This window comes from Tasmannia lanceolata, unplaced genomic scaffold (genome assembly GCF_043159265.1).
Source record: "Tasmannia lanceolata isolate RefF3 unplaced genomic scaffold, GAP_Taslan_0.1 ptg000012l, whole genome shotgun sequence".
Classification (NCBI taxonomy): Eukaryota; Viridiplantae; Streptophyta; class Magnoliopsida; order Canellales; family Winteraceae; genus Tasmannia; species Tasmannia lanceolata.
The window spans coordinates 49,872,805-50,016,983 of NW_027518689.1; the positions used below are offsets into that span (position 1 = coordinate 49,872,805).

Genomic DNA, 144,179 nt, shown 5'->3' on the forward strand with positions numbered 1-144,179 from the left:
GAGTCATAAGGTCCTAAAGCATCATGTTTTCCCATTTTGATTAGTGCATGGGATGTCCTCAATTAGAATCTCAGTAAACAACAAGCAAGCTAATGTCAGAACAACACGATTAACCGAACCCTGTTAAGCTTGAACAAACGAACTTGGTCGAGCCTCATATTTGCAAACTAAAAGCTTCTTTCAAAGCCAGTGTATATTTAAATCGTCTTCATGAGTTACTTTTTGGTAGGCCTAACCGGTTCCAGTTCCAGCAACGGGAAGACTTTAAATTCACGCTTTCTGAAAGATAGGGGCTTTAAATTGGATGCAATCTCAGTAATGTTGAAAGGCTTGAATTGCAATATTCAGCAGATTCATATTACACCAACTAACAGGTTCCGAGGAGTTGAGTTTCTTAAAAAAAAGAGTTCTGAGTATGGTGATGGAACTCTGCAGAAGTTCCAATGAGAAAATCAGCTGCCACAGAGGAAACGTAAGGACTCACGTATAACTAGAATATTATGTTGAGAAAATACAAATTCTGAGCAGAATTCGGTTTTATTCCTTGTCCATTTTGCCATTCCTCATTAATGCAATTTCTCAAACACTTGCAGATTTAAAGTCGATTCTTGCTAGATCCAATAGAACATCAACCTGGAGTAAGCTGATGGACATTTCAGAGCGCTGGATCGACTTACCAATCGTTCAAAAAGAATCATTTACATGCAGCTAACATGAGAGAAGCTTTTACCAGCACAGATCAAATCTTCTTTGGTGAAGGGAAATCTAACTAGTGGCTTGCTAGGAAGCACGGGTACTCTCCCGGGGCTCCCGCACCCGCACCCGACACGTATGGGGTGCGGGTACGCCCCGGGTACGTCCGGGTATGCCCCGGGTACGTCCGGGGTACGTACCCCCTTTTTTTTTAAAAAAAAAAACTAGTGTTGCGTGTCGGGTGCGCACCACGCGTACCCGACACGTCCTGCTTCTTCCTGCTGCTTCTCTTTCCTCTCCCGTACTTCTCTCTACTTTCCTGTACTCGGTATTTCCATTTAAGTAAATGTCTTTACTATTTTATTGTCCATTTACTTAAGATTTACATGTTAATAACGGAATACCCCCCTTTTGGATTTATTAAAAATAGTTTCAACACCCAAATCTAAAAGGAAAAAAGTCAACTCTCCAGTTCTAGTACAAAATTCAAAGAAAAAGGGTCGGGTCAAAATTTTAACTTTCTTAACTTCCAAACGGTGAGGTATTTTTCAAATTTTAAAAATTCATAAAATCTATTTTGTCCAAACATTATTAAATCCCAAAAGTCCGGTAAAAAAAATCTCATAATTTGGTCTCTAAAAATTATTCATCTTGTCAGGCACTGGTCAACACATTGGTGACAGACTTTTTTTTCTAATGAATGATGTATTGATGCCTCATGTTATGAAATATGGAACTTAATCACTTAAGAAATGAAGAGTAATATTAGAATTTTTCATTTTGGTGATGTTATTGTTATTTGATTGCTCTACAATTTTTTTTTTTTAATTTTTATAAATATATAATAAAATATTAAAATATATTATTATATTCGGCGTACCCGAACGTACCCGCACCCGGTTTTTTTGGCAAATCACGTACCCACGTACCCGTGTCGTGTCGTACCCGTACCCGTGCTTCATAGGTGGCTTGAGATTTCAGCATGCTCCATTCGAGATTTCCAGCAAACTTCGCATGATCAGGTCTTCGATTGAACAATGCAGGAATGATGTTTCCTGTCAGGATGCTCCATGTAATTGCAAGTTGCAGAGAGAGAAATTCGATCAGTGATCGAATTGATCTGCTTGAGGACATATCTTTGCTTATTCTCCTGATCTTCTTCATTGGCTGAACTTGCTTGATGATCCTTGGTTGGATTTGATGAAATCCACCAACTGCTTGCAATCTTCCACAATTGGCTTGATGTAGGACTAGGAAGAGAAATAAAAGAAAGGGGAGAAAAGGAATAGACAAAGAGAAGAGAGGGAAGAATAGAAGAAAATGAGAAGTGAAAATTTAGAAGTAGAAGAGAAGATATAGGGGAGAAGTAGAAGAGGAAGAATAGAGGAGAAAGAGCAAAAAAAGAAAAGAGAAGACGAAGAGAAGAGAGGGGAGAAGCCAATCCATTCAATTAATCATCCAAAACTTAAAATCCCTAATACATGTGGCTTATATATAGGCAATGGAAATAAAATTTCATGGAAAATAAAATCCTAGAAACTAGATAACATGGAAAACTAAAAACATGTAAATAAATACTAATGGGCAAATATGCCTCTTATTGGGCCTATCAGTTGGAAAGGGTTTGGACTTATCAGTTGAATGCTTGGGGCTGAAAACAAAGAGAGAACAGATGGGGGTTTTTCTGCAGATTTTGGGTTGGTTTCGTTTATGACAAGAACTAGGTTTCAAGGTAGGTTTGTGGGTTGCAAAATACCCATGTTTGAGATGATTCTCGGGTGCAGATTTGGAGGTTATGGGATTCTTTGGGGTTAGGGTTTACGAAGGGGCAAGAGAGTGAAGATAAAAGAGGACTTATGAGCTGGATTGCTTGCACAGATATCTTTGGATGGATCTTCAGATTTTCTGTAGCTTATTCTTGCGAGAAACTCGTATGTCTTGGATCCTTCGGATTTTCTGCAACTTAATCTTGTGAGAGTTTTTGGGTTGCTACCTGCGATTTCAAGAGGCTGATCCGAGGCCTACTTTGCTTTGTCTTGCCGGAAATCGATAGCATGCTTGGATCCTTCGCTTTGACTTTTCGCAGTGAAAACGTAGACTTTTGTCGTAAAACGCTTGGATCTTTTGCTCTGATACCAAATTTGATGTAGAAGTAGGAACAGAAATAGAAGAAAGGGGAGAAAAGGAGTAGACGAAGAGAGGGAAGAATAGAAGAAGAGGAGAAGAAGTGAAGATTTAGAAGTAGAAGAGAAGAGTAGGTGTTATCGATCTTATTAACCTCAAGTGCACGGATCGTGTGCAGAAACGGGTCGAACTCAGGGAAGAGCTATTAAACCTTTTAACTTAGGCAAAGTGAACAAGTATCCAAATATTACTACTAATTATCTACTGATTATCTAATCTAGATGATTGATTTAAAGCCAATTTACTAGTCTAACAATTTCTCAATTAACAGAAACAACTTCACTAATCTAAGGGAAACCTATTCAAGCAATGTAACTACTAAATTTTTTTAAATAAAATAAATCAAAGGACTGATTTGATTGAGAATTTTAACCACTAATTTAGTCACTATTCTAATACAATAATTATTTAATTTAATGAAAAACTTAAAGAACTATCTAGGTGCAAAGTTGTCAAACTACTAGAATGTTGCCTAAAATTCAAATAAAAAGGCTACTCAAGAAAAAGACTTAGAATTCAAATCTTAGGGTTAGAATCCACCATAGGTTAGATAAAAATTATTAGTTTGTATATACGGATTCGGTTCGATCACAATCTTGAATTAGATTGAATTGTATAGATGATCAATCCAGTCAATGAGAGATGAGATCAACGGATGTCATGTTTCATGAGTGTTCAATCAAATACACAAACAATTTTTAATATCTATACAAAGCTTGCTAAATCCTCATCAATGATCACATGTACAAGAGATAATCAATGGCATATATGATCTATAATTCGAATTTACAACCCCTTGTATATTAAAATTATATTAACAAAATTGAATCTAGACCATTAGATCACACAAACTAATAAATTCAATCCACCCTTAAGGCTTCATCTAAACCCTAAGATGGAATTTAGTTACTCATGATTAATTGAAAACCAAACAAATATGACAATAACATAATCAATTAACTAAAGCAAGAGTAAACAAGTTAAAAGAATAAGAATATTTCCCCTTTTTTTCCAAAATTGAATTGTCCAAGTACAAGTTAGAATAAGTAGAGCTTTCATTCTTCTTCTTTCTTTGCTCGACGCTCCTCTCCGCCTCTTTCAATTGATTGACACAACTCTCTTCTTCTTCTTCTTCTTTTTTTTAACTTCTCAACTCCAAGAGTAAAAAGGGAGAGAGAGAAATCAAAGGAAATCCCAGCATCCCCAATTCGATCCTCTCTTCCCCTTTTTATATTTTTTTTCAAAATTCAATCACTTTTTTTTTCTTTCTTGTATTGTCAGCCATGGATCACTTTTCGCTATAAGATGAATGGCTAAGATCGAGTGATAGGGAAGAGAGAGAACACAAAAGAGAGAAACCGATTCTCTCTTTACTTATCGCACAACTCCTATATTTTCGCATCTTGCTATCTCTTCAAGAGTCCCAATCATAATTGAAAATTATCATCTCTCCTTCTTGAATGATCCTAACCACTAGATTAGTGATGTAAGGTTGAGATGGAGTGAGAGATTACACCAAATAGGGAGGGAAGATCTCACAAAATAATGCCACACATTTTTATTCCTAATAAATAGGAAAACAAAACGCTAATAATCAAGGGGAAGGACGTTTTTGGATATGTGGGATTTGGTTTGGGTGGAAAAATACCAAATGCCGTCTCCTTTGCTTCTCGGTTACAAAATATAGTAAAAGTTGGGTGTACAAATACCAATTTGTATCCTCTTTTTCTCTCAACTCCAATTGTTAAAAACGCCCATATATGGGGGAAAATTCGGCCAAGATTGAGAGGTGCAAATATCAAATTCGATCCCCTTTACTTCTCAGTTCCAAATGGCTGTTGTTTCCATAGATGATCTTGACCGTCCAATGTGTGGGCTGTAACATAAATTTGTTGTTCCCATTATTTTCGCTCAACATCACCCTCGTCTCAATCGGTTTTCACCTTCCTAAATCATAACAATTAGTGGGCCATCCCTATCACAGAAGATGTAGCTAAATTTTGGATTCCATTCTCAATTGTATCTAGCTGTGATATTCCAAAGTAAGTAGGCTGTGCTCAACTCGTTCCAAGAAATGATCCTGACCCTTCATTTGATAAGCCACAGTAAATAAGTTGTATTCCCAAATCAACTTCATAGGTAATCTGAACCGTTCAAACTATGGGTTGTAATGTAGCAATTTGGCTGCTCCAAATCATCTTAATTGAATGATCTGAACTGTCCAAATTTATTGGGCTGAAACGTATCAGGTTGAGATGGAGATAGAGGTACCACTAGCAATATTCGATCCGGCGCTTGAACTTCTAATCGTGATATGATCTTGGCCATCCAAAGGTGTGATCATCCAAATCAGCCCTTGATCTCCCTCTTAACCCGTAGATTTGCGAAAATTTCACTAGAGATAAGAGTGTGTTGATATCGATTTCGATCCAAAGCTTGCAATCTTCACATCCGGCCAATTGGATCGCCCGTTTGATTTTCGGATTAGATCGTATCCTCACTTGATCTCGGCCATTGATTGAACTTCTCACTTAACCAATTTATCCTAGAACTTTCTAAGCTTTGATTTTCCTCTTTAGCTCTCTTTTCTGTGTAAATCCCATAAACAACCTGAAACACCAAAAACAAGGAAAATACCCAAGTAGTACCGCTCTAAATATAAAAATATGCATGCCTAACTACCTAAGATTCACACATAAATGTGCTCATCAGATTCTCCCACACTTAAGCTTTGCTTGTCGTCAAGCAAACAAAAAGGAAATAAGCTAAAATTAAAAACAAGTAAAAGAAATCCTAACTCACTTTCGTAGGAATCACGATTGCACTTAGCACGTGCAACAAGCCTTTAAATCCCTAGGTTACCCTAATGGACGAGTTGTGTCTCGTGAGTGTTTATAGTGAATATACACACAAAATTCTTTTAACTTAAATGCAAAGTCTAACTACGGAATAAAATAGAATATAACAATTCCAATGCCTTGACATTTTACTAGAGAATGAAATCCCTAGGATACCCCCATACTTAGCTTTTATCATCCCATTCTAAGTGGTGAAACTATCATATATCTTAGTCAAGTAACCATTTCAATATTTTTCACACTATTGTCCCTATAAGATAGATCCAAGTATGCCGTCTAATCTACAAAAGACCTTATTGCGGAAATTTGCTAAAAATATGGATAGTCACATGATTCCATCCTTTCTTTCCACATTCCAAATTTTTTTTAAAATTTTTTTTTTTTACGGAAGGAAACTGGACTATATTTTAATTTGGGAATTTAAAATCAAAGAGAGCACTTTTTACCTATAAGTTGATCCAATGTGTAATCTTGTTTACTTAAGTCTTGGTTAGGAGACGAGATTAGACTTTAGACTTTTACATGGTTAAGAAAAACGTGGAATGAAATGGTGGAAAAAAAGAAAAGTTTTTTTTATCCAGTCTTGACTTTTAGCCTTTTTGGCTCGAGCCAAAAACTTATTATTGATCTTATTAACCGCAAGTGCACGGATTGTGTGCAGAAACGGGTCGAACTCGGGGAAGAGTTATTAAACCTCTTAACTTAGGCAAAGTGAACAAGTATCCAAATATTACTACTAATTATCTACTGATTATCTAATCTAGATGATTGATTTAAAGCCAATTTACTAGTCTAACAATTTCTCAATTAACAGAAACAACTTCACTAAATCTAAGGGAAACCTATTCATGCACTTTAACTACTAAATTTTTTTTAATAAAATAAATTAAATGACTGATTTGATTGAGAATTTTAACCACTAATTTAGTCACTAATCTAACACAATAATTATTTAATTTAATGAAAAACTTAAAGAACTATCTAGGTGCAAGTTGTCAAACTACTAGAATGTTGCCTAAAATTCAAATCAAAAGGCTACTCAAGAAAAAGACTTAGAATTCAAATTAATAAAAGTCTTAGGGTTAGAATCCATCATAGGTTAGATAAAAATTATTAGTTTGTATATACGGATTCGGTTCGATCACAGTCTTGAATCAGATTGAATTGTATGGATGATCAATCTGATCAATGAGAGATGAGATCAACGGATGTCATTTCTCATGAGTGTTCAATCAAATACACAAAAAAATTTTAATATCTATACAATACTTGCTAAATCCTCATCAATGATCATACAAGAGATAATCAATGGCATATATGATCTATAATTCGAATTTACAACCCCTTGTATATTAAAATTATATTAACAAAATTGAATCTAGACCGTTAGATCACACAAACTAATAAATTCCATCCACCCTTAAGGCTTCATCTAAACCCTAAGATGAAATTTAGTTACTCTTGATTAATTGAAAACCAAACAAATATGACAATAACATAATCAATTAACTAAAACAAGAGTAAACAAGTTAAAAGAATAAGAATATTTCCCCTTTTTTTTCCAAAATTGAATTGTCCAAGTACAAGCTAGAATAAGTAGAGCTTTCATTCTTCTTCTTTCTTTGTTCGACGCTCCTCTCCGCCTCTTTCAATTGATTGACACAACTCTCTTCTTCTTTTCTTTTCTTTTTTTAACTTCTCAACTCCAAGAGTAAAAAGGGAGAGAGAGAAATCAGAGGAAATCCCAGCATCCCCAATTCGATCCTCTCTTCCCCTTTTTATATTTTTTTTTCAAAATTCGATCACTTTTTTTTTCTTTTTTGAATTTTCAGCCATGGATCACTTTTCCCTATAAGATGAATGGCTAAGATCGAGTGATGGGAAGAGAGAGAACACAAAAGAGAGAAACCGATTCCCTCTTTACTTATCCCACAACTCCTATATTTTCTCATCTTGCTATCTCTTCAAGAGTCCCCATCATAATTGAAAATTATCGTCTCTCCTTCTTGAATGATCCTAACCACTACTAGATTAGTGATGTACGGTTGAGATGGAGTGAGAGATTACACCAAATAGGGAGGGAAGATCTCACAAAATAATGCCACACGTTTTTATTCCTAATAAATAGGGGGAAAAAACGCCAATAATCAAGGGGGAAGACGTTTTTGGATATGTGGGATTTGGTTTGGGTGGAAAAATACCAAATTCTGTCCCCTTTGCTTCTCGGTTACAAAATATAATAAAAGTTGGGTGTACAAATACCAATTTGCGTCCCCTTTTTCTCTCAACCCAATTTTTAAAAACGCCCATATATATGGGGGGGAAATTCGGCCAAGATAGTAAGGGATTCGGCCAAGATTGAGGGGTGCAAATATCAAATTCGATCCCCTTTACTTCTGAGTTCCAAACGGCTGTTGTTTCCATAGATGATCTTGACCGTCCAATGTGTGGGCTGTAACATAAATGGGCTGTTCCCATTATTTTCGCACAACATCACCCTCCTCTCAATCGGCTTTCACCTTCCTAAATCATAGCAATTATTGGGCCATTCCTATCACAAAAGATATAGCTAAATTTTGGATTCCATTCTCAGTTTCTATCTGGCTGTGATATTCCAAAGTAAGTAGGCTGTGCTCAACTCGTTCCAAGAAATGATCCTGGCCCTCCATTTGATAAGCCACAGTAAATAAGTTGTATTCCCAAATCAACTTCATAGGTAATCTGAAACGTTCAAACTATGGGTTGTAATGTAGCAATTTGGCTGCTCCAAATCATCTTAATTGAATGATCTAAACTGTCCAAATTTATTGGGCTGAAACGTATCAAGTTGAGATGGAGATAGAGGTACGGGTACCACTAGCAATATTCGATCCGGCGCTTGAACTTCCAATCGTGATATGATTTTGGCCATCCAAAGGTGTGATCATCCAAATCAGCCCTTGATCTCCCTCTTAATCCGTAGATTTGCAAAAATTTAACAGGTGATAAGAGTGTGTTGATATCGATTTCGATCCAAAGCTTGCATTCTTCACATCCTGCCAATTGGATCGCCCGTTTGATTTTCGGATGAGATCGTATCTTCACTTGATCTCGGCCATTGATTGAACTTCTCACTTAACCAATTTATCCAAGAACTTTCCAAGCTTTGATTTTCCTTGAAATTGCTTCCCTTTAGCTCTCTTTTCTGTGAAAATCCCAGAAACAACCTGAAACTCCAAAAACAAGGAAAATACCTAAGTTGTACCGCTCTAAATATAAAAATATTCATGCCTAACTACTTAAGATTCACACATAAATGTGCTCATCAGTAGGGAAGAAGTAGAAGAGGAAGAATAGAGGAGAAAGAGGAAGAAGAAGAAAACCTCTAGAGGGGAGAAGCCAATCAATTCAATTAATCATCCAAAACTTAAAATCCCTAATACATGTAGCCTATATATAGGCAATGGAAATAAAATTCCATGGAAAATAAAATCTTATAAACTAAATAACACGGAAAACTAAAAACATGTAAAAAAATACTAAAGGGCAAATATTCCTCTTATTGGACCTACTATTTGCATCACGGCTCCATTTCCCTTCAATTCTTGCATTCAGCTTTCTTCTTTGAAGATTTCCTCATTGAAATGGTTCAGGTAATGTGTCTTGTGTTGGGACACAAGATCATTAGCTTCATAGTCATCCTTGCATGAACACAGGGTGTAGTTGATGAAGAAGAAAGAGCTTGCAAATCAAGCTTCAAATTTCTCCTCCACTCATGTGAATTTCAGCAATAAATAAATTTCTCTCCAAATACAAATTTTCTTCATATGCGTTTTCTGATTTTTTTTTTTTTAAAGTATGTGGTGCTTTATCAAACAATTGTTTTACTGGGGCGGCAAAACTTATGAGCATATTATTGACTCTTGGTTTGTCTCACCATTAAAAAAAAGACTCTTGGTTTGTCTCTTACATGAGTAGTCACAAATTTGATCATATTCCTTATTTCGATTTTTTTTCTTTTTAATGGTTATGTCTGCAAAAATCAGATATGTTCAACAATATCAAATTGAATTCAGCTTTTTAAATATCTTAGTCTGGAAAATTTTCGTAAGCTCTCTTTTTTTCCAACTGATATTACAAAATCAATAAAAATAAGAACATTGTCACTAATGTTGGTTTAAATTTACAGGCAAAGTGGATGAAGTTTCTTGTTTACTCCTTGGGTTGCCATGGCATCATAATATTCATACCATTGCAGTCGAAGAAAGAACTAAATCTTATATGCCTCCCTTGTCTTATTGATGGAACAGGAGATCCACTGGTGTCCAAGATCCCACCATTAAGGTATGGAGTTGAACTCTTTGTATGATTCTAAATGAATTATATCATCATGAGAAATAGCAAAAATATGTGAACTTTTCTTTTTGAAAGAGAGCTGGCGGTGCCCAAGTGTTACAAATTTTTGGTTAGTGGAACAAGCCACTTTTCCTTTCTTGTAAGTTAAGTACTGTAATTCTAGTTAAACTACAAGAAAATCCATTTTTAGAAGGGAAGACGCTTTTTTGTTTTCAAATTTTCTACTTCCTGCTATCTATTATGAAAATTGATTAGTGATCTGCTGCTATTGGCATCCCATGTGACAAAGGGCGCTACATCTTTTTATCTTCTTTTCTATGCCATGTAGGGACCCCAGTTATACGGTATTAAGGAAAAACATTAATCTTTTTCTCCTATATTGTGGTCTTATTCATAGTAGTTTTGTTATCTTACAATGCATTTTGTGTAAAATCACAAATCCAAAAAGGATGTCCTGTTATGTCATTAAAATACCTTTATTTCACATGTTCATTAGCGGGATCTTGTGATGGGTGGAGTGACCATATAGGCCCTAAGTGAAAGCACCCTGATCAAATTCTGCATCGAAGATTCACTGATGGCTTCAACAATAAGGCCTTTTCATGATGCACCAAGGGGAATGTTTAGGCTTTTTTCTTTGTGGATGAGTAATCGTATGTTGAACAAGCTATGAGGTAATACATTCCTCATTTTATATATTCTAATTTATATAATTTAAATTGTGCATCTACCACCATAGATACATCATTTTATTTATCTTTTATGATTGATTGGACTAATATCATATGACCATAGGCTGCTTTGGACATGTTACCAGGTTAGGTTTTACATGGGAAGCGGATATAGATACACATGCATATAGTTATTCAAATTTTAAAGCTGTTTTGTGTTTTATATTGACCAAATAACCCTATTGAGAAACAAGAGAATGGGAAAGAAGTAGAAAACCAACTTCATTGTTATTGTGTATCATGTTCCCTAATTTATTGTCATGCAAGCTCCTATTCGTTCCCTCTCCAATCAATTTCTCAGCAGCAGCTTTTCCAACACAATTTCAATGGATCGTCATCTAGTTACTTTTCATTCAATAGCCCCTATTTGTGAATTTTTTCTTTTCTTTTTCTATTTCTTTAGGGGCCGTTTGGAAACACGGATTTTAGAATCTTGGACTTCCTCAAAGTCCTGTATGAGAGACGAGAAGGAGACCGTCCGTTTCGCTTCTCTTTAGAATCTTGGATTTTAAGTAAGAAATCCAGGTTTTAGAAATCTCTCCCCCATCCTGAGATTCTAAAGCCTGGAAAAATGGCATGATTTCCTACTCTCTTGCTGACGGAAAGAAGGGTGAGAAATCAGAAAAAGGCGGCCGGTCTCCTCCTCTCGCCTCCCATCAACAATTTTGAGGAAATCCAAGATTGTAAAATCCGCGTATCCTAATGGCCCCTTAGGGTAAGAAATCAATGGCCTCCTGCAGTGCAAATTCCCTTCAAAGTCCTCCAACTACATTTGTTGGAAGTCCAGTGGTATTGAAGCATTGAGTTGATTGAAAGGATTAAGGGAGATTTAGAAGGTTCAGGTCAGGAACTGAATTGGGCAACTGAAACGGCGGGGTTGTGATCATTCCATTTCATAGACTTTTAGACAGCCTATTTTTGGTCTTTGAACGATCTTATTTCGAGGTTATGAAAGGGAAATTAGGCTTTATAATTTTTGTGTATGTTGCGTATTTTAGTTATGGGAAATGATTTCAACACTCCATTGTTTTGACATGATGCGCGCAGCATCTTGTCGTTTAGTATTTAAAGGGCTTATAAGAGCTTTTTGAGAACCGTAAGAGCCTCGAAACAACCCTTTAAATGCTTGGCTCATCTTACCAAAACAATCAAACAATGGAGTGTTGAAATCATTTCCCTTTAGTTATTTTATAGTCAGACCAACTTTACAAGTCATAAGTCTAAGAAAGGGACTTTTAGGTAGATAATTCTATAGTGCATGACATTTGCAAGGTTCTCTCTTGCCATGTTCTCATGGTGACAGAAAATGATGATTTCATCCCTTTAACCAAGTTACCATTGTTCTTTAAACAAAGGCAACCTTAGGTAGTCTCAAATTTTTTAGAAAATCTTAGGTTATGTTGTTCTCCGTCCAAGAAAGGTTGGTTTTTTTATTTACAACAATTCAAACAAGTGTCAAGATATTGATTTTATAGAAAACAAGATTAAAATAGCTTTTCTTGATCTTAGTTGAAGAGGGATTGGTGCATGAAGCTGATGAACACAAGCATGTCCTCATCATGCACGGGCTTCATCCTTTGTCTCTTTTTCTGCAAGGAACTGCTCCTCAAATATGAGCTTGAAAACATTTAGGCCACGTTTGCCTGCCATGAATTTGTTTTCTTGATAAATCGGTTACTCCAAATGGATATGAGGGTAAAGTCGTTTAAAATAGGGAAAAGGTCAATCCGATTTTGAGTATAGTTTTTTGTTTCATGATTTTTAAGCCACATGGATACACTGGTTTCCTGATTTTTATCGACTTCACCCTCATCTTCACTTGGAGAAACCCAAATTCATGGTAGCCAAACGTGCCCGAAATGAATTTCTTCAATTCCATCCTATGGTGATCTTCAAAATAAAAGTAGTTTTGAAAATGATCTTGATTTCCTCAAATCCTAGCTTAACATTTGTGTTAGGTTTTTGTATGAATTAAGGAGCTAGGATTGAAAGGCAATGGGTCAGAGTTGTGAGGCCCAAAAAGTGGGTGTTAGGAAAAAGCCAAACAGCCATGGTAACAGTGGACGTGCGGCTCAAAAACTTGCTGCTAGGAAAGTGCCAAACAGAGACCGTCTTTGTAGCGTGTTTTCATTTTTCAAATGTTTATTAAGTACTAACTAGAGATTTATCTAAGGAGATGATATTTTCACCCCCTCTGCATTACGTGCACACCCCCCCCTTACAACCTGATTTGAGTGAAAAGTGGGCAACTTTATGTCAAATCACGTTATAAGCGGGGTGTGCAAGTACTGCAGTGGGGGGTGAAAATATCATCACCCTTTATCAATCCTTTTAAAATTTGGCAAGAAGCTCCTGGGTGGGTGAGTTGTGCTTTCCTCTTCTTTTATTTTCAGCTGCTGTTTGGTCGGTGTACAATTTTTTTTCCCTAGATCCGAACACATGGTCCTAGTAGTTAAACAAAAGATGTTATTTCCCTTAGATGGGTCCACTCATGTGATGCCAACTGCATTCATCTGATGATCTTAAGTCTTAACCGTACAATCAAAGAACAATCCAAAATTGCATGTTACCTTACAACGGTTAGAAGTAGCCAGTGAAATTCTCAGGCTGTCACATCAACATGGGCGGACCATTAGAAGGGTGTCATTACATAAATGGGGCCCACTCTTGGGACCCATGTGTAGGTGCGTCTGAAGTATGATTAGGAGTAAAAAAATTCCAGTAAATAATTTCCCTAGGGCCAGTTTCTTCGACATAAAATAAATTTTACGGGCATTTTTACGTGGGAAGAAACGGAAACCAGGTAAAAATTTGAACCTATATATATATGGTTCTGTTGTGGGCGGTACATGTTTTTAACATGGCCAATAAGCTCCCTGAACATTCTTTAATTCTCTTATGGGATCACTTTTCTTCGTGGGTAAGCTCAGGCTGCAGAAGACCCTGACAGACTTCATTAATCAAATACTAAATGAAAAAGATAAGATGGAAGTACATGTTCCTCATACCCTCCTGATCACTACAATTTTCATGAATCTCATAAACAACATAACAAGCTTAACTTTCAAGATCCTATCAAACTAAACCCACCTTTATTTAGTTTTGCTACACCCCATGTGTTGCTGACTCAGTTATTCCTTTATATAAATGTCTTGTAAGTTTCAGATCTCTAAAGGCGTATAAGGTAAGGCCAAAATTCAATGTCTTTAGTGGCAGACTCAAAGTATTCAACTTTTGCGAACTTATTTGGAAGTGGGTCACCGCCCCTTTTTCCTTTTCCTCTCATTCTTTCAAATCTTGGCTGCTTTAAAGGTATATTCTACAGTGCATCCCAAGACTTAAAGTCTACTTAGAGGCCACTGTGTGGAATTCAAGTTGTTCTTTTTGTGAAAAGGAGAAATGGCAGTGATACCATGAGCTTCACTCGCATGTTTGGCTCCCATGAAAAATTATTTCATGGAATATTCGTTGGCCCAACCGTGAAAGAAGATCTGAGGAGGGATGGGGAGAAACATGAGTGGGAGATCTTGAAAAATTCATAAAAAATAGTAAAAACTGCACGCTACTTCAAATTGTTTTTTTTCCTTGTTTTTCAGTGCTTTTCATGCTCCCCTCACTCCCACTCCCACTCTCTCTACCTCTCCGCCCATTTCTCACACCTAGCCCCACTAATATTCCATGGAATATTTTTTTGGGAAAAAAATACAGATACACCCCCTCAACTTTCTGACATTTTCACCTATAACTCTGACTTATAAAAGTCACTAGCTACACCCCCTTAGGTTTTAATTTGTATAAGATAGACCCCCTCACTTGACGGTTCGCCTACATATCGAAGGGTTAGGATGATCCTATGGGGCTAATTTTTTTGGCACACCCTATCTATGTCAGGGCCCATCAAATGAACGCTTTGGGTCATCCAAACAATGTGGGCCCATTATGTTTTTGGTAGCATTTGGATTCGGGTATGGGGTTTGTTTGGAGGCGGATATGGGGTCTTCATTAACATTGATAGTGTTTCAAAAGAAGGGGTCTACCTTTTACAAATTGAAACCTCAGGGGTGTAGTTGGTGACTTTTAAAAGTCAAGGTTAGAGTTGAAAATGTCAAAAAGTTGAGGGGGTGTAACTGTATTTTTCCCATATTTGCTCTTAAGTTAAGAGTTCCCACCAGCCGTTCATATGTTGGGCCCTGCCATAAAAATGACATAGGCCATAAGATCTTGTGGAACGATCCTAACGCTTCGATCAGTGACCTATATAGAAAAGGAAAAAAAAATGAGGTGGGCCCAAATTCATATGCTATAAAGCCTAGGGGTGCAAGTTTGGCCCCCTGACCCACCCTGAGCCCGAACAGGGTCTGGGCCGGATTTTCCAACGCTGAGGGTGGGTCAAGGTTCATTTTCTAGGCCCTGAGTCGTCGGTCGGCCCGACCAAATCATAAATTTTCTATTATAGAATTGAACCATTTGTGCATGTTTCTTTTGCTAATGTTTTCTATTATCTTGAATTGATGTTTCTTTATATTATTATTATTAATTGATTGTCTCTGTTGCCCATCATGTTGTTGAATTCATATTGTCTTATTTTGTTCCCTTTCTCTCTGTTTATTGATCATTTTGTTCTATATGATATGTAGTTGCTTTATTTTTGGCATTCTTAACAGGTATTTGGACTAGGGTCAATCAGGGCCGGTCCGGCCTGGCCTGGCCCAATCAGGGCGGGCCAGGGCTACGCTGAGCCATGTAGGGCGGACAATGGGTTGAGGTTTTTCGGCCCTGACTCAAGGTCAGGGCCGAGAGATCCAGGGTTGAGCTAGGGTTTTGAAAAACCCGACCGTGTTGCAGCCCTAATAAAGCCCTTTGGTCAAGTGATGGGGCCTACTAGATGAACGGTGAGAGATTATGTTAATTTTATGGGTGTGGGGACACCTATATTTCTTTCTTCCTTTGGGGCTAAGGAAAGCAGTCTTTCCTTGTCAAAAGCTAATAGAAAAAAGGAAGGTTAGGGAGTGCCTTCTTCATCACTTTCAACTGAGCGTATCCTTTTAATAATAAAGTAATACTTTAGGCCCCATGCAAGGGATAACTAATGCCAACCTAAAAAGCTTCGTTGCAAAAAGGAAAAAAGTGTTCCTTCCACCCCCTTATGCTCTCCCTTTATATAAAAACAATTAAAGCAAGAGTTTATTTTAAGGAAAATGGAATTATAAAGCTTGGGCCCACTATCACATGATCCGGCCGTGAAATTTGTCGGGTATCAAATGGACTATTCGTTCATTGGGTCCCACCATCATTGGACCATCCTATCCCTTCGATCATTGGTAATGAAAACTAATCCTCAAAATGTCTCCAAGTCATTGTTTTTTTTTTTTGTAGGATCCATCGGGCTGCTGCCTATGTATGGTGGGCCATGAGATCGACGGTCTAGATCATCAAAGACCTGTATCGTGTATAAGGTGTGTTATGGTCACTTTCATTGGTCAAGATAATCTAAGCTTGTTGGTGCATCTCTAACACATATACATAAAGATAATGATGATTATTGAGAAGATAAGCTTTGATGTGAAGAACAAAGTTTCCTTATATTATTGGTTTTTTTATCAAAAGACCAAATTCTCCTTGTTAACTACATGTATTCCTTCTTTTTACTATGGATCTAAATTGGATTATTATTTGCTCTTAGCAAAAAATCACATTAATCAGATGGTACGGTACCCACATGAATCTCACATTGAACAAAAACCCTATACATGAAAAAAATCAACGGTTTAGATTTTTCTTGGCAAAATTCTAGACGAGGCATGATCGATCAAGTGGCTAGGATCGTCCAATCAAGATGTGGTCAGATGAAATGGGCCGGATTTATGGTCGGCGGGGGGATCGACCTGTCAAAAGGAGGCAATTAGGAAGGAACTTAACAGTAAACAGCTCTTAGTTAAGTCCTTTTAGGATTATTAATTGAGAAGTGATAAATTCGCCCATTTTTTACTTGGGACAGCCCCATTTTTTGTATTTATGACTACTCTTTTACACTAGAGGGGCTGTTCTAAGAATAAAAAGAAGAAGAAAGAGGCACGAATATATCATTTCCCTTATTAATTTGGTGAGGGGAGCTACGGTTTAAGTATTAAATCATAATTTTTGCAAATTTGGCGAGAGACAGGGGTATTTTTGCCCACAATGTACATGAACACCTCAGCATTTTGGCAATATGCACGAATCTTGACTGGACCACCGGAATTCTCACGTAAATTTTAGGCACCGCCTTAACGATTCAACATAGAGTCCCATTAATACCCCCACATTTTTATAATATATTAATCATATATATATATATATATATATTTAAATTATTTAATTTCAAACAAAACTAGGTTTAAGAAAACTAAAAAGTCCTATACAAGAGCTTGTGCCCATAGAAACATGGGTCTACTGAACTAATCCAGACAGTTCATTTAGTGAAATATAATAACGTGGGCCCACTGAAGTAATCCAGACCGTTCAATCCTTTTAGATTAGGGTAATAGGTGACCCCACAAGGGGCCCACCTACATGTTGATACTTGTTTTCAATCCTTTTAGATGAACCAATCTTTTCTTTACTTATTAATTAATAAATAAAAGAATATTCTTTTGGGAAATAAAAGGGCAATTTGGCGAATGTCCAAAGGGTATATTTTGCCTTTACATTACATCTTTCCACCACCGTCAACCCTCTCTATCTGTTTTTCACTAAATTCTAATTCTAATGGAGTGTGTGGGTCCCACACTCTTGTTTCCACTTTTCTTCAATTTGATGCTTTTTGCATGAAATCTCTGGAGATTTGGCAATGAAGACTGAAATCCAAATGATTCTCTCATATGGGTTTTCTCTGAAATCCACAAAACTGATATATGGGGTCATGATTTTGTTGCATGATAACGTATCCTGATTGATTTAGTTTCAGGTATACAAAATCTTAGACCTTTCCTTTTCCCTTTTACATTGCTTTGTTATTAGAATTTTGTTTTCTTTTGTAGGGAAAGGATTCGGATTAGTAATTTGAGTTTATTTCATTCCAATTCATCACAAAGTTGGGATTTTTCTTTTTATGATTGACTTGATTTGTGAGGTCTTAATTTGTAGTTTCTCTTAAACTGAAATCTTTATTGTTTTTATGAGTTGGAATTTGGGTTAGACTATTGATGAAATTTTCTGTTGTTCATCACCAAGTTGGGATTTTTTTATTTTTTATTTTGTTTAAGATTGACTTGATTTTTGAGGAATTAATTTTCAGTTTCTATTAATCTGAAATCTTTAGTGTTTTATATGTTTGGGATTTGGGTTAGTGTTTTGATGAAATTTTAATTTGAATTCTTGTGAATTAAAATTATAAACAAATTCTGTCTTTTCTTTTTCTTTTCTGGTGTTGTGAATTTTGAAGTTCCTATTTATTTTTTTGGTGATTGGTTGAGTTGTGGAAGTAAAGCTATGGAGAATCTGTTTTTTTAGGCATGATCTGACATGGGTTTGTGTTTATGTCTGTTTAATATGTTTTTTTTTTTGTTGATTAGAGTTTTCTGCTAGTTGAATCTTTTTGGGGCTTGAATTTTTGAGGTACTGATACTTTTTTTGTTTAAAAAAACTTCCACTGTATGTGTGTAGAATTTGGCATGTTGTCTTTTTAGTTTTTGTGTAAGTATATTCATAGAAAAATTTGGGTTCTCTCTCTCTCTCTCTCTCTCTCTCTCTCTCTCTCTCTCTCTCTCTCTCTCTCTTATGCGGAATCAATTCTGAAGTATTCCTTTCTTTAGATGGTTTGGTTGATCTGTGGAAGTAAAAGATTGTGTTTTAATTTTGCATTTAGTTGAACTTGATTTAGATACAAGTTGGGTTTTTTTTTGCCATCTATCCGTGTAGATTATTTTATTCATTATTTAGGTTGACTGATTTGAGTAATACTGTAGAGATAGGGGGATCGAGGTTTTTGAGCATATTTTGATAGGGTTTGTGCTTCTGGAGGTTCTGGGATGAAATGGGCTATTTGCGTTTGGTAATTTGTTGATTGTTTTTTAGTTTCTAGATGTTTGGGTTATAAACATTCTTTTGCTCCTCTTTTATTCTGAAGTAGATTTTTCACATATTTCTATATTTTATTTAATCTTAAAATATTGTGTTATATTTCTTGTTTCATAATCTGTTTTCTTATTGGCATTCCCGGTGGGAATTTAATACGCTCTGCAATTAAATTTCCGTGAATTCAGATTCTTAGACAACTTGTGCCTTTTATCAATGGCATGAGCTTTGAAGGATTGCTTTTTCTTTATTTTGTTGGTTGGTATGATTTGCGCGCACGCGCGCGTGTGTCTGTGTTGTGGGGGGGGGGGGGGGGGGGGGGGGTGCTGCCAGTGTATGAGTGTGTCTGTGTATGTGTTGAGAAACCCTGCGAGAAACCATTCCTTTGGCTCTTGGGAAGAAAGAGTTTTGGTGAATTATGGTGGGAGACCTCTAGGTTAAGTAGACAAAAAATTTCACAGATCCATCCTTGTAGGGAAAATATTATAGTCAGGTGGATTCCATCCTCTCCATTTTGTATCGAGCTTAATTGTTGATAATTTTATACGAAACCCAGATCCTATTGGGATTGGAGAAGAGTCTAGAAATGTGTTGGGAGAGGTTGTCAGAGGTTTTTTTAATAGTTCAAGTTGATTTGTGGAGTAGAGTTATGGAATTTAGGTTTCTGAGCATGCTTTTGATATGGCTGTGTTTTTAACTGGGTTTTGAGATGAAGTTGTTTGAGTAGAGGTCTCTATTTCTTGCTTTTGAGTTCTTGTTTATTGTGTTTCTGTAAATTTAACTTATAAATAAGCTTTTGTTTGCTTGAATACATACATATATAAGTTTTCTCTCATATTTACTCTGATAGTTTTCACTTTATACAATTATACTCTCTTGTTTTAGAAATTCATTTAGGCCACGTTTGGATACCCACAAGATTTAGATTTGGATTTCACACATTTGCAGTTGAGATTTGGAACTTGATCGGATCCTTCGATTTCCAAATCAGCTACAACAGTGAAAAAACTGATTTTCGAATCTTTTCTGCGAGACATTATTTGGAAATCCATATTTGTGGCAATTACCTTCACCCTCACTGCAGCAGGCAAGACGTTCCTCCCTACCTGTTTCGTACCACATGAGCATGAGGATGATTGATGTATTTTGTATCCAAAACTCAAATCCAAATCCAAATACAGAAACATAAGGTAGCCAAACGTGGCCTTACTTGATTGGGATTTGGGGTGAGAGTTTCTTTGAATTAGAATCACACTCAAGTTGAGCATGATTTTCTTTTGTATCTTGAACTTAGAAGTATTTGGCTTCATTTTTTTCCCTTTTTTTTATTGGCTTGATATTTTTGGTAACGAGTGAGAACTTTAATCATGTTTCTAAGATGTCATTGGGATTATTTATATTGCTTTTGGATGAAAGAGAGAAGTTTTTTCATATGTTGAATTTGTTTTCCTTTTAAGCTTTTAAGTAGGTTGACAAATAAGTTTTGGTTGCCTTAAGTTTGTCTCTTATTTATTTCCGGCTGATGTAATTTATGTCCAACTTACGGTAGAGGGCTTGAGGTTTCCACACTGGTATTGGATGGGCTTTGTGTTAATATCAGTTATTATTCTAATGAAAAGTTCCATGGACTTAATGGCTTTTTGGTGTAGGAAGGAAGGCTGAAGTGGGATTTATAGCATTGATTGTTATTTGGTCTTTTTCTTGATTATATGTGAGAGCATTGTGTTTTTTAATGGCATGAAAATTCTCATGCTATTGTGCATGAGATGGAACATATAAGTGGGAAGTTAATGTAATTATGGGTCTTAAAAGTTCTACATCTGATATAGGCTTTATGAATTCTTGTAGGTTTTGAAAATTCTCGTAAATGATCTTGCAAGGGTATTTTTATGATCTGTATGCACTAGAGGAATTGGATTCTGAGTTCACTCTAGTGAGCCTTTAGGATTTTTTTTCAATATAGATAGAATTCATCCATACCAGTAGAGGATTCTTAGTTTTCATAAATAAATCTAACCTCTTAATTTTCAATAAGAAACTCACTGAGAACTTGGATTTTTTTTTTCCAGAAAATGGGTGTTTCAAGCTCAAGAATAGAAGATGACAAGGCTCAGCTACTTTGTCGGGAAAGGAAACGCTTAATTAGGCAAGCGCTGGATGGGAGATGTTCACTAGCAGCCGCTCATGTTTCTTATATACAGTCCCTCAGAGATACCGGAACTGCACTAAGAAAGTTTGTTGAACCCGAAATTCCATTAGAATCGTCCTTGTATACTTCAACATCCGCGACCCCGGAGCCTCTAGCTTTGACGGACAAGTCCCTTTCCCCATTCTCATACTCATCTCTATCTCCATCACAGCATGTGGAAACCGCTGAAGCCCTCTCACCAACACCTTCTCCTCCGTACTCTGGCCGGTTTCACGTAAATTATGCAAAAACAGGTAGGACTACTTCGACAACGGTTGAAGAGAGACCACCTATTTCAGTAACTGCAACAATAAGGTCCGCTTCGGGTACCCCTAAAAATTCCGTGCCTCGGTCTGTCGATACTCCAGCATTTGAAGCTCCCTCCACAGCACCTATAACTCCAGCTTGGGATTATTTCGATTTTGGTCTATTCCATCCAATTGAAAGCCAGTTTTCTTTCCAAGATGGGAGAACATTGAACCCGGGTTTAGATGATGCTGATGATCTCAGAAGACTTAGAGAAGAGGAGGGTATTCCTGATTTGGAAGAGGAGGAGGAAAGAAAGGAGGAATATTTGGACTCTGAAGAAGATTTTAATGAGCCTTCTGCTGAAAGTTTAGTTCGAAGTTTTGAAAGACGGAATGACGTGTTTGATTCTCATTCAATTAATACAACTCCTAGTTTGCAATCATTCAGAAGTATAGATAAAAATATGAGGCTTTTAAATGGAGAGAAAGGCATAGCCAAGGATGATATGGATGAAGCTGATGAAAGAGACACTCCTGATCTGACACCATTAAAAACTACTCCAGTAGTTACAGCTCCTACTAATGAGAAGACTGGACCGGGGAAAGTGCCCAGTTCTGAAAATAGACTTGCACCGAAGGATTTTTTATCAAGCATAAAAGAAATTGAATATCTTTTTCTCAAAGCTTCTGAAGCCGGAAAAGAAGTTCCGAGGATGCTTGAGGCAAATAAAGTGAATCACCGTCCAATATTCTCTGAAACACAAGGTTGGCTGTTTATCCTATTGGTATTATATCTTTGGTTTTCTTGGAAAATGTACCGTTCGTCATGATTTTTTATTTCTTTAATTACAATCAGACATTCTTGTAAGTTATCTATATTATCTATGGCTAGATTGTTTCTCCTTTAATTTTTGACCTTATAAATTTCTTTGCTCATGAGACTTTTCTAATGAGAAATGTTTGATGCAGTTCGAAGATCAAATACATCGATATTCTTGAGAGCCTGTCTTGTTTGTTTCGAGGATCCAGAGCATGTTCCCCAAGGTAGGCTATTATTATGATGTGTGAATTATTTTTCATCTATGTAAGACAGTGATGTGATGGGATTGAGGTGTCAAATATAGAAAGCTTGCAAAATCCAACAGACACATCTGTTCATACAACTCTATAATAATATGGAGCTATTACTGTATAAATTCATGCAAGGTTTAGCTAAAAAAAGCTGAATCTAGATAAATAGAAATATGTTGAAACTACAAGCAGCCGATAATTGCATCAAGAGACATTATTATTATTATTATTTTATAAAATATGGTTTTCTCCTAATAGCTTGTCCACATCCATCACATCCAATATCCAGGTTTCTAAATATGGAGTCTCTGGTACAGAGCTATTTGTGAATTTTCTTATTATGGAATAATAATGTTCATTAGTAAACTGATGCTTGTGTTAGAGATATGTGTTGCTTGCTTGAGTGAAGATACATGATGTTTACTCTATCATACAATCTGTGGGTCAATCTATTTCTGCTCTGGATTTTTTTTATGATGGTATATTTAAAAGAAGACAAAACACCCAAAGCACAAAGTGAGATGGTTCCCAACAGTTAGAAACAACAAGTCCGAAGCCAAAAGACCTACAAAACTACATCAATGGATAAGAATCGGAGCTTAATAAAGGAAACACATTATGTTGAATTCCCTCTTTGCCAAGCCAATCCCCGTCTCATAGGCGGAACTCCACACATGCTGAAATGACGAATTACAATCCATCACCACTTCAATGGCATCAACAAATCATCACGGAACAATGCTCACATTCTTCAGCCAATAGATTACGTTATGAGAATCCCCTTCAATGATCAAAAGCACGAGATAGAGATTGACACCATATGATTTAGCAGACACTTTGAATTTATTGCTGACACGTGTGTCGTTCCATTTCCGACATGACACGCATGTCCACACGGGTCGACACTCCTTTCGACACTTTTAAATGTACTGCTAGAAGTGACAGACTTAATGTGGGCATGTTGACATGTTTTTTTTTACCGTGCTAAGTTTGACATCCTGTTTTATTGTTGAATATCGTATTTACTTCTTTTATTATTTACACTTCTTTTAGGTCTTCTTTAACTAAATATTTGTTGTTGTATACCCTATTCTAGACCTAAAACCCTAAGTAAAATCTTATTCCAATATTATATGCATTGTATCCTATTGGCCTCCCTTTCTCATTGCATATAGGAGACAGAAGAGAATAGATTGAATTGATGAATGTGTTGTTATTTGATTATATCGTGTTTGGTTTGGATTATGGCTGACTAATGCTAAATATTATTAGTTTATAAAATGCATACTTTTTTTAAATTGTTGCAAATTATTATAGTAATCAGTAAATTTATATGTACGTATGTGTATGGGTGCACCATTTCTAGATTTTTTTGGAGCTGCCATGTCAGACACATCATATCCGTGTCGAAACTTGACACACGAACCTGTGGCCACTAATCATGATTATGTATGTAATACTTTCTGTATTAGCCATATCCCTGTTTCTAAATTTTGGTGGTTTGTCGTGTTTGACACTTCGTGTCCGTGTCGACACGCGACACGTGTCCGTGTCCACAAATCTTAGGTGAAACCCCAGTTTTGGCTCCAAATATGAGAGCCATTGTTTTCAACGCATTAGAATCTGAAATCTTAGCTGACCTTGAGTAAGCCACTCTAGCCAACCCTTGATGATCAAGAATAATTCACCCTACACCGAAGGAGGGAACCGTCAAAGTTCAGTTTGAAAGATCGCGAAGGAGGGCCCCAATGGTGCCAGAGTATTATTGGATAAGGAAATGCAACAACAAAAGTCCTAGGACTAATGTCTAAGGTCAGCTCAAGATCCCAATAATAAGCTTGGATGAGGAAGCCCAAAACAAAACTTAAAATTGAAGCACGCATTGCTTTGATCGATCTGGATACTCCATACAGCACTGTTCCATTTCTCTTTGCCTGATGGCCTAAAGAGTGGCATAAGGCAGAGCTTTCATAAGACTCAGCCCTATCCAAACCATGATAGAAGACCAAGAATAAATAACCTCAACATCGATGTTGTGAAGGCCCGATAGATTCCAAACAGGCAAAGTACTAAACTCCAAGCACGGGTAAGTGACCTCATAATTAATCAGAAGGTGAGATCGACTATGAGTCCACCTGATGCATAGAACATCTGTTAATGATGAACCATCTACTATGGATAAGGTGATCCACATTTAGAATCTTAGCGAAAGACACCGTCTCTAACCACAAAACACTCCAACATGCTTGATTCTGTGTCAACCGCAACCATAAAAGGCAAACACCTAAGAGGATCAATGTACTAAACGTCATGCCAAAGCTCCACTCTATTATTTATCCTTATGCAGAATTTGATACAATTTGGTGGGAAAATCAATGACGATTTGAAGGACTGGGTCGTGCCACGTGTAGGGACGATCCGAAGATTAAGGGAAGTACGCCATGGCAAGATGTGGGCAAGTAAACCAAAAGGACAAAGTAGGAGAAGCTTCTGAATGGGGGCCCACCATGTAAGCCATCGGGAGCGGGTAGCGTCGCATGTTGCACGGAACCATCCTCAAGAGTCTATGCACGAAGTACAAAAGGACAGGAATGAAAGACATTAAGACTCCCCAAGAAATGCCTATAAATAACAGAACCTTCTATTGGTTCCAAGCTCCTCGTCATACAAACTATTGTTTTACTTTTATCTTTTTTAACTGTACCCTTCGGCAGCCCGGGGATTTTATTTTCCGGTCATTTACTTTCCGTGCTTGTCATTTACTTTTCGACTTCCAAGGTGGCCGTATCTTGTTCATCACTTTATCATTTAATGCAATGCTATAGTTTTTAGCTCCACCTAATAGGCTCGTAGCAGGTGACCGTACACTCGTTGCGCTCCTCCTATCCACTCCTTTTGTTAAAACGGTTGTTTCGGCAGCCGTACTCTAGAGGAGGCCCATAGGGGGGATAATTGGACCTACGTAATCACTTGATTTGGACAAGTGATCAAACCAGTGGCCGAAGAACCTTGGATGTGAGTGATCACACTGTTGGCTTGGTACTTTGGGTCGAAATTGGCTGAACTCATTGAATCGCTTATGGTTCTTGCACGCCTGCGCATGCATACAGTCGACCAAAGTGGTTGTAAGACCGCCGCTCGCCAACAATAGATACCTTTCGAAAACTCATCAACCATGCGGAAGATGTCTTTCCAGAACTCAAGCCACAAGCAAGGTTTTAAATTTCGGTTTCGGTCACCACCGAAACCGAAACGTTTCGGTTTCGGGCTGAAATTTCAGCCGAAATCATGTAAAAATATGATTATGATTTCGTTTTTTTTTTTTAATTTCTACCGAAATGTCTAAAATTTCGTTATAAATTTCGGCGATTTCAGTGGAAATTTTGGCTATTTCGGTGAATATTTCATAAATTTCGGTGGGAATTATAACATTTTGGTGGACATTTTTAAAATTTCGTTGGATCTATTTAAAATTAAGGTGGAAATTTTGTAAACAAGGCTAAAAAAAAAATTTCGGCCTAAATCTTGTAAAGAAACGACTTCATGTAACTTTTGTTTCCCCGAAACCGAAATATTTCGGCCGAAATTTAAAACCATGGCCACAAGTACTAAAGCTAGCCGAGTAAATCAGTATCCCTCTCCCCCATTTCACTCCATATTTTCTATAACATCTTTGCACAAAATGTCAACATCTGCATCACATCGCCGTGGCCATTTAATAAGCAGGGCTTTGTCCATATCTCCTAAGCACCCATTACCAAGGCCCCCCTCCTTTGTTGGATTTGTTAATGGTGGACCATTCAACCAAATGTTATCTTCTCCATCTTCCCTATTGTTCTTCCACATTACGTCCCTTCAGAGTCTTTACAATCTATCAATACTTATCAGGCAATGAAACAAATGCATAAAGTAAATCAACATATTTGCCAATGTCGATTTAATCAAGGCAATCCTACCAGGGCATAATATACCTTTTTCCAAGCCAAATAGTGTACACTTGAACCTCTCAATAACTGATCCCCACAGAGCTTTACTAATCCCTTTATAGCTTTAAAAGTCTCCCCACACAAAGTGGAAGGCCAAGAGAGGTGGAAGATATGAAACCCTATAATAAAAAACCCAGACAACCTTAACAATCGATGACTCAACCTGAACACAAATCACCGCTCATTAGAAAGATTCATCCATTGCCCATAGACCACTTCATAGCATTTAAGATCAAGCTTGATGTTACGCATCTAAATCTTTGAGGGAACGCAGCATGAGGTTCTTGATGTGGTTTGTCCTTCTAGCATTTAGTCAATGGTTTGTACTTCCACCAGATTGATCCATTGCCTAGAGACCACTTCATAGCATTTACTCAGTGGATGGTGATTTTACGCCAAAGCTGGATTGTCTTCCTTGAATTCTATTGGCGAGGAGAGTGCCAACAGTTTGGTGCTGCATTTTTCTGTGGAGGGGGTGGGAAGGGCTGTTTTCTGTACCAGAAGAGATAGGGCCCGGTCCTGATGGTTTTTTTTTCATGGCATTCTACCAAGAGTGTTGGAATTTCATCTGTGAGGATGTGGTCGCTGTCTTCTCCAAGTTCAATAGCGGCATGGCATTTGATAGAAGCAACAAAGCATCCTTTATGATGATCATCCCAAAAAATGATAGGATGACTCCGTGAGAGATTTCATACCAATGAACAGAGTCGATAGCTTTACAAGATTACAACTAAGGCTCTTGCCATGACACCATGCAAATCTTGGATGGAGTGATTTAACTCTCATCGTAAGAGTGATATAGGTAGTCTCCTCTACACGCTTGCATCATATTTGTCAATTCTGTTCCAATGGGCATAACATCTATAAAAAAAAAAAAAAAAATCTGTTCCAATGGGCATTCTATTTTACTTCGAGTAGAACATTTTGGTGTTACACCCATTTTGTTGTTCCGTTGGAAAAGATTACAAAAATTTTAACAAGTTAAAATCTTAAATTCAGAACAAAAGAAAAAAGAAAAAGATGAGAACATAAGGAAAAAATAAGAATAGCCCTTCCACCATGAGGTTCTTGATGCGGTTTTGCCCTTCTAGCATTAGTGATCCCATGGAAGAAGGCGGTTGCCTTGTCATTTTCCTTGAGTCTCTTGGTTCTAGCTCACTAATGACATGAATTTTTCTCTTTGTAGTAGAACTTTTAAACTCCTCTTTAGACTGGACCCCCTCTCCTCTTATAGAGATTGAGACTCTTCTTGTCTAGGCTAGCAATCACCACAAGTATCTCTGCCATCCTCTCCTGTATCCTCTTCAACTTTTCCTACTACTATGGCTTCTTTGTCTTCAAGAAAAAAAAGCAGCTTGTGAGAAATGTGCTTGTCTCCTCTCCAAGAGGAAGGAGCAGTGGATCACAATTCTTTGATCTTCTCAACTATGTTTGGCTCATTCAGCCATTATGGCTCAAATTTGAAAGGAATAGAGCCCCATGACCCCATCACAGGCTCGAGCATAATAGTGCCGTGATCAAAGATAAGCATAGCTAAGGCCAAGGCTTTAAATTTCGGTTTGGATTTCGGTTTTGATCACCAGTGAAATGGAAATATTTCGATTTCGGTACGAAATTTCGACCGAAATATTATAAAATTATGGAAACATTTCGGAATGAAATCATGGCCAAAATCCAGGTAAGATTCTTTACCCGGGTTTTTCTTTTTATTTTTGTCATTTTTAGAAATATTTTAAAGGAATCTCGTTGTTCTCCTCCTTTCTGTGCATGGAGTTGATTTTTGTCAGGGTTTCTATCGAAATGTCGACATTTTGATTGTTCGCTTTTTTTGTATGAAAAGTTGCATGTTTGGCATATTTTGACCTAAAGATTAACAAAATATTGAATCTTCAGTCGAAATCCTGAAATTTAGGACTAAAACTCGAAATTTCATGCGGGCGAAATCTTGTAATTTTCCGAATCAAGTAGATTTCTTTTCGGTGGTAGCCGAAATCGAAATATTTCAGCCATTTGGTTTCGTTTTGGCCGAAATTTAAAACCATGGGTAAGGCGCACCGCATCATACCTTGGCAACATTGCTAACCAGTTGTTGCACACCGATACCCTTTATAGCCTAGTCGAGGTAGAGGGGACATGGTGATTGGACCAAGTGAACTGAGCAGCTGATCCACCAAGAGATTCCAATCAACAAATCAGAGAAATACACCATAATTGGGGTGATCTTCACTAAAACATTCTTCTCATGCACGAGCCACATGACATTGAAATCACCTCCCGCATGGTGTTTACCATTTCAAAGCTGGTCCAATTCCCTCCACATACTCAGAAATATTTGCATGAGTTCATTGATTGTTTTAAAATGTCATATCTCAGCAATTAAATAAGCTGTACACATATACATCACGTAAGGTTACCTATGTGTGTCAGAAATATGTGTCAAACACACGGCAACACACTTGGGACAAAATTTTAATGTGTGCTTCGTGTTCATTTTGTTATGTACAGTTTGTTTAATGTTTATCTATTTATCTGGATATAAATTTTATTCTTAATGAAAATGAATTTAACATGTTTGTAATGCATCGTTCAAGATTATGAATTAACTATACATGCATTTTTGCATATTGGATTTTCTGGGGTTGCTTCATGCATGGATTGCAATTTCAGTTTCGTTGAAAATTTATAATTTCGGTTTCGGTTTTAAATTTCGGTATTTTTGCCAAAATTTAAAATCATGGCTGCATGTCTATCTGATATTGGCACATGTTTTTGTCCAATCTGCCTAGATTTTTCTGTATTTCAAGGATTTGGTCTTCCCGTTAAACATCTAATTATTTTAATGTCTGCACAGAGCCTACTACAAATGCGATAAGGTACTTAACCTGGCATAGGTCAGCGTCATCACGTTCTTCATCATCCCGAAATCCTCTTGGTTCGACTACGAAAGATGGAGTTGCCGACAGCAGCGATATCCTTTTCGACAGTTTCTGCATGAATTCAGGCAGTCATGCCTCAACTTTAGATCGACTCTATGCATGGGAAAGAAAGCTTTACGATGAAGTTAAGGTAATTATCATTATTTTTTGTTGGCTTTCTTCAGAAAAAAAAGGTTACATCCAGTTTCTGTTGACTTATTTAGCAGATATTCATTTCATTATTATGTTTGGAGAGTTACTCAGTCTAGTATCTGCTCATATTGTACCAGATAATTGTTTCTGATACAAGTTTTACATATTAATGTCACGTGACAAAGAAAAATAAATAAAAAGAAAACCATTGTGCATCTGATAAAGTGTCTTCTTGATCAAGGGATTATAATATCCAATATGCTAATACACTCAATTAAGCTCAATAAAGTATCTTCTTTTAGCCAAGTTGGTGAAAGTATCACTGTTTTCTAAGAGTATAAAATTGCAATTTGGACTGAGTACCATAAAATTTCTGTTTCTCGTGAAGTTCTTATTGGTTGAGAATCATTATGTAGCCGTTTGCTTCGAAATTTTAACACTGTTTGCGACTCTCCATCTTTGAATTTCAGGCAAGTGGGATAATCAGAAGGGAATATGACATGAAGTGTAAACTACTAAGGCACCAAGATTCGAAGGGAGAACATAGTTACAAGATTGACAAAACTCGTGCTGTTGTCAAGGATCTTCACTCAAGAATTAGAGTTTCAATTCACAGAATTGACTCAATATCAAAAAGAATCGAGGTATTAAGGGACACAGAGCTCCAGCCACAACTAATGGAGTTGATCGAAGGGTATGATTTCCTTAGTAACTTCTCATTTTTGCTTGAAATATAGATCAGAAAAATTCTGCACATTTTCAAATAAGAAAACTCAGTCTGGACGAGTTTGTTTCAATCTTGAACGACCGAGATCTAACTTTTTAAGTAGTTTTTATAAAGAATGATTTGGACAACAAGAAATTTCTTCTCCAGGTTGATAACTTGAAATGATCGACCCCATGATTGATCCATAACACAAGAAAAAATTTCCATGAAAACATTGAACTAGTATATTTGGTAGATTTGGTATGTATCTTAGATGCACTTAGATATCAACCTTATTAGTTTGTCAAACTTTCATAACTGATTTGAATAGAACAAGAGCTCTTATTCGCTCTGAATATTCCCCGAAAATGACCCATATTGAAAATTATCTCGAGAGAATGGTTCCTGATTTTTTTTTGCACCCTACTCAACTTGGCTATGAATACCTGTAATCTGATAGACCCAGACCCAGGTGTCAAATACAATGATTCTAGAACCCGATATGCAGACCTTACTGATGTATGATATACAATGATTCTATATATATATATATATGTACGCATATATATATTATTACTTCTTTTTATTTTGCATTTCTTATTGTGTTATACCATAAAGGTGCTCCTGTCTTCTCTCTACTCATGCACTTGCAAATCAGAAAATGACTACGAGTTATATCTGCTATCAATGTATTTGTAAAGATGATTTTCTCAGTAGTTTCCATTTTGAGCAACACGGTCCACTTATTGGTGGAAGAGATGGAACATGTACAAAAGATAATTGTGCTAATTATATTTGGGTTTATTTTGACAAAATGTAAGTCTCAGGTTGCCTTCATTATTCCTTGATTTTCTGAAATGACCTTGCATCATTTGAGAAAAAATTAAAATATTTTTTCTAATTTTGGGAAGAAGACTTAATGTTGTATCATCTTTTGAACAAGGCGTCATTCACCAATTTTATTTTCTTTAAACATCTCAATAAGATGGGATTTCCAAAATAAAAGACTGATTTCTCTTTGAAGCTGTTTCCTTTCTTATGATTTAGATGGATGCTAAATTGCTTATGCAAATCAGTCCTTAGTAATGCACTCAAGAAACCCACTTGTTTGAATTTTATGTTGCTGGTAGGAATCTACCTCTGAACTATAAAAAATGAGGTAGAATGGAATTGATTGGCAGCTTTACACCCACATAAATTTCATAAACAAACTATAGATAATTAAAAATTGAAGATCAGATCCCAACGATCACATTTTGTGATGTGGTAACAGCACAATAAAGAAGAAATGGAACATGAACTATTATCAAACTCTCCACGTACAACGTAGAACAGTAAAAAATACCTTAGGATTATTTGTATGCAATCTTAACCCTTCACCTTGGCCTAATCTTAGTCTTGACATAATCTCAAAAACAATCCTAATTGTTAAATGAAACAACCCAATTTGTAATAGGAACAGGAGTACAGTATCTGTCTAAAACTTGGTAGAATAGTCTTAGTAACTTCTAAAAATGCCTCTAAAACCTAAAGAAACCAACTCCCTAAGTATCTGTTTGGTTGCACAATTTCTGGGCTTTAGTATGTGTTTTGACCTGTTTTGAAGTGCCACATCATCTACTTGTGGTGTATGGTTGCATGTTTTGATTCAAAGCCAAAACTTCTGGGAGACTAAGTGCATTGTCTCTCCATTGCGTCTCCTTTGTCTTCCCATGTGTCATAACTTTTGCCCTCCACCAAAATACTTGTAAAAAAGGTAGTTTTTTGCTTGTAAAGCCTTGGGATTTATATATATATATATATATATATATATATATATATATATATAGAGAGAGAGAGAGAGAGAGAGAGAGAAGTGTAGCTACACATACGTGTAGCTAACTTAGCTACACCGACGGCTTAAAATACAGTGGGCCCCACATTGTTTGGGTGATGCAAACCATTCATTCGATGGGCCCTCACATAGATAGGGTGTGCCCAAAAAATCAGCTCCATAGGATCATCCCAACCCTATGATTTGTGGAGGCAAAAATGGACGTGTAAAAACCTTCACAAATCTGTCCATTTTTGCCTCCACAGTTTGAAGGGTTGAGATCATCCAATGGAGCTGATTTTTTGGGCAAACCCTATCAATGTGAGGTCCTATCAAATGAATGGTTTGGATCACCCAAATAATGTGGGCCCACTGTATTTTAAGCCGTCGGTGTAGCTAAGTTAGCCACACGTATGTGTAGCTTCACTTAACTCATATATATATATATATATATATATATATATATATATATATATATATATATATATATATATTGGTAATTACACTCCTTTTGCCCCCTTCACACCAGAAAACTACTTAAGTTAACAAGCAAACAGTACTTATCACCACTCTACGAGGAGACTACTTCACTACTATTCTCTGATTTGTCGACACGGACACGAGCGTCAATCATAATTTGCAACAATATAAATACGATATTCAATTAACAAACTAAAAAGTCTTAGGATTAATCAACTATATTCTAAAACAAACATGAGATAATCAAATAACCCGTATTCATCAATATAATCTAGTTCTTTTCCATCTCCAATATGCATATGATACAATGAATATAATATTGGAACAAGTATTTGTTTAGGGTTTTAGATTTAGGGAGGGATTATAGCAACAAATATAAGTTAAAGAAGAGCTAAAAGAAGACTTTATAATAAAAGAAGAGTTAATAATTATTTTTTTAGAAAGATGAAAAGAGGTAAACACAATATTCAATAATAAATTAGAATGTCACACTTGGCATGGTGCAATAACATGTCGAAATGCCCACATTAAGTTTGACACTTCTAGCATTACATTTAAGAGTGTTGAAAGGAGTGTCGAAACATGTGGACACGGGTGTCATGTCGGACACAACACGGCATGTGTCCGCAATAAAGTCAAAGTGTCAGCTAAATCATAGCCGCAATTACACTTATTGACTACTTAAGTTCTAATTCACCACTACTCTACGACGTAACTATGTGCAACCAAAATGACACTACGGCTTTGGAAGGACCCTTCTGGGCTAGAATCCCAACTTGGACCCACTTTCAAGCAACTCAGTTACATCCAAATTCCCCTATTTTATTTCTAGAGAATAGCCTACATGGAAAATTTTCAGATTTTTTTCAAACTGTTCATATATATATATATATATATATATATATATATATAGAGAGAGAGAGAGAGAGAGAGAGAGAGAGAGAGAGAGATTAAATGGTACCAAAATCACCTCTAAAGAGTTCCAAAAGTTCACCACAAATCATTATAAATAAAATAGGTCAGGGTGTGATGTTGGAAACCCAAGTGGAACTAAATTATGTAAGGTTTGGGTGAAGTATTAGATTGGAATAGTTAAGGAAATTAGGTTGATATGGACTGTAAATGGGTTTAAAGGATTGGGTATGGGTACAGGAGGGACTGTTGATAACTGATGGGGCACACACACACTGGTATTTTGTGTCTGAGGAGGGTCTTGTCATTTCCAACAATTTTCCATCATGTTCCACACTGGTATTTTGTGTCTGAGGAGGGTCTTGTTTCCAACAATTTTCCATCATGTTCCCCAATTTTTTACAATGACGATAGAAAACTCTAGATTGACTACTAGAAGATCACTAGCCTGAAGGTCTGGGATCCTGACCAGGAGAACTACAAATTTCAAGGACAGTCTCTGTAGTTCCAACTCCAAAGCCCTGATGAGATGATAGCAGTAACAATCTGTTCTGTTCTGCGTATCCTTTTCTGCGGGTGGCTTATAACTTTCATGTAGAAACATATGCACACACATTTACAATGAATTTTTGTGCATAAAATAGAACGGACCACCTATCTATATAACCAATCTACTCGAGAACTTAATTTCTCTAGTAGATTGATTATATGTGCTGGTCTGCATATGCATGTAGCCACTTTTTGGTGTATGCATATATACATGAACATGCATCTAGATATTGTAGAATAAACTGCATTGGCAAGATATTTGAGGCACTAATGTTTTACCTCACCTTTTCTTCTACATCTTGTTTTCAGTAGGCTCAACTCATATCCTGTACCAATTTCAGGTTAAGTCGAATGTGGGAAATAATGCTTGAAATCCACAGGCTTCAATTTAATATCATTTCAATAGCATATTACAGCGAGAGCTCCAAAGTTTCAATACAGTCAGAATCTCATCACCAGGCAACCATTCTTCTCGAGTACAATTTGAATTCTCTATGTTCAAGCTTCACAAAGTGGATTGGTGCACAAAAGTCCTACCTTCAAGCTATAAATGGTTGGCTTCATAAGTGTGTCTTTCCTCTACAACAAAAAACTTCAAGGAGAAAGAGTATGGAATTCTCAGCCCGAGGAGTTCTCGCACCACCCATATTCGTCACTTGTACAGATTGGCTCAGTAGACTTGAGGCCTTGCCCTACAAGGAAGTGGCAGATTCTATAAAAGGATTAGCAGCTGTCACAACCCGTTTTTTACCACAACAAGAGAAAACCCACAGGAAGAATTTAAGCTCAACATTCTCAATGTCAAGGAAGGCTACAGATGTGCAGAGAAATGAAGCACCAATAGACTGGAATTCTGGTTTCGAAGGTTTGCAATCGAGTTTGGTGGTGCTTTTTGATCAGTTGAATAAATTTGCAGATTCGTCGGTGAATATGTATGTAAATCTTGATAAGTCCATCAAGGAGTTTCAGACTTCTTATGATGGAACTGCAGTGAGAAAGAAAATGTAAAATTCGAGATTTCGTACCAAAAAATACAGGGCATTGCTTATTCAGCTGAATCAGTCAAGTGAAACCAGTTGTAATGGGTGTTGAAGATTAGGAACCCATGAAGCCTATGGGGCTGGGGGAGGATTAAATTCACTCTTTCCATTGTAAATTTGGGAGGAATAAAGGGTTTTGATGTGAAGCCTCTTCAGAATGCAAAGTCCAAATAAATACTACAGGGGGATCTGTAGGTGCAAATGTTGAGGAGAAGGTAGTGTTATTTAATGAAATGTAGGAAGGGAAATGGGGTCTGTAGGTTAGGTTCTGATGAGAAGAAGCAATGCCGACAGTTATCGACAGTTTGGGAAGGAGTAGAGGAGATATGTATTTGCCCCTTGTACAATTCAGTAAGCATAAACATAAAATGCATAATTTGGTTGTATCAGTGTATACTTTATTTTTTGTTTGGAATTTGGTATATTTTCAGTAGTAGCCAATTCTATTCACATATGCATGCCATTAAGGTATTTTTGCATATATGTAATGTACATATATTGACACATAAATACAGTCATAAATAATGCGGCTACTGATATTGGCACTACCATGATAATTGCACCAAGTCATATTGTCTTTTATTATTTAAACAGCTGTCAAAGCTACCAGAAGCCAATGAAAACAGAAAAAAGAAGCCGAGTGTGTGCAATTAAAGCTACTCAACTCAACTAAGTCTTTGTCCCGAACTGGTTGGAGTCGGCTAATGAATCCTTTAGAAAATTTTCATGAAAAAGGTGAAAGAAGCTCAAATTGACTAAGTTTAATCCTGACACTAGTTGGTTTCATCTACATGGATCATTTTCTTCTATTCTCTCCTATCCAAGGTTATGTTTTCTGTTATATTTCTATCCAAGGTCATGGCTAACTTAAAATAAAAATAAAAAATGCTTATTTATAAGGGATTTGCTAGGAACTTTCACAGAAAGGTATTTCGCGGCTGGCTGTTGCATGAGAGAGCAGCCACTCAGGCTCACGTTTCATCAGATTTTGTCTCGTTCATTTAATTCATCTGAGGTGGCTGCTCTCTCATGCAGACCCAGTTAGTGTTTTCAGGACACTACAGTTGCTCAATATGTTGAAATATGACCTGATCCGAGGCGATTATCTCAGGACATGGTATAGAGTGACCCATTAGGCTTTCTATATTCATGGGCACTTATATGCTTAAATCGTCACTTCAAGTCCTAAAGCATTGGATAATGAGATTCGAGGCTCTTTCTGTGGCGGATGCAAAGAGGAAGCAAGATAGAGAAAGAAGAGAATGTAGAGATAAAAGAGAGTTTCTTCCGCGGGTTTTCTTCTTGGATTTCTCTTGTGTACAGTCTCTCGGTTTTAGAGGACCATGAAATGGTTGCGGGTTTATGGGTTTTGTGTTGATCCCTTGTAATCCTTATATTTTGTTTTTCTCACAGCGGACGATATAACATCTTGGCCGAATCACGTAAGATTTATTCTCACCTGTGGATATAACATCTTGGCCGAATCACGTAAGATTTACTTTATACTCTTCTGTGTATTTGTTCACGATGAGATAAGATTTGCCCGGCGGATTTTCTCAACAAAATGAACGAACCGTTTAGATCATCCTACGAAGTGGGCCTCATATTGCATTTTGAAAAATAACTCTTCACGCCCAACACACCATATAAAAGGAAAATGATATATTCACTGTATTTTTTTTCAAACTTGGGACAGCCCTCTCTAGCGTAAAAGAGTAGTCATTAATACACTAGAGGGGTAGGGCCTTTCTGAAGTGTGGCCTACATGGCTAGGGGGAAAGAAAAGGGTGGGAGGATCCAAGAGGGAATTGAATTCTACACCTAATGGCATGGCGCTGCTGTGATAGAGTGGATTCGCAGTGTGTAGCGTAGGTTTTCGCAAGTGAAAAAAGGGGGCTAAAGTATCACTTTCCAGTATAAAATCTTGTACTAATGGCTATTGATATTTGCACTACCATGTTTTGTGTTAGCCCAAAGGTTCAACAAGTTCTACTAAACTCATGTTTTGATGATTAACAAATTCAATTTGTTAAATAAATTATGTTTTAGACTAATGATTTTGAATGTATAAGTGTTTCATATTCAAATTCAAGTAAAGCATATTACAAAGGAGATCCATAAGCAAGGACAAGGTAGAATTCCAGGAAGATGATTGATTCAAGGACCAAAGCTATGCCTATGCAATTCAAAGGAGACGGTTGGTGCCAAGGCAAGTGAGATTTCATTTTGAAAAGAAAAGACAAGGGTGAGTGTGTGCTATTATTAAAACATGATAGTGCCAATATCAGTAGCCTATATTCCCCACGTTTTTTTTTAATCTATGCACACTTTCTTACCTTTTCCTCATTGGCTGGGACAGCTCATTGGATGTTGGCGACGATTCAGTGCATGTAGAAGAAATTTAATGGGTTGTGATAAATTAGCACCCACTATAGGATAATTCGCATCCTTGTAACGATAATTGTGGACGTCAAATCACGTTAACAGGGGGTGCATTATCCTAAAGAGGAGCGAAAAACCCATCCCCCCTTTTCTGTCAAATGATCAAAAGACCCCTCCTATCATGTATAATAATAATTCAGTGCCCAGAATTGTCATCATAATTACTAAGCTACCCCCCTAACCGCTCCTTTTTGACATTAAAATACTGAGGAGCGTCCAAAGAGATTCCAAGTTTCAGCAGAAAGCGAAGATAAAAAAAAAACGCTGTAGTTTGAAAATGGGGGACCGAGAGAAACCCTAGATTTCTCCAATTCAAATTCTAGGGTTTCTTGAAAAGATCCATTTCAAGATATGGAGATTGTCAATAAGCTCAGAAATCTCGATGCATATCCAAAGGTTAATGAAGATTTCTACAGTAGAACCCTCTCTGGAGGAGTCATCACGATTGTCTCCTCAATCGTCATGATTTTTTTATTCCTTTCTGAGCTCAGTGAGTTTTTGTATCTTTCTTTGATCTTCTTCTTTGGTTTTGTAGTAGTCTGATTTGTCTCGTTTCGCTTTCTTTTTTTATTGTATGATGAGGATTAAAGGTTCTGTTTGTGATTGATGAAGTGAAATCAGATTAGGGATTCTGAAATTGAGGATGAGTTTAGGTTGTTCTTTTGATTGGATTGCATTATTTTCTGTTGTTTTGTGGTAAATTGTACGGTTTCATTTTTTTTATGTTTGATTCAAGTTTGTTTATCTTTCCTGAATATGGATTATTTTAAGAAATTTTTGGGTTTTTTTTTTTTTTTACTGTTGTCTAGGGATATGAGGGATTTCGGATTATAACTTTTTCAAGATGAATCTGAAGATAAACAGTGCTATGTAGAATGTGCGAGATCTGATATTTAGAAATAAAACAGTAATCAAATAAAAGTTAGAGAGACTTATTTTCACCGAACTTCAATGGTTCTTGACTCCTTTGTTTCTCGTTGAAATCCAGCAAGATCAGATCTGTTGGAAAGCTTATGAGGGAGAGTTTCTAAAGAACCCATGAAACTTGCTAGATACTCACCGGATACCTGCCGTTTGTCGAGAAACGAAAAATAACTCTTCCAACAAACCCTAACTAGGGTAAAAACAATGTACTCTATTCCTAAATCACAGAAATCACAAACTTAGACCATATCTTACCTCAGATCAGTTCTTTTGTCTCCCAAAACGTTCTCACCGGGCTCTCGGATCTCCACATCACTTTCTCCTCTTTGATTTAGGGTTTCTGATGGAGAAATAAACCCATCATTAGTACCAGTAAAAAAAAAAAAGACCCATCATTAGTATTTATAATGCCACTTAGAAGCCCTAATACAGATTTTTAGGGTAAATGACTAAAATGCCCCCACGAAACTTGAGAATTACGATTGGCTTATTTCAGTTTCAATAGAAAAGACTTATGGAAGCCAGGGGAGAAGAGAGAAATGACCTAGAATTACCTTGGAAGAAGCATAGATGCTGTCCCTTTGATCTTAAACGAGTGGCTATTATTCCATGTAAAATATAGAGTTTGTGCTAATGAGAAGAAGTTAAGACATTTCAAGTTCATGAGAATTAACTCAGTTTCTTCATTTACAACCTTATACCAGCAATACATTGATATATGTGCATACAATGGCAAATAAACAAGATAGCCCTAGGATGGATTTCAAACACCTCTAATACGTAAAGTCCATTATGGTTGTCTTTGTCATTTTATATCCCTAAATTCATGTTTTCTCTGTTAAGGTCCTTAAGGATATAGTCTTTCTATCATCTTTCTCCATTTTCTCTATTACTCTTACCATTCAACCCTCATATGTCTTCTATTTGTTCCCTGTGTACAAACCAAGAGCTTCACCATTGAGGTCATTTTGCAAGTTGAGCATGCAAAAGGTGAAGGCGCAATGCCCTTATTCCTTTCGGTATGGGTGTGATGGCCATGCCGGTGTGGTCTACTCGAAAGTCAGAAAATTTTCTTTAGTGATCTGTCTTTGAAGGTGGAAGCTAATTTTTCTTTGCCTAATGTAAAGATGAGCTCTCTTTTGATTTTATACAGACTTTTTGCTGCTGCAATGTTTAGTGTAAAAGTGGTGCACACGATGTATCCATGGTATGCCTATTTTCCAAATTGGGCATTATAGGTGCCACTACTGGGAAGGTATGAAGCAAGCGATCCTGCAACTCAGACCTATTACTTTATGTTTTATGTGATACTATATATATATTTTTTTCAGTCATTTGGCAAACCATCGTGACTCTAATGTCAGATAAGAGATTGGGGTCTCAATATGATGAAGGTCCATGCTCTTTGTTTGGGACAAACCAGTGTTGATACATGAATAAGTGATTCAGGATTTCTTAGCCCTAGAGAGCCCACTTAGATTCTTGCACCTCAGCATGCTGTCTTGTTTATTTTTGTTTTGTGATGGGCATATTTATAACTCTTCCCATATGCAATATGTTCTGTATCAATGAGTTCACTGCTCCCTTTCGTTATACCTATAAATATTGATTTATGTATCCTTGGCAAGATTTTCCTCGTGGCGGGTTCATTGTCAGCTAGAGAGGAAATCAGCAAATGTTTTACAGGCACGCTGTCCTTTTCCTTGACACTATCATCTTGATAGGCTCCTCTCGAATGCAGAATTCATAGTTACTCATTTTAATTATCTAAAACCATTTGCTTAGGAGAAAAAATTTACGGGGCTCAATTATTGGGGCATTAGGTGGATTTTATCGGGGCATTAAGTGGATTTGCTACCACCTTGGTGACTTCAGATCCCATGTTCTAATCGAGAATACTGTATGCGTTTCTGTACTCGTCTCATAGAAGATGAAGAGTTTAGGTTTTTAATGTGTCACTTACTTTGTTAGCCATGGAGTTCCTGCTCCTTTGACATGCACATATGCCTTGGCTGGTAAGTATCCTTGCGTGTTTCAGTTGGGTACAAAATAAAAGATCAGGACTTTGGTTATACTCAACCTTGTTTCTTATGAATGGATGATGTATACCTGTAATGTTTATGTAAGTTGGAGTTGTTTTGCAACCTGGGTGGCTTCAGCCTTTCAGATTCCCTTATTCTGATTGACTATATCTCTATGCCTTCTATACCCTGCTCATGGAAGATGAAGAGTTTGGGTTCTTAATGTGTCAGACATTCTTGTGTTAGCAGGGGAGTTCGTGTTCCTTTCACATGCACATATGCCTCGGCTCATTTTTCTTTTTCTTTTTTAAAGTCAACCCCTTTTCAAATTTTTACTGTCCTTGTACTGATTTTATTTATTTAAATATTTTTAAAAATGAGATTTATACTATGCCTTCTATACCCTGCTCATGGAAGATGAGGAGTTTGGGTTCTTAATGTGTCAGACATTCTTGTGTTAGCAGGGGAGTTCCTCTTCCTTTCACATGCACATATGCCTCGGCTCATTTTTCTTTTTCTGTTTTGAAGTCAACCCCTTTTCAAATTTTTATTGTCCTTGTGCTGATTTTATTTATTTAAATACTTTTAAAAATGAGATTTATACCAACCTAGTTACCATGTACCATCCTGGATCGATCTAATTGTAAGAACATTTCTGTTGGTATGTGTGCTTGTGTACATGAATGGGGTACAAACCAAATTTTAGGACTTTGGGTTTCTTATTGATTATGGAGAGTTGGAGTTGTTTTGTTTCTCACCGCTAGTTGTAACGTGTTGTTTGTCACTTTTCAAACATTCGATCTTGATAGTTATAATGTGTTGTTTGTCACTTTTCTTGTTTTCAAATATCCAATCTTGATAGTTATCTGCTATTTTGTTTCTAAACTTTTTGAATTATAGTTTTTAATTGCTCATAAATGGATTTAAATTTCGGCTGAAATACCGAAATTTCGTCTGAAATCTCGGATTTCGGTCGGGACCAAAATTTAAAACCGAAACCGAATTAGATTTTCACCGAAACCTAAATTGCCACCGAAATTTCATTTTCGGCTAAACCGAAACCGAAATTTCAATCCATGAGTCATAAATTTAAATTACAGCAGGATTTAAAAAATGAATTCTGTTTAACTGGATATTTCTTTTATCATTGCAGGCCTATATCTTAATGCAGTTACTGAGACTAAGTTGACAGTTGATAGTTCAAGAGGAGAAACCCTCCGTATCAATGTTAGCATCCATGCTTTTACTCCGCTTCTAGTCAGATATGTTTCTAAGAGTGTACTGTTGCTTGTTTATTCAGTCGAGGCTAGCAGATGCATGTTGTGTACTTGTGTTCTAGTCTGTTCAGCAGTCTAATGAGGACTAGACATCTTGCAAATTGCAGAAAGGCTTGTTCAATGATTATGAGCTATTTTTTAGGAGAATTTCGAAATGCGTCTTTGAAATGAATGATTGTTCTCTTGCATATTTTGTCAAATCAGAAGGAATGGTTTCGAGTTGCCAACAATACGCATCTGATTTATAAAACAGTTCAACATGAATAATTATAAACCAATCAATATGCTTGCCCTTTTTAATCACAGGCTTACTTGAAATGAAGGCCGGCCATTGAAAATTTTGGGTTCTACTTCCTAGCAGTTTGTTTGGCATGCCCTAGTTGAGTCTTGGCTTAGGTTGTATTGCACTTTTTTTCTTCCAATATACTATCTTCTGTGTATAAGGCAAAAACTCCAGTACAAAAGTAAGCGGAAGCTCTACACAATCGACCTGACCCACCACTTGTTGTGAATCAATTCTGCAAATTTTGGCACGATCATAGTTGTCAGTGCGGGAAGCGAAAGCGGTAAGTAAATGCTTTTGGGAAGGCGGGAAGCATGAAGAGTTGGGGAAGCGGCGGGCAAGTGCAAAGGGAAGTGATGGAGAGGGCTAAACAAATCTTACCAGTAAAGTGTTGCCCCCAGCTAAAATTCTAATAAATGAAAGGGCTAGCTTAACAAAATTGCCCTTTCCAAACTTTCCAGAAAATTCATGCAGTTCAAACAGGTTCTTAAGTGAAGAATAACCCACCAAGATGGCAATTCCAAATTACAATAAAACCAATAAAACCAATACTTAATGGTCACTTGAACTTGCTAAAGGGGAACTATTCACATCCTCAAGAGAAGTTAAAAATTCTTTCAGATATTAAATCAAAATTATTCTTAAGGAGTTACTGAGTTGTTTCTGGTATGCATCATTGTGTTGTTATTTGTTCAACTGGTCAAGAAAAAAATGGAAAGACTATGACAGAGAAAAAGAAACAACTGTAAATGAAGGAGTAGATGATGTAAGTTTTTGTGAGGTAGGTAATACACAGAACAATTAGCAACTTAATATACATAGTTTTCCTTGGTAGCGCACTTCCCACCTTCAGGGGGGCATTTCCGATAACTTTGGGGATGATCCTAGAGAAGAACATCTACCCTCTACCAAATGCATCTTGCCAACCTTGTGGATTATGTTATCAGATTCAAAGAGATGATCATTTAAAGGTTTTTGCTTGCTTAGATGTTGATTAGGTAGGTCCACCTGATAGTAGATCTGTCCGAGGCTATTGTGTCCTGATGAATCATTCCTTCTTTCTTGGAGCTGCAAGAAACAAAAAAATTGACTTTGTCAAGCCCTAAGGATGAATATAGGTCAATGAGTTTTGCAACCATTGAACTGTCATGGCTTGGACATCTAATGCCAGAATTGTATCTTACCACTCCAATCACGTTTTGTGTTCTACATTGTGATAATCAAAGTGCAATCAAATTATGTGCGGGGTCCAATTTGTCAGATTTCATACAGAAAACATTGAGATTGATCATCACTATGTGTGATAAAATGTAGAGGATGGTGAATTAGTTGATCAATATTTTCACTCAAGATCATGTACCCTATAATTTTATGAATTTTGTTACTAGAGATGCAGATCTTGGGTGATGGAGGTGTGTGTCTTCAGCATGGTTTTCTATATTGGGGAACAATTCTCCCAACTGTTTATTCTAATCTACCCGAGTTCTGAGGTAGGAAGACCCTCTCTAGCCATTTTTTTTCTTGATTTTAGCGGAAGCCATTAGCAGAATGATCAATAAAGGTAGAAGATCCAGTCTCATTGAGGGTTTTAAGATTTGGCATCAAGGGATGGTTGTTTCTCATTTTTGTTTGCAGGTGACACACTTATTCTCAGTGAGGCTGATGATGGTAAAGCGACGATGCTAAATGATATTCTCCGTTGCTACGAAGTGTTGACAGGGCGAGGATCCAACTTTCATAAATCAAGGATGCTTTGTATTCACATGTCGGATGATGAGAGAGATTGGTCTTGTTACTGGGTTGCTCAGTAGATCAATTTCCTACAATCCATCTTGGTCTTGTGCTATTTGAGAGAAGACTGAGGAAGTGTGCGAGACCCGATAGTGTAAAGGGCGGAGAAAGACTTGCATCTTGGAAGCGGAATCTCATGTCATTGGGGGGCGTAATCACTCTCATCAATGCTGTTCTTGCAAATATTCTAATCATCTATCCTATGATTTAGCCGACACTTTGAATTTATTTCTGACACACTTGTCCTGTCGTGTCCAACAGGACACGCGTGTCCAGCTGTGTCGACACTCCTTTGGACACTTTTAAATATATTGCTAGGAATGTTAGAGTTAATGTGGACGTGTGGACTCATATTTGTGTAATAATCAATAATTTTGTGTATTTATGTGTCACCATTTCAAGATTTTTAGATGTTGCCATGTCAGACAATTCATATTCGTGTCGAAACTCAACACACGTATCCATATCGACAAATTATGATTATATATACTTTCTATTTTAGCTGTGTCCCCGTTTCTAAATTCCGGAGGTTTGCTGTGTCCGTGTCCGTGTCCACAATGATCTATCTTTTTTTAGATGTAAGATGAGTGTGATCAATCGTATGGAGTAGGTTCAGAGGAATTTCCTTTGGGGCAACTTTGACGGGTTGGGAAGAACCACCTTGTCAGTTGGGAGGTGTGCAAATTGATCAAGACCGGCGGTTTAGGTTTTTGGAGGTTGAAATGGGTTAACAAAGTCCTCTTTCGGAAATGACTTGAGGTTTGGTAAAGAGTGACACCAATTGTGGACCAAGGTCATCGAAAGTATGGAGCATGCCCTGACAATTGATTTTCTGATAACCGCTTCAGAAGTAGTGGTTTGACACTGTGGAGGGATATTTGGAGGCAAAAATATAGGTCTCGACGAAGGGATCATGTACAAACTGTGGGAAGGGGACAAAATCAAACTCTAGCATGATAAGTGGTGTCATGGCTCGTTGTTGGTGTTGTTGTTTCCGGATCTGTTTGTTGTGGCCTCTGATAAAGATATTGCTTTGAGCGGAGGGAGGGTCGTATCTCGTGGAAGCTCAATTTCAGGTGAATTTCTTTGGCAGAGAGATTGATTTGGTGGCTAGCTTTTTTGACCTCTTGAATTCCTGCTATAGAAAGAAGATCCACAAGGATAAAAGGGTTTGGATCTTGTGTTTGTTGGAGGTTTCCGGTGTTTAGTCTTTCTACAATCAGATTGTTTCTAGCCCTTTGCACCCTGCTAGAGTTTGGCGCATTATTGCCCCTCCTAGATTCTGCGTGTTTGGGTGGTCTGCCGTCCAAGAAAAGGATCTTGACAGTCGATCACCTGTGAAATCGTAAGCTCATTATCAGCCATTATGCCCTTTGTATGGAGGATGGGGAGTCAGTGGATCACATTTTCCTACTCGCTAGCCAGAGAGGTTTTGAGTCACATTTTTCAGAGATTCGGTGTCGCATGAGTCTCTCTTTTGAGGATTACTGATCTCTTGTATTGCTGGTTGAAAACCCAAAAGCGTTCGGCTAGGGTTGAAAAACCCAAACGGGTCCGGAAAGCAATTTATGGGCTGAAGCAATCTCCGAGGGCATGGTTTGGAAGGTTCAGTGATGTAGTCTCGCGGTTCGGCATGAACAATGTATTGATCATTCTGTTTTTAGCTACCACTCCACTATTGGATATATCTTTCTGATAGTATACATGGATGACATTGTGATAACGAAAAATGACAAAGGCAGCATACAGAGATTAAAGACTTTCCTCCAGGGAGAGTTTTCCATTAAAGACTTGGGTCTTCTCAGGTACTTCCTTGGATCGAGGTAGAGCACTCTCGTTATGGACTTTCTTTGTCACAAAGAGTATGCATTGGATATATTAGAGGAGACAAGTTCTATGGGGATAAAACCATCTTCTACGCTTATGGATCCGAATGTAAAACTCCTTCCAGATCGAGGAGGCCTATTGGATGATCCTAGTCGATACAGGAGGTTGGTTGGAAAGTTGATTTATTTGAGAGTCACTTGTCCTGGTATCTCATTTGCCTTATGAATGGTTAGTCAATTTATGAGTTCTCCTCACATCTCTCATTGGGCAGCAATGATTCAGATCGTCAAGTACTTGAAGGGTACACCATGGAAAGGCTTGTGTTTCAAGAAAATGGTCATGAGTGGGTAGAGGGGTTTATTGATGCAGATTGGGCAGGGTCTCTAGTAGGTAGGAGGTCAACGCCTGGATACTGTACATTTGTCAGAGGAAATTTGGTGCCTTGGAGAAGTAAGAAGCAATATATTGTATCTAAATCCAGTGCAGATGCAGAATACCGAGCTATGTCTTATACGAGTGGAGAACTAATTTGGTTACGTTCCTTCCTATCATTGATTGGTCTTTCATCTTCAGGTCCAACACAATTGTATTGTGATTGCAATTCATATCGCTACAAATTCAGTCTTCCATGAATGAATCAAACATACTGAAGTGTGGACTGTTACTTCATTCGTCAAAGAGTTCAAAGAGGCGGAATATGCACCATGTTTACTCGATCAGCATACCAGATGTGTTCACCAAACCATTAGGGCCTGCTAATTTAAAGGATGTTTGTAACAAGCTAGGAATGTATAATATATGCATATATTCCAACGTGAGGGGGAGTGTTGGACATGTTTACCCTCATTAAGGGTATTCTTGCCATTGTAACATATCTCTTATATATAAATGATTTTGGTGTGAGAGGGGGACTATCTCTCTTATACAATCTTTCCCCTTTCTTCCATCTCTTCTCTTCTTCTCTCCTTTGTCTCCAATGTAGAAGATAACAGGGTGAAAAGAAAGGGAGTAAAGAAGAGGTGAATCGAAGGGCTAGATGAAGTCGAAGACTGCGATCTGTCCACGTGACTGCAAAGAGGGCAGAAATGTCAGAATGAAAGAAAGAATGACGGGAAAGAGAGAAAATGAGAGGAGGAAAAGGAAAGGAGGACATGGGGAGAATAGAGATAACAAAGAAGGGAAGAAGAAAGAGTAGGGGGAAACTAAAAGGTAGAAGAGGTGGATTGGGGAAGGATTTTTTTTCCATTCGCGTCAAACACACAAGGGAAGGAAGGGCTCACGATTGTTCTTCAAAAATTGAATGTTCGTCCACTTTGGCCTCTTTAAATAGGTTATAATTGAGAAAAAGTATGCCCTCTTCTAAAGGCTAATGGATTATGTTATCTTAAGTGAGTGGTCCCACCTTATAGACCAATTGGATATAACTTAAGTTATGGCACAATGTCCAAATTGCCCCTACTTAATAATAAAACTACGCTAAAATAGAAGTCCCGTCATAAACATGTACTACGCTTGTATATCGTCCATAAAATTCTCAAATCACGTCCAAATTGTGTGATCTTGGGCTCGTTAGATAGTCAATAGAAAAACTTTTCTAATGACACTAAAATCAAGACAAATGGACTAGATTTGATACCTCAAAAGTAGGCTAAAGGTCAAGATGGAAATCATGGTCAAGGCAAAGTAAGCGGCAGTGGTGAGGTGGTGTGTGAGTGGCGTAAGCCGTAAATGATGTAGACATCCCCTACATCTAGGCTTTAGATTAATAATATGCTGAAATATAAAGTCCTAAATAAAATAAAAAGTTAAATAAATGAAAAACCTCTTTATGTGGCGGGCAGAGGAGCCGAATCGCATCACTTCTCTGGCCCCTTGGAATCATGGATTCTAATGAGGCAGAGTTGAGAGCAGTTTTACAGGGCTTCAAGATCTCCGACACTAGTGTCCTAGTTATGCTGATGGGATAGGGAGATTCGCACAATGTTATAAGGTGGATGGACTTCAGCCATCCTTTCCCATGGATATTTGCGCGTATGATCGACGAGATTCAGGATAGAGTGGCAGGTTTCACATTTCATGTCTACAAGATCAAGGGATCAGCCAATAGTGATGCAAACAGACTAGTCCTGGCGGGTGTTGGGAGGGCATCTTTGGAGAGTTTTTATTTTCTTCATCTGTGAGGATTGTTTTTTATTTGATGTTAATTGTAGTTTTTGTTGTTGTTTTCACTTTGTATAGACCATCTCGGGTGTGGAGTACTCCCCCTTTTTCTTCCTTTAATATAATCTCTACTAATTTTTTTTTTTTACTAGAGATTGATGTCAGATTTAGTTAGCAAGATTTTTATGTTTTATGAGAACATATTAGCTTGAGCTGGATGTTATAATGTGTTTATTACACAAACTAGAGCTTCTTCTGTTCTTTTATGTAAATTCCTTATGTGGTCACTTGACCCTCTGTAGAAAATTAAAGACATAATTTGACTCCTTCCTATTGCTGTTCCTCGGAATATTCGTTCTCTACTTGTCGTCTTCAATCTTTTCTACACCATCTCTGTAAGGGATTAATACCTATTGTTCCTCTTGGGTTTGATAATTTAAAATAAATTCTCTCTATCAAGAACTATTCATTAAAATCTTATAAGGGCAATTCATTTTCTTTTGTTTCGTTGGATATTCTGAAACTCATCTTCTATACATTTACTTTTTGATGGCTTTGCAGTTTGATGTGACTTTTCCAGTGCTTCCATGTTCAGTTCTTAGTGTTGATGCAATGGATATCAGCGGGGAGCAGCACTATAATATAGTACGACTTAATACTTCTTTGATCGACTACTGATGTTGGTTTCATTTTTGTGTGTCACTGTTTACATTCAACTCAAAATTTTTCTGGCAGAAGAATCGATTGTAATCTTTTTAAAATTTTCCTGGTATTCAGAACTCACAGCTTCTAAGGATTTTGAACATATCCATCTATGTTGTCTGTTTTCTTGCAGAGACATGATATTATAAAGAAAAGAATAGATCACCTTGGTATTGTAATCGAGTCAAGAGTGGATGGAATTGGTTCTCCCAAGGTTCACAACTTTCCCTAGTTTTGATATTCTGATATGCATATGCTAAGATTTTATTGATGAGTTAGTTTATGAGTACGGCCTTTTCTTTTTTAACTTTCATTAATTTCCATTCAATTTATGACTAGGCTCTGTTCTTTTATAATTAATGTTATTTTTGTTCAATTCTTCAAGGTGTATTTGTATTTAATTGCATTGTTGTCTACTCAGATCTCAGGAGCATCAGCGACTAATATTTTTCCTGTTGGGCTTATATTGTGCATTATATCTTGTTAGATGTCCTGTGGTTAGTCATTTTAAAGAGGAAAATGTGTAATCATTGTGACGTATCTGATGTGTAACTGTCATGAGGATTATTAATGTTTCTACATTCTTTCAAAAATTAATGTTCCCACGTCATGATGGCAAGTTTTATTAACTTACCCATTCAAGCAATGTATCTGTTAACATGGTATGTCATGTCATCAGGGTACTTTAAGGTGACTATGATGCCCCTATCCACATACCTGTGGGGGTTGAAGGATGGTCTGAATACCGTAATGGTTCCTATTTGACTAATGCTATTTTCGTTGCTGTCATTCCTTAAAAGGATTTGAATAAGAAAAAGAAATAGAAACTTGCTTTTTATATGGTATGGTTAAAACGGAAAGAAAGGTTGAAACAAAAGAAAGAAAGAATTATTTTTAGAAAGTTTGCTTCTTGATTATAGTTTTGATTTGTAGCCTTTTTGACTTGAGCTATTAAGTCTGAAGGGTTTTTATGCCTAGTTCCTTTAAGCCAATTGGCTTGAGAGCAGCTGACTGAAAACTCCATACATGAGTCAATTAGAAAGCTTAATAAATCAAAGCATTGCACATAATCAAAGGTAAAGCTTGAACTCATATGCATCAATGTCTATGACATATGCAAATCAAAGATTAGTCGGACACTGCTTACTAGCCTGGGTGTCTGGTGCATGCCCTGCATGTCATTCACGCCAAAAGCAGTAGAGGATTACAAAAGTGAGTTCTATTCTTAGAAAGTATGGAAAAAGTGGAAAGTATGGTGGGCCATATAAATTTGCAAATTTTCTACGAAGTTTCGAATTCAAATTTCTTTTATGGTATGATTACATTAGAATCAAATCTAAGGGAGAAGAGTAGGACAAATTCAAAAGAGGATTCCTTGATTAAAATATTTTTCTAATTTTTCCAACTTGGGATAGGATGCAAAGTTTAAGTATGGGGGTATTCTTGTTCTTCTACTTTGAGCAATTTATCAAAGCAAAATGATTAGAAATTTTTGGCTTTATTCTATAGTGTGATTTGGAAAGAAAAGTTTGTTTTTAGAATTTTGTGTGTTCATTCACTGCAAACGCTCACGAGACACAACTCGTCCACTAGGGTAACCTAGGGGTTCAAAGGCTTGTTGCACGTGCTAAGTGCAATCGTGATTCCGACGAAAGTGAGTTCGGATTTTATTTTGTTTTTATTTCTCTTTATTTTTCTTTTTATTTGCTTGTCCTATTTTTCTTTTTATTTGCTCGAGGACAAGCAAAGCCTAAGTATGGGGGAATCTGATGAACACATTTATATGTGAATTATAGTGGTAGGAATCATGCATTTTTCATAATTAAAGCGGTGCTACTAAGGTATTTTGGGTGTCTTTTGGTGTTTCAGGGTTATTCATGAATTCCACGTAAAATGGAGCTAAGAAGACCAAAAAGGGAAGAACTTTTCATCGTTTTTCAAGGAATTTTCCTTATGGAAAATTTAGTTCTAAGAGATGAAACTCTAAGATGGCAATTCGATCAATTAACAGTGTGGCGCACCAAGTGGACATTTTGGATCACCCTATGGAGGAGTACAATTGATTTATATTATGGCATTCAAATGAGCGGTTAAGATCAGCCCATGAGAATGATGTTTTGTAGGGCAACCCATTTATGTTGTGGCCATCACTTGGACGGTTTAGATCATCATGTGGCGTGACTAGTATAGCACTCTCTAGAAATACATAAAGGCTTATACCATATAAATTTGGACCAAGTTTGGGGCCCATCATGGGTCCGAGTCACTTTTACGAGCACTCAATCCATGCACTAACATAGAAATCACAAGGTCTGCATGGATTTGATGACGTCAACATGCATGGAAATAGTAGCAAAAGACAATGACCGAACATACAAGGCAAGAAAAAGGACCTGCTATGTTTGGATGGGTTGGATGACATGCACATGCCTATGCTACAAGTGGCAATAAAAAAACCAGCCACCACGATCTGAACCGTTGAAAAACTTGGGCAAAAAAGGTGTACACGAATGAGAATACCATGGGATGCTTTGCATCATCCATCTAATAGAAAAAGGTAAGGAGTGCTGTTATTAAGATGAGAAGGTCAACATGGAAATAGGGGCTACCAAAAGGAGGGATGTATTTTGAGCTAATACCGTGGGACCCACTTGGGATTTAAGCATTGACTTTTTTTCGGTGGGGACAAGTCAATTTCATTCGGTGGAGGGGGTGTTTTAAGAAAGCAAAAACCAGACGTTTCTTTTGGCAACGTATCTTTCAGAGACAATTCAACCAAATTGGCAATAAAGGATATCCAGCTAATTTAAAATAATTTCAAAGATGAAATAGTTGCTGAAAACTATGAAATATACATTGGGAGTTTTTAGATGAGTGGCGAACTATTTTTGGCAGTTGCATATATTCGGTAACACTTGTGGCTGTTTGGGTGTGTGGTGTTGTGTCCATTAAAAACACCTAGCAAATAAAGTTTCTAGGAAACTTACTAATTTGAAGGACTAACCTCCATATATTTTTAGCTGCTTCGGTCATTTAAGTGGGCCATACCATGGTGTCAACACAATTCGTTCAAGTAACTAAGGGTGGCCAATATATAAGGATATTACTCTCAAAATTTAGGGCGGGCCATTACTTTAACAACTCTCTACACTCTTGCTCTCTCTCTACAATTCTCTCTTTGTCTCAAGCTCTCTCCACCATTCTCTCTCTCTCTCTCTTAGGTTTTCTTGTTCATTTTCTTTTCTACTCTCAACCAAGGATCAATCATCCACCGTTCATTCCAAGGTGACACTAAAGCTTGAAGAGGAGGATTTGGCTAAAGTTGGAGGAGAAAAAAAAAGACTAAGTTCTATTTAATTTTTGTTATTTATTTTAAGTTCAATTTGATGTAATTTTGTTTCAATTCAAGTTAGTGAAGAAGTAATTTGCTTTTGTTTCATTTCCTTTCAAGTTCTATATGGCAATTCTTCTCCCATCTATCTCTTTTATTTTTGTTTTTCTTCACTTCTTCATGAATAACTAAATCCTAATTACTTAGGGTTTAGTTGAAGCCATGGGGAAGGAGAAATATTTATAATTAAATCAATCTACTCAATTGAAAAATTGTGTAGGATTTTGTGTTTGGAAAATCCCAATCATTCATGCCATTGGCTTTCCCCTTTCGTATGAATGATTGTCGATTAACAAATATAAAGTTCTATATAATCAATGTAAATTGGAGAGTGGATTTGATTAATTACTTGTAAGGAATGACATCCCTTTGATCTTATTCCTTATTGACTAGTTAATCGAATTTTCAACCCAATTCAAGAGTTGTTTTAATTAATCAATCTAATCCAAACCTATGGTGGATTCTAACCCTAAGTAATCTTTTATATTGAATTAAGGATTTTACACTATTCCAACTTACTTTTGCAATTTTCCAATTTACTTAAGCCCTTAGAATTTAGTACAAAGTGAGTGTTTTTATAGACAACTATTTTTGAGTCGCTGTGAATGCCACCTCACCCATATCTTTCCACAATTTCAACTTCCCTTTTTTATGGGAAGTTACGTAACCTCTTTTGAAAGTGGGTGATTCTCACGAAAGTTTACACTTCAGTGGATTTAGGAATTTTCTCCTTTTCACTAAAGTGTCTTTTTTTTTTTGTGTCGATCCCTTTATTTTAGGAGTGACGTAACGTGTAACCACTCTTGTTTTTTTATCTTCCCTTTTTTTACTACGTGATTTTACTTTTATCCCCCTTTTGTAAAATTTCGAGTTCAACAGTAGTCGTCTCTCAAAATCTCAAACATCAAATGATAAAAATCAATTATATCGATGTTGTGCTCATTATAGTTGTCTCCCTCAAACACATCCAACATGCTTGACTAGTTCAACGTCAACCGATTCATTCCATCTCCTCCTTCGTCTTCTTCCTTTTCGCAAGAGGGTTTTGAATGTTTTTTTCTAATGCGGAAGGGAAATTGGGTATTTCGAAAGAAAATCCTATTACCTTTTATACAAATCTTAATTAGGATAAATCTCATGAATCATATGATTTATGTTTGAATCGTACTCGAGATTCACTCGAAAATCACAAGATTATAACAAAGGGAAAATTACATTTACACCACCTCTAGTTTCTGACACATCCACTTCAACCCCTACATTTTAAAACGTGACAACTACACCCCCTATAGTTTCAATTTGTGTAAGGTAGAACCCCTCAGTTGACGGTTCGTCCACAGATTGAAGGGTTAGGATGATCCGATGGAGCTGATTTTTTGGGCACACCCTATCTATGTCAGGGCCCATCAAATGAACGCTTTGGATCATCCAAACAATGTGGGCCCACTGTGTTTTTGGTAGTGTTTGGATTCGGGTATGGGCCCACATTGTTTGGATGATCCAAAGCGTTCATTTGATGGGCCCTGACATAGATAGGGTGTGCCCAAAAAATCAGCTCCATCGGATCATCCTAACCCTTCAATCTGTGGACGAACCGTCAATTGAGGGGGTCTACCTTACACAAATTGAAACTACAGGGGGTGTAGTTGTCACATTTTAAACTATAGGGGTAGAAGTGGATGGGTCAGAAGCTAGAGGGGGTGTAAATGTAATTTTCCCTATTACAAATTAAGATTCAATCATGAGATTCAAATCGTAATCCATAAGATTTGATTTGAATAATAAATTGTAAGATTTTCAAAACAATGTTGGCAGTTGTGTAATATTTATTGTTCATTATCGAATAAAATACAAGAAAAAGGTTGCGAGATGCGATTGACTCCTACTTTTATGCTTACGAATTTTGCCTATTCTAGTTTTTCTGCTCCTCTTCTCCTCTTCTTCTCTTCACTTTCTTAATCTTTCTTTCTTAGCAAGATAAACTATGTCTAGTTACTTAGCACCCAACTTTAAACATAACTTAAGTAGGATTACCTAGTGTGTAAGAGTGTTTACTCATCATCAAAATGCTCCCATGGAGGTGCGGATAGAGTCTAATACACTGCCCTGGGCCTCCGACATACTCAAGCAAGACCCCTTCAAAATCAACAAGTGAATGAAAACTTTTTGAATAAAAACCTGCACCTTCATTAGGTCATAGACCTTTACGTTCTCAAAAACTTCATTTTCTATTAATTTGGAAGCCGATTGATGTCTCTTAACTGGATTTAAGTGAGCGAACCCCCTTCTTGAATATAAACCTACACCTTGACCAATCATTAGTATTTTATGGTGTAGACATTGTTCATTGCAATGCTTTAAAACTTGGACTTGGAAACTATGTATAACAAGTGCAAGACATATTGCTACATCAGCCCTGGGATACTAGTTGCTTTCATCTAACAGGTTCTTAATGAGAGTTGGAACTTAATCTGCATTTCATTGATATCACAAAGAAGAATTAATCATCTGGCAGATTCTTAAGCTAGGTAACCTGTTGATAGGGCTGCTTTGACTATTTACACAATATTTCCTCTTTTGTAACTGATGGAATCTAGAGGCTTTTTCTTCCTTTTCCTTTTTGTTCTTTGCTTGTTTTTATCCCATCTGGTTCTCTCTCTTGTGTTTTCTTTGACTTTTGCTCTGTTTCTTTGGACGTAAAATAGGCACAAATTTTTTTTTTCTACTTTTAAAGTTTTAAGTAGAATCTCAGCATTGATATCTGTAAAAAAAAAGGCAGTATGTAGAAGATGAAAAGAGTGGAAGGCAAAGATTACCTACCAGAGGCACAAGCATTTTCTTTTTATAGCACTTTAGAAAAGGTAGATAAGGAAGAAGAAAAGGCAAAACAAAAAAGAAACGTACCTTCATTGTAGCTTGAGTGTCTCCAAAGAGAAGGCCTCTCAAAATATGGCATTCCCTTGATACATTAAAAAACAGAGAAAGAGAGCGTCGATACATTAACGTTCTGTTTCTGTGTAAAACGGGTGTAAAACAGATTTTATAAGTTCTTTAATGTCTTTCAGAGTAAAGGGGGATAGTTTGGGCAGGCTGATAATAGCTTTTTTGTTTCATTTGGCATGCAAAATTTGAATAACCAAAGAGTGTGCCTTCTTGCAAAGGCTTATTCGCTTCATAGATTCTTTCTCAGTTTCGATCGTTCTGGAAGAAGGAAGGCCCCGTGCATGCCATTAAATTGGCTAGTATTGACAATCCTTCCCTGGGATATATACAGATAAGTTAGACGAGATCTTGGACTTACGCAAGATTTTGAGGTCTTTCCACTAAATTTATTGAGAGGAAAATGAGGAGCTGCTTTGTCTTTCCTAGGAAACTGTCGCAAGAACAGCTTCGTTGTCTAGACTCAGAGCTATATTGTCTTTCCAAGGAAACTGTCTCAAGAACAGCTTCGTTGTCTAGACTCAAGTCCTGTTGTAGTATTTTTCTATTTCTGCACATCCTCTTGAATTTTCTACTGAGACGGTAATCAATCATCAAATGAGTAGAAGTTAAATGCTATTGGCTGATGAATATTCTACTTCAGATTGTATTTAACTTCCCACATCTGACAGTAGAACTGGTTATGTTTTTAGATTTGCTTAATTGTGCTTGTCTATGTTGTTTTTTCAGATTGAAAGACCTTTACAGAGGCATGGTGGAAGGCTTGATCACAATGAGACTTACTGTGGTTCTTGCTATGGTGCAGAAGTGGTATGCACATTACCTTCAATGAAGGATATCCCTTTCTTGACATCACAATATGTGTACTCTACAAGATTATTCATTTTCCTTCTGACGTTTCCTTTATGTACGACTTTAGCAAAATATAAAAAAGAAATAGATAAATGGTGGACAATGCTTTGGTTATCATTGGACTTGAAGATTTGCATTACTTTGTACTCTGCATTACCTTAATGAAAAGATTTGCATCATAGTCCTTAGATATCGTGTGTCAGGTCATCCGCACTCAGAGGATATTCATGGTCACACTCGGAGGATAGTTGTATCAGTTAATCCACCCTCGGAGGATATTCATGGTCACAAATCTTGTTAGGATGCTTGTTTGTTCTCCTCAAACCTCTTTTTTAGTTATCTAATTTTGACATTATGCTGCAAAATTAGGAGCCTAGATTTATATATTATATTTATTTTAGCTCAAGTTCAATTTTGATCGAGCAATCACAGGCTCCTATGGAGCTCTGTTTTTGGGGTAGTCTTCCATGAGAATTTGGCAAACATCCTACAGCTGAATTTTGTTCCGTTAACTTACCAACTTCTCCAAAAGCTTAAGCTGTTGGAGAAAGGCAGTATTTATCTTTTATACTTTAACACTCCCCCGCACGTGTGGCCCACTTGGCAAACACGTGGCACATGTGGTCCCACTTTGGGCCTACCATCGGAGAAGTTGGTTAGTTAACATGGTATCAGAGCCAAATGTCTAAAGTTCAAACCTCCCGGATAGCAAAAATACACATGCGATGGTCAGCCCAAAGTGGGACCACATGTGCCACGTGTTTGCCAAGTGAGCCACACGTGCGGGGGAGTGTTAAATTATAAAAGATAAATAACGCCTTTCTCCATCAGCTTAAGCTTTTGGAGAAGTTGGTAAGTTAACATGTTCATTTAAAGTGTAAGTCAGCTGAATTTTGGTCATTTAGGCTACTTAACTATCTAACAGTAGAAACTATGACTCCTCGGCAACCAAAGCTATAAGTCTCATTCCTGCTCTCTGTTAAAGGTCTAAGGACACCCTATGATCTAAGGACACCGAAGCTAGTCCTTTATTATGGCCTAAAGAAACCAAAGCTAGTCCTTTATTATGGTCTAAGGACACCCTATGATGTTTTCTCAATTCTCAAGACACACTGAAAAGAACTAACTGGACTTGACACTAAGACTGACTTCCGAAGCTTGTTAGCTGAAGGGTAGCTCAAACGGTAGTGCCACTGAAAAGAATCAACCGAGCTCTGAAAAGCTGCACTCTCCCTCGTCTGATCGAGTTAATGGAGGCCATCCACCTCGGGACCCGAACCCGTCTTCCTGCAGTTCTTCAGATCTTAGAAAACACAATAAGGGAAGAAAGAAACAGAACAATTCAAATGTTTAGTTAACTGACTAACGGGAAGTAAATTAAAGGGAAATTTAGAAACGCAAAGAACAGAGGATAATGAAAGGCCTGAGTGAGGAGAAGTTACACCTACTCCCGAGACAGAAGTGGTCCTATCAGCCAAGGTAACGCTATGACTCGGTAAAGAAGATGACTGAAAAGAAGAAAATATATCAGATTTATCGGTCATATGGTGATGCTCCCGAATCAATGAGCCATGATCCTGTAGCAGAAAGAAAACAAGAGGAATTGCTATCATGTTGTGCTAAGGTGGCAATTGGTTGCTTGTTGTTATCCTTAGATCTCAAACACTCACCATACTCAGCCCAAAAAACTACTAAGCAATCACCTTGCTCAGTCCGGATGATGTAAGTATGAAGCTCTCAGTGCAGCAATTGAACCATGACTAGCATATCTAGGAGGCCGTAACTTCGGATGCAAATCATAGCAATAATCAACTGAGTGACCCTCCATACCACAAAAAGGGTGGCCCAGCGCACGAGGCTCCCGCCATTGCGGGGTCTGCGGAGGGCTAGATGTGCGTAGCCTTACCCTTGCTTTGCAGAGAGGCTGTTTCCGTGACTCGAACCCTTGACAACCAGGTCACAATGGAGCAACCTTATCATTGCGCCAAGGCTCGCCCTCTAGCACTCCATACAACAGTGAGTGCAAAAGTGGGTTCCAAGACCACCAGTACTATGACCTCTCCTTGAATCACGGCCACCTCCACGACCGCGAAGACCTCTACCATGGGTAGATCGACCGTCACAACCACTACGATCACTACCTGACTGAGCATCTAGGGCTGAGCGCTTAACCGAAGGCTCACTCGAACCCTCAACTCTCATAGACCTCTGAATCACTCGAACCAACTGAGCAGCCATAAACTCACTTTTCTCAAATAATCGCGAGTTACCAATCACAACTACGGGTAACCAACACAAGAAAATAATCACTAGAGTCACTTCATAGAACTAATCCAAAGAAAAAGAGATGATGTTTTGTTAGAGACTCTAGCCTATCATCATTTAAAAGTGATCAACGCACCATACCATCCCTATATGCAAATTTCTAGGACCAAACGAAGAGCATCCAGACAAATCGAAGAATTACAGCATCAAAACAGTGGCAGTGGAGGCTTACGACATCAAGACGACGACTACTAGCGACAATAGACACACTATTTAGTGCCCTCCAACAACCCCAGGAAAAAAAGGTTATTGTTCACGTGAGCAGTGCAGTAGTACAGTTCATGCGGTGCTCCCTATTCACGCGGTACTGTTCCTTCAGTGCTGTTCACGTGAACAATAACCTTTATTTATTTTTGAAGTCTCTGAGGAAAGAAAGAGAAAGTCGGAGGAAAGAAAAAGTGGATGAGAATGTAAGGACCTTTTCTTTAGTCTCCTAACTAGTTGACGATGAAGAAGGAGAAAAGTTGAGATAGGGAGAGAGAGAGATGGAGCGCACATATATATATATATATATATATATATATATATATATATATATATATATATATATATATATATATATATGAGAGAACATTTCCTACACACTTGTGTAGGTAAGTTACCTACACACTAGCTTAAAATACAGTGGGGGCCCACATTGTTTGGGTGATCCAAACAATTCATTTGAATGGTCCTCACATAGATAGGGTGTCCACAAAAAATCAGATCCATAGGATCATCCTAACCATTCAAACTATGGAGGCAAAAAATGGACTAATTTGTGAAGGTTTATACACGTCCATTTTACCTCCACAAATCGTAGGGTTGGGATGATCCTATGGATCTGATTTTTTGTGGACACCCTATCTATGTGAGGACCATTCAAATGAATTGTTTGGATCACCCAAACAATGTAGGCCCCCACTGTATTTTAAGCTAGTGTGTAGGTAACTTACCTACACAAGTGTGTAGGAAATGTTCTCTCTCTCTCTCTCTCTATATATATATATATATATTATATGTATGTATATAGAATTATGGTTACATAAGACAATTTCGGTTTCGGTTTCGGTTTTAAATTTCGGTCCCGGCGGAAATCTAAAATTTCAGCTGAAATTTAAAACCATGGATATACATACATTGTTTCCTCGTCTCATCTTTTCTGGAAATTTGATATTGACTTCATGGTATATTTCTTTTGCATATTGTGAGACATTCATCTGCAGTTTGTGATCTCAAAAATCTAACTAACAAAACTTAAAAGAGAAAAAAAAAACTAGATATGGCAGTGAACTAATTTGATTATTATCTGACTTCAAACTGATTTCATGAAAAGACATTCCTTTCAAGGTTTTCAAGAGTTTTGGTTATTGGCCTTGTATTGTGCATCGTATTACTCTCTTTCAATTATTGCTCCCTCTTTCAAGATATCAGCAACCAATGCCTCTGCCACTTATCCAAGCCATATTAATGATGGATTGTTTTTCCATTACAGTCAGATGATGAGTGTTGTAATTCATGTGAAGAAGTGAGCGAAGCTTATCGAAAAAAGGGATGGGGGATGACAAATCCTGATTTGATTGACCAGGTCTACAAAAACCATTCTTTTAGAATTTTTTTATGTGAAGAGGTTGTAGGTAACTGATACATTTATAGTGTTGGTATATTGTAGTTCCGGCATCTGTTTTCTTTTTTGCCTTATTATTACTGAACTTGATCATGGACACCCGCATCATACTTACAATAGCTAAAATTACAGGGTGCAGCCTCATGTATTGAATGACGAAGCATGTGTTTCTATTTCTAAGAGAATACATTCTGTGACTGTATTTAACCATGATAGGATTTTCTTATCATACTTGGGATTGAATTGCGGCTTTTCAAAATGGGGAATGAAAAACCAATAACCTAATACTGAATACACATTCTAGGTTTCAAGATTTAACCCAGTGTTTTATTAGTGATTAGAGATCTAAAGCACAAAAAACTCAACATAATTATGATTGTGCCAAAAGTATAGCACAAGGTATCACTACTGTGAAGAAAATAATTATTAGAAATTCTGATGAAGGAACGGTCAAGAGGTGAGGAAAAATATGCTGACACTTTAAACAATTGGTTCATTGTATAATTTGTATTTAATCAGTAATCTTCCAATCTCAAATGAAGGAACATACAGCTAAACACCAACTTGCATCCACATGCGATTAGTCCAAGGGCTACTTTTTTTCGTATTGGTGCACTCTTCCACATACACAATGTATGTGCACTTTAAGCTGTGTCAATCAATGTGCAGGACAAAATATATGGGACACAAGCTGCACCACTACGTTCTATAGTCAATCAAGCCCCTTTTAATACTACTATAAGAGTCTCATGAAATAACTAGAAACTAGGAATGAATTTGGTTATTGAAATATTTTCATGAGAGCCATGTTTTATTTACAAATATTCTCCAATCAAGCCCCTCCCTAGTCAGGTTAATTGATGGGAATGGGTGTATTTTTCCATTGACACCTATTCCAAGAACATCTGGTTGCTTCCCCAATGCCGTGTTGGTATCCTTGTATCTCCCTTGTCGTCCAACGAGTTGATTTGTGATAGAAGGATTTGATGCAAGAAAATGGAAAAGAGAGAATAACAAAGGTGGAGAAGAGAAAATAGGGAAAGAATGATAAGAGTTAGAGAGCCTAACTTCCAAATCCCACTTAAATTAATATGAAGAGAGAAAAATTATTTTAATACCCCTATTAGGGTCAGGTAAACACAACATCAGCTAGATATAAAATAATGCGCAACACTCCCCCTCAAGCTAGTGTGAAGATATCACGCATGTCCTTCTTGCATGGAATAGAGGAAAAAACCTAACTAGTGACACCCTTTGTCAAGATGTCTGCAAGTCGATCTCATGTCCTCAAAAGAGGTGCAAATAAGGCTCGAGCTTGGTTTCTCAATATGCTTCGGCCTGTCATGTTGGTTAGAGAATGTGCAATGTTGATGGATGCCTTGTTGTCACGATAAAATTTCATCAGACCTTGATGGTCGAGCCCTAGCTCCTGGATGATAATCTTTATCCATAATAGCTCATATACACCATTTGTCCTAGCCTTAAATATCGCCTCTGCATTTAACTGAGCAACTACTGACTGTTTTTTGCTTCTTTATGTTACAAGGTTACCTCATACAAGAGTGTTGTAACTTGATGTTGACCTTCTATCATTAATGGAGCCAGCCCAATCAAAATCTATATATATGATTCTATTTTCATATGGCCAGAGGATCCTATAAACAGCTTCCATGTGGGAGGTGAGGGGCATGCATGTACATATGCAATGTCTGGCTGCGTGTGAGACAAGTAGATTAACCTCCCAACAAGCCACTAATATTGTCCCACATAAAGTGTAGTGCCATCTTTATCTTTCCCCAGCTTGTGATTTACTTCAATAGGGGTGTCAATGGGTTCACACCCTAGCATTCTTGTCTCCTTGATTATGTCCAAAACATACTTTGTGAGATGAAGATGCCTTGTTTAGACCTAGCAATCTCGATGCCCAGAAAATACTTGAGGGCACATAGTATTTTTTTTTAACTCACTTGGCATGTAAGCTTTAATTTTCCCATTTCGTACGTATCATCACCCATCACAGCAATTTCGTCCACATTTAAGCATGACCATAGTGAATCTCTGAAATAATGCCTTGAGAGACTGTTTCAACCAATATGATGCCTTTTTTAGCCTACACACCCTTTCACAAGCAAACTGAAGAGGGAACTGCGAAGGAACATTCATTTACACTTCTTATAAATCTACATGTAGAAAGGCATTCTTCATGTAGAACTGCTGAAGCACCGGCCTAAAATTTGAAGGAAGCTTTCACTATGCTAACCATTAAATTCACTGTTTCTTTCTCTTTTTATGATGGGTATACTGTTTCTTTCTCATCCCAGAAAAAAATGAATAAAAGTGTGTTTCCTCACTCTAATTCATTTTTTGAAGCTTTATACACTGGGAGTTTGGGCATCGACGATTTTGGGATTTGGTATTGATGACCATTTCTGTTTCAGTGCAAGAGAGAGGGCTTTATTCAAAAGATAAAAGATGAAGAAGGTGAGGGATGCAACATCCACGGATTCTTGGAAGTCAATAAAGTGGCTGGCAGTGTTCGTTTTGCTCCTGGGAACATTCATTTGAACGATTTACTAGCATTTCAAACAGAAAGTAATGTGAGTACTGTACAGGTTCTCTATCGCTGTTTTATTTGCATTTCAACCAGAAAGTTTTAACATGGTAGTAGTCCTCTATAACTGACCCATTTGGTAGCTCTAAATGGAGAAACATGTTCTTTAAATTTCTCTTTGTAAACTTGGTGAAATATTTGGCAAATGCTTCCAAATGTGTACGCAACTTTATATGGCACACTACAGGATCTATCTAATCTTCTATTTCTTCTCATAAAACCAGATAAGCCACAAAATAAACAAAGTATCCTTTGGAGAAGAGTTCCCAGGTGTTGTCAACCCACTTGACGGGTAAGATCGTCAGAGCATACTCAATTCAGCTGAACAGTTAAGTTGTGCTGATAGATTTTGACTTAATAAGTTTATTATACTCATATTTGCTTCGGCTTTGAAAAAAAAAATGGCAGTGTGCAATGGACACAGCAAACATTATCTGGAATGTACCAGTACTTTATCAAGGTGAGTATTTTGCAATTTAATCCGCTCCGCTAAAGAGAAATACTGTAAGGCATGGATCACTTTGATACATACTCAAATGAGCTTTGTCCACCAGTTACTGGTCCACAACCAAAACAAGTGTTTCATACATTTAAGTTCATACCGCAAACAACTTTTGTAACATGAATGTGGATGCATCTGCTAGTGTGATACAGACATGTGATATCAATTCCTGCCTCAAGTAATTCTCATTAAAAATAGGTTCCAGTGATAACATGTGTAATGTGGACATGGAAGCATATGTCAGTGTCAGGTACTGATATGTGGTGGTAGGCAGGGTCACTTCAAGGTGCCCAATATTTGAACATCCATATAAGCATCTTAAAATGCTAAACTATCATATTTGAGTTAAAAAATCCAAAACAAGGAAATGTAAAAATTAGCAAGGCTCTCTCTCTCTCTCTCTCTCTCTCTCTCTCTCTCTCTCTCTTCGTGTGAGTGTCTTTATATTCTTTGAGCCATTCCATCCATGTTGGCATTTGCACGTGTATCGAACACTTGGAATATATCAATGTGGCTAAAGACCTAAACTAAGTGCATTGCCATTTTTATTATACTTGATTTGAGAAATCTCACATATCTACCATCTTCTTTCCTCTCCTTGTACTCTCTCTCTCTCTCTCTCTCTCTCTCTCTTTCTCTCTCTCTCTCAGTTTACGCTCCGCCACGTATGGTATTGTAACTGGGACTGCTTTGCATTTGTTCAGGTTGTCCCTACGATCTACACTGACATCATAGGGCGCAAGATCCAGTCAAACCAGGTAAAGAACTATGCTTCTAAAGCCTCTGTCACCTTTTAGACGATATATCTGAACATAACTCCAAAGACATTCATCATGCAGTTTTCAGTGACTGAGCACTTCAGAGTTGCGGATGGGTATCCTCGCCCCCTTCCTGGAATTTTCTTATTTTATGATTTCTCTCCAATTAAGGTGAGTGAATTAAAAGACTTGTAAATTCAAATATCATATTAACTGTTAGAACAGCTTAGCTTTAGCTTACTTATATTTCTTCAAACCATTTCTTAGGGTCTGTGTGGATCAACGGTGAGAAATTTTTTTTGAAAATTGACAATTTCATTGATACTAAATATTACATTGGGGACCAAGGGTCCCTACTTGCATTACATAGAATCAATTAAGGGTGGCTAGGAGCATACTCCTAGGCCAGTAAAAACCAAAAGAAGTGATCTTCTGGGTCAACCGCTAGAGTGAGGTCTACACTTCCATGCGTTGCCACCATGCCGAATAGCTATTTCACTTCCCTTTCGAATTCTTCATCTACTACCGCAGCCGAGAGTGCTTTCAGCATTCCCCCTTCCTTTCCTTTACATTGCCCAATGGCCTCAATTGAATCGAATCCAACAAAAAGTGCCATATTTGTGGGCCCCATCAAGTCATAGTTGTGACCTACCACATCACACAGACTTCTTCACCACTTTCTAGCTCGCGAATTCGATTTCCAAAAATCCCGCTCAAAGGCCTGAAGCTATTGTGAGCCCCTAATCGTGCACAATAGCCAACCCATTGAATCCGATCTTCGGCGGCCTCCACCTTGCGCCACCACTCGTCCCGGGGGATCCCCATTAAACCACCAAGCCAAAAACCCTAGTCTAACCCTAAAGACCATCATTGTTCACTCTAACTTCTTCCTCTTGACCTCCACCAGAACCTAAATCCCTAACCCTACCCTTCCTTCCACCTAACCCTAAAGACCACCATTGTTCACCCTAACATTCTTCCTCTTCACTTCCACTAAACCCTAAATCCCTAACCCTACCCTACCTTCCACCTATCCCTAGTCTCACCTCCTTCCTCAACTACTACCTCTCCAGCCTCTCTAGCCACCGCCCACCACTCTAGCTGACTACATGCAACACTAAACACCTATCTTAACCTAACACCCTGGCCCTTCTAGCCCCAACCTTGCATCTCGATCAAACCCATCTTTACCCCCAATCTCCAGACGGCAACCCCAATGCTATCTCCGGCTACCCATCGCTTCCGCCACTCAACACGGCCCCCAGATACGTGGACCCACGGCTTCCAAAAGCCCTTTCCCTGTCATCCGCCGCACCATTTCCGACATCCCACGTGCCTTCCGCGTTCCACAAGGGAGAGGAGGGTTTGGAATAACCGGTCGTCACTCAATACTGCCGTTTGCATCCTTCATCATACTTTTTCTCCACCGCCACCACCATCAGCTCCACATCCAACCTCCTCCTTCCCCCCCCTAATCCGTCCACCCTTTTTCATACTCTTGCCATGTCCACCACTTCCGACGACTCATCAGCCCACCATCTCCATCCAACCTTCCCAGTTTCGATCCTTTCCCCATTAAATCCGGCCCACTTGGAACCAGATCCGGCCATTCCGCACCTCCAGCCACCATTGCTGCATCTACTGCGAGATCTGCCCAACTCCGGGCATCATCCCGTCACCAACACCTCCCTTGCCCATCAAGGGAGAGAGAGGGAGAGATAAGAAAGTAGGAGAGATAGATCTAAGAGAAAGAGAGACCGGAGAGATAGAAATGGGGGAGATCAGAAAAAGCAGAAAGAGGGAGATCAGGGAGAGATCAGAAAAATGAAAGAAAAGGAGATAGGGGGAGAGAGAGAGATCAGGAAAGGAGAGAGGGAGAGAGAGACCATCGCAAGAGAGGGGAGAAAAAAATGCTAAAAAGGAGAGAGAGAGAGAGAGAGAGAGAGAGAGAGAGAGAGAGAGAGATCGCCTCCCTCCCTAGGGTTTCCATCGACCTAGGGAGGGAGCAACAGAATCGCACCTTGCTGGAGCAAGGGACTTTGCAATCTAGAATTTTTTTATATGTAATCAAGGGTGAGAATTGTCTTTCAAAAGTCTACAGGCTGGCTCATTTGATCGCTCTGTTCAATATTACCATAATTTATTAAATCCATATTCTGAGAAAAGATTGCCAGGATTAGAAAATAAGATTTATATAGGAAGATCTCTGTTAAAAGATTCTTTGTTACTTTGGTTTCTAACTGTCAATGTGCATTACAATGCATTTTCTCTTGCCCTACTTACAATATGTGTTCAATGGAGATGCACACTTAAGGTATCCAAGATAATACCCTTGCAAAACATAAAATATATTGTTATATGATATGCAAGTTTAAAATGCTGATAAAATATTTAGAAGTTACGCAAAAACATAACCTTGGTGTACTTCTATAGATGTGTTTTCATGTCAATTTGTATGAACATGCCTTTTCATCACTTTTCTTACGAGGGCCCATTTAAAAATTCCTTTCATGCACCCTTTTTCTTTTTTATGAGACATATAATAACAAATTAGAGCTTTGATTATATTTTTATAAATGGCCATTTTTGTGACCTTTCTTCTTGTTCTTCCATTTTTGAGATATCCATTTTGAAGATCTGTTCTCCCGTTTTTAACAATATAAATCATTTTATTAACTATTGCCATGAAACTGGTTAGCGTGCTTGGATTTGGAGTGTGTTCTTAAGTACATTTCAAGTTCACATTTAATCTCATTCTTTCTTTTGTCTAAAATTGCACACCCAAAGTCAGTTAGAACAATATAATTTTTTTGGTTACTTTGATGGTCTTTAGGTGAATTGGCTGTTCTTAAAATTCAATTTTGCAGGTGATATTCACAGAGGAAAATGTATCATTCTTGCACTTCTTGACGAATATATGTGCTATAGTTGGAGGTAAGGATGCCTTCCTGCCTTCCTTACTGCTCTTCATTAACAGTTTTATTACTTATTTAGCCTGGCAAAATGCAAAAGGAAAAGAAAAAACTGTATTTGTGGGCTAGAAGTTCACCAATTGGTGGAAGCAGTAGGAACCCCATGCAGTCACAAGTATCTCCAGCATTTTCGAAAATATCGCAATATTTTGCAATTTTTTGATAAAAGAACAATCTCAAATTTTTCCTGAGATTTTGAAAATTCAGCAAGATATCTTCATATTATATTATTTTTATCGCAAAAATGTCATGATAAATTCACGATTTTATCCTAATTTTGTTCTTAAAATTTCTGGGAACATTGTTTGTGCGTGCGAGTGCCAAAACAGGGTGGGCCCACATTTTTGTGGTGATCCAAACCATTCATTTGAAAGGCCCTTACCTAGATAGGGTGTCCACAAAAAATCAGATCCTATGGATGATCCTAACCCCTCCAAAGTGGAGGGAAAAAATGGTCAGATTTATTGACAAACAATGTCCATTTTCCCTCAACTTTTGGATGGGTTAGGATGATCCTATGGACCTGATTTTTGGTACACACCCTAAAGGATGGGGGTTAGGATGATCATATGGACCTGATTTTTGGTACACACCCTATCTATTAGGCCTTCAAAATGAATGCTTTGGATCACCCCAAAATATGTGGTGATCCAAACCATTCATTTGAAAGGCCCTTACCTAGATAGGGTGTCCACAAAAAATCAGATCCTATGGATGATCCTAACCCCTCCAAAGTGGAGGGAAAAAATGGTCAGATTTATTGACAAACAATGTCCATTTTCCCTCAACTTTTGGATGGGTTAGGATGATCCTATGGACCTGATTTTTGGTACACACCCTAAAGGATGGGGGTTAGGATGATCATATGGACCTGATTTTTGGTACACACCCTATCTATTTAAAGGCCTTCAAAATGAATGCTTTGGATCACCCCAAAATATGTGGGACCCATGTGTTTGTGGCACTCGAGCTCATATAAGCTATATGAGCTCGAGCTCACAAACTGTTTTTCCTAATTTTTTTTATATATTTGAAATATTTATTCTTCGAATTTTCCCGATCTAAACCCAAACAGAAAATAAAATAAAATAAAATTAAAATATCCCGAGATGATACACCCTTGCTGAGAAATTCCTAAGACATTTGTGACTGGCCCTATGAAATGAAGGACCATAGTGGGAATCTATGTCACAAATATCATTCTCGGGATTTTCTCGGTATGCGAAATCTCAGGATATATTAATTTTTTTTATTTTTTAGGGTTTATATCCGGAAAATGATAAAAATAAAATTATTTAAAAAATATATAACTATATAAAATTTAAGAAAAAATAAAAAAAGTATTGTAAAAATATTAGGATTTATCCTGATATTATCATGATATTTTATGATGAAAATGAAAATATCGTTCTATTTTTAAATTCTCAGAATTATTTTGGGGTTATTTTTTTAAATTCTCGGGATTATTTCTGGATTTTATCGTTTTATCTAAATGTCGCGATAAAGACGGTATATTTTGAAACTATCGGAGATATTTGTGAGAGAGATGGAAATGAACGGCTAGTGGTCCGTTGGACTAGGAACTTGCCCTCAGTAAATTAAATTTAGTCTAATGTGCTAGAGAACACCTAAAAAAAGAAAAATAAATGGAAAAAATGGCAACCGTTAATGATAATTTTTTCCTGTGTAATATTTGGTGCGATGTTTTCAGGTGTCTTCACAGTTTCTGGTATTGTTGATGCATTTGTGTATCATGGTCATCGGGCGATTAAAAAGAAGATGGAAATAGGAAAATATGGCTGATACTGCCGGAGAAGAAGATGATGAAAAATTGGAATTGTGAGGTACCAAAGAGATGGCAATGATCAGGAGTGGACTAGAACTTGTCCTCGGATCCTCCTTGTATATCAATTTTTATGGTTGATATTTATTGTATTTAGGGAATTGAGGGTGCGAAATTGGGCAATGTAATTTTTTTGTTTGTTCTGAATATAGGGGCCTCTTTAAATATCTAAAATTAAGGTGCAACAGAGGTGAAATGGAGTCCGTTAGGATATATCTGATCCCATCTAACCGTTGAATTGTAGGGTGGTAAAAATAGTTAGTTTTAGTTATATTTTGAATTTTAAACATAAGTAGTTTAGGTAGTTAATCATATGTTTTTCATGTGTTTTATGTAAACTACTTGCAATGGCCTCTATGAATATAATCCAAAGAAACCCACAATTATATTGGGTTTTCTCCTTATTTTCATGCGAATGACTGATGTAGCCGTCCGTCTGGTCACCATTTTAAATTTCGACCGAAATCGAAATTTTCGGGTTTCGCTCGAGACCGAAACCGAAATTAGGTAAACTCGAAACATTAAAAAATTTCGACCCAAATTTATAAATTTCGGTTGAATTTTGATTTCCCTGAAATTTACCGTATATCACCAAAAAATCGTAATCGTAAATGAAAGAGATTACAACTTCATTATAATGACTCCTACTATTTAGGAGATGATCAGCTGGGTCTGTTTCGATGTTGGTATAGAGAAGGGATAAGTAGTCAAGTCCCATAATTTAGGGATTATAGGGCATTTGCCTTGTTTGGATAAAAATTTCAAAAATTGCCAAAATAAGACAATTGAACAACGTAGGGCTAGTAACGGGGCGGGGCCGTATGTTGCATTCCCAGTCCCGTCCCCGCTCCGGGGAATTTTCCTCTTCCCCGTCCCCTCCCTGCAGGGAATATCTAATACCCCTCCCGCCCTGCACCCTATGTGGGCATAATCCCCGCCCCATCCCCGCAAACAAATTATTGGAATCAAATTATTATACCTTTAATAAGGCTTGCTTGTTTTGGATTTTGACATTTTGAGAACCAATTGTGTGTCCAAAACAGATTATAGACTTTTAGTGTAGTCTTGTAGTCTAAATAAGTTGCTTTTTATAATGCGAGGACAGCAAGGTATTGGTATTGAACCGGGGCGGGGCAGAGCCAAAATCATCCCCGCCCTACCCCGCTATGGGAATTTTTTATATTCCCCATACCCGTCCCCGCCGAAATCGGGGAACCCGTAGGGCAGATCCCAATTTTTCCGGGTTAAATTGCCAGCCATAGAACCATGTCCCTTATGTAAATCCTGAATATATCCTATCTTATGGTTTTGCAAACATGAAAACCAAAATTTGTCTTCTTGTCTGGGTCTTCCCGACGGTTCATCCTTCTCCGGCGATTCTTCCCTTTTTGGGTGATTTTAGAAGTAGAGGTCCACATGGGCCGACAACCACCTGATAGAGCATGTAGTCTTCAGGGGTTCTTAACTTTGTTAGGCAACCAAACGATGTATTTGGCTGACGTGTCGCCCCTAAATACCAGGACTATCTCCATGGATGCCGAGTCCAAACAGGCCCTTAAGGAATAAGTGTGATTCCCAACTCTTATGGAATGCTTGCTAAATTTAAAGCAAACAAACCTACTTACCTAATAGTGGATGCTAGAATAAAGGAAACAATCTAATGTAGTAGTTGTAACAGGTAAGGAAACAATGTAAATAGCTTATAGCAAGTAAAGTAACCTACTTGGTTATGTGTATCAATATATCACTATCGAATGATCATTCGCATGCTAACGGGTGCAAATCGGGTCAATTTTTTAGAATTCTGGTTTGACTTTTTACCTTAAAATAGGGTCAGGTTCGAGTCGATTACAATTCATTTTTTTAGCAAAAGCGCAACCCAACCTGACCCAAGTTGCACCTATGGTTTTAAATTTCGACCGAAATCCGAAATTTCGGTGGAGTTTTTTTTTTTGTTAATATTTGACCGAAATTTTGGCCGAAATTTAATATTGAATAAATATAGGCGTCTTTTTTTTTGTACCAGATTTCGACCGAAATTTCAAAATTTCATGGGTCCGAAACCGGTACCGAAGCCGAAATTTTAAACCATGGTTGCACCTCATTGCTATTGAGATTTGAGAATGCTCATTGGCATGCTATTAATGTGATATTGTACATGGGCACAATATCCATGGTTTGTAGGGACCTCTCCAAAAAATATCTAGTCCTTCCATGTAGTTAAGCTTTTTATGAACTGTACATATAGAAACTCTTATATGAAATTTAATAGCTATGAATGTCTCTATTTGTAAGGTATTTAATAGCTAAAGGGAAAGGTCAAACCCCGATAGTTTATAACTTTCTATTATATTACGTGTATGGAAGGCAATGTTACATGTGAATTCATACACTCCAGAGCATTTGCCCCAAGAGTAAGGCCCTGCTTAGGGTTGTTGGGTAGGCTACCAAAACCATTAACATCAATATAAATTCAGATAACAAAGTCAGGTCAGAGTCAAACATCTCTCTCTCTCTCTCTCTCTCTCTCTCAGCAAGACTCGCAGATGGGCTCTTTCTCGTGCACTTTCTTCTCCTTCAATTGATGGATTGTCAACGAGTGGCCCACCTTCTTTCAATGTATGATTCCTTTCTTTAATTTACACACAAAAAACATATGAAAAAGAGCATCAACAGTTACCGGATGGGAACAGCATTTTTCCTCTCTTCATTGATTGAAAGTTTCATCCAAGAAGATGATTCTGACAACATGACATCAAAATCTGTCTCCATACAATGGCTTGTTACATCAGTTACTCTCTTGTTCAATCCATACTGACCACTGAGAATGGCAGATGCCAGATGGGGAAGAAGCCTATCTGCTGTGGAACTTTTTATCACAAGCAATGGAACTTGCTGAGATCAGAATCACCCACCAGCAATCCTATCCCAACATATCAAAAAAACCCTATCAAGTTGTACATTACCTTGCAAAACAAACAGAAAAAATTCCAGCACACACCGCTCTAAATTTTGGATATAAATTATGAACTTATCTGTCTCCATATAGGAAAAAAAGGAACAAAAATGGCAGAAGCAAACTCTCATGTGCCTAGCACTGTAAACTTATTCTCATGGAAAAATTTATAAATAAAAGTATGAACATAAGCAAACGATAATTACTGTACATACAAAGAAGAGAAGCATATAAAAGAGTTGTGATACACCTCATCCAACCACAAGCAGAGACTGCATCTCTTTCATAAAACAAAACATATTTCCCGAATACACCCGCCTCCAAACTTAGAACAGAAGTTGAGTAAGCCAATTAGGAAATAAATGGTATTTCTCACTCAATTTCATCTAGAAAAAGGCCAAGTAAGAGAGAACCAGACTCCATGCTGAATAACAATGGTTTAGAAACCATTCATCTCCACTATTCAAGGAAAAAAAAGAAACCATTCATCTCCACTATTCAAGGAAAAAAAAGAAACCATTCATCTCCACTATTCAAGGAAAAAAAAGAAACCATTCATCTCCAGTATGTAATTTGAGGGAACCAAACTGCATACTGAATGAAAATGGTTTAGAAACCATTCATCTCCAATAGGTAAGTCCTCCGTTTAGCCAAAGCCTTCACAGCTGTCTTAAATGGACCACTAAACGCCCCAGAAACAAAGGCCTCTGTCTCCTTCCTACTTACCCCAAATCCCTCCCCCGATGGCTTGATCGCCACTAATGTCGCACCCTGCATCCTCATCCCTCCAGGAAGCTCCAAATACGGCGCATATCTCAATTTCATGTTCGAAGCTGGCACCTGAGTCCTACTCGAAGATGCCGAAGCCGCCAATGGTTTCTCCCTAAACTCTCTCAACTGCTCATGTCCCATACTTAAAGTCCCTTGCCCATCAGCATCTGTGAAAACCAAACTCTTCAGCGTCGGATGGTCTTTAATTATTGGCTGCAACAGATAATGCCTTGTGGAAGCAGCAATTAAGGAGCCAATCGTCCAAACTACTCGCAATTTCAATCCCCCATTCGTGTAAAACGATTCGGGTATGCTTCCATTGTCCTCAGGGAGAGTTTCTTGATCGGAGATTGGCTTGCGGTCTATCTGGGTACCACCCAAAATGACACAATTTTGCAAGGAGCTACCAAATTCAGCTTTCCATTTTAGAACAGCACCATCCTCTGTGCCTACATCGCCAGCTGGTAATTCAATTCGGAGGTTTTGGATATGACTGAAGTTTTTTAGAACTTGTTCGGCGGAGTGGTGAGAGAGTTGAGGGAGAAGGGGTTTATTTACATTGTAATTGTTGCGGAGATGGTTGAAGGGTTTAAGGAAGGTGAAGAACATGAACTTGACGAGGTGTGAAAAGAGAGTGCAGGGTTTATGTGAAGCAGAGTTTAAGTTCTCATTGTTTTCTCCATTGACTGATACAACGCGGTCGATCTTTACAAAGACATCATGAACTTGTGGAACAAGCAAATTTAAGCGCTTCGAGACAACGGCACAGCGGCCGAGGGATCGGACATCGGCAAGCTTGTTGAGGATTATGAGAATTATGGAGTCGGGTATGCTGTCAAATAGATCAGGGTAGAGAGACGGGGCAGCATGGATTCGAGTTTTAGACTGCATTTCTGATTTTTTTTCCTGTGAAGAAGATCAGAATTGCAAGATTTTTTTTTTTTTTTCCAATTTTTTTAAAGGGTTGTACCTGAAAAGAAAATCATTTGAAGTTCTTAAGCTGAACCAATACCAACTAGAAAACAGCAACACATGGAGAAAGAAAATAGAAAGCAGTAAAAAGTAGAATGAATTTTCATGGTAAATGTTGGGGAAATTTAATTGAAAAAAGCAGTGGTTGTTTGAAGTTCCCAATCTAAACAAAAAACAAGATGCAGTTTTACAAATTACCCAGATTTGAACCAGAGAATAGCATGTAATCCAGATATATCGAGACCGAAAATTTACTACTGAACTCACAAACCCTAACGCCGTGTTTGATTGCAACAAAAATATTTCTCGAGGAAAAATTTTCATTTCCACAATTTAGAGGTAAATGATATATTTTAGGGCTTCCATTATGAATTAAAGGTCCATGTAAATAAAACATGAAATGCAGGGGTGAAAATCAATTTTTTCATGGGTAATCAAACAATGGAAAAGCATGAAATTTTAGACAAAAAAAAATTATATTCCAAAATTTTCCAAAAAATTCTGGCAATCCAAATAGGGCTTAAATGTCACAATGAAAAAACAGCAATTAACAGTAGAAATGCTACTTTTTTTTCCCTGTAAAATTTAGAAAAATGAAAAACGCCCAAGTTTAGGGATTTTTTGCCCTAACCAGGTAAAATAGGACGAATATGGTTTTTCATGCATAAAACACCCACGATCCCTCAAAACCCATTCGATCTAAAATTAGAGACCAAAACGAACAAAACCCTCTCGACCTATACACAAAAAACACAAATTCCTCCGAAATCTCACCTCCCAAACCCTAAAAAACATGAAAACCCTATGAATTTCCTCCACATCTGATCCCAAACCCTAAAAAACATGAAAACCCTTGAATTTCATCCACATCTGATCCAAAACCTAAAAAACATCAAAACCCTATGAATTTCATCCACATCTGATCCAAACCCTAAAAAACATGAAAACCCTATGAATTTCATCCAAATCTAATCCAAACCCTAAACAAAACCAGGAAAAAAAAATCAATTACTCAATAAATTACAAAACAAGGAGTGAAATAAAGCAATACCTAAAAATTTCGCATTTCTGTCGAATCAACGAAAATTCCACCGATCCTCACCGTCAAAACCTGATCTTACGCCTTAAAAATAAAACAACGAGGCCTCAGAGTAAGATTTCAAATAAACCCTATAATTCAATTGCAAAAATTAGGGTTTGAGGAGACCAAAAAAATCAGTGATAGGAAAAGATACAGCAGAAACAATGTGTTTTTTCTCTTTTCCCTCTTCAGGACAGTGACTCTGGGAAAAAGAAAGCCCTCTCTCTTATATAGAGTCGAATTGGGACGGAGTGATAACGTTACCGTTACGTCCACGTCAGCATCAGCGCGTGAAAATGAATGAAGACAGAGAGAAAAGCTGACGCCGTTACTCGCTAAAATTTAAAACTAAGAGATGGTTTTTTCGCCCCTGAGTAGGATAATACAATCCCCTGGTGGGCAGACTTTAATTCTTTTTGACGTCAAATCACGTTAACAGTGGGGTGTATTATCCTATTGGGGGCGAAAAAATCAATAGGGTAAATAAAACGGTTTTGAGTTCGACAGCGGTCAGGAAAAGCTAACCCAAAACCATTTTTGGTTAGGGGTATTTTTGGAATAAAGAAACAAGATATTTTGGTGTCTTAAAATACGCGGCTGTGCGCAGTACGCATGTCTTTGGCTTGACCGGAAGACGAGTAAGGACATCTAAGGGAGATTTGATTTAAGGGTGTCTTGTATTTCAATATGCAATATTGTTTTTATCTTGATAGGTTCTATCTATAATAGGGTGCAACTCGGGTCGGGTTGAGGCCAACCCTAACCCAACCCGAAATTGCATTCTCTAAACCCTAACCCAACCCGAGCCTCGGGTTGAGGATGGTCAACCCTAACCCAACCCGCCTCCAAATCGGGTCTGGTTGGGTTCGGGTTGAGTTGAGTGCATCTCGGGCCAAATAGAAAAATACAAGGGAAAAAAGCATAATCCAAAAAAAACATGAGAAAACTAGAGGACAAAGGTCGGGTGGCCAAGGTCAAAACCCTAACCCAACCCAACCCGAGAAAATGCCAACCCAACCCGAGCCAAAATCGGGTTGAACCCGACCCAAGTTGCACCCATAAATTCCATATTCTTTTTTTCGCCTTAGAAAAATTAGGATAGCTGGAATTCCACCATAAGGTAAGAATCATGGTTTTAAATTTTGGTTTCGGTATGCGTTTCGGCACCCACCGAAATTGAAATTTCGGCGGAAATCCTCTCACCATGAAAAAACAATATAAATTAATTCGCACCTCCTATGGGATAATTCGCACCCCTTAACGCCAGGGTATGTGGCAGAACGTTTTTTAACATCAATTCATGTTAAAGGGGTGCGAACTATCCTAAAGGGGGTGTGGTTTTATCATTGCCCCAAAAAAGTAGATTTTTTAGTTTAAAATTTTGAGATTTCGCCCATTTTGACGGAAATCCGAAATTTCAGGCAAAATTACCAAAATTTTGGGCAAAATTACAGAAATTTCGGCGAAATCCTGTAACGTTTCGGGTATAGTGGATTTCGGTTTGAGTCGAAATTTAAAACTGTGGTAAGAATCACACTTATCCCTACGTTTCGAAGGTATATTCTACTTTTTGAAGGCATATGTAGTTGGGCAGCAAACAGTAGATACCTAAGAATATATTTTCCGGGATAATCTTTCTTACTATCAGCGTCATACAGGGCCTTATTCGTGTGTTGGATTTTGAATGTTTGAATTCCCTAAGGCCCGATTGTGTGCCAAATCTATGATTGGACTCAAATTTAAACATAATTTTGGGTCCAGTAATTGGTTTGGCCGTTACAATAGATTGCCATGGTTTTAAATTTTGGTTTCGGTACCGGTTTCGGACCCTACTGAAATCGAAATTTAGTCGAAATTTCAAAATTTCAGCCGAAATCCGGCGAAACAATAAAAACACTATTTTATTTGATGCCAAATTTCGGTAAAATGTTAAATTAATTAAAAAAACAGTTTTTGTAGTGAAATTTCGGGGAAAAACGAAATTTCGACCAAAATTCCGAAATTTAATTCTGAAATTTCGGATGAAATAAAATACCATTTCGGGTATTAGTGATTTCGGTGTCGGTTCCGAAATTTCAGATTTCGGTCGAAATTTAAAACCATGAATGGTTGCCATAATCTGAAACGAACAGGGCCTAATGGGATTGCGGATTGTGTTCACTCTGACGAAAAACAGATTGTGGGTGATTCTGGAGAACGTCTGGACCACTTCAATAAGAACTTGACTAGCTGTGGGTTGGTCACGAAAAAATGGGGGATTTTAAAGTCCTAAAACTTTCAAAACTAACAAACCCTATATTATATAAGTAGGGATTCGCCCTAATTAGAATGTACTGGCACTTGGCTCATAACAACCGTTCATTATGCACTAGAAAGACATGGTGAGGATGTTTTGGATGCAGTGAAAAAATTGAAGAAAAAAAAAGATTTCCAATGTTTGGCAGACTCATTTTTCATAGAAAGTAGTTTCCAAAATTTCAAATCTCCCATCTTTACTAGGAAAATCTCAACCCTAGATCATAGGGTTTTTCTCATAAAGCCTTTTTTCCTCTAACCAAACGGGCTCGATGTGTTCAACACTTCACATTGATGGCAATGGAAAGGCAACATCTTCAATTTCTCATCAGGATAATGAAGTTTTCAATGTCCTTGACTAAAGCATTACTACAGCTGAAAAATATTCATGAAAAAGGGCAAGTTGATGTGGTGATATGATCATGTCAACGTAACATAGTAGTTAATATCCACCAAATCTTTGAAAAATATGAAAGTTCAAAATCCACCGGCCTTTTAAAACATCCTAATACCAACTACACTCATCATAGAGAAAAAATTCATTCAAATGTGATGGTATTTCATCTCATTCTAATACTCCTACCAATCGAAGGCTTGGCAGTTAGGTTTCTCATTCCAGGCAGAAGAAAGAGACAAAAATGGGAGAATCGAAACCCCCGGGTAGCTTCAAAAATCTGATTATTTACCGTCATTTATCCTTGATTTTGAGAAATGGCTTTCGGGTTTGAAGCTAGGGTTTGGCAAACCCACTCGTCAGGTTTCATTTGCCGACCTCAACTTAAGGGCCTTTTTGGATGCTGCCAAAATCAAAACTTATTTGCAAATAAAATTGTTTGAAGTTGAGTTTTTAAGGGAAAAATACAGATACACCCCCCTCAACAATGGCCAAATTCCACTTCTAATCCTGTGGTTTCGAAGTTACCAATGACACCCCCTAAACTATCCGTGGGTTTTTTTAACGTGACGGAGTGGACGGAGAGGAGGAAATGACTATAATGCCCTCGTCTTCCCAAACTAAAAATTAGGGCTTTCATACCTAAAAACTAAAAATTGGGGTTTGATTCAAACCCTTGTTTATTTGTCAGCACAAACCCTCGATGTAGGGGTTTTATTTTTCTTCATTCACATCATTATAATGCTTTGCACAGAAACCCTAATATTTTAGATTTTTGTTTTGTTTTTTTTTTATCAATGTCTTTTTTTTTTGAAATGTGGGATTTGATGTAGCCATGGAGTGAGGTTTCATTGAATGTGGTAGAGGCAACGGCGACGGTGGGAAATGGCGTAACCCTAATCCTTCTGCAAATGGCTTAAAACTAGGACGAGTGTATTTCTATCCTCAAAATATTAACCATAGTTAGTTTTAGTCATTCTATCAGGTTAAACTAACGGACCGTCAACGGGGGGGGGGGTCTACTTAAAAATGTAAGAAAGTTGAGGGGGTGTCTTTGGTACCTTCGATACCACTGTGTTAGAAGTGAAATTTGGCCATAGTTGAGAGGGTGTACCTGTATTTTTCCCTTTTATAATTATCAACAGGATATTATACCCACTTTGAAAGCCATTAACTATATCATTTATAAAAACCATTGTAAAAATTATCTACGAAAAAAAAAACATTTGGCTTCAAAACCATGCGTATGTAAGATTGTATGAAAATAATTTTTAGAAGTAATATCAATAGGATATTATGCCGACCCCAACTAGTTAGGGACAAAGGCTTAGTTGAGTTGAGTTGAGTTCAGGTAAATCACCTACTGCCAATGCTTGGAAAAAATCATCATCATCGTCATAATCATCATCATCATCGTCGTCATCATCATCATCATAATAATAATTATTATTATTTGCAAAATTGCCTGGCAAATCCCTAACAATGGGATTTGCTAGGAAATTTCGTGGAAGGCCATTTGGCGGCTAGCTTTTGCATGATAGAATAGTCGGATGAATTGAAAGAATAAGACAAAATCTGTCAAAAAGTCAACCTGTGTGGTTGTTCTCATGTGCAAAAGACAGCCGCCCACAAAATTGCCTAGCAAATCCCAATTATTATTAGAGGAATTCTAGACTGAAGGGAGCCCTTGCAAAAAAGAGGTGAAAGGGCTCTTCTATTGGCTACACATCACCATCATGCATTAATAATGGCTGAAAAGTCAAACATGATGGTGATGTGCAGCCAATGGGGGAGCCCTTTCACCTCTTTTTTTTGCAAGGGCTCCCTTCAGTTTAGACTTCCTCTTATTATTATTAGTATTATTAAAATTATTATTATTATTATGAGAATAGTGTCTTTGAGCTCGAGCTTATATAGCTTATCTGAGCTTGAGTGTCAAAAACTCATGTGGGCCCATGTTTTTTGGGGGATCCAAAGCATTCATTTAAGAGGCTCTATCATGGATAGGGTGTCCAAAAAAAATCAGCTCCATTGGATCATCCTAACCCTTCCATTTGTGGAGGGAAAAATGGGCAGATTTCAACAAGGGCTTCCAAATGAATGCTTTGGATCCCCCAACAATGTGGGCCACACCTGTTTCTGAGCTCTAGCTTAGAAACACTATTCTCATATTATTATTATTATTATTATTATTATTATTATTATTAGGGAGTTGCTAGCCACTTTCGCGGAAAGGCCATTTCGTGCCCGTCTTTTGCATGTGATGACATCAGCACATGTTGACTTTTTGGCAGATTTGGCTTTCCGCAAAAGTGGCTATCAAATCCCTTATTATTATTATTATTATTATTATTATTATTAGGGATTTGCTAGGGTCCATCGCAAAAGGCATTTTGCAAGTGGCCTGTTACATGTCAGACCAGCCACCTCGTGAATGAAGACAACATCTTTTGCCTCAATTCACGAGGTGGGTAGTCTGAAATGCGACAGACCAGCCGCGAAATGCCTTTTTGCGATGGACTCTAGCGATTCCCTTATTATTATTATTATTATTATTATTATTATTATTATTATTATTATTATTATTATTAAGGAATTGGTAGGAATCATCGTGGAAGACATTTCACAGACCAGTTGTTGCATAAGAGAGCAGCCACCTCAGATGAATTAAATGAATGAGCCAAAATCTGAGCCTATGTGGCTGCTTTTCCATGCAACTGCCGGTCCATGAAATGCCTTCTTCAATGGTCCCTACTAAATCCCTTCATTATTATCGCCACTACTACTAGTAAGTGGAAATTAATGCCTAAGGTTTCCATGCATAACATTTGTCAAGTTACAACATGAGCATGAAGATGATTGGTGTATTTTGTATCCAAAACTCAAATCCAAATCCAAATACAAAACCATGAGGATCCAAATGTGGCCTTATGTCGTTTATGTTCAAAAAGTATAGATTTTATATGGTGTAAGCCCTTATAGTCTAGTATTTTTCAAAAATTACTGTACGGCCCACACCATAGGGTGATCCAAACCGTCAACTTCATGGGCCACATCGTAAATAGGTTGTGCCGAACAGCCCGAAGAATGATGTTCATAATATGATCCTAGCCCTCATATCTATAGAGGAACTGCATAATATGAGAAGTGATATATTCACCATCTTTCTACTACCTATTTACGTTGTGGCCCATCTAATGGACGGTTTGGATCACCCTATGGTGTGGGCCGTACAGTAGTTTTTGAGAAATATTGGACTATACGTGCTTACACCATATAAAAAGTCCAAGAAAAAAAGTCACAATTAGGGAAGTGATATACTCGCCATCTTTTAATTTCTTCCCGATGCCTCCCCCATCCAGTGTATTTTTTTACTACTAGTTTTTACAGCGGCCCGGGGAAGAAAAGAGGGCAAATATACCATTTAACCACACTTATTAGTTTAATATGATGTGGGTGCCCCGCCCCCCCCTCCCCCCCCTCTCTCTCTCTCTCTCTCTCTCTCTCTCTCTCTCTCTTCTCCTCTTCTCTGATAGTGTGCGTGTGTTTGTCATATTAAAAGATAAACACCCAGAAGAACCATTAGATTAGGAATCATCATCCAATATCTTAGTCACCGTTCATTCTACCAAGTAGAAAAACCAAGAAAACCTTCTCGAGTAAGGATCAAACACGATTTGCAGCGAACGTCAAGAAACGATGGAAAGAAACAAAATCAGATTAGAAACACAAGATTTATGTGGTTCAACAGTGTGCCTACTTCCACGGGAGAAGAGTTTTCACTATTTCAGTTCTAGGGTTACAAACTCTTCTTCTTCGCCAAGGAAATAAACAGGAAATATCTTAATCTTGTAACAATAACATGTGGTTTATATATATCGATGCCACCACATGAAGAAATTTAGTATAACATGCCTTTAGTAGGGGTGTAAACGAGCCGAGCCGAGCCAAGCTTGGCCAGGCTCGGCTCGGCTCGGCTCGTTAAGCTCAAAAGCTCGGCTCAGGCTCGAACCAGGCTCGGCTCGGTCAGGCTCGCAAGCCTTATCGAGCTCGAATTATATTAATTTCACACCCCTCATCTTCCCTGGACAGCTCTATCTAGTGTTTTTTTACTACTCTTTTTACACTACGGGGGGTGGTCCAAGTAACAAATGGGGTTCCAAAAAAGAAGTGACATATTTTGCCTCCCCCTTTCACTCCCTAGACAACCCTTTTAGTGTATATATTAATATATAATATATATATTTAAATATATTAAATTCTTAACGAGCCGAGCCGAGCCGAGCCTGGCCTAACTCGGGCTCGGCTCGTTAAGCTTAACGAGCCTGGCCAGCCGGCTCGGCTCGGCTCGTTAAGGATTCGAGCCGAGCTCGAGCGAGCTTCCGAGCCCGAGCCAAAATTGACACCCTTAGCCTTTAGTGAAAAATGAAAAATAAAATTTTCCTTCCAAGGTGCTACATTTTGACCCGTCTGTACGTCGCATACATTAGGCCATCAGGATCCTGTATAGTGCTAGAATACAAGACATTTGCACAGCACCCTTGGACGTTCGAATCGCTGGAACTTTTCGCCGTATCTAACTATGTCTTCCTCTTTGGTAGGAATATGACATTTTCTTAGCGACAAGTTATGACAAATGAAAATAAAATTCTAAAATAAATAATTGAGTTGAATTGCTACCGAGATCGATTTCCTTAGATTCGTACCACATAACCGACACAACTTCTTTAGCTGCTAGAATCTTGTTTTGTTCTTAGAGTGAAAGATCTTTTGTCAATGGAACTGTTTTTCATGAGCTACGCCTCCACCGAGGAGAAAGTTATCATCATTTGGCCTTAAAATCTTTGCTTCAAAGCTCAAATTTGGGAATAATTAAGCCAGGAAAATGCTTGGAAAGCATGGGAAGGGTACAAAAAAATTCAAAAAAGTAAGCATGTGTTTTTCCATTTACAAGTTAGTTATTATATATCTACGAAATCTTTGAAAAATATGAGAAGTTAAATATCCACTTGCCTTTTAAAATCACCCAAATACCAACTACTCCCATCATAGAGAAAAATCATTCAATTGTGATGGTATTTCATCTCATTCCAACATTCATACCAACTAGGCTTCTGAGATTCTCATCTATATGTCCGTTTCCGTCTAGGGTTTCGGAAAAGGATGAGAAGCCTTGCCGAACACGCCCTTAGGTTTCTCAATTCTCATTCCCGGCAAAAGAAACAAACATAAATGGGAGAATTGGAATCCCGAAGTGATTCTCTGTACCTTAAAAAGGCTGATTATTTACTGTCATTTGTACTTGATTTTGAAGAATGACAGTTTTGCCAAATGTGTTCGTCTGAATTCTTTTGTTCCTTTTCATTCTCCTCAGCATTCCCGTCCATGGTTGCCAAATGCAACCTATGGGCCTTTTTGGATGCTGCCAAAATGGCAAAATCAAAACTTATTTGCAATTAAGATCATTTGAAGTTAATTTTGTTTAATTACTAGTAGAATATCATTTATAAAACCATTGAAAACCATATTTTTGAAAAAAACATTGGAGCTGATAAATTCGCACCACTGCAGGATCATCCGTACCACTTAAAACGTGAATTGTGGCAGACTTTAACACTTTTTGACGTCAAATCGAGTTAAAAGGGGTGCGAATTATCCTCCATGGGGTGCGGATTTATTGTCACCCAAAAACATATTTCTGCAGCCAAAAACATATTTGGCCTCCATTATTCCTTCTTCTTCTTCTTCTTCTTTATTATTACCGCTACTACTGCTCAGTGGAAATTAAGGCTCGTTATGGTTTCCATGTACTCCTAAATCCCTCAAATGTTCCCAAGATTTTGCTTAGGTTTTAGTAACATTTGTTAAGTTGCCCAAACACTCTTCGTCTTGATTCGCTTAAGAACTCCAATACAAGGCATACTATGTCACTGTCTTAGAAGGTAGGGAAAAATACCCTTAGACCCCCTGTGGTTTCTGACGCATTCAACTTGACCCCAAAAGTTTAAAAAGTTACAAGTAGACACCCTGTGGTATCAAAACGTGACAAGTACACCCCCTCCGTCAACTGTCCGTTAGGTTAACCTGACAGAAAGACTAAAACTAACCATAGTTAATATTTTGAGGACAAAAATACCCTTATTTGCAGAGGGATTAGGGTTACGCCATTTCTCACTGCCACCATCGCCCCTCCGGCTACTGCCTTTGTCGCCACCTTCGGCCACCGCCGCTGTCGCCATCTCCGGCCACCGCCGTCACCTCCACCACAGACAATCGAACCTCACCCTATGACTACATCAAACCCACATTTCAAGAAAAAAACTTTGATAAAAACAAAAAATGAAGTCCTAAAATATTAGGTGCAAATCATTATAATGATGTGAATGAAAACAAATAAAACTCCTAAATGGAGGGTTTATGTTGATAAATCAACAAGGGTTTGAATCAAACCCCAATTTTTAATTTTCAAGTATGAAAATCCTAATTTTCAGTTGGGGAAGACGAGGACATTTTGGTCTTTCCCCCCACGCCATCAGTTCCGTCAAGTTAAAAAAACCTAATGAAACCACAGGGGGTCTACTTGTAACTTTTTAAACTTTTGGGGTCAAGTTGAATGTGTCAGAAACCACAGGGGGTCTAAGTGTATTTTTCCCTAAAAGGTATTGTTATGTCATTTAGGTTAAAAAAGTAGGGTAAATTGTCGTTGGGTGACACAAAAAAGCTGGAATTGCAAACGGGGGACACGATTTTGAAAATTTGTTAAAGAGGGTTGGTAACCCCCTTTTGAGAGTTTGATAACCCCATTTAGAGGGTTGATAACCCCCTTTTAGAGACTTGATAATCCCCATTTCATCCCTCTCTAACAAATTTTCAAAAGTGTGTCCCCCGTTGGCAATTTTTCCAAAAAAGTAGACTCTTATAGTCCAAGAAAAGAAGTCACAATTAGGGAAGTGATATATTCACCCCCTTTTCTTCACCGGGCCACCTCGTCTAGTTTTTTTTTTTTATGACTACACTTTTTACACTGCAAGTTGGTGGCCCAGGGATAAAGAGGGGGCGAATATATCATTTCCCCATGATTATTACTATCATATAGGGAAGTGAGATTCACCCCTTTTATAGACTTGGGACAGCCCGTTCAAGTGTATTTATGACTACTCTTTTACACTAGAGAGGACGTGTCCCAAGCAAAAAAAAGTGTGGCGTGTGAGGGTGTGGGGAGGGGGGGATTTCCCTTAATACGATGTGGGTGGGCCCTCTTTTTTGTCTTTCACAGTGCGAGCATGTGTGTATTTTTGCCATATTAAAAGATAAATACCCATAAGAACCATTACATTAGGAACTACCCAATATCTCAATCACCATCGATTTGTTGGGCGTTCGAAGCCATGAAACTTTTCGTCATATCTATCTCTGTCTTCCTCATTAGTAGGAATACGATATTTTCTTAGTTACGACAAATTAAAAGAAAAATTTTAAGATAAATGAGTGAGTCAAATTGCTACCATCAAGTACTACAGGTGCGGACCACCATCAAGTTCATCAACTACATCACTTCATTTAGCTAGAATCTTATATTGTTCTTAGAGTGAAAGGTCTTCTCTCAATGGAACTATTTTAATAAGCCTGGCTTTCACCGAGGGGAAAGCTGTCATTATTTGGCCTTAATATCTTTGCTTCAATGCTTAAATTTGGGAATAATTCATTGAGGCAAATGTTTGGAAAACATGGGAACGGTACAAAAAAATTTCAAAAAAGTATGCATGTGCTTTTCTATTTGCAAATACCTACTATATGTACTTATTTTTCTATGTAAAGCATAACAAAGGGAAATGATTTATTCGACCCCTTTTCTTCCCTGGGTCACCTTAGTCATAAATAAGAATTAATTTAGAAAGTTATGCATCTAACTTGAAAAAAAATGGGACGATACTACTGATATTCACACTAATATGTTTTGATAAACTAACATGTTTTGATAATGATCGAGGTGAACTCACCTCATCTTTTATTATTGGGATTTTTTTCCTATTAGTCCCTAATTATCAAAATAATTGGCAAATAGTCCCTAATAATCCCTTAATATCGAAAGAGTCCTATTTTTTTAAATAGTTGCTAAAAAGTCCCTATAACACACTTCACATTAATTTACCCTCCAACTATCTAAGCATTCTCAGACTTAGCCGATATCCTTTCACTGCCAATTTTTTGGGCAAAAATTCTGATGTTAATCTCATAGTAAAAAATAGTAAAATGCCAGAATTATCCTCACGTTTTCAGCCCATTTTCGATGCATTTTAGTCATGGGAACATACATGTGCTTCTTTGAACCCTCAGTTATCTAAGCACTGCGATCGGCTGGCGGCAGTACTGCATGATTCGGGTAAGCTAATTTCTTTCATCAATCAACTTTTGGATCCTAAATTTTAAGGCAATGCAATTATCGGTAAGGTGGCCAGGGCCTCTATGGTATTCACAATGCTGGTCCATTATCCAATTTGCTGGTAAAGAATTAGGAGGAGTCCATTATCTATTTCTTCTTATGGGGTCGTTGTTCTTTTGCTCTTCTGACATTGTATGATAAGCACACCATTTTTAACCGAAATGCATAAACACAAAAAATAAGGCAGAGAATAACAACTATATCCCTATGGAGCGTAAAAATGTTTGGTACATTTTTCACAAAAAAAAAAAAAAAAAAAAAAAAAAAAAAAAAAAAACTTTTACCAACCCTATCTGATATTTAGAGAGACTTCAATTTACCATGCCATCCCTCCAAAGTAACCATATGCTTATAATTTCCCTCTGAAATGTGAAGAGAAAATTATTTCTATCACAGTTATATTGGAGCTATTTCTAAAAACATTATTTCTGTTAAAATTGTTTCCAAGAAAATTGTTTCTATCTAAAGTTAACTAAGGCTCTGTTTGGATTGCTGGAATTTTGTGGAAAAGTTTGGAAAGGAAAAATATTTGTAACATTGCCTACCTTTTTTACCAAGTTAGAAAGGCACCATAACGTTAACCACTTCATGAGAGATACTATTTTAGATTATCATCAGGCGTGCCTCGACTAGGAATGATTCGGGGGCATTTGCATGCCTTGACTCTTCTATGAGGAGGTTTGGCGAGCACAAATTGTGTAGGCCTTGTTAAGGACTACGTCGCAGAGGCTGAGGAGGCGGACGCTAAGGACACTAGCCCGCCTGCCCGTCGGGCAGGCAAAAGGCCGATATTAATTTTTTATTCCTTTACAGACGGGCAGGCAAAAGGCCGATGTTAATTTTTTATTCCTTTACAGACTTTCGATCGAAATTTCAACCAAAAAATCCGCCGTTTCGAGATGAAGACACCATCGTTCTCATCTATTTAGTGTCTGTTTGGATGTAGAAGGAGACAGGAATTAGAAATCCCCGGGACGCGCCTGTTTGATAAATTGGCTCTGGTAAAATGCATGAAAATAGGCTATTAAAGTCGAGGTGACTTTGTAACTTCTGAGGAATAGGGATATTATATTATTTCATGAAACTCTCGAGAACTCCCTTCGCAGGGAACCGTACATGAGACTTCCGCATCATATGACTCTCTCATTTTAAGTCCAAATCAAGTGAAATCTGTCTCTATCTACTAATCTCGAAGTTTTCTTTCAAAAATCACAAACGGCACCAAAAAAGTCAAAGGGATGAGAGAGTTCAAGTCCGTTTTCTAAAGACTGTATGAAAGGTCACCCAAAATTAAAACCTCCATAACTCTCTCATTTTAATTCCAAAAGTGGTGAAATTTCTCCCAACGTGGACCATCTCGCCTCTCCACGTGGTGGCAATGTGGGAACCATGAGATACTACGGAAAAATTGGAAGTGAAAAGATATCACGTTAAGTCTGAAGAATGCGTTAAAAGCGAGTTAATGGTTGGACGGAAAAATTTGCATTTTACAAATTTTAACTGAGTAAATAAACGTCAGTGTATTTTAGGGACTTTTTAGTAACTATTTTTTTTTTAAAAATTGGACCCTTTGGATAATACGGGATTCTTAGGGACTATTTACCAATTATTTTGCTAAGTAGGAACTTGTTGGCAAAAATCCCTTTATTATTTAACAAGCCATATATCGAAGCCTATTACTATTCTCAGAAAGCACTTAGAACCCAACCTCACTATCAAAATAGTTATTACCATTCCCAAAAACCTCTCAGAAGACCGTAGTTTTAAAATGGGGTATTAAAATTAATTTTCTTTCAACAATTTCTCAATTATTCTGGAGAATTTGAAACATTCTTACAAGTCTCTTTTGACCAGGTTGTTGGCGTTTATTAAGTGTGGCCCACGTTGGGACCCACAAATATTGTGGACAAACAACCTCTTCTAAAAACTCTTACTTTGAGTTGTATTTGAAAAAGAACTTTTAAAGATAAATCCCAAATGTTTTTAGGGCAATGATAAATGCACCCCTTTTGATTACTTGGAATAGCCAACTGCGTGGCCATCAAATTCGTTGTATCCTTCCCATGTGAAGTACAAGAGCCCCTTTGCAGTCATAGATACACTGCAGCTGGGTATCCCAAGTATGAAAAGGGGAGGATATATCACTTCCCATGTTTTTAATTAAAAAAAAATTCAAGAGTTAAAAGTGTGGTCGGATTGGATCAATCAAGCCTTAAATTCTTCGCAGATCAAAAGAACTCTCTTCAGTCTTCGTGGTGCTTATGGAGAGCCTTCGCTGGACGGATCGTTGGAATTCACAGCTTCAAGTCCTAATCGCCATGGCCATATGTATGTTTCCGCTAATAATTACTTTGTAATTTCAGTTAACAATTGTTATCAGAGCCACCTTCGGATTGTGGCGATTGATTAAGCACATTCAATTTCATTTTGTATTGAAATTAGGATTAATCTTTTATTAATTTACCTCTTCTAAGTCCAATCCGAATGAGATTGATTAAAGTTTTGAGGAGTATATTCGAAAGATCAATTTAAATATCAAGAATACTAATTCAAGTTCAAATGTATAGTTTCTTGAGAAGATGGCAGAGGCTATTAAAGACTACAAAAAACCCAATTTCTGCAAGTTTTTGGGTAGTCCGGAAATCCGGCCTCCACCGGCAGGATTGGCTCTCTCAGGGAGCTGTTCTTCTATACTGAGAACGGCTGGAGAGGCTACATCGGAACTTTGACACACAATGTACCAAATCCCAATGTTGACGCATCTGAAAAATGATGTCCTTTAGGTTGTCATTGGGAGCAAAGGCTCGGATAAGCTGATCAATAAGGACACCATCCTAAGTTATGAAGGTAAAGGGATCGTGATATGGCATGTCAATCAACTGCTAGAACATGGTACGATACCCGCCTCTGATTGTGGGTTTGATCAGGGGTCTTTCAAGTGGGAGTTTCAATAAAGTACACCATTCTTCGAAAATGGGACATATTTCTTCAGTAGTGAAGCAGAAGACATGATAACGGGGGTCTCAAAACTTTGGTACTGCTCAAAGAAGGTTCCAACCTATTTGGATGGAGGCAAGTAAAGGGAAGAACTTCTCATCATGGTTACTCAACGATCCTAGGAACTCGGAATTCTCGAGAGTTTGGTAATGCTGGATGCACTCAGGTAGTCCTCTCGCAGCCATAAGCCGTCCTATATAGAAGATAAGGAGTCAGGGATAATAAAACACTAGGGAACTTGTGAAATTTCTCTGTTCTTATTTATTTTTCTCTTTTTCTTTTTTTGGAAGAAGCAACTAACAAATGGAAAGGGATGATACCTTAGGATAAGCATCAGTATGTTAAAGATAAGGAGTTAGGGGTCAGGGAATGGGCATGCGCCTAGGATTCAGAAAAAGTGCTTTTTGGAAAGAATTTGAATAAGATAGATGGTGAAACACAAAGTTTGTAGAATGTCTTAACACATGGAATGGGGTAGTGCCCCAGGATAAGCATTGAGATGCTAAAGAATCAGGGTCAAAGGAATGGGCCTGCGCCCGGGATTCAAAATTTTTGGTAAGAAATGATTTATTGGAAAAAATTTGAATATGTAATCAAATGGTGAAAAGAAAATTTATCTAGAGTGCAGGCCTCTAGAAAAGAGGTCTTGAACATAAGGCCTACACCCTCCCACGGTTTATGATTGTTCACCAAGGAGACTGGAATGTGAACATGGATTGCAATCATGAACCCTAGACAAATGACATGGTCTGAAGGAAATCACATGGTTCTAGAAAAACTACGACCGAATGTGAATCATACTAGGGTGGTGAAATCCCTAGCAAGAACTGGCAACCCGGGGACACCTTTCTAGACTCAATGGACATGCCCTAGAAGGACCAACACTTAGGTGTGTCCCTATTCTTTGAAATTCTCAGATCACTCCATCATGGGTTAAGGTAAACCTAGTTTAGGCTCAACGTACCCTATATGGCATCGTATCCTGCTATGTGAATATGCGGCGGTATGCAACAGGATAGGCCAAAATTCCCTCTTAGTGTGAGTCCATGGTCCGATATACCCGCCGAGAATCCCGGCGTCTTGGTACGTGAACAAGAATCAGAACTCGTTAAAAGTGCTAGATTAACAGGTGGAGCGTTTCATAAAACACGGTGTCACATCCAATGACAAGCACACCATCAGTCGTGCAAGCTACAGGATTGTCCTGTGTGCTACTAACTACGAGGGTAAAATGAGTATCCAATAATGAGTGTGTGCAAGTGATAGTGATGTGTGTGCAATGGGTTGCTTAGGTTCCCCCGGGGCATTTTCGTGCAAGCGAAGGAATTTTTTTAGAATTGGCTCAAGCAAACCTGCCAAGAAAGGTTCTTGTGATTTGGTTTTGACATTGCAATTCGGTATTTTTGGGTTTTGGCAATAAATCCGCGAAAAACGACTTTCCTTTCTCTTTTTTTCCTACTTGCTAGGAGGAGCTGCAATTTGCGAGTAATTCGCAACTTGCGATTACCCCTAAATGCAACTCAAGGTTAAGGTTAATTGTAACAAAAGTTTTAAAACCAAATTTTTGCTAAGTTTTCCAAAATCCTCCAATTAAAGTCATTTTAGAGTTATATCCTTGGGTGTATCTCCAACAGAGTCGCCAGTATCAGTATGTGGGTCCGTTGTCCAGCGAGGCGGTCGTGAAACCCCTCCGTGCAGCACACCCATGTTGGTCTATGGAGTCTGTCTATCGCTATTGGTTTGCGAGGTTCGTGGGTGTGTATATAAATGAAATCTGGACTCGAGTACACTTCGCTTTCAACCCTTTTGGGCCGATAAGCGAATTGTACTCATTTCCTCCACCCGATTGACGAGTGGGATTGTGTATGCATTTCCTATGAACTTGATATAAAAATCAGAAGTCCACATAAAAGAAAATGTCAGAGCCGCCACCTAGGTTAGGGCCTAGGACCCAAAATTAACTCTGTTTAAGCATGGCCTTGACAGAAATCTGAAATCTGAGTAAGGAATATCGTTACATAGGGGGAAAAGCGTTAGGCACCCCTCATGCTTGGGTAAACCCGGTCTCTTGACTTGACTTGGCGGATATGAGAAAACTTCAACAAAATTAGATTTAAAACCCAGTCTCAGTTTAGGGCTACTTGTTTGAAATAAATTTTCGGCTCAAAAAAATGCTATCGCGGTCGACCGGACCTATGGCGGTCAACCACTAAGCCCAACCTGGATGTTTTCTGAATTTCTAGAAAACATATCCGCGGTCGCCCGGATTACCCTGGTCAACCGGCCCGATAATTTTCGAGATACCCTGGAGTTCCAGGTAGCATCCCGCGGTCGCCCGGCATAGCCCGGTTGATTGGCCCGGAGTAAAATTCCATTTTTAACTTTTAAAATCCAAGGGCTTTGGGCTTTGGTCTTGAGCTAAAGTCCTAGGTTTTCAAAACACATTTTTGGGTGTGTGTATGGTTTCCAAAGACGTAAAAAGTTAATTGTGAAAACTATTTGAAAACCTTTTTGAAAGTGCATTTAAACATAAAATCAAGAGGACTCCAAATACATTATAAAAGTAAGAACCTTGAGTCTTCTTGGAATGTCTTTGCTCTTTGCACTTCCTTGGACTTCTTCAGCTTGAATGAACATCTTGAACTTTGTCTTGGCTCTTGTGACTTGTCCTCCAATCTTCAATGCATGTCGAGGTACATGAGGTGTCACCATGGCATGTTCAACTCCAAGCTCCTCCTTGACACTTGTCGGGGAACTTGTGAGATCTTCATGTTGAGCTTCTTGACTTGATCATCTCCAAATAGTGATGACTCCAATGTAGGTGCAAGCTCTTTGCTCCTTGCTTTCTTGATTCATAAGCTATGTGTTGAGTTGAGTTGTGTAATGGCGATTATGATATGAAATTTCTGTATATGACACAACACCTCAAGGCAACACATTAGTCCATAAAAGCTAATCAATTTAGTTTGCTAGCATCAAAACAAGAAGGTAAGATGAATGATTAACCCATGGGAATCCTTGGGCTTACATTCTCCCCCTTTTTTATGATGGTAAACAAATTGATTAGGGAGGAATGAGATTTTAACCAAATAGATGAGTATGCATGATATGATATACACAATAGAGCATAGCTCCCCCTCACTATATGCACAAATATAATTAATGACTACAAAGCATATGGTGCATATACAAATGGACTACCTAATCAATTCCCAAAATTCTCCCCCTTTTGGCAACAACAAAAAGGTAGGTATCAACAAGTGAAAGTGCAAGTGGGGTGTCAAGATGAATAATAGCTTGTCTAAGCTATGTGCCTTGTATATGATATACCATTCAAGCTTTAGGAATGCTTATCAAAGAGAAAACAAAAGTGAAATGCATAATAAGCCCTTTTTTTTATATCAAATGATTCGCAAGTTAAGCATAAGAATAGGGGCAATAGACCTTGTGAGCACATCACAATGATCTATAGAAGCATGAAGATATAACCATTTGGCTCTCACCCTATGACTTTGTCATTGGCCCTAGGTGAAACCTATGTTGTAGGGCATGATAGGGCAGAATGATTTAAATACTTGGGCTTTATTTGCAACTTTTTGAAGCAGATAAGTATTTACCTGAGCAAAGATATTCTCAGATCTATGACTTAACCTTTCAAGTTCACAAGTTGCATTATGTAGGGGTTTTCTTATCATAGGGCAGACAAGTCTCTTCCTGAGCATGAACATGCTTAGAACTATAAAATAACTTTTGAGTTTAAGTTGTTTGGCCCTAGATAGTTATACATTTGCAAGTGAAAGCTCCCCCTGACTATGTGCATAATAGTTCAAGGCACATAGACCCATGATTTAAATTACCTTAATTATTCTAATTTTTGCTCCATTCAAATGAGAAGTACAATTTGAATTAGAATGGATGATTATTAGACATAAGATTATAAAGTTGAGGCGATGACAGTCTAATAACTACATGGATTCCAAAATAATGAACAAGAAGGGAATACTCTATGGCAACCAAAAGATCATGTGTGTGTGTGTGTGTGTGTATATATATATATATATATATATATATATATATATATATATATATATATATATATATATATGAGAAAAGTGTAGCTACACATACGTGTAGCTAACTTAGCTACACCAACGGCTTAAAATACAGTGGGCCCCACATTGTTTGGGTGATGCAAACCATTCATTTGATGGGCCCTCACATAAATAGGGTGTGCCCAAAAAATTAGCTCCATAGGATCATCCCAACCCTACGATTTGTGGAGGCAAAATTGGACGTGTAAAAACCTTCACAAATCTATCAATTTTTGCCTTCACAGTTTGAAGGGTTGGGATGATCCTATGGAGCTCATTTTTTGGGCACACCCTATCAATGTGAGGGCCTATCAAATGAATGGTTTGGATCACCCAAATAATGTGGGCCCACTGTATTTTAAGCCGTCGGTGTAGCTAAGTTAGCTACACGTATGTGTAGCTTCACTTAACTCTCTCTCTCTCTCTCTCTATATATATATATATATATATATATATATATATATAGGAAACATAAAACTCTATATACATGAACCAATAAATGAAACAGACACACCCTCTTCTCATCATGTCAAAACATCATCAGAGATACATGAATGCTCGATGTGAGGAACAAGAACTCATCACCACTACAAAGGATAAAATCACATAATCTCTGAATATGAAAGACAAAATGAACCATAAAGCTCAATGCCCCTTTGGGCAAATATCTAAAATCATCCAAACATATGCCAAACATGGCATATCCATTCACATCTACAAAATGAAAGCCCCTACTGGGCATAAACATCCATTAAGCATAAAACCCTTACTGGACAACATTCATCACAACATAATAATAATTTTCAAAAGCTCATCTTGGGCAAGAAGAAATGGAGAAGGATATCCTAGCAGCATTATAGTATACCATTTCTGGTGTACCAACTACTGTCCATCAGCTATATAAAAAAAAACTGGTGAATCCATTACATCTTTGGAGGAGGCTGATCAAGGGGAGGAGTCGAGGAGTAAAGTCGAGGAGAATGGGATCTTGATATAGCCTGTAATAGCTCATCATGCTCTCTGTCTCTCTCTCTCTCTTGTCAGTGACTAAGGTATCCATTAGTTGGGAATGATCAGTGGCCCTCTGAATATCAGCCCTAGTAAGCCGACCTATTTCTGCGTTCATCTGGTCAATCCGTCTGACGAGATTCTCATATGATCTCTGAGGCTCAGTGGCCAGTGCTTGCTCATCTTCAGCCTGTCCCATGGTACTCTATTAGAGCTAACTCTACTGCTACCTCCCCCTGTGGTAACTCTTACTCCCATTTGAATCAAGGTAGAAGAATCGATCATAGGATCAGGCAGTGTGAAGTAGGTCTTCATCAAATCTACTCCGTTATAAATTAGCAATTTAGTGATGAGCATCTCATAGGGTAAACCTCTTTTTCCCTTCTTAATTGCTTCATCCATGAATCCTAAGATAATGGTACCGAGGTTCAGTTGAATCTTCTTAATAATGCAGTGAGTTAAGAGTGCTTCAAATGGCTTGACTGCATCAAGATTGCCAGCTCTTGGAGTAAAATTGTGAACCACAATTTTATGGATTATTCTGGCCTGATGATTCATTTGATTAGACATGATATTCAATTTTTTACCTGCAGGGGGGGAAGATCCTAAGGTTTCGTAAACATCATTCCTTGTGAAGTGATGATTCTCAATATCATCTTTTTCCCAGAGAAGATTTTCTTTCCCTTATTAGGGACATCAAAGATATTACAAATTTCAGCAACATTCAACACAAGCTGTGATCTGCAGTAGCTATTCATCACTACTCCTCCATGTGATATTAAAAGATTTGCATAAAAGAACTTTACAAGCTTGGGGAAGATCAAGGAGTTAGATTCTAGAAATGTTACACATCCTTGCGTAACAAAGAGATTGAAGAGATCAAACTCAATAAGGTCAGCAATCTCGACTTTCCTTCTCGAGATGATTGGCCTATCTTTGAGGTGCTCGTACCTTTCTTGTGCTTGTTGATTGAAGACGTGTTCATTAGAAAATTCCTTTTCTTCGAATTCGGATCTTGGCCTCTTTTCTTTACGTGCAAGCATTTTCCTTCTTGAGGATTCCATTATAGGGTTAGGGTTTTGTGAGAAGATTAGAAAACGAGGTGAAAGATGAGGAATTAGGTGAAGGATGATGGATGATGAAAGATGAAGGTGAAGGATGAGAAAAATCAGTGGATTTGAGATAAATGTGAAGAGAGAAATAAATTAGAGAAGGAATGGAGTGGAAGATACGAATGAAAAGGGATGTGTTTTTTATGAATTTTGCTAGATACAAAAAGTGACACTTGTTAGATCTATGTCTAGCAATATTTGATATGTTAGCCCATCTAATTGTGGATGCTAAGTGCATATGTGTGTGTTCTTGCACTTAGATGTGTTTTTCTAAAAGATTTTCAATGTAGCACAACATATAGTCTAAAGAAGTAATTTCTTATTTTCTTTATAGACTCTAAGTGATATAAGATGTGATCATGAAGCTCAATAGGCAAAGATACATTCTATTAAAAATATGACTAATGATATGTATTTATGCTTAATTATGAAATGATATATAATTAAAGCACAAGTGATCTAGATACATTGAATGTAACATTGAAATAGTATCTAGATAGAATTCATATGATATAGCAATTAAAGCACAACCCATTCAATCAAAGTGTTCAACGAATAATTTGAATGGATGATTTTGGAACCCAAATTACTTTGGTTCCAACAAAGTTTGTGTGTGGAAGTGTATCTTTTCTTATCCACACAAATTTGTGTGATTTCACAAATCTAAGCTTGCACCTATATTTGTGATGTCCTAATCTACCACAATATGAACACGAATAAACAATTGTAGATGAAGAGCAACTAGAACCACAATAATACATATGTGAACATATATGTTTGTATTTATCCTCTTGTAATCTTTGGTTCTTTAATGAGAGTTCTCTATTCATTAATTCAAACTCATCAATTTGATGCTTAAGATGATTTATTTGATGAGTAGAATTAATTTTTAAATGTTCTTCATTTTCACAAACAAGTTTATATTTTTTATTTAAATTCTTATTTGTGGTTTGGATAGTACACTTTTTAATTAAGTCATCATTCTTATTTATCAAGATTTTGTTCAAATGACTTAATTTTTCATTTCTTTCCAAGCATTCATTAACTTCCGATTTCAAATTCTCAATTTATTTTTTTAAATCGGAAATTGAATGTTTGAAAGAATTTTCTTTTGCAAAAGATTTTTGTGGTCTCTTTTTGTTTAAAAATAATATTTTTATCAATTGAAGAGAGACTACTATTTTTCTCATAAAAATTTTCAAGATTAGTCCAAATATCTTTTGCATTTATATATGATGAAATTTTCTCAAAAGCATTAGGATATAGTCCACAACATATTATAATAATAGCTTTTGAATTTAATAAAAATAATTTTGCATCATTTTTTGTGCATTTCCTTGGAATAGAAAATCCCCTTTCAATGACATCAAGGATGTCAATGTCTATGGATTTGAGGTAGGCAAGCATCTTTACTTTCCAAGCTCTATAATTTGATCCATAAAAAAATGGAGGAATTATAGCGGATTGGCCTAGCTCAAAATCCATTGGATTGTTACAGATCTTTCTCTTGTAGATTTTTAAAATTAAAAATCTCTTTAAGAGCCTATGCTTTGATACCAAATGAAATACAAGGTGACAATCCAAAAGGGGGAGTGAATTGGCTAATTAAAAATTTGGGGCTTAATTAAGTGGATTATTAAAATTAATTTACCCATTAACCCTTAACAAGTCTAACCCTTTATCAATCAATAAATATAATGTAGGATAGGGATTATATATGACTTTATGCTTATATACTCTGACCCTTATTCAATGAAACATAAACACAAGTAAATGGTAGAGATTACTAACCACCAAAGTGCAAAGAGAAGGAGATAAGAAAACATCCATAAGGCACAAGTTTTATAGTGGTTTGGTCACAACTTGACCTACTCTACTCTTCTAAGTTTTCCTCCTTGGGATCTTGTGGACCCCGATCCGAGAGAGGTGGGGGACGGGCCCCACACGAGTCTCAGGATCATCCACGTGACTGGAGAGCTCTACCAAGGAACTCTCTAAAGAAGTGCCTCTCACAGCATGAGTGGCGATATAAGGTGAGATACCTCTCGATTCGGGGACTAGCCCAGATTCGAGGCGTACCTTAAACAAAGAAGAGTCGTCATCCAAGGAAGTGGGCCATGGATCCCATACTATGCTCTGTTGCAACGGATAACCAGAGATATAAAAAGAAGGTTCGTGCCTGGTTACGAATTTGGAAGGTCCGAAGAGCACCTCGTCCGCCCAAGTGCAAGCACCTGGTCTCTTATGCCATTTATTATTGATTTTGAAGAGTTTTGAGCGAAAGTCATACGAAATGGGAACATATATCTCCGAGAAGACGTCTATCTAATCATGCATGTCTCGGAGGAATAATAAGCACACACAAAATAGATGAAAGTAGTGTCGCCTAAGAATATCTAAGTTATGTGTGTCATACCTAATTGGTGTCTGAGTTCTGATGTGCAAACACATGCATGCTACAGCTAAAGGTATAGGATTTGTACATGAAAGTAAGAAAAAAACAGCACAACACACAACACACAACACAAATCAATTACATACATGACTGGACAAGACAAATCCTAAAACTCTAATGTAGGACTTGACTCAGACCAAGATGGCCGTCCATCCTAGCTGCACTACGTATCCCAGCCTCGGGAAGAATCGGAGTCAACGTAGTTCGATGACCTATTCTAAACTACGATGCCTAACCATCTAGAACCGCTATCCTAGACTCGATTCCACTAGACTCGACTGATTTTTAAAGCTTTTTGTACGATTGCTTAAGTTCAAGTGAATTGTAATTTTTAGGACTCTCTATATGCCATAACTAATGCAAGTTGTTTAGCCTTAAGCTAATGCAGGTGGGCCCTACATTCTATGTGTATCTAAGCTGTGCAACCTAATGAAAACCATGGGCTGACTATATGCTTCCTAGTCTAGCCATCAGTTCGACTAAATGTCTAACCGATCGACTCGAGGCCTCCTAACTCTAGGGACACTCACACGACAGGACACACCATATCAATACAAATCAGGACAGACTCCTAATTCTAACACATCCCAAATGGCTAGGACAGACTCCTAACTCTAGAGGAAGATCTTTTTGAAAAGGGTTTGAATATTTTTATAATTTTGAAAGATTTAAAATATTTATTTTTAAAGGTTTGGCTGGACTTGGGATGTGAATCCCAAGCTGCACTACGTACCCTGTTGAAAGGGATCAAGCCAACGTAGTTCGAAAACGGACTTTCCTAACTACTCCTAATGACTGGAGACTTTTAAGATTTTTGGTTTTTGAAATATTTTTGACACAAGAGGACAGAATCCTATCATCATAAGGGGAGGACAGACTCCTGATATCCCGCAAAGGTTGGACAGCATCCTATGCTTTGCGGGGGAATGAACAGAATAACAACTCTGCAAGGGTTGGACAGCACCCTATACCTTGCAAGAGTGGATAGAAAAACACATGATTTGATGAGAGGTTGGATAGAATCCTAACCCCTATGATGATAGGACTGACTCCTGAAACTAAAGGACTGACTCTCTAGCTAAGGACAGACTCCTATGCTAAAGACTGACACTGAAATTAAGAAGTCTAAGAAGGATGTGCTAATGAGACAAGGCATGTCTCTTAAAAGATATGGAGGACAACTATGACCAATGAGACAAAGCCTGTCTCCAAAGAGTTTGAATTTTACCATATGAGACATAGCCTGTCTCCCAAAAAGGGGTGTGGCGTTTCTACACGAGACATAGCTTGTTTCCTAAAAGGGTTTGATTTTTTCTGAGACACAGCTTGTCCCCTAAGAGGTACGAGTTGTGAGACTTGAATAAATTTCCTAAGGGGAAAGTTCTAGACAAGGCTTGTCTCCAAGGGAAGAGTGCCTTACGAGACATAGTGTGTCTCCTAGTGAGGGCTTTAGATAACTCTTTTATTGCCCTTGCAATGAATGGGCTCCTATGCTTAAAGGTATTCAAAAGATTGAGCAAGCTTTAAAACAAAGGGAGGGGAGTGCTATTCAGACTGTGCAAGTCCCCTAAGGATGGGCTTGGGCTAACGCCTTCATCGCCCTTGCAATGAATGGGTTTCTAATGTCTAAGGGCATCTAAAAGATGAGAACTCTCTACCTAAAGAAGATAAGAAAAGAACAGAGAGTACTACCATATCCGGTAAGTCCCTCTAAGAAACTTCATCTGAACATATCCTTGCAAACCCACCAAAGGTAGTAGGACCAAAATTATAAGCGCCAATCTCCAGTTAGCTACCATGGCTATCACAAGTCCTGCTGTGATTGTTGCTATATTCTGTACCATAAGAGCCAAAGCATCTCCTACAAGGCTTCACATGGTTGAAGCATCGGCCGATAACCTTGCACCAATTGCCTCACTTGAATTTTCAGGCTCATCGAACCAACTGATTTCTTGGTGCACCAGCCTCTCCAAATAGAAAATGTTGCATTGGCAGTGCAGCCAGAGAAATGGCCCCTACACCCACAAATGTCACCGCCCAAAACCTAGCATCTTTCCGAAGCTCGTGCGGTGGCTCGTAGAAGATTTTGATGACGCTTGAAAGCAAGATTGCGAATACATGGAAAATCATTCCATTTACAGCTGCAGCAATGGATCCAAGCAGTAAAATTGGAAGCTCTGGCTTGTTAAGGTAGGCTAGCCTTTTGGTTGAAACATCTCGTTGGGTTTTGTCATATCCATCGCCTTATTTTTTTACCTTCATCTCCTACATGGCCATCCTCTTGGAAGCTTATGACACTAGGTGAGCCCGAGGAGAGCGAGAAAGAGTGTCTACTGCTTCCCCTTCCTGAGGAACCTCCGCTTATGGATCTCCTTAGAGACAACATCTGTCTTCCAGATCTGCCCATTGCCTTACCGGTATCAAAGCTTAAATCGACCTTATACCGGTCGATAGAGGGTACTTCTTCTGGTTGGTTATTCACCTCCTGTAGCGTATGAGCTTGCTCCACAATTTTCCCTCGATGCACAACTGCTATTGTGTAGGCATTCCTCACCGTGCTCAAACGATGGGCAACAACCACAGTGGTCTTGTTAAACATAATCCTCAAAAAAGCGTCTTGAACTATGCGCTCAGATTCAGCATCCAATGCGCTCGTTGCTTCATCAAGAAGTAGGATCTTGGGGTTCTTCAGAATTGCCCTTGCAATTGCAATCCTTTGTTTCTGTCCACCAGACAGTTGTGTCCCATGCTCGCTGACCATCGTGTCAAGGCCTTTGGCAGCTTATCTATGAACTTAGCAACATTAGCAAGCTCTGTGGCTGTTCTGATTTCTTCTAGGACAGCCCCATATAGGTGTACATTGCCTTGGTTTGTAAGAAAAATGGGTGGTCTTGAAGAATTTTTTTTAATAAAAATTAAGAGCTGAAAATCCAAGGGTGGGCCCAATTGGCAACCTAAAAGGAGATTAGGTTGATACAAATAAAATTTTGCCTTTTGAAATTTTATCCTAAAATATTTAGGCTCTCCAATGAAGGATTAAGAGATCAAGGAATAAAACAATTTAAGCAAGTGAGTCAAATCTAAAGTGCAATGCAAGAAATAGAGCAAGAGACAAGAAAGAGTGCACCCGAGATTTAAAGTGGTTCGGTCCTCAAACACGAGGCCTACTCCACTCCACCAACCAAACCCGTTGATGGCTTCACTATTTGATATTCTTAACCACGGCGAAGATCGGTGCCGATTACAATCGCTTTAACCTTGGTGGCAATCCTCACCACAGAGAGAGGGCTCTGCTTCTCCGAACACTCGCCCTTGGGATGGCTCCGCGTCCCTTCGCACTCGCCCAAATACAATCAAAGAAAATAGAAAATACAACTTCCCTCTTCAAGGGTAGATAGCTCTCAAGCTCATACAAAAATCCACTCTTTGAAATGATGTACAAATTCAAGCCTAGGTCTAATCCCTCTAGATATCCCAAATTGAGGCACAAGGGTGATTACCACTCTCTAATGTGTTTAGAACATGTTTAGTAATGAGAGAGATATGTTCTAAGGCATAGAGAACACATATATATAGGGAAAACCCAAATATGACCGTTACAGGGGCATAGTCGTAATTCTGGAAAAATCCCCAACGGTCACAATTTTGTTCCCGACATAGTGGTCTCGGAGTTCCGAGAAATTCTCGGAGTTCCGAGAATTTCTCTCGGAGTTCCGGGAATACAAACAGAATTTGGAAGTTTGCTACTGGACCAAATCTCGGAGCTCCGAGAACTTTCTCGGAGTTCCGAGCTCGGAGTTCCGAGAAGCCTAAATCAGCCGATTTTCTATATTTTTTATGATGATCATTTTTGGGCTTCAAGGGCTTCCAAATTACACATAGATGGGATTGTTATTTAATTAAGGTTAGTTGTTTGGTGACTCAATTATGCCTCTAGGTGGGGTACCTAATAGGGATTAGATTTACAATCTAACACAAGACTTAAGCCTTCAAATCTTCTACTTTTTGTAGCACATCTTCAAGTCTTGAACTCTTGCATGGATCACCTCCATTTCTTTGGCTCTTCAAGATCTCTCCTTGAATGCTCCAAGCCTTCATCATCTTTTGGCTTCAAATGGTGTTCAAGGATGTACAAGCCTCGATCCATGCCGATTTCCTTGATCTAAGTGTTTGAAATGTTTGAATCTTCAATACATGCACTTAAACATCAAACACGTTAGAAATACAACACAATTCAACTTGTGTTTGGAATTATCAAAACATAGAAGATTGCCAAGGTGAGAACCATTGGGCTTACAATCTCCCCCTTTTTGAGGATGACAACACACAAGATGAATGCCACAATTAAGCACACTAACCATAAAACTTCTCCCCCTTTGTCATCACAAAAAGAAGGGATGAAAGTTTTAAACATAAGGAAAAAAAATATGCAATATGTAGCTCCCCCTTTGTCAAGAAATAAATCAAATCAAAACTCCCCCTTAATAAAAGTAAAATTCAAAACAAGGAGGGTTTTGAAAACTTATATGGGGTTTTGAGAGATAACTCATTTTCATGCTCCCCCTAAATCGAATGTCCCCTTTAAACAATAAATGGGGATCATCCAAATCAAATTCCCAAGATAAAGATATAACAATCTAAGTAAGATTCTTGGGCAATAAGAACCAAAATTCATAAAGATTTTCAAATTAAGCATAAGCCCCTAATCTAGTGCAAAAGCATAGAAAACTAGGTGGGGGCCTTTGGAACCCACATCCAATTGGTTCCATATGGTTTAGATTTACCTAAAGTGTTCTTTTCAACCCAAATCATCTTAGTCTTAAGTAAAGATTTAAACCCACATTCATTTTTAAAATGTCCTAATCTACCACAAAAATGACATTTTGTGCAACAAGTAGATGGACAAGTAACATTACAAGAAGATTTAAGATTTTCATCATTTTTCTTCTCTTCTTGCAAATTTTGGTTTTCAAAAACCAATATCTCATTTTCTTTTGCAATTGATTTACATCTTTGAATCAAGTCTTTATTTACATTAATCAAATCATTGTTTATTTGATTCAAAGCATCATTCTTGAGCGAGAAATTATCAATTTCCAAGTGCAAGGAATCAATCTCTTTTTGTAGTTTGGAAATTGAGGAGTTGAAATCCTTTTTAATATCAAAAGTGTTTAAACAAGGATTCACACCACAATCATGTAAATGAGAAACATTAGAATCTTCTAATAAAAGATGACAAGTACGATTTTTAAAGATTTCTTCAAGTTTAATCCAAATCTCATGTACATCTTTACATGATGAAATTTTCTCAAAAACATGGGGAGACAACGAGCAACAAATTGCAATCAAACCTCTACTATTTAATGTTTGCAATTTAGATCCTATTTTCCCTTTTTTTGAAATACCATTTTCTACAAGATTTAAGATCTCTAAATCCAAAGATCCTAAAAAGAACCTCATACGGGTTTTCCATTGCCCATAGTTGGTTCCATCAAAGGATGGAGGGATAGAGATGTCATGACCAATTTTAAAATCCATGGATTTTGCCAAATAATGATCTTTTAACTCTTACCGGTTAAGGCTTTTGACAAGAGCCCTAGCTCTGATACCAAGTGAAAATCCAAGGGTGGGCCCAATTGGCAACCTAAAAGGAGATTAGGTTGATACAAATAAAATTTTGCCTTTTGAAATTTTATCCTAAAATATTTAGGCTCTCCAATGAAGGATTAAGAGATCAAGGAATAAAACAATTTAAGCAAGTGAGTCAAATCTAAAGTGCAATGAGTGCACCCGAGATTTAAAGTGGTTCGGTCCTCAAACACGAAGCCTACTCCACTCCACCAACCAAACCCGTTGATGGCTTCACTATTTGATATTCTTAACCACGGCGAAGATCGGTGCCGATTACAATCGCTTTAACCTTGGTGGCAATCCTCACCACGGAGAGAGGGCTCTGCTTCTCCGAACACTCGCCCTTGGGATGGCTCCGCGTCCCTTCGCACTCGCCCAAATACAGTCAAAGAAAATAGAAAATACAACTTCCCTCTTCAAGGGTAGATAGCTCTCAAGCTCATACAAAAATCCACTCTTTGAAATGATGTACAAATTCAAGCATAGGTCTAATCCCTCTAGATATCCCAAATTGAGGCACAAGGGTGATTACCACTCTCTAATGTGTTTAGAACATGTTTAGTAATGAGAGAGATATGTTCTAAGGCACAGAGAACACATATATATAGGGAAAACCCAAATATGACCGTTACAGGGGCATAGTCGTAATTACGGCAAAATCTCCAACGGTCACAATTTTGTTCCCGACATAGTGATCTCGGAGTTCCGAGAAATTCTCGGAGTTTCGAGAATTTCTCTCGGAGTTCCGGGAATACAAACAGAATTTGGAAGTTTGCTACTGGACCAAATCTCGGAGCTCCGAGAATATTCTCGGAGTTCCGAGAAGCCTAAATCAGCCGATTTTCCATATTTTTTATGCTGATCATTTTTGGGCTTCAAGGGCTTCCAAATTACACATAGATGAGATTGTTATTTAATTAAGGTCAGTTGTTTGGTGACTCAATTATGCCTCTAGGTGGGGTACCTAATAGGGATTAGATTTACAATCTAACACAAGACTTAAGCCTTCAAATCTTCTACTTTTTGAAGCACATCTTGAACTCTTGCATGGATCACCTCCATTTCTTTGGCTCTTCAAGATCTCTCCTTGAATGCTCCAAGCCTTCATCATCTTTTGACTTCAAATGGTGTTCAAGGATGTACAAGCCTCGATCCATGCCGATTTTCTTGATCTAAGTGTTTGAAATGTTTGAATCTTCAATACATGCACTTAAACATCAAACACGTTAGAAATACAACACAATTCAACTTGTGTTTGGAATTATCAAAACATAGAAGATTGCCAAGGTGAGAACCATTGGGCTTACAAGAGCTAAATTCGTGACTCTTTAGTTACCCAAGAACACCCTCCTCCTGCTATTTAGGCAATGAATTAATCTGACAAGATAGACCTCAGACTGGATAAACTACCCCCTTCTGTATTTGCACTGCGGTCCTCTCTCAGCTCGTTCGCTAGGCAAACGCGTTCGGATTTCGACAAAATTTTACAGGGACCTTGGTGGGATCCTACCCTAGCTTAGGGTGAATTTTGGGAGTTTTAAATCATTGGTTTGGTTAGGTTTTGCTCAAACATGGGAGGTTTAAGGTACGGTCAAAATGGGGTGTCTACAGATCTCCATTAAACAAATAAGATTCTTCAGGGGATCTCAAAGTCGTACACCAACTTCTCCTTCAAAGGGATCACACCCTATTCACACAAAGCCTTGCGAGGGCACCTCCCTCTTACAATGATTCACCTTTCTTAACGGGCCGAATCGGAGACCCTCACAAACAAATGAAGAAATAAAAATAAGAACTCTCTTTGCCTCTTAGATAGGCTGATTACAACTTTGAAAGCTCATAAACACTCCAAGGAAGATAAATTGTAAAGCCTATGGAGTACCTCTTGATAGAATGTACAAATACAAGTTCAAAGAGGTTTTAACCTTTCATATAAAAGTTCTGTTCAAGAAGATATGATTTAATCTTGCCAAAAGGCTGTTTAGAAAGGTTTAGATAGTGTATATATAGCCCACAAGGAAATATGACTGTTTGGGGGTAAAACTGTAAAATACAGGGTTGAAAAAGTCAACCTGTGCAAGCCCCAACGGATCTATTTTCATGTCGCGGCGGTCGACCGAGGAACAGTGGTCGGCCGCCCTATCGGGCTCTCAGTTTGAATTTCAAATTTTATACCGGCACGGTCGACGGGCCCTAGGGCGGTCGCCCGGCCAGGGCTACCTGTTTGAAATAAATTTTCGTCTAAAAAAACACTATCACAGTTGACTGAACCTATGACGGTCGACCTCCAAGCCCAACCTGGATGTTTTCTGGATTTCCAGAAAACATATCCGCGGTCTCGATAATTTTCGAGATGCCCTGGAGTTCCACGTAGCATCCCGCGGTCGCCCAGCATGGCCCGGTCGACCGGGCCTAAGTAAAATCCCATTTTTAACTTTTAAAATCCAGGGGCTTTAGGCTTTGGTCTTGGGCTAAAGTCCTAAGTTTTCAAACACATTTTTGGGTGTGTATATGGTTTCCAAAGATGTAAAAAGTTAAGTGTGAAAACCATTTGGAAACCTTTTTGAAAGTGCATTTAAACATAAAATCAAGAGGACTCCAAATACATTCTAAAAGTAAGAACCTTGAGTCTTCTTGGAATGTCTTTGCTCTTTGCACTTCCTTGTACTTTTCAGCTTGAATGAATATCTTGAACTTTGTCTTGGCTCTTGTGACTTGTCCTCCAATCTTCAATGCATGTCAGGTACATGAGGTGTCACCATGGCATGTTCAACTCCAACCTCCTTCTTGACACTTGTTGGGGAACTTGTGGGATCTTCATGTTGAGCTTCTTGACTTGATCATCTCCAAATGGTAATGACTCCAATGTAGGTGCAAGCTCTTTGCTCCTTGCTTGCTTGATCCACAAGCTATGTGTTGAGTTGAGTTGTATAATGGCAATTATGATATGAAATTTATGTATATGACACAACACCTCAAGGCAACACATTCGTTCGTAAAAGCTAATCAATTTAGTTTGCTAGCATCAATACAAGAAGGTAAGATGAATGATTAACCCATTGGAACCCTTGGGCTTACACTAACAGATCAATTTCTTCTTACAAATGGAATCACTGAACTGATGTAGGTTTGATGATATGCATCTCTGTTAAGAGTAATCGAGTTTTTTTTTTAACAGCTGGTAAAATCAACAAAACGAATTTAATCTATGATGGAAACAAGACAGATCTGTAATTCTTTAGCTTGCATCTAAGGTTTTGAAGGTCTTTAAGCTAGGGTTTCATAACTAGGAAACCCAAATCTAAGGTAAAATCGATGAAACTGAAGAGGAAAGTGATGGATCTAAGCCACAATTGTTGACTGAAGTTCAGACCAAGTGATCAGAAGTATGACCGAAAAAATAAAGATCGTCGGAGGAGAAAAGATCTAATCGGAAAAGAAAAAGCATGAGTTAGGGTTCATAATTTGGGGAAAATCTCTTCTGCTCTCTCTCTCTAATCTCAGCCAACGAAAATGAGAGCTTTTTTTCTCGAGCTCCCCTCACTACTATTTATAGGCATTTTGGGGAAATTCCCCCCCCCCCCCCAAGTTTCCTTGAGACAACCCCTTTTTGATATATTTCATTTGTTTTATATTAGAAAATGGGTGGTACAGGTAAGAAAGTAGGGTAAAATTTGAGCTTTTTCTTTCACTGCTTACAAAATTGATATTGGCACACCCCGACTGGATGTTTCACCCCTCTTCTGCCCTGGTTAACTGGGTAAGCATCTAATACACCCCCTATTGAACTACTACCCTAACTTAACTCTCCTTATAGGACAATCCTCAACGGATTTTTTGGAATTTTGTGGGGCCCCACTAGGGATCCAAAACTACCCTGAGGTTAAATTTGAGACTCTGAATCGCTAGTTTATTAGGGTTTTTTTATCAAACCAAGTTATTAGGGTTTGGTCAAAATGGAGTGTCTACAGGTCCATCATGAAGAGTTCATACTCTCTAAAGAGAAGATTCATCTTTGACTCCTTGACTTTATTTGTCCCTTTATGAGCTACTTCTAGCATATCCCAAATCTCCTTAGCGGTTTCAAGAGTAGAATCTCGATTGAATTCCTCAGGAGATAAGGCACAAATCAAGGCATTCATGGCTTTAGCATTAATGGTGGATTCTTTCTTTTCATTATCATCCCATAGTTCCATGTCAATACTAGGTTCCTTATATCCATTTTGAATGCTTCTCCATACTTCAAAATCTAACGATTTTAAAAAGACTCTCATCCTAGCTTTCCAATAGGGATAATTTAAGCCATTGAAGAAGGGAGGTCTAGTAGTTGATTGCCCCTCACTACTTCGAGAATAGGTTGTCATTTGGTCTTTCCCTTGTAGGTTTTCAAGATAAATCCTATGTAAGAGCCTAAGCTCTGATACCAAGTGAAATTCCACTTAGCAACCCAAGATAGGGGTGAATTTGGTGTGTCTTGAAATTTTAAGGATTTAAAAACTTTGTTTGCACTAGTTTTCGTTTGATTAGAAAAGTAAAAATATGATTCAAAGACAAAAGTGAAGCACTTATCACAAGAGAAGAGAGGAAGAGACAAGAAGCTTGACACAAGGGTTTTCATACTGGTTCGGTATTTAAACCCAAGACCTACTCCACTCTTCTCAAGTTTGTCTTCTTGAGGTATCCACTATCTTCTTCCAAGGAACTTAAATACAGCGTTCTTTCCGCCAAGTACAATCCGAGCGTCCAAGCTCCAAGGGTCTTAAATACGGCGCCCTTTGTTGCCAAGTACAATGAAGAGAAGAAAGATGTAGCACACTTGCCTCTTTGTAGATTGATTACAAGCAAGGTTTAAAATTTCGGTTTCGGTACCGGTTTCGGACGGTGAAATTTCGACTGAAATTTCAAAATTTCGGTCGAAATCTGGTACTTGACCCGAAACTAATATTTTATTCAATATTAAATTTCGGTCGAAATTTCTGTGAAATATTAAATTAATATTAAAAAAAACATATTTTTTGGGTCAAATTTCGGAAAAACCGAAATTTCGACCGAAATTCCAAAATTTCGGCTGAAATAAATGACCATTTCGGGTTTACTTGATTTCGGTGTCTGTCTCCACCGAAATCCAAAATTTTGGATTTCGGTCGATATTTAAAATCATGATTAGAAGCAAATAACACTCACTTTCACTAAACAAAATGATGAACAAGTAAAAGCCCAAAGGTCTTTTAAGAACAATCTAAAGTTAAGGCACAAGAGAGAAGGGGAGAGTGATTTTTTTGTTAAAATGGAGTAAATACCTTTATAAATGCTCATGGAATGTTAGGTTTAATCATTAAGGATGTTCCTTAAAGCCCAAGTGTCCATATATGTAGGGGAGTCACAAATATAGCCTTTTTAAACTCCCCAACGGTCATCTCAGAATTGTCGCTCGGAATTCCGAGTTGACCGTTACAGCTTTTTTATTTTCAAACAGGGGCTTTCTCGAAGTTCCGAGAAAATATATCGGAATTTCAAGCTCGGAATTCTGAGAAGTTTTCTCGGAATTCTGAGAAGGCTATTTTCAGCAGATTTTCAAGTTTTGGAGCTGATTTGTTTTTGGGCCTTCGGAATTCACTTATATCTTCTTAAATGGAATGACATGTTGGTCCAAATATGTGAGGACACCACCATGATCATTCACTATCCAATTAGGTTCAATTATGGGTTGGTTTTAACTCTCTTTTGTGCCTTTAACTTAGATTATTCATGATTGACCATATACAATCTAATTTTAACTTGACCTTCAATCTTGTTGGCACCTTGGAGAAGCTTTAACTTGTCTTTTATCAACTCCCTTGATGCTTGAGCATAGCTTTGGCCTTTGAGTTGATTTCTATCTTTTGGGCTTGAATTCGATCTTGCCTTTGAGTGACCTTGCCTTGATGATGCCTTTGTGTTGTTGATGCCTTCTTCATGCTTTTGATTTCACTTTGAGCTTGAATGAATTCATCATTGATTGTACAATCATGAAGGTGCTAATGCTTGAACACACTCACTTAGACATAGAAGATCATTAGTACATAAAACTATTTTATGACAAATTGGGTTTGTTAATCATCAAAACATATCAATAGGAGTACTTGTTGAACCCTTGGGCTAACAAAGGCCTAAGATGTGAACATAGTTGGATTTGAAAGTAGCCAAGGTGGCAGAATCGGGACCTCGGAGTTTCCAGAGTATGTCTTCATTTGTACGGGTTCCTAGCCAGTTAGACCACTCGATCTCACTATCAAAATGAATATTACGGGTCCATGACCCAAAATTCAATATGCAAGGGATTGTCTGAGGTCGAGGGGTTGCTATATGAAGCTTATGGCACAACCAATGTATAAGAAGGTTGGACATCTTGTGAATGAGAAATGAGGATGCTGGAATATATCATCGAGCGCTTGGAAAGTCTCAGCAAGTATGGTTGGTATAGGGTTGGCATCTAATGGCAACTGGTCAACCACACTAAGGAGGGATAAAGAGGCTGCATTGGATCTTTGACACAAGAGATGCCTTGCATATACACAGAATACATAGGCTTCATGACGACGCTGTTGAAACAACAAGTCTTCTGGGTTTCCAACAAGAGTGTAGGCTCTGATAAGCCTATCTAAGTAAACACCTTCTGGCATCATGAAATCGCCGGGGTCTTGCAATGGCATGTAGAGCAGCCGAAAACATAGGAATTTATTTTATCCGTACCTAAGCTCAGGGCGGATGAGAGGTCCATCATCCAAGTACTGCAAAAGAGTACAACCCTCTTCGAAGTAGGACACATTTCCTCCAGAGCAAAGCGGAAGACATGGTACCGGGGATCCTAGTATTTTATCGCTGCTTTGAGGAGGTTCCAATCTATTTGGATGGACTCATAGAGGTGAAAGAACTGCTTATGGTAAGACATACGTTCAAATAATTGGAAGTTCTTAGGCTGGCTGTAACTTTGAATCCATTCTGACATCATTTCTACAGACATGGTCTGTTCCATACAGAAGATAACAAGAAAACTTTCAGACAAACAAAAAGATTGATACAATACCTATGCATATACTTTTTATTTATTTACATTTCCTTTCTCTTTTACACAGAGGCCTTTAACAGGCTATTTACAAAGCAAAAACTGGTAAAAGAAAAGAAAAATGACGTTCTCTGTCTTCTACGCAGGCTAGATCCACGACCGAGAGTTAACATTCTTCCAGTGATTTCTCTCTGTAAAGCAAGGTAATATTCGGGTGACATTTCATTTCCTCTGGATGAAGAGATGCAGAGGAGAGGGACGACATTTCTCTTTTTCCATTTGGAGGCAATCTTATTAGCCATCCACTAGGTAAGTCTTTCTGGAGGAGAGAATTGGTAAAGGGGGTGACAAACCTCCTGTTTGGCCCCATACTGGCGCATGATGTGATCTGGAAAATAGAAAGAAGTTTCTTCTAAGGCCAGAATCTTGACATAGTTGGATTTGTGGGTTGTCAGGGCAGCAGATGTGTATCCATCCATCTTCTAAAATATGTCTCTGGAGGAGCAGTTACCTAACCAAGCGATCCATTCAGAATCAATATCGAAGCGCGGACCCACAACCCAAGAGCTAAAGTTAAAAATGGAGATATTATACCGGGACCTCGGGATAAAGATGCCAAGTTTAAGGATATGTGTGGACCCCGATCCGAGAGAGGCAGGGGCCGAGCCCCCACGAAGAGTCTCAAGATCATCCACGTGAATGGAGAGCTCTACCACGGAACTCTCGAAAGAAGAATGCCTCTCACAGCATGAGTGGCGATGAAAGGTGAGATACCTCTCGATTCGGGGGGCTAGCCCGGATTCGAGATGTACCTCAAACAAAGAAGAGTCACCATCTAAGGAAGTGGGCCCTGGATCCCATACTATGCTCTGTCGCAATAGATAACCAGAGATACAAAAGGTCCGTGCCTGATGACGAATGGGGAAGGGGTTAGGCGCCCCCAATTCGCCCAAGTGCAAGCACTTGGTCTCTTATGCCATTTATTATTAACCTTGAAGAGTTTTGGGTGAAAATCTTGTGAAATGGGAACGAATATCCCCGAGATAACGTCTAGCTAATCATGCATGTCTCGGAGAGGAATAATAAGCACACATAAAAAAGAAATGAAAGACATGCCACCTAAGAATAGCTAGGTTATGAGTATCATGCCTAATTGGTGTCTAAGTTCCGATGGGCAAACACATGCACACTACAACTAAAGGTATAAGGTCTGTACAGGAAAGTCAGAAAACACAGCAAAACATACAATATGACAAACCCTAGACTCTAATGCAATACTTGACTCGGACCAAGATGGCCATCCATCCTGGCTGCACTACGTATCCCGGCCTCGAGAAGAATCAGAGTCAACGTAGTTTGGCGACCTATGCTAAACTACACTGCCTAACCCTCTAGGACCGCTATCCTAGACTCGATCAACTAGACCTGACTAGTTTTTAAAGCTTCTTGCGCCATTACTTAAGTTCAAGTGAATGGTAATTTTTAGGACTCCCTATATGCCCTAACTAATGCAAGTGGACCCTATACCCTATGTGTGACTAGTCTGTGTGTCATAAGGAAAACCATGGGCTATCTAAGCGCGTTCTAGTCTAGTCACCGGATTGACTAAGTGTCTAGCCGACCACGACTCGAGGCCTCCTAACTCTAGGGACACTCATACGACCAGATACAACATATCAACACAATCAAGACAGACTCCTAACTCTAAGACATCCCAAACATCTAGGACAGACTCCTAACTCTAGGTCTCCACTCCTTATTAGCCACGAGCAGCACATGCCAAGATGAAGCAAAATGTAAATCAAAGATTGCTTCACCCCAAATCCTTCAAAGGATCAAAACCGCAATAAAGCCTTGGGAACTTATCTTACTTTTCGCTTCAACATTGAGGCTAAGAAATCATCAAACTGAAACCGGATCTAAGGGCCAAGCCCCCTTTTTTTTTTTGAAATGTTAACACTTACTTTTTGTAAGAAACCCAATAATAGAGATCGAGATGATACTGGTCCATAAGATCAAGCATCAAGGATACCCTAGGGGCTAAAAGAAAAGAAATGAGGGGTCCAAAGCAGCCATTAACTTCACTTGGTAATGAGACTCAAAGATTAGGCCCTCCTGCCTCTTGGTCCAAACATACTCATAAAGACAAGAATACATTATGCACTGAAATGAGACCTATGTCTACATCTTCTGTCCACACCTCCAAATACCAGGATCACAATCAAAGAAGAATAAAAATGAAATGGATAGGCACCAATGCCCTTCTTTGCTTGCATTCGAGATGTTCGCAGGGGAAAAAAAATCTAATGAGATTAGAATTTGATTTGTAGACTACAACTTTGCGAGCCACCATCAAATTGAAGTGAAATTCGAAGAGACAAAGCATCCTTTTCTAAACAAAGTAGGACATAACCTTTGATCAAAGGGACAAAATCATTTTTAGTCTTCTCTCGAATAGAAATTATCAAGGCTAAAATCATGACAGAAACAAAATTACAACAAAAATCACACTCAATATTCATCATTAGCAATTGGAGGATCAAAATCACAATTAAAACAAGGATCAAACCCTATCACAATACCATACAAAGATACCTCAAGAATCAAACGTTGAAATTAGGAATTGGAAACATGGCATTGGGGTCAGCAACCATCCAAATTTGGTTGGGCTGCTATCCTTTCCCACAAGAGATATGTATAAAAAAAACAAAGTGTTGAAGTAGCATGCCCAAATAAAAACAGCAAGTGCTCTGATACAATTCACCTAATAGATCTAATGATTTATTACTATTATTATTATTATTTATTCAAGCAATCCAGACCTATATGACCGAACCATTCCAACAAAATATATCCGGACCAGAAGAAGAATTGGGTCGGATGACCAATTTCTTATCAAATCAGCATTTTAGATGCAACTCCACACAGAAATGAACAACTGTAAAGGAGCTAAGGGAACAAATTACCTGAATTTTCAGAGATAGAATCCTTTGCACAAAATCAGCTCCGAGAGACCCTTCTTCTTCTTCTCTTTTTTTTTGAATCGGATGCTAGTGATGTGGGTTTGACGGGGGAGGTGGAGTTGGTGGTAGGGGTAGTAGAAAATGGTGGAAGAAGAGGTTGAAATGGAGGTGCGACCGGAGTTGGGGAGGTTGTGGATTGCAGAGGAGAAAAGGAACAAAATGGGTTTTGGAACGGGGTGAGAGATTTGGGGTTTAATGGGGGTTATGATAAGGGTGGCTAAAGGAGGTGAAGAGGGTTTCAATGGTGATAGGTTTTTTGGGGGAAATGGATGGTATGAATGGAGGAACAAGATGGGGGTATGATGGTTGGTGGGGTTTAGTGGCTAAGGGCAGAGAGGGAGGTGAGACGGAAGAGGGTTTAGTGGTAAAGATGATGATGGAGGTATGGGGGGGTTGTGATGAAGAAGAAGAAGATGATGATCGATGGTTGATGAAGGTGGCGGCAAAGGTCGGGAAGATGCCGGAGAAGATAGAGATCGGGTCGGATTTCTCTCTTCTCTCTCCCTCTCGCTCTACTATGGACGAAAATGGGGGTGAGAAAATTTAGGGCTTCTCTCCCCTCTCTTTGTTATATATAGGTAGGTTTTTTTCTAAAGAGAGATGATATATTTAGCCCCCCCCTCCTATTTACCTAGACAACCCATCTTAGTATATTTATAACAACTTTTTTATTCTACGGGGAGTGATCCGGGGTAAAAATGGGCCCTAAAAATGATGTATTCAACCCCTTTTTCTTTCTCTGGACAGACCCTTTTAACATAATGCACCCTCCATCTATAGGTTGATGCGGGCACTCTTTCGTCTCAATAATGCACCATTCTTCTACTATCTTGATAACGGCACCAGCTTGGCTCGTCCATTCCAGCAATTTTCATTCGATTCGTCTGTAATTTTGCAGGGGTATTCTTGAGGCCATTATTGACCTTTTAAGGAATTTGTACGCACAATAAGCTGATGAAAACTCAAGCTTTCCTCTCATTTTGGGTCCACTCTTTCGAGGGTTTATCCAACTCCAAGACCTTGACTTTACTTTTGGGACTTTAGGGCCCTGTCAAAATGGGGTGTCTACAATATGCCACATGTATAACAGAATAGGACATCCTGAAAATGGAAGGCTCGGATCTGCAGAAAGTACATCTAGGCCATTAAGGGTTCCCCTAAAATAGTGGATACATGGTTGGCTCCATCTGGGATTTGATCAACAAGGTTGAGAATGCTAGGAGAAGCTATATGGGAATGTTAAACAGTAAGGTATTGGGCACATACGCAAAACAGAAGGGCGATGTATCGGTGCATATGATAGACGGAATCTCCCAAATTTCTATCCGGGGAGAAGACACCAAGTACGAAACCGGTTAGCACGCCATCTCTGTTTTTTAATGTGGAATGTTCGAAATGCTCCCAACAAAATAACCTCTGGACAGTTGCTCGATGACGTCCCACGACCGTTGGAGTGACCATGGGTCCTTCGGTTGATACCCTCAACAAAGCACATAATTCTTCGTATGTCGGGCATTTTTCTTCTGTGCCAAAAAGAAAAACATGATACTTGGGGTCCCAAAACGTAGCGGCTGCCCTAAGAAAATCCATGTTTACCAAAATGGTGGGTAAGAGAGGGATGAAGTTTTCATTGGGATCTATCATCCATCCGACATGCTCAAGACTCTCTGGAGAGTGAAATCGCTGCATCCAATCGATCAAATTGGCTGGGTCAATGATTATTTACACAGAAGACAGAGAACAAAAACACGGTAAAACAAGTGTAAAATGATCGGTAAAACATTTGTTTTTGTATTTTTTTTGTTTTTTCTTTCTTTTTTTTTGTAATTTTTACAAATTTTGGACGGATCCTAGACAAGCGAGGAGTTGAGAGCAAAGTCTGCTCCTGCGGTCTGAGAACTGGGAGACACCCCTAGTAAGACTAGAGTTGAGACAAAGACCTAACCCTGATCTTGAGACGACAATTGGACAGAGGTATGATAATTTGATTATGACAAAGGTTTGGCTGCGTATATCTTCTCGCGAGAAGATATACTCATTTGAACAGAGCCTTGACGCTTTGATCATGAAAAATGGTCGGGATAGGATTGTCTTCACAAGTAAAAACAACATCATAAAGCTCATCTTTTCTAACCCAAATAAACTTAGACGCTTTTGATTTCTTAACATTGCATGCAAACCTTAAGTGTCCTACTCTACCACAATAGTGACAAGCAGGGACAAAGGCACTAGTGCTAGCATGCATGTGAGAAGAATACATTACAAACTTATTCTTGAATGAGGCTTCTCCTTTATAAAGGGGTTGGTATCCAAGACCAACTTTTTCTAGAGAGACAAGCTTATTTTCAAGAATTTCATCTAGTTTATTTTTTCCACATGTGAATTTTCTGAACGTTAAATCAAGTTCTTTGCATTTCAAAACGAGTTTCTCATTTTCCTCTTTCAAGCTTTTATTTTCGAAAATTAATTTGTCTACTTCTTCATTTAAGGCCTTGTTTTTCAAAATTAATTTTTCACTTGTGTTGGTTTGCAAATCAAGTTCCTTTTCAAGAACCCAAAATCCTTAGTTATATCTTGCAAGGATTTTTTCATGGTTTTATTTTTGGCAAGTTGTAAATCCAAATTTTCATGAAGTTTTTCATAAGCAATTAATAGTTCATCATTAGAGAATTCATGAGACATATCATCAACATCATTTACCTCGGATACGAAGATGTCTTGTGTCACATCGGCGAGTCCCATGAAACAAAGGTCATCTTCATCATTTCCGTTGGATTCATTTCCGGATGAAGCACCTCCTTCATCCTAAGCCGCGACAAAGTCTTTTTGCCTCTTCTTCTATTCTTCTTATTCTTGTCATTGTTGTTGATGAGTGGGCAATTTGGCCTTATATGACCAACCTTGTTGCACTTATAGCATCTCATCTCCTCTTTGCTTAAAGGCCTATTTCTTCCTTGGCTAGAGTTGCCTCCTCTCTTGAACTTAAGAAATTTCTTGAATCTCTTTGTGAAGAGAGCAAGATCATCATCTTGCATGTCTTCTTCACTCTCTTCTTCTTCACTCTCAACTCTTGCTTTAAAAGCTATTCCTTTTTTTTTATATCATCCTTTTATTTGTTTAAGGTTTCTCTTCCTTTTAAAATCATTTCAAAAGTTATTAAAGAACCTATTAAGTCTTCTAAGCCCATTCTTGATAAGTCTTTTGCTTCTTCAACGGCGGTAACCTTGGGATCCCAATCTGTAGGTAAAGACCTAAGTATTTTGTAACTAATTTCTTGTTGGACAATTGTTTACCTAATTATTTCAAACCATTTGTTATGTTTGTGAACCTAGTATGCATTTCGTCAATGGTTTCATTAGGGTCTGTGGACCCCGATCCGAGAAATGCCGAGGAACAAGTCCCCAACAGTTTGTGGACCTCCACATGTGAAGGAGGGCTCTACCAAGGAACTCTCAAAATAAGTGTCACTCTCACAGCATAGCATGAGTGGCGATACATAACGAAGGAGATACATCTTGATCCGGAGCCAAGGCTCGAAACCGAGATGTACCTAAAAATAACTCAGAGCCGCCATCCATGGATACGCCATGGAACCAAAACAAATGCTCTGTGCAATGGATAACCAGTGGGCTCGTGCCTAGTTACGAATGGAGAAGGTTCGAAGAGCACCCCCACTTCGTCCGAGTGCAAGCACTTGGTCTCCTATGCCATTTATTATTAACCTTGAAGAGTTTTGGGCAAAAATCATGTGAAATGGGAACAAATATCCCTGAGTGGACGTCTAACTAATCATGCATGACTCGGGGATGAAATAATAAGTAAACACAACATAAATGAAAGAAATGTCACCTAAGCATAGCTAGGTTTTGAGTGACATGCCTAATTGGTGTCTAAGTTCAGATGGACAAACACATGCACACTACATCTAAAGGTATAAGGCCTGCACAGGAAATTAAGAAAACCCACCAAAATATGCAATATAACTTGATACCACACACGACGCAATACAACAAATCATAAACTCTAAACGATTTAGCCCGAGTCCTTGGATGGTCTGCTGTTCATCCAAAGAAGCCTACATATCCCCGCCTCCCCAAGAATCAAGGCAACGTAGTTCTTTGTGCCGCTATGATGCCTAAGACACCTAGACCTCTATCCTAGACTCGATCTAAAAGACCAGACTAGTTATTAAAGCTTCTGGTGTGATTATTTAAATTCCAGTGGATTGTAGATTTTAGGACACCCTATATGTCCTAACTAAATGCAGGTTAACCCTAAGCTAATGCAGGTGGTTCCTACAACCTATGTGTAACTAGGCTGTGCGTCCTAAGAAAAATAATGGGATCACTAACTCATCTTAGACCTAGTCATCAGTCGGCGATATGAATCGCCAACTGACCGGACAGAGGCGTAACAAACTCCTAACTCTAACTCTAACACAAACAAAACACATAGCACATCAAAGACAAACTCATAACTCTAAAACTCTCTAATTAGGACAAACTCCTAACTCCAGAGGAAGATCTTGTTGAAAATAAGTTATAAAAGATTTTTGTGCTTTTTAAAGAGTTCAAATGATTTATTTACAAAGCTTGGCTGGACCTAGGATAATAATCCCAAGCTGCACTACGTACCTCGTGGAAGAGGATCAAGCCAACGTAGTTCGAAACGAACTCTCCTACTACGCTCCTAAAGCTTTAAAGCATTTCAAAATGACTTAAGGTTTTTGATATTTTTCAACTGTTTTTTGAATTTTAAGATATTTTAAAATATTCAATTGTTTTTTGGGTTTCAAATTTTTACTGTTTTTTTTTAGTTTTCAATTATTCTAATGTTTTTGTGATTTTAAATGATTTCAATGTTCTTGTGATTTTAAGATTTCAAAGGTTTATGGATTTTAAAATTTCAAATGTTTTCACCCTTTTGGTCAAAGGCCAAAGGGAACACACAATGCAACACCCTAGGGTAAAGGGAAAACCCCAAACCAACAAACTAGTATCTCAAAACAAGATGTAACAATCCACGAACAAGTAAACAAGTGTCTCAAGAACAATGAAAATGATCTAAGATCCCAAATAAGCAAAGCTCTAATAAGATTGAGTTAGTCTCTAACCAAGATGAATGATAACAACTCTAAAGGAGAAAATCCTAACTAAAACACTAAAGAAAGGGGTGCAAATGAGTCAATGACTCTCTAATAACGCTACCAAAATGCGAGGGTAAATAAGTCAAAGGCACTTTCTAGAAGAAAGGGGGGCTCTAACATGAGGCTAGGTAAGCCTCCTAAAGGGGAAACTCTCTAAATGAGACAAGGCTTGTCTCCAAATAGGGGCTCTATAAATGAGGCAAGGCATGCCTCCTATACACAAAGGTGGGCTTCAAGTATCCTTGTCATCGCCCATGCAATGATGGAAGGATTAGGCAACTAATAGACCGAGTTGGTCCTTAACTAGTAGGGAGGTGTAACTACATGTGAGACTCATGTAGTCTCCTAATGGGACTCTCTAATGAGACCACAATGGTCTCCTAAATGAAAAACGCATGGAGTTGGAAGGTCTAGACATGATTTAGAAGTGATCATAGAAGTTTAGATGTCTAGGTTGACATGCAGCACGGGTTCCATTCATTTAGCATAAAAAAAAATTTGAAAGCATCCTACACAACATGCAATTTTTGCAAATAAGGCTCTAAAATATAAAGTAAATCATGAAAATTGATCAATATATGATTTGTGATTTGCTAGCATGCTCATCATATCCCAATACAAGCATTAGAATCAATATAGGCTCAAAACAATCTAAAAAGAAAGAAAGATGAAATTTCCACCCAAAATATAATTTTCACCAAAAAGGGTAAAAAAATGCCAAACAATTCATGAAAATGATTCAATATATGATTTAAAACTTGCTACCAAGCTCAAAACATCCAAAACAATCATTAAAATTGAATAGAACTCAAGTTGTCGGTGATTTTCAAGAAATGACACAATTATGACATATAGTGTGAAAAATAAAACTTTGCACTGACTTTTGGACCCCTCAAACATCAAAACCATCAAAAACTCTACTGATTAAAATTGTAGATCTCAGCATAAGAGACATTCTCTCAGTTGACCACTTTGTTTGGATCTGGCCAGAAGTGGCAGGAAAATGACCTCTTCCGATCCATCGCCATTAAAAGACATATTAGTGTTTTAACTGAAAGTTCGGGCTCAGTTTTGACACTCAAAACATCGTTTCTGGAAACATTTGCTCAAGGACAAAGTATTAGAAAATCTTGTGAAGAACATTTTTTCCTTCTATGGCTTCGAACAAAACAGACTTGAAATAGCCTAAAAATGGTCAAAAAGCTGTTGTTGCAGAAATGACAGTTGTTTCAGAAAAATGGAAGCTTGTAAGTAGTTTTTGACATATTAAAAAGCATTTATGGAAAATTTGTTCAATAAGACAGTTTTGGGAAATATTATAACGAACACTTTTCCAGTCGAAAGTTTCTAACAATTCAAGCCATAAGCAGCCCAAAACTTACTCGACACGATAATTTCTAAGAAAACTTGAACAAAAACAGCGTTGTGGACTGAAAACTTTAAACGGGCATAACTCTCTCGTCTTTTGGCCAAATTTGGGCCGCCATATGTCGAATTGACCGGCTCGATGAGATCTAGAAGATTGAGATGTTTGTTTTGGAAGTCTTGAGCATTTGAGGTTGAAAAAGAAAAAATTCAGAACTGGACAGCGTAAGGATCACCATAGCGAGGAGAATACAGACACATGCACACACATACACACATACACATGCACAAACACTGCTTTGGTGATCTTATCATTTTTCATTAGTAAAAATACATGAAATTCACATTATCCTATGATCTAAACATGAGGAACTGACATTATTTGAGAGTCTAAACACTACAACAATGATACAAACAGAGCATGCCCACATTGCATCATCTGATGATTAAAATCATTCACTCATTTCCCCTCCATATGAAGACCAATTAAGCACCTTTACCTTCACTTTAACCAATGCAAAAACATAACAAGGGACCTCTAAAAAGTGATGGGAATACAATTCATTTTGTTCCTATGCAAAGAAAAACATGACAACTACTATATTACAAACACAATATTCTATTAGTGATAAAGTAATCTAATCTCCATTTGAGAGTACTACGCTTGAATTCTGGAAATAAAAGTACAGGTTCCATCCAACACTTCATATTACGTTTTTACCCTTGGACTTCATGAAGAAAGCACTTTGAACAACTTAAAATCTCATTATGCTCGGGTAGCAAGGATAATGAATATGAATGGGATATGAGTATAGGTGACAAACTTCAACCCATCATAACAATGACAAACCATGTATGCATTGTACATAGAGTACTAATAATGAGATGTCAACCTAAACATCAAAAACTAAAACCAAATATCCAAATTTTATCACTATATGCCCAATCATACTCATGGAAACAACACACCAGGGATCCAAATACTTATAAGTTATAACCTGTAGCAAGAACCAACCATTACTGGCATTAGGCGCTCCTTATTAAATATAAAGCTGAAATATAGTGCATGAGCAACTAACAGAATGCTATCCGCACCAAGAACTCTGCACTGAAGGGCTGAACCTGCGCAATAACATGGCTGAGACAAGGACTGAACCATAGACTAATATTATGTAGAAACTGGACTAAAACAGGGACTAAAACAGAGAGTTGATTGTGCTAGTAAGGGCTGAATTATGTCGAAAACAGAGAGCATAGCCATTCACAGAATTGTGCCAAAACAGGGGCAGCAATGGGCTGAATTGTGCAAGAACTGGGTTGAAATGTGCTTAAAAACAGGGAGCATAACCATTCAAAGAATTGTGCCAAAACAGGGGCAGCAATGGGCTGAATTGTGCAAGAACTAGGCTAAAATGTGCTTAAAAATAGGGGCTGACTTGTGCTTCAAACAAGGGCTGAAATGCATTGAATAGGCTGATTTGTTATCATGAAAAATATGGGCCAACCTGTAAGTGAATGGACTAATTTCGTAGCATGAAAAACATAACTGAATTGTGAGTGAATGGGCGGACTTTGTATTACACAAAACAGGAGACTAAATCAGGGACTTGCACTATGTGAAACAAGGACTGAATCACGTTTTGATACCACAATGAGAGCTGTTATGGAGAGGGCTGCTTCAGACACATACATACACTCACATGTATACATTCACGCATATGCTAAAATTTGAATGTACTGAGACCACGAGTCAATTTTATCATGGCAATAATATCACTACAGCCCTGTTTCTAACATTGATCCAACTCAACCTAACTTTGAATATTCAAAAGGGGTATCTAGACAACAGAACTTCATTGCTAAACTCATAGGGCCTGTAGGTGAATTCAAGGCCACAAGCTCATCACATTGGAATTAAGTGAGCAAATCCTAATTTTTATTCTCTAAATGAGCCCATTAAAGAAACAAATGATGCAATCAACAAGAAGTAAGATGATGTCATTTACAACCATCTCATCCAAATGATATTCCACATATACATTTTGTACAACTTCCCTTGTGGGAATTGATCTGTTATGCCATCAATTAACAAATCATTCAAGTATCTCAACACATTTTTAAGTACAAGCCATTGAAATATAATTATGTTAACACCGTGAAACTAAGATTTGATATTCATTCCTTGAATAAATAAGCATTAAATCCACTCATTGGGGAAAAACATGACCATATAGGAAATGACTACACAGTTTTGGTGTCTATATTAAAGCAGTTTTGGTGTCTATATTAAAGCCAACTTGTCTTTTAATATTTGGATGACCTTTAAAGATAAAAAAAAAACAATGAAAAGCTATGATCATACATACATACAACATAACATATCAGCAAAATGATCATACATACGTACAACAAAATACCCTTGAGCTAATGTCATTTTCTTGAAAGATTGGGATAAATCATGTAGATAAAAACGATGAGAAGTGTAGAAATCCTCCTAGGCATTTAATCAAATGGATCACGGGCATATATAAAGCATTTACTTGCCACCTTATAGGATTGAAACAGAATAGCAATCACATCCAAACAAAAGCATGCAAGAGACTACAAGTATAACAAAGAGAATCACCTGAAATGAGGTGAAATTACCAAAGAGCTAAATCGGTCAAGAGTTGTAGGTGGGCTGTCAGATTCTAGCGAGGGAATGCCCGGAATCAATGGAGCTGGTGTTGGGGTTATGTTAGGGGATAAAAATGATGGTGGTGGAGCTAAAGAAGCTGGGATGTGGAGAAAATGGGGATTATAGTGGATGCAATAGAAGAGGTGGAAGATGGGGTAAATCCGGTCAGAGGTTGCAGTGGCTTTGGAAAAAGGGGTTAGAGAAGAAGAAGGTGGAAGTGGTCGGATGTGTTTTATATGAAAGAAGGTGAGATGGGTTTTGGGTTTCAATAAAAATAGGGTTTATAGTTATGGGTTTTGAAGTGGTGAGCTTGGAGGTGGGGAAATGGGGTTTCTGGGTTAGAAAATGATGGAGATGGAATGGGTTTAGAGAAATGGGAATGGGGTGGTAGCAGAGGTTGGCAATGGAGGTTTTGGTTGCTAAAAAATGGTGGTGGTGGTGGCAAGGGCGGATGGGGTATTGACGGATTCCTGTTGGAGGTGGTTGGTCGGAGTTTACGGGTGGAAGAGATGGAGATGAAAAACAAAGAAATGGGAGGTGGAATAGGGGTTTAAGAGGAGGAAAACAAAAAAATGGGTTTGGGTTTATAAAAGAGATGAAAATGGAGGTTAGATTTTGTAAATGTGAGAATGGGGTTACGGTTTAGTGGTCGGATTCCGGCGAGATGGCCGGAATCAATGGTGGAAGAAATGGAAGAGGGGGTAGTTGATGGTGGAAATGGAGGGAATTGGGTGAAATAAAAGAAATGGCAGAGGAGATGGAAATGATGATTCAATGGGATGGTGGCTGAGAAAAATGGTGGGTATGAGTGATGGTGGTAATCGTAATGGAGGAGGGTTTGAAGAGGGGGTGGTAAAGAGGGTTTGAGAGATGAAATGGAGGTGGAGGCTTGTGGTGGTGTTGGTGGCTGAGAAGGGGGAGGAGATGGAGGTGATGGCCGGTCGGTTTTAATGGCAATTGGTTGGATTCCGACAAGGTTGCCGTAATCAATGGATTTCGGTTTTGGGTAAATGAAAAAAAAAAGGTTGTAGAAATGAGAGATGGGGTTTAGGGTTAATGAAATGGGTGGAAATGGAGAAGGAGATGAAGGTGATGTTGGGTTTCAAGCTCAAAATAATGGGGAACGTGGTTATGGTGGTGCTCCGACCGGAATAAATGGGGATGGCCTTACCGGAGGAAATGGGTTTGCAGAAAAGAGGTGGGGATGGTGGAGGTGACCGACGGCTATGGGGTTGGAAGATGAAGGCTTTCTTCTTCTTCTTCTTCTTCTTCTTCTTCTTCTTCTCTCTCTCACTCTCTCTGCTTTTTTTTTCAAATGAGAAATCCTTTTTTTCCTCCTCCTCAACCCCTAACCGATTGGGTTTTTTAACCTAAAAGAGATGATATATTCGTTACCCCCTTTTTTCTTAGACAGCCCTCCCTTAGTGTATTTATAGTAACTCCTTTATGCTAACAATGGGTGGCCTAAACAGAAAACAGGGGGAAGAAAATTTGTGCAAAATATCTTCTGCTCCTTTGATCTTAACCCTTCAAATCATCTTTTTGGTTCAAGGGTTAGGATCAAAGGGATTCTAACCACCTAGGAAGCTTCCTAATATTCCTTCCCAACTAATCATAGCCTTAAACATCATTAGCTAATGATTAGGCCTAATTGAGACTTGAAAAGGAAGAAAAGAATCTTCCCTAATTACCAAACCACCCTGGTCTCGGATAATGCACCCCCTAATTATGTTACACATTAATCTGCACACTCACAAATCTTCCTGGACAGCCCACCGCAGCAAATTTGAACTGGCTTTTCAGGTTCAAGCGTACCCCCTTCTCTGGCTAAATCGTCACCCTTATATCTACACTACACTACTCTACAAACTTCGCTCGTTTGCTAGGCAAATCGCGACGGATTCTGATGAAATTTTATGGGGACCTAAATGAGACCCTAAACTATTCTAGAAATAAATTAGGGACACTAAAACACTAGTGTAATAGGGTTTATATCCTAACGACACTAAAAGGGTTCGGTCAAAATGGGGTGTCTACAGGGTCCATCATGAATAGTTCATACTCTATATAGAGAAGATTCATCTTGGACTCTTTCACTTGATTTGTTCCTTCATGAGCTACCTCTAGCATATCCCAAATCTCCTTAGCGGTTTCAAGAGTAGACACTCGATTGAATTCCTCGAGAGATAAAGCACAAATCAAGGCATTCATTGCTTTTGCATTGATAGTGGACTATTTTCTTTCATTTTCATCCCATAGGTCCATATTAGTAGTAGGTTCTTTATATCCACTTTGGATGCTTCTCCAAACATCAAAATCTAAGGATTTCAAAAACACTTTCATTCTAGCTTCCCAATATGGATAGTTTGAGCCATTGAAGAAGGGAGGTCTAGTAGTGGATTGCCCTTCATTGCTATGAGAAAAGGTTGCCATTTGGATATTTCCCTTGTAGGTTTTCAAAGAGAAGTCCTATGTAAGAGCCTATGCTCTGATACCAAGTGAAATTCCACTTAGCAACCCAAGAGGGGGTGAATTGGGTGTCTTTTCAAATTTTAAGGATTTTGGAAACTTTGATTGCACTAGTTTTAGATTGAATAGGAAATTAAAAATAGGATTCAAAGCAAGAGTAAAATGCTTACCACAAGAGAAGAGGTGAAGAGACAAAGAAGCTTTGACACAAGGATTTTTATAGTGGTTGTTCGGTCTTAGCCCAAGACCTACTCCACTCTTTTCAAGTTGCTCTCCTTGAGGATTCCACTATCTTCTCCAAGGAACTTAAATACGGCGTTCCTTCCGCTTTGTACAAATCGAGCTTCGAGCTCCAAGGGTCTTCTACGGCGCCCTTTGTGCCAAATACAAAGAAGATGAAAGTTTTAGCTTGCTTACCTCTAGATAGGCTAATTACATGTAAAGCTCACTCACTCTCACAAGAAAAAGATCAACAAATGAAAAATCCTAAAATCTCTCAAGAATAATCTAAGGTAAAAGCACAAGAGAGAGATGGAGAGTGAAAATCTTGAGGACAAGGAGAATGAATTCCTTTTAGTGCTCATAGAATACTTTGTAAACTCCTTAGATGGTTCCCCAAAAGTCCCAAGGTTCATATTTATAAAGGGGAGAAAATATGCCTTTTTTAAGCTCCTCAACGATCTTCTCAGAGTCCAGGCTCGGAGCTCCGAGTGGACCGTAGTCTTATATATATTTTTTAACCTGGAACCATTCTCGGAGCTCCGAGAATATTCTCGGAGCTCCGAGAAGCCTATACACAACAGTTTTTCCTTATATTTTGTGCTGATTTTGTTTTAGCTTTTGGAACTTTATTTTATCAAGTTAAATGGAATGTCATGAGGGTCCAACAATGTTGGGACACCACTATGAACATTCACTAACCTATTAAGTTCTATTTATGTTGATTTTAACTCTCCTTTGTGCCTTAGAGCTAGACTATACATGATAGACCATTTACATTCTAATTTTGCTTGGTCTTCAATCTTGTTGGCATCTTGTAGAGGCTTTGACATGTCTTCACTCAACTCCATTGATGCTTTAGCCAAGCTTGAACTTTTGAGTTGATTGCCATTATTGTTGGGCATGAGTTCAAACTTGTCTTTGAATACCTTTGACTTGCCTTTGTGTTGGTCTTTTTTTATCTTTGAATTGCCTTTGTGATGGTGATGCCTGTTTCATGCCTCTGAGTTTGAATGATTTGTCATTTGTCGTTCAATCTCGAGGATGCTAAAGCTATGAACACAATAACTTTGCCAATGGAAATCATTAGTGTATAAAACCTTTTTTATAACAAATTGAGTTTGTTAATCATCAAAATATTTCAATGGAAGTACTTGTTGAACCCTTGGGCTAACAGCTTTACATTTTATCTTCCTTGGAGTGTTTGTGAGCTTTCAAAGTTGCAATCAGCCTATCTAAGAGGCAAAAAGAGTTCCTTCTTTTATTTCTTCATTTGTCTATGAGGGTCTCCGATTTGGCCCGTTAAGAAAGGTGAATCATTGTAAGAGGGAGGTGCCCTCGCAAGACTTTGTATGAAAAGAGTGTGATCCCTTTGAAGGAGAAGTTGGTGTACGGCTTTGAGATTCGCTCGTTGAAGAATCTCCCAAGGAGGTAAAACTTGGAAGAGTGGAGTAGGTCAAGTCGTGACTGAACCACTATAAAACTTGTGCATTGTGGATGCTTTCTATTCTCCTTCTCTTTGCACTTTGGTGGTTAGTAATCTCTACTCTTTACTTGTGTTGATGTTTCATTAAACAAGGGTTAGAGTATATGAGCATAAAGTCATATCTAATCCCTATCCTACATTATATTTAATAACTAATAAAGGGTTAGACTTGTTAAGGCTTAGTGGGTAAATTGATTTTAATAATCCACTTAATTAATCTCCGTTGACACCCCTAGCTAGCGACCATCGCAGAAGGCATTTCACGGATGGACCGTTGCATGTAATAACCTTTTGACAGCTCTTTAAACAATAAAAAACAAGATGCGCTAGTGAGAAATATGAAAACATGGTTATGCTGATATCTGATAGAACACCGTTCTATCAGAAAAGAAAATAGGGAAGAAGATGATAGAAAAATGGATAGAATGAGTTAATTCGAGGAAACTCAAGCCTCCAATGAGTTAATTCGAGGAAACTCGACCTCCAAGATGCAAACTGCACTAAATTTGATTATTCCTTGCTCAAAAGACATACGGCATCTACATTATATAGAAATTAGGTAAAGCAAAATATGAAAATGGAAATAAAAAGAATCAGAAAGAAGGAAACCTAATATAAAATAGCAATAACATAAATAAGGAAAGCATCTAAATAAGAAAATATATTCCTAACATTCCCCCGCCCTTAATTTCAACCTTGTCCTGAAGGTTGATTATCCTCATCATCGTCATCGGAATAGCTAGCTAGCTCGATCATCAACAACCCTTTTTGTCTGCAACAATGACCCTTATGCCATTTTCTCATCACAATGCCAACATAGCCCCTTAGTTGTTCAGTCCTTGAGTTCCTGTTCCGTCAATTGCTTCACATGCATGTTACAACCCGTGGATTTTATTGGACCTTCTCGAAGAAGATCAGGGGGTCAGCCAGTAAAGCCATCATACGAACGTCGACTATCTTCATTTAGTCTTTCCTCTTGCAATCGCGCATAAGAGATAGCCGTCGTCATCGTGCGAGGATGATAATCTTGACTTTCCGCCAAATTTTCGGGAGAAGTCCTTCAATAAATATTCCCACTAACTGAGGTTCCAACCAATCTTGTGCACGATTGGCGAGTCGTTCGAAACGGCTTTGATACTTTAAGACTGTCTTACTTTGTCGTATCTTTGTTAACTCGCCGTGAACTTTCTCTTATTGGAGGGGCCGAAACATACTAACAACCCATCTACAAACTCTCTCCAGTTTGGCGATCCGTGATAGATCCCCTGAAACCACTTGAACCATTGGATGGCATCACCTTCTAAATTAATGGAGGCGATGGTAAGCCGTTGGTCGGTGGGAGTTTGAAAGAATCAGAAAAAAAAGTTCCGCTCATGTCACCCATCTCTCTGGATCACTACCATTCCATCGTGGGAAGTCTATCTACATACGAGGACAGTATTGCTCTCGTTCAACGCCGGAGCCGCCTTCCTGACGAACACGATCTTCGTCCCATCGATCCGGTGTGTTGACAGATCTAAGCCCTGCACCCAAATTTTCATGAGTAATGGTTGGCTCAGGTGACGGATGGGTTTGGAGAAGAAGATCCGTGATCTTTTGTAACTGTGTCTCAATGTAGTTGAATCATGCCTGATAAACTGCATCGAGTTCTTTTTTTATTTCAGCTTTCAACTTCGCTTCCAAGGCTTGTTCTTCTGAAGATGAACCATTCTTGTTCCAGGCAGCCATGGAATAAGCCTTCAAATCTCTGATACCGAGCTCGTTCTTTTGAAAGTGCGTCAGAGGCATCCACCAGGAAGTGCTCTGATACCAACTTGATAGAACACCATTCTATCAGAAAAGAAAATAGGTAAGAAGATGATAGAAAAACTGGATAGAATGAGTTAATTCAAGGAAACGCAGGCCTCCAATGAGTTAATTTGAGGAAACTCGACCTCCAAGATGCAAACTGCACGAAATTTGATTATTCCTTGCTCAAAAACCATACGGCATCTACATTTTATAGAAATTAGGGAAAGCAAAATATGGAAATAGAAATCAACAGAAGGAAAAAGTAAATAAGGAAACCTAATATAAGATAGCAATAACATAAATAAGGAAAGCATCTAAATAAGAAAATTTATTCATAAAATTATCATATCCCCTTATTTTCATAATAAATTTCTTTAAGTGGAGAGAGATTAGGGTGTGTGGGTCTGGTGGGAGAAGGAGAGACTTGAGAGGGCATAGTAGAGAGTTAAAAGTGGCTAAAAATAAGGAAAAAATCACATTTTGGGTGGAGTTTTTGTTTCCTTGTTTTTCACCCTCCCGTGTCTATCCATTTCCCACCCTCCCCCACCATGGCGTAAGCTAATATTCGTGGAAAAAAATTATGGTGGCCAAACATGATCCTAGTGTAATTAATTAGTCATTTACCTTTTAGTATCTATGAGAATCTAGTATCCCTAGGAGAATCACCCTCATTAGGGGTGCAACTTGGGTCGGGTCTGGTTGAGCTTTTGCTAAAAAATGAATAGGAACCAACCCGACCCAATTTTATGGTAAAAGTTCAAGCTGAAGTCCCAAAAATCAACCCGAGTTGCACCCCTAACCCTCATTAAAGCAGTCCTTGCCAATATCCCCATTTACTATCTATCCCTTTTAGATGTCTCGTAAGTGCGATAGAGAGAAGTATGGACGAAGGTAATTGAATCAAACTATGGCTCATAGCCCGGCAATTGTGTATCTATGGACAAATATGTGCCCAAAACTCTAACTATTTGGAGAGATATCTTAAGATAGAATTTTATTTTTCAAGAAGGAATCAGATTCATAGTTTTTAGTGGAGATACAGTAAAATTTTGGAAGGACAAGTGGTGTTCCCAAGAACCGCTAATGAATCTCTTCCCCGACCTTTCGGAGCAGCCTCGACTGGTGAAGCTTTTGCAAAAGATCGTTTTTGGAGAGAGAGGGATGTGGTATCATAGATTGTTGATTTTAGAAGGAACTTTTTCAACTGTGAAGTGGATAGGGTGGCGGCCTTTATTCATGTGTTAGAATCTTATTGGGAAGATTGGAAAAGACAAAAGGGTTTGAATCCTAAATGCCTCTCGTTTATTCTGCATCAAATCATTCTACATCCATCTAGCGTCCTCTTCACCTCCCTCGCAGCTTTCCAAGGTTTGGAGCATTCCAGCACCCAGCATTTGGTTGGTTAGCTTTTCAGAGCAGTCTCCAAACCATCAATTACGCTCTCCATGTCATTTCTTTATTGTTAATCATTGTACATTATGTGTGGGAACTAGCAAGTCAATGGCCCACATGCTAATCCATTGCAGGTATGAGAGGGGGAGATTTGGTGAAAGATCCTGGACCTTTTTAGGATTTCTGGGGTTTCTCCAGCTGACATGTCAGACCTACTAGATAGCGGGAGTTTTGCTCCTTGGCCAAGAAAGGGCAAGACCTTATGAAACCCTGGTGTTAATGGCTTCCATTTGGGTGTTACGAAAAGAAAGGAATGCTCAAAAATTTAAGAGTGTGGTCAAAAGTGCCTTTATCTCATTCTCTGGGATTATCACCTTGGTTATTTCTTGGGCCAAAGTTCTCCCTGATTTTTCACTTTATTCCGCCTCAGATTAAAAAGATGCTGGAAGGAAATTTGCATGGTCGAAGTTAAACGATGATGGCTCAAATTTGGGTAGCCCGATGCCATCGAGTATTGGAAATGAATTAGATATGAGAATAGTTCCAGAAAGTAGGCCTTTTCGGTCTAATAGGAATTACATACTCTACTGAAGCGGAAGTGAGGGCAATCCTTTAGGGTATGAGGTTGATGTCGGAGAGAGACATGAACAATCTGATAGTGGAAGGAGATTCCATAAACGTCATCAGATGGCTGGAAAGCCGATCTCCTCACCCTTGGAGATTTTCAGAGTACATAGATGACATCTTGGATCAGGTCGATGGTCATTTGGTCAGATTTCATCACATAAGAAGGTCGGCAAATGGAGAGGTAGTTCGTCTTGCTCAAGGAGTAGCTAGAGCGGAGTTAGAGATTCTATATTCTCTCCCCCTTGAAGATTTATTTATTGCCTATTTTCTGCTTTCTTTGGTTTGTTCTGTTCTTCTCCATGGTCCCCTTGATCATGGTTTTTTATAATTAATAAAGTTTCATCATTTCAAATAATAATAATAATAATTTACTTCTTTGTCAGCTTATTCAAAGTAATATTTTTCAAGGTTGCCAAACATGGCCTATGTTTTGATAGGGTGGGTCCCAACTCCACCGAAACCCATCATCCATTGATGCCCACCATTTTACCTCATGTTTTAATGCCGTGGGTCCCACAATCTCCACCCCGATAGGGTGGGGTCACCATTTTACACCTGATGTTTTGATGTGGTGGGGACATTATTTTACACGCATGGATAGCATGGGCCAAGAATGCTAGTGAATAGTGAGTTTCGAGAAAACACCATCCAAGTACATGATGAGGACCATTCATCTAGTAGGTCCCATGAGAAGCCTAGAAATCGTAACAAAAAAATGCTATATCCAACTGCCCACACTCTGCAGAACGCTTGGAAGATACTCTTGTTTAGTTAGCACCACACCAATAGATTGATGGGGAATTCAAAATTACCACTAATTGGATGATCTGGGCCATCAATTTCGGGACTATCATTGCATCCAGTGTAGACTATTGGGGATTTTTTCTTTTTTAACGATCCATATGTGGGTCATAGATAAAACAGCTATTATTGCTAAATTGAGGAATGCTTCAGTGTAGTCAACCATGTAACTTATAAACTACAAATAACCTGTACTTTTTGCTGTTAAACATGGACGGCAACAAATTATATGCATAGCAACGGTTCACATTCAACAACTAAAAATATAGTGTTGCACAGTTGCTGTGACTTTTGAGCTGATGAATATCCAACGCAAGGACTGGATGGACGGCTCAGATCGGTCGAAGGTGAGGCCCTCTTTACTCATATTCTACTTGCACGATTAGATATCAACAGCTATATTACAAAGAAATTATTGGAGACGCTCAAATGCATTTGGTTGTTTCATTAATTTTGCATATTAATTTAGGAGGGCTATGCTGTTTTCCACATAAAATGGGTGCAAAACAAATTTTACACTCATTTTTAAGTGAAAAAATTGCAATAAAATTTGTTTTACGCCCATTTTATGCTGAAAGAAACGGAGCTTGCACGATAATTTATGAGGGCTCTGTTTCTTTCTACATAAAATGGGTGCAAAACAAATTTTACACTCATTTTAAGTGAAAATTTGCAACAAAATATGTATTACGCCCATTTTACATCGAAAGAAATGGAGCTAAGGGTTTGTTCCAATGGCTAGAATGTCAGAGTTAGTGCCCTAAAAGCCAGTACATTTCGTATATCTTGTCACATTAATATTAATAAGGGTTTAATTTCATGACATCAGATTGGTAATATATGATTGAATATGAGTGATGTGCTTGTTATTCGTCACATGTTCGTCCTTAGGTAGCCAAGTAGGAATACCATACTCAAGGATTCACAGATCTTAGGGAGCAGGGACATATGGTATCCCAGTTCTTTGCAGACCTTAAATGTTCCTGGTTGGGGTCAAGATTGGAAATCTCCTCCTGTACACAACCAGCACCAGTCTTGCCTACATGCACGTGTCCTAGAGTGGCTTATCTCAGTCACTTAGGTAGTACCCTAAGCAAGAAGAGTGGGTGCGACGATAGGATCGCGCACTGAACAGGATCAAACTAGAATAGCTTGTGGACAGGAGTTATTAAGGCTATTATACCAGACATGACCCTTTACATGTCCTTAGACCTGAGAAGTCATATTGGTCTGTGGGCCCGGCCTAGATTCTTGGTCTATCTAACCATGGTCCTTCTATGGGTCATCAGAGGGTAGTACTAGAGTTTTGGACAAACACACGGGGCTAATAGTGATACCCGACATGGAATTCTCCACCCCTATTTAAGGATATCATCTATAGTTTCGATGAGAGCAGTACGCCTATAAAATAGCTTGGCTAAGTGGATTTGATAAATGGTTTATCAAATGTTTTATTAAAACATATTTTCGAAATGATTTTGCAAATGCATTTGCGGGCCCTAACTAATTGACTGGAAGGTATGCCACGAGTGGGTCCAGCGGGTAGTAGTTGTCGACATATTATATGTGATTAGGGGTATGATGATTTGACGGTCATCTTCAGGCTTACTTCTCGATGGAGGCCACTGATCCAATGCGATTATAGTTGTTAACTGCGGAGCAAGATCATAGTGGGGCCCATTTTTGGGTTTTGCAGGATCGACCGTTGGATCCCTGCAACGATCTCACTCACAACTCGAATGACCCATTTATATCCTTTGGACAAGGGTCCCGCATTTACTAGATTGCACAGACGGACTAGATTCGTCGCATTTGATGCGAGGGAAAAGATTTACGTAGTTCCTTGGTGTATACACACCGTAGGACGTATTTGAAATACCCAAAGAGTTAATTATTAACTTATGGGTGTTTTGGAAATTATAGAAAATTATGGATAAAGCTTTTATCCCGTTGGATGAGAGAAAATATGTTTATTTAATTAGAAGAATTAAATAACAACCTTATAGACTCATTTTAGTAAAACAGTCATATCTCTCTCATCTCTTTGCCATAATGCGTCTGTAAGTACTTGTTTCGAAGAAATTTTAAAGGGCTACAACTCTATATTTTATGATTTTTCTAATTCGGCCATTTAGTAGTCCAAAAATGGAGCCAAAAATTGGCGAGCAGCTTTGTAGCGGGATAGTAGAAAAGTAGGAGATTTTTTAGGGATTTGTATTGAACCAATAAAGCAACCGACATTTTTTAAATCGGAAAATGCCTATCTTGGCTATGAAAAATGTCCAAAAAGTTTTTAAAATATTCTCCACCTTATTTGTTTCCTATTTGTAAAAGTAAAGTGAATTAGTCTTTCTATTTTGAAGGAATTTTTGAAGAAACTCTTGGAAAACTTTAAAGGAGGAAAGCAAAACTATATAAACACATATAAGAAATTTTTCTTGTAGATTTTTTACTGGGAAAAAGGTTCTCCCCTCCTTTGGAGAACATCCAAAATTCTTCCTCTCTTCTCTCTTCTAGTTCTTTGATTTTCAGTTTAATATCTTTGAGAAATCAATGCTCCATCAAAGTAAAATTTGATTTCCCATCCAAGAGTGATGATATGATCATCCTATATGATTGAACAATGGTTGTCCAATTTTCCTTCGTGCAATTCGAAGGAATCCATCGGTTCAACTTGCGGGTCCACGACGATCGGATCGTTCGTGGCTGTTTGAAGAGTAGATCAAGCAGATGATGATATTAAGGTCAGTCACAAAGGTATTTTTAATATCTTATATTTTTATTTGAATTACCATCAGATCATCTAGACCCCAGGATCGTGGGTTAACGGGCGAAATCAGCGAAATTTTTTTTGTTCTACGCGATTTCTATTTTCATTGTGCGTAGCTATTACGCCCATGGGTGAAAATCCTTCCAACAAGTGGTATCAGAGTTAACTAGGGAATAGATTAGGATGCTAACGAACAAAAGATAGATCATTCGGTTACCCGCTGTGAGCCCGGACGTTTATCCCGGCTATCCGAGGTTCCTAGCTTCTATGTGATTTAATAAACATAGGGACTGTTGTGCAAAAATCAGCAAAAATGATCTGCTTGCTGGAATTTTCGTGTTGATTTCTTTACAAGGCTGGAAAGTAGACTCGAATACGATTCCAACAAATTAATAATTATCAAAATCCGACGAACAGATTGTGAGATATGAATTTTTCAAGTTGTGCTAGTGTAAGCCCAAGGGTCTATCCTCCTACCTTGTTTTGATGATTCTAAACTAAATTGATTATATTTTCGAATACTAATCAATTTGCCTTGAAGTGTTGTGTTAGGATAAGTTAATCATGGAAGGAACCAACACACCACTTGGTGTGGACCCCGATCCCGAGGACGGTGAGCGAGGGATACGAGATCCCACGTCAGTCCTCTAAGATCTCCACAATGTGAATGAGAGCTCTACCAAGGAACTCTCGAAATGATGCCACTCACAGCATGGGTGGCGATATAAATGAGATACTTCTTGATTCAGGGACTAGCCAGGAACCAAGATGTACCTATAACAAAGAAGAGTCGTCATCCAAGGAAATGGACCCTGGATCCCATACAATACTCTGTCGCAACGGATAACCAGAGATACAAAAGTCCGTGCCTGGTGACGAATGAGGAAGTTCCGAAGAGCACCCCCAATTCGCCCAAGTGCGAGCACCTGGTCTCGTATGCCATTTCTAATTAATTTTGAAGAGTTTTGGGCAAAAATCAGATGAAATGGGAACAAGTATCCCCGAGAAAACGTATATCTAAGCATGCACGACTCGGGGATGGGCACAAGAAAATAAACATCCAAATCCTAACTCACCGCATCTACTCCTAACCCATCACACCTAGGAAAGCCGTAACATCTGCATGCACAGCTACAGCTAAGCAAGTAATATAGCAGATATGATAAACGGGAAAGCAATAAATATCTACAACTAAGCATATGATCATGATAAGTAACCAGATAAATGTTACAGCTAAGCATGTAAGTAAGCATGTGAAACTAAACACACAAGGAATAAACAAGCTAAATATAAACACACAAGGAACTAAAGACAAACACACGATGAGCTAAAAGATGCGAGGAAAGAAAGGAATCAGAAAATCGACGGTATGTGTAAACCCAAAATGCCAAGGAAAAGAAAATGGGACATACGATAGGCTCAGGGAGCGATTCTAAGGAATCAAGCTCAGTGATCTTGATCCGCTAAAGATCGGACAAGTCTCGTGATCATCATAGTCTATCGTTTGGCTCAGCGAGGACAATCCCGATGAAGGGGCCACGCTACGTCGTCACCCATCCCAAAACCCGATAAAACGTCTGAAAATCGATGAAAACCGAAAAACCACGATCAAGATCGGAAATGGAATGAAAAGAGGGCTCCGAATGACCTGGCCATCACCATCCTTGCCCATTTAGGTTTTTGTTCTGAAAGGTTTGAAAGATTTTTTGGATGTTTAAATGATTTTTTGAAGGGTTTAAATGATTTTATTGAAAAGTTTGACTGAACTCGGGATGACGGTCCCAAGCTGCCTACGTACCCTGTGGAAAGGGATCAAGCCAACGTAGTTCGAATGGCTTTTCGAAATACGCTTTGAGTGTTTTTTAAGTGTTTTTGTTGTTTTGTATTTTATGTATTTTTTATCCCTTTTGATTGAAAGGGGGTTTTGGCTCAGGAGGTTTCCGTCCGTCGTCGCCTAAACCCGAACAAGTGTTCCCATGATCAAGGGAATCTCTAAGCTCAAAGAGGATCCCGAGGAACAAGATGAGAATGACTCTGAACGAAGAAGAAATCCGAAGAAATGTCCCTATAATCGATGGAATCCTGAAGTTCGAGTTGGATCCCTAGAAACGTGAGGAGAGTGAACCCGAAGGAAGACAAGGTAGAACCCCTGAACCCTATGAGAGGTAATGATCTCGAACAAAAGGGAACCCCTTAAGCCCTATGAGAAGTGGCGAGATAAGAAGATGGACATGAAGGGCAGAGGGGTGGCTCAAGAGACATTCCGCCATCGCCGTCATGAACGGAGTCTCGAAAATCGATATGAATATCGAACACTCATGACATCCCCAAATTCTAATGAAAATCCTGAAAACAACTGACGAAAGCCTGCAATAGAGCATTACTTGCGCTACTGCTCCACAAGACATATATGATTTCATGAAAATAGAGGAGAGGAACATTATTTACTACTATAGAGAACAGTAGTAATCTATGCGGTAGATATGTGGAAGATAACTTTGATGGCCTCAAACAATGACAGATCCAACATGATTCACAATCTGAGACTTAAAAGTACAAAGCACCACCTAATCAATTCACAGACACTTAGACGTGGGTCAAAGAAGGGCTCCAGCTGTTTATTATAGTATGGGACCATCGAAGCCCCATGGCTCATTTAGCAATAACAGTCCTATAAATTTAACGAGTGAGCAAATGACTTATCCTCAAACAAGGCATATAATCCAAAAACAATGAGGATTATTTAGAAGCATGAGATTCTAGAGGTCATGAAACATGATGGAGAAGAGAAAGACTGTGCGGTATTCTTTAACTGAGACTCAACATTGTATAAATGAAACACAAATCATGAGCCCAATGCAAAGGCAGAAATTGATGACGACAATCGGCATAACAGATGTATCTTGAATAACCCCATTGTACATCTTAAAGTTCAACACCAATATGGAATGAGAATAGGAAACAGGGCTACAACCTTGTCTTCTCTTTTGGGATCATCCAACGACCCAAAATGCATACGAGCATTTAAAAATATATATATATATATATATATATATATATATATATATATATATCACACAAGAATCATTTTTTTTTTGGGTACCTGATACTCTTCTCCCAATCAACTCAAAGGCATAGATCATTAACAGTATAGCATATGATCATTGCATTAAATGAATCATTCTAAACAGGGCTTGAATAGATGGAAAAATTTTAAGATCAATTTCTTACCCACATTCAGAATACCAATGACCAGAAATCACTTTAAGAGATTATTTGAGATAATTTGAGATGCAACATCTCATTTCATGCAATTTACCAAACATATTATCACTGATATAAGACATTGAAGAAGGGTAGAACATTACCCGTACCGGGCGGAATTGCAATTGTGAAGTATATGTCGGAGGTTCGGTGCCGGTGCCGGAAATGACGGAGAAGTTGACAGCGGAACTCGAATCGGACGCGAGGGATCTGCTCTCTTTCTCTATAATTTTCCTAAACGAAAATGGGGTTTGGGTCTGAGGAGGATAAATGGTGAAGATGGAGGAGTGAAGTGATTGTGGTGCTTGACCGGCAGGAGGGTGGCCGGATTCCGGGCCGGAATTAAAGGGTATTGTCGGTGTTGGGGTGCTCGGATCCAAGAAATGGAGATGATGGCTAAGTTTTTGGGGTTGACTGAAATGGGTTTTGGAGGTGAGGGTGGAGGTAGAAGAAGGTGGGGGTGTTGGCCTGAATTAATGGTGGTAGGGGTGATTGGGTATGGGGGTGTGGGTTTCGGATTGCCGGAAATGAGCCGGACAGTTACCGGATCTGGGGAGTGTTCGCTAGTGGGTAGGGGTATATGGAGGTGATTCAAGGGTTTCAATGGTGGTTGGGGTTTCAAAGAAAAACCAGAGGAGATACAGTGGCTGCTGTGGTGAAGGTACTGGCGGAGAGGGTTTCAAGGGTTCGTAAGATAAGGGAAATGGAGAAGATGGGTTGATAAGAATCAATGGCAAAGGAAAGGAATTCACTAGAAATTGATGGTGGAGATAAAAATCGAAGAGGGTTTTCTGGGTTTGAGAGATCCATTCAATGGAAATGGAGGTAGAATGGGTTTGGGCTAAATCCGGTCGGAGGTTGAGGATGGTGGCCGGTCGGAGCTCGAGCTGATCGGAGAAGGAGACTCAAATCTCCTCACACCCTCTCTCTCTCTCTCTCTCTCTCCCTCTCTCTCTCTCTATGTCTATTGCTCTCCTCTCTCTCCCTGATTTCTCTATTGCAGCTCCAAAGATGGGGCTCCCCTCCTTCTTGCAAAATGAAGAAGACTACCTTCTTTTTAAGCCCTAATCGATCCTCTTTAGAGAGGAAATGACGTTGCTGACCCTACTTTTTCCATGGACAGCCCCTTGTAGATGAAATTATTGCTATTCTGTTACCCTATAGGGGTGGTCTTGGTGGAGAGAGGACCTCTAAAATATAATGATATATATTCACTCTCTTTAATTTCTTGGTCATCCACCTCTAGTATAATTTCTCTTGTCCTTTCATCCACTAGGGGGTGGTATGGGTAAGGAGGAGGGCAAATATATCCTCTTTTTATCTTTTGAAATGATTTAAGCACAATTATATTTTAATAATAGCACTAACTTGTCTATCTTTTCTTCTTTAATTAGCTTGTGAGAACTATCTTGGGAAATGCGAAAACCCCTTAATAGCTCGTTAAACACTAAGACAATGTGAGTTAGTGTAAAAATCAAAATATGGTGTGCGGGTAATCATTAGGACTTGGGAGTCTCAACTAGAGTGCTAGTACCAAAACTCAGGGGTATTTTTGTAGGCTTTGCACATTTCAAGAACATGGGTATGGGGATCAGGGCTCGATTTTTTTGGAACTTCAAAATTCGGATCTGGTACTTTATTCGACTTCGAGAATTCAATCGATTTCGGGAACTTATTTGATTTCGGAATCTTATTCGATTTTTTTGGGGGACGGTCCGGCCAAAATAGGGTGTCTACACTTCGTCATGCTTGATGATGAACCAAACAAAGGACAAAGGAGCTAGAGCATACTTGGAAGAACCACATCGTGAAGGATCAACCAAGGAGAAGCTCAACACCATCATCTCAAGCAAGAACACAAATGGAAGATCTATGAAGACCAAGACCAAAGAGAAGTGTAGCTATACTTAGACTCGTTGTACATCATTTCTCTTTCAATTTCTAAGTCAAGGCAAGCTTTTTAAAAATATGTTTTCAAAAAGACTAACACTCCCCCTATTAAAACTTAAATGGTTAAGTGAATGTTCGTGAGGTGGACCAACATATTTGGACCCTCATGACATTCCATTTATCTTGTTAAAATTGAGTTCCAAAAGCCAAAAATAAATCAGCAATAAATTCAGAAGAATCTGTTGTATTTAGGCTTCTCGGAACTCCGAGAAATGGCCCAGGAAGTATTTTTTCTAGCTTCTGGTCATTTTCTTAGAACTCCGAGAATGTTCTTGGAACTCCGAGAACGTCGCGACAAAAAAAAAGCCGTTGGGTTTCAAATGAAAATTTAATTTTTGGGGTGTTTTTGTTACTTTCACCCCCAAACGGTCATAAATTCATATGGGCTTATAAATACACATTTAAGAGGTTCTCTCAACTCTCTTGAATGATTGAAAAACCATCTTAAGCATTTACAAATACTTGCAACCCTTTTTTGCTTAAGCTATTGTTTTTCTCCAAACTTACCTTGCACTTGCAAATCTTTTGAGTTTGGATTTAGGCTTTCATCTTGTTATCTTGGAGAGCATTCAAGGAGACTTCATTGCCCATTAAGCCTTAGAGGAAGGCATTGCAATCTTCTTTCTTCATTGTAAAGATGGCTAGGGCATCCTATTCTTAATACCTTAGGGAGAAGCGCTTAGAACTCGGCGAAGAAGGAGAGTTAGTGTAAAGGTGGCAATGGCATCCTTATTTAGTACCCTTGGGATTGTAATCGCCTCGGAGCCGGGCATCGTGGAGGTCTCAAATAGTGGAAATCCTTGAGGACAATCTCAAGAAGAGTGGAGTGGGGTTTTACCCGAACCACTATACATCGGTGTGTTTGTTTCTGCTTCTTGCACTTTCATTTTTATGTTTTGGTTGAATTTCTAGTTTTTCATTTTTGATATTGTTGAAACTAACCAAAAACTAAGCAAGCAAAGAAAATTTGAATTATGTTTGATATTTGAATTTAAAACAAGGATAATTTTTTCTGAAAACCAATTCACCCCCTCTTGATTCCATAGACCTATATTTCAATTGGTATCAAAGCCTCGTCTCTTTTTTTGTAAAACCTTAACCGGTCTAGAGAAAAGATCCTAAAAATGGCAAACTACCCTCAACACCATGAAGATTACTCAGACACTAGGCCACCTTATTTTGATGGAACAAATTTTGGATAGGAAAACCAAAATGAAAATCTTTTTAACCCAAGACAACCAAATTTGGAGAGCCGTTCAAAATGGATATACCTTGCCCACTAAAAATCTAAATGAACGGACCGAAGCCGAACAACAAGCCTCAAACTATAATGCCAAAGCCACGAACTCCTTAATTTGTGCTTTGTCACCCGGAGAATTCAATAGAGTCTCAAACTTGAATTCGGCTAAAGAAATTTGGGACACCTTAGAAGTTACCCATGAAGGAACTAACCAAGTTAAGGAATCTAAAATGAATCACCTATTTAGGCAATTTGAACTCTTTCAAATGACACCCGATGAGACCACTGCCGATATATACACTAGATTCACTAACTTACTCAATGGACTAAGGGGACTTGGGAACCAATTTTCAAATTAAGATTTAGTAACCAAAATCCTTAGATTCCTACCTCTATCATGAGAATCAAAAACCTCCGCAATCACCGAAGCCAACGACATGAACACATTAAATCTAGATGAACCAATAGGGTCCTTGATAACTCATGAAATAATTTTCAAAACAAAAGCACCCGAAATTGAAAATAAAATGAAAAAAGGAAAATGTGGTTCTTTTACTTGTAATGTAGGTGATGACGAAGAAGCAAAAGGAGACATGGAAGATGAGGTAGCCTTCCTAATAAGAAGAATCAAGTTCTTGCAAAGGAATATGGGAAACATGGATAATAGAAAAGCCTATCCCCATTCAAGAAGAAAGAAAAGCTCGGTGACGGATCATCTCAACCCTGATGCTACGAATGCAAGAAACTTGGACACATTCGTCCGGATTGTCCACTCAACAATGAGCCTACTCCGAACAATCGATTCAAGAGGAGAGAAGGCAAGAAATGACAGACCGCCACATGGGATGAAGATAATGAAAGCGAATGTGAGCCGGATGATGGACAAGATTGCATGATTGCAAGGAATGTGTGCTTCATGGCTTCAACAAACGACAATCAAGAGGTAAGTACCTTAAATGATGTTATTACTTTAAAAGAAGTGCTTGATTCCATACAAAATGCACATGATCAACTAGAAATTGAACTCGATAAAAATGCATATCTTGAAAACTCTCTTTCTAGTTTGACAAAAGAATTTGGGTGGTTAAAAAAGGATCGTGATTTCCTAGAAGAGGAGAATGAAAAAGTTAAACTTGAAATTCATGATTTGAATGCTACCATCAAGAGTTTAAATGAAAGTAGACAAGAGCTATCCATTGAATACAACAAACTAAAGCATGAACATACTGAATTATCTCATGAATGTAATAATTTGAAGAAGCTATTTGAAATATTTGAAAATGATTCACTAAAATTGGATTGCTTATCTCATAATGTACTTTATGTTGATGGCTTATCTCATAATCTTATTAGCATTAGTCAACTATGTGATAATGGGTTTGAAGTAGTCTTCAACCCCGACAAATGCATTGTTAAGAATAAGGTAAATGGCAAGGTGCAATTCATAGGTTCTAGAGACAATAACATTTACACCATTGGACTAGATGATCATAGATTACAAACTGTAACATGTCTTAATGTCATTAGTGAAGATTCTTGGCTATGGCATAGGAGGTTGGGTCATGCCGGAATGGATCTCATTTCAACCCTCTCCTCAAAAGACATAGTTAGAGGTTTGCCTAAGCTTAAGTACACCAAAGATCACATTTGTAGAACTTGTCAATTAGGCAAACAATTAAAGAGTTCTTTTACCCCTAAAAATATGATCTCTCCCACTTACCCCTTGGAACTACTTCATATGAATCTTTTTGGACCAATGAAGACAAGTAACTTAGGAGGAAAGAGGTATGTGTTTGTTGTTGTGGATGACTACTCACGATTTACATGGGTTACATTTTTAGCACATAAAGATGAAACCTATGAAAATTTCTCTAAGTTGTGTAATCAAGTCCAAAATAAAAAGGGTATAACCATATCTTACATTAGAAGTGACCATGGAATGAAATTTGAAAATATACACTTTAACACTTATTGTAATGATCATGGCATAAAACACAACTTCTCGGCACCTATGATACCTCAACAAAATGGGATTGTAGAAAGAAAGAACCGAACCCGTGAAGAAATGGCTAGAACAATGTTGCATGATAATGATCTTCCTAGATACTTTTGGGCGGAGGCGGTTAGCACTGCTTTCAATATCATAAATATGGTGTATATGAGGTCAATTTCTAAGAAAACACCTTATGAGCTTTAGAAAAACTTGAAACCCAATATAAGGTACTTTATGGTGTTTGGTTGTAGATGCTACATCTTAAATATAAAAGACAACTTGCATAAATTTGATAAGAAGTTGGATGATGGCATATTCTTAGGATATTCTACACATAGCAAAGCATATAGAGTGTTTAATAGAAGAACCCTAATTGTAGAAGAATCCATGCATGTTACATTTGATGAGAGAGAGCCAACACCTCAATAAATGCCGCATGACGAGGATGAACACATTGAACACCTTTTACCTAAGACAAATGTTCCACCCCAAGAGTCGACAAGTGATACATTACCTAGTGAGGAAGTTGATAGTGGAGAGGACGACTCATTACCTAGGGATAGGAGAATATTGGTAGATCATCCGGGATCCCAAATCTTGGGTGATGCCACATCGGCGGTAAGAACTAGATCATACTATAGAAGTGTGAGTAACAATCTAGCATTCCTATCCGAATTGAAACCTAAGTCCATCAAGGAAGCCGAAAAGGATGAATATTGGTTGATGGCTATGCAAGAAGAGTTGAGCCAATTCGAAATGAACAAGGTGTGGAGGTTAGTACCTAGGCTTAGTGATCACCCAGTCATTGGTACAAGATGGGTGTATAGAAACAAAATGGATGAAAATGGAATAATTACTAGGAATAAGGCTAGACTTGTAGCCCAAGGGTACAATCAGGAGGAAGGGATAGATTATGATGAGACATTTGCTCCTGTTGCCCGTATGGAAGCTATTAGGATACTTTTGGCATATGCATCTCATAAAGGATTTAAATTATATCAAATGGATGTCAAAAGTACCTTCCTAAATTGCTATATCCAAGAGGAAGTGTATGTTGAGCAACCTCTAGGTTTTGAAGACTACAAACATCCAAATCATGTCTTCAAGCTTGATAAAGCTTTATATGGATTAAAGCAAGCTCCTAGAGCTTGGTATGAGAGACTATGTACCTTCCTTTTAGAAAATGGCTTTGAGATGGGCAAAGTGAATAAGACATTATTTATCAAAAGAAAAAATCATGATATCCTCATTATCCAGATCTATGTAGATGACACCATATGTGGCTCAACTAATCAAAAAATGTGTGACGAATTTGCAAATCTAATGAAAAATGAATTTGAGATGAGCATGATGCGTGAGTTGACCTACTTCTTAGGACTCCAAATTAAACAATACCAAACTAGAAAATTTATATATCAAGAAAAGTATACAAAGGAGTTAATGAAGAAGTACGGGATGGATAGCAGTAAGACATCAAGAATTCCAATGAGTATAACTACTAAGTTAGAAAATGATGAATTTGGCAAGTCAGTGGACCAAAAGATGTATAGGGGTATTATAGGTAGTCTACTCTATTTGACAGCCAGTAGACCAGACATTATGTTTACTGTCTGTCTATGTTATCGATTTCAATCTGATCCAAAGGAGTCTCATCTATATGCAGTCAAGAAGATCTTTAAGTACTTAAGAGGAACCCAAAGTCTGGGACTATGGTATGAAAGATCTAGTGACTTCACTCTCTCTAGATATTCAGATGCAGACTTTACTGGATGTACAGTGGATAGGAAAAACACTAGTGGGACTTGTCAATTCTTGGGCAAATCACTTGTCTCATGGTTTAGTAAGAAACAAAATTCAGTAGCTCTATCCACAACACAAGCAGAATATGTGGCAGATGTGGCTTGCTGTGCACAAGTCTTATAGATGAAAAGCACATTGATGGACTATGTAATAAAATTGGAAAATATTCACATCCAATGTGACAATACTAGTGCCAAAAACTTGACAAAGAACCCCATACAACACTCTAGAACCAAACATATTTAGATTAGGCACCACTTCATTAGAGATCACTCACCAAAAGGGGACATTTGTCTAAAGTATATCAATACTGAAGAACAATTGGCTGACATCTTTACAAAATCCCTTAGTGATGATAGAATATGTTATATCAGAAGCGCCTTAAACATTTGGAGTGCAGATCAAGTCAAAGAAATTACCAGATAAATACTTTATGCCTTTCACCTGCTTATCTATATAGTATATATGTATCATCCTTGTTTGGTAGTATCTGCATGAATGACATGACAAATCCTAATCTTAAAAGTCACTCAATTGGTACTCTTAGCCTTCTTAGTTCTCTGAGAGGGAGAGGTACTTTCACCTTAATTAAAATACCTAACAATTTAGCCTTGAGCCAACATCTCAATCATGAACACGTATATGTGCATTAATCGGCTATATACTCATATCATATGCATCTCTTCAGGGGAGTTTCAAATATATGCATCTCTTGCTTATCATGATATGTTTACTTCTTTTTTTCTTTCTTTAGATTTAAAAAAAAAAACA

At 38.2% G+C, this 144,179-nt stretch overlaps 3 protein-coding genes and 1 pseudogene across 8 annotated transcripts in view; 3 read left to right on the forward strand and 1 right to left on the reverse strand.

Moving 5' to 3' along the window:
• The window catches only part of LOC143888415 (KRR1 family protein), a 20,326-nt gene extending 9,289 nt beyond the window's left edge, over positions 1 to 11,037 (forward strand). Inside the window, exons 3-5 of one of the 3 annotated variants that reach the window (XR_013254588.1) lie at positions 9,904 to 10,058; positions 10,567 to 10,744; positions 10,888 to 11,037. The gene's annotated coding sequence lies outside the window, so the exon portion shown is untranslated. Of the gene's footprint in view, positions 1 to 9,903; positions 10,305 to 10,566; positions 10,790 to 10,887 lie in introns of those variants that run through there. The other 2 variants (XR_013254587.1, XM_077392821.1) reach the window with 2 other exon arrangements.
• A 6,476-nt stretch (positions 11,038 to 17,513) lies between these two features.
• Positions 17,514 to 35,465, forward strand: LOC143888416 (bZIP transcription factor (DUF630 and DUF632)). Its single transcript, XM_077392822.1, has 6 exons — positions 17,514 to 17,747; positions 20,926 to 22,057; positions 22,262 to 22,336; positions 29,201 to 29,415; positions 29,888 to 30,111; positions 34,219 to 35,465. The coding sequence occupies exons 2-6, from the start codon at positions 20,929 to 20,931 to the stop codon at positions 34,883 to 34,885; spliced, it is 2,310 nt and encodes a 769-aa protein (XP_077248937.1). The 5' UTR covers positions 17,514 to 17,747; positions 20,926 to 20,928; the 3' UTR covers positions 34,886 to 35,465.
• A 2,095-nt stretch (positions 35,466 to 37,560) lies between these two features.
• Positions 37,561 to 68,333, forward strand: LOC143888417 (uncharacterized). Of its 3 annotated transcripts, XM_077392823.1 has the most exons (13): positions 37,563 to 37,849; positions 41,458 to 41,531; positions 48,204 to 48,287; positions 48,478 to 48,558; positions 55,405 to 55,485; positions 59,327 to 59,419; positions 61,897 to 62,055; positions 62,294 to 62,361; positions 62,478 to 62,529; positions 63,276 to 63,329; positions 63,411 to 63,500; positions 66,197 to 66,263; positions 68,013 to 68,333. In XM_077392823.1, exons 1-13 carry the CDS (start codon positions 37,711 to 37,713, stop codon positions 68,102 to 68,104), a joined length of 1,134 nt encoding a protein of 377 aa, XP_077248938.1. In that variant the 5' UTR covers positions 37,563 to 37,710; the 3' UTR covers positions 68,105 to 68,333. The 3 variants fall into 3 exon arrangements, with proteins under 3 accessions (XP_077248939.1, XP_077248940.1, XP_077248938.1); XM_077392824.1 differs by lacking the exons at positions 63,276 to 63,329; positions 63,411 to 63,500 and having other exon boundaries at positions 37,561 to 37,849; XM_077392825.1 differs by lacking the exons at positions 48,204 to 48,287; positions 48,478 to 48,558 and having other exon boundaries at positions 37,562 to 37,849.
• A 2,903-nt stretch (positions 68,334 to 71,236) lies between these two features.
• LOC143888418 (F-box protein At4g18380 pseudogene) lies at positions 71,237 to 74,115 on the reverse strand (annotated as a pseudogene). The gene is made up of 2 exons (XR_013254589.1): positions 73,895 to 74,115; positions 71,237 to 72,841 (listed from the first exon to the last, which is right to left on the reverse strand). The product of XR_013254589.1 is annotated as an F-box protein At4g18380 pseudogene (transcript).
• Between the last annotated feature and the right edge of the window lie 70,064 nt (positions 74,116 to 144,179).

What these genes read in the sequence shown, in the direction of transcription:
- LOC143888417 (XM_077392823.1), top strand. Translation starts at nt 37,711, where the DNA reads ATGGAGATTGTCAATAAGCTCAGAAATCTCGATGCATATCCAAAGGTT. An exon ending in ATGGAATTGGTTCTCCCAAG is followed by an intron (nt 48,559 to 55,404) that starts GTTCACAACTTT and finishes TTGTTTTTTCAG; the next exon opens with ATTGAAAGACCTTTACAGAG. An exon ending in CATTTCAAACAGAAAGTAAT is followed by an intron (nt 62,056 to 62,293) that starts GTGAGTACTGTA and finishes TCATAAAACCAG; the next exon opens with ATAAGCCACAAAATAAACAA.
- LOC143888416 (XM_077392822.1), top strand. Translation starts at nt 20,929, where the DNA reads ATGGGTGTTTCAAGCTCAAGAATAGAAGATGACAAGGCTCAGCTACTT. An exon ending in AATATTCTCTGAAACACAAG is followed by an intron (nt 22,058 to 22,261) that starts GTTGGCTGTTTA and finishes TGTTTGATGCAG; the next exon opens with TTCGAAGATCAAATACATCG. An exon ending in TCCAGAGCATGTTCCCCAAG is followed by an intron (nt 22,337 to 29,200) that starts GTAGGCTATTAT and finishes ATGTCTGCACAG; the next exon opens with AGCCTACTACAAATGCGATA.